We start from the raw sequence: 144,179 nt of genomic DNA on the forward strand, positions 1-144,179 counted from the left end.
CGCACGCGTGACGTACGGGTACAAAGATCTTTGTGGTTGTGCTCAGGTTCTAGTGAAGTTTTCCTTCGCACTGGCGGCTGCAAGAAGATTGACAGGAAGGGGGCGTTACTGGGTGGGTGTATGACGTCAAATCCGAACATGAATAGGCTGAAGTGATCGCAAGCGCTGAGTAGGTTCAGAGCTACTCTGAAACTGCACAAACTGTTTTTGCAGAGCTCGGCTGCACATGCGTTTGCACTTCTGCTAAGCTAAAATACACTCCCCAGTGGGTCGGCGGCATAGCGTTTGCATGGCTGCTAAAACTAGCCAGCGAGCGATCAACTCGGAATGACCCCCATTGTGTAGTACGACCTGTGTTTAAGGATCTGACCCTGTTCCATAATTTATTAAAAATAATTGAATACAATAAAGTGCATGAAAAGAGAATAAGGCCAATGCACACTAGACGAGAGAGTAAAAGTTCTCGCTCAGAAGGGCCAATCTGAGCGAGATCTTTTACAATTTCGTCCAGTGGGTACACTAAATGTCGTTAACGATGTACAGACGAGGGAGGTCCTCGTTAATGACAGCGCAGCATGGCTGTCATTTCCCCCTGCCGTCGTCGCTCCCTTCAGCGCTGGCATCGGCAAGTGTGTATGCCGGGTCCCCACTGCCACCAAAATCGGTGTCGGCGGGGTCTCGGTTAGTGTGTATGGGGCTTAAGAGTAAAGTAAAAGATCTCCACACTGTAGCATTAAATGTCCAGTTATTTCACATTACAATGCATATGCTCAACCGGATCATATACTAAAACATTAAGGGGTCAATTCAGTTTCAAGCGATAATTAGATTATGGAATTTTGCACAATAGCGATTTGCATTGTTGCACAATTTCTCTGCAAATGGTGACCTGGGTGAAGTGCATGAAAAATTGAACCCCAAAAAGAGGCAACTAAGGTAAAAGGACCATATAAAAGGCCGTTATTGGCCATAACCAACGCCGGGATCCCGTGGATTAGAATACCGACGGGGGCGAGTGCAGGTTCTATTCCCACTATTCTATGGGTGTCATGGACACCCAAGAGTGGGAATATCCCTGTTAGTCGACATGCCGACTGTTGGGATTTTGAGGGGGCGGGATGTAGGCGTCAGTTTCCTGGTGGTCTCCTGACCGTCAGTCACATAACTACATCCCCTTAAAATGCGTCAAATGGCTGATATAGTTTTTTTTTTTTTTATTATTTATTATTTTTGTTATTAATGTCGGAAAAATTATAGTAGCAAGTGTTTTTCAGCAAAATGAGTCTTTATGGCATTTAAGGGGGTACATTAAAATGTGTTTAATGTGATTTTGTACATGTTTGTAATACTTTTAGAATTTGCAAGTTCGGTAACCCATTCTCCATCTAAACATCATCTCACCGTACATGTCCCATGTTACCTAACCCATTTGTATTTTTATAGTTATAATCACCTAAAATTGACATGTCTTTATTGCCCAAATTCTGCTGTTTAAACCCACTTGAAATTAAAATGTTCCCTACCTTTTCTCCTACTTGAGGGGGGAAATTGTTCACGAATTTGGCATTGATTGGAAATTAAAACTTCAGTTCAATTTTGCATAGAAAAGCAGAACAAAGTACCCACATCAAGCCTAATTGAATTGATGCTTAAATGTGAGATATAATTAAAAAGTATAATGACATACAGATGGGTCCATGTTTATCTTGGCCTTTAATGGGATTAATTGAGCCAGGTCAATCAGACTTAATCCCCTGCTGTCAGGGCCGGTTCTTGCTGTGGTTGCGCCCCGGCCAAAACTATGGGGGGGGGGTGGCTTCACACGGGGGCGTGGTCAGTTGCGCCCCCATTTGTGCCCCCCTGTAGCGCCGCCCTGATCATGCTGTGCTGTGCCGTCCGCCACCCTGATCATGCCGCTGGCCGCCGTGCCGCCCTGATCATGCCGTGCCGCTGACCGCTGTGCCGCCCTGATCAAGTAGTGCCGTGCCGCTGACCGCTGTGCCGCCCTGATCAAGTAGTGCCGTGCCGCTGACCGCTGTGCCGCCCTGATCATGCAGTGCCGCCCGCCTCCCGCGTGCCCTTATCAGTGCTGCCGCGCGCCTCCTTCCTCGATGCAGTGCGCGATGACGTCAGGCAGTGCGCGGAAACTGGGCGGGAGGGAGGGTCAGCGCTGACTGCGCTGTGCTCAGTCAGGACTCCTACAGTAACATGGCGCCCGTTAGTACATGCGGCAGCGCCCTCATAGATGCGGCGCCCCGGGCAAAAGTCCTGCTTGCCCGGGGCAAGAGCCGCTCCTGCCTGCTGTAATGATTTAATCCCCTGATGTATTGTTCTCTGTATTGTATTGCAGCTGAGAACAATAGATGAAAGGCTTATGTTAATAAACCATGGTGTGTCTAGGCGCAGCAAAGAAGTCAAGATAAATGTGGACCCATCTGTACACGTCAAGTCACATTATTATGACCACAAACTAATGGCCATGTGCAGCACAAACAGCAGCTAGACGGGCTGTGAGTGACTCAATAAGGTGCTGGTAGGTTGGCACAGATACATTTTGACGGTGAGCTGCTCCACTGTAGCGTGTCGGTCGGCCCTCACGCACCTTCGTAGCCGACGTTCACCTCTCACATCAGTAGCACATGCTGCTCCGCAGTTTCCATGCCGGTTATTCGCAGTGGTGCCATTTGTCCAGTCACCATACACCTTCACCACAGCAGCATGCGAACAGTTTGCAAATTGCGCCGTTTCAGAAATACTGCCGCCCTTGGCCCGAAAGCCGATAATCATCCCTTTTTGCAACTCTGATAAATCGCCCCTTTTACCCATGATGCAACGAGTGATATGTGTGCAGACGGCCTATCACACACCTTATATACCCACCCAGCCAGCGGACGTCACGTGACGTACTTCACGGGCTACGAGCTGCCAACGTCAGATGCAGGAGGTGGTGATAATAATGCGACTCGACCGTGTATAATAGATAAATATTAATAGCAAGAAGCGACTAGTAAAAATATTGCCCTTTTAAATATCAGGCATAAACCCCTCGATCTCTGATTCCATAGTTACTAGTAGGACACTGGCTGTCCCATTTGATCCATTAGATGAGATGGTTTGTGGTGAGCTCTCCGTTCAGGTTCTAGTTGCAGGACAAGCAGTAATTACAAAATGTTATGTAGTGTACTAGACTTCCCAAAGCAGTCAGACCAAGCAAGTCATATAGAAATCTCTTTATTCTGAGCGTGACATAGACCTAAATGCAGAACGGAGTGGCATCGGAAGAACGTTCATCCTTGTAACACTGATCCTGACTCCGTTATATATATTTTATTACAGACCTGAAACAGGCTAGCTGCCCTTATTTGCTCTGTAGATGCGTAGACACATAGGGGCTCATCTTTCTGCATCCAATACAAACACATCAAAAAAAGAAGCTTACCTACCTGTATATGTTGATACATCTCAAGAGACGGCTGGCTGGAAAACAGTTGTTACGCCTAACAATCGTGGCGGGCAAATACAGTACAAGTGTCAATATGATGGAGCAGAGATGCGTCTTTATTGTTACTATTAGTAGTATATACTAAACTGTATATACTAAAGTGGCATTACCCTATTTGTACACAATATAATAATGCAATAAAGTGTCATTTTAGTAAATAGAATTCTCTATAACGGTAATTAAATACAACCCCCCCATATGCATTGTTTAACCCCTTTAAATGGGAATCTTCTTTCCTGCAGTAATCCAGCCGCAGCAGCATACTTACTAGGTCCTGCTAATGGGACTGCCTGCTCATCTATTTATTTTATTTATTTATTACCAGTTACTTATATAGGCGCACACATATTCCGCAGCGCTGTACAGAGAATATTTGCCCATTCACATCAGTCCCTGCCCCAGTGGAGCTTACAGTCTTATATTCCCTATCACATGTACATACAGACACATTCACACTAGGGTTAATTTTGTTGGGAGCCAATTGACCTACCAGTATATTTTTGGATTGTGGGAGGAAACTGGAGTACCCGGAGGAAACCCACGCAAGTACGGGGAGAATATACAAACTCCACACAGTTAGTGCCATGGTGGGAATCGAACCCATGACCTCAGTGCTGTGAGGCAGTAATGCTAACCATTACACCATCCGTACTGCCCTATCTATGCGAGTGTATGTGTTTTTTCCATCCGCAGCTGTCATTATTAGTAACGGTACTTGCACCCGACCCATAGAGGGTGCAAAAGACAGGCGGCACAGCTGCGTCGGCAAGCCTCAAGCAAGCACGGAAGTCAGGCTGCGCTCCCCACGAGACGCAACTTTTCCATGAGTCGGAATAGTTGCCATGCAGGAGCACCTATTTCATGTTATCCACCGCCTGCTCGAGACGCAACTAGGATGGAGCTATTGGCTACTGAGGACACATCGTGTAACTCATACACAGATAGGTGCGCAGTCAGTGGAAAATCGAGAGCTGCGTCCAATCAGAATCGGCCCCATCATGTCCACTTGTTACAATGTTTAAACAATCAGATCTTAATAAACCGCACAATTTAGAAAAAGATTATAAAAGTACAGTAGGATCTTCAAAACTCGACACCTGTCAAGACTGCGGACAGATTCAGCAAACAGTGGGACTGATTCAGAGTTGTAGCCTATGCCAATGTTTTTTTGCAATTGAGCGATTATCGGCAGACTGTGCATGTAAAGGTGCCTTTGAGATTCCGCTCGCAGTGAGGAATTCTTTGCAGAGTGATTGACAAGAAGTGACCCTTTTGGGGTGGTTTTGAGGAGTGGCAGCGAAAAAACAGGCGTGTCATGGCTGTTTTTTTTTGGGGGGGGTGTATCTCATGTTAGCTGCCTTCATGTACACAGAGAAGAATGGCGCCTGCGTCGCTACTGCTGCGTCCGGTCTGCCTAGCCATACTCGAGCAGTTGATGTTCCCCGTTATTGTATGTAGGCTGCGAATGAGTACACAGTTGCGAATGAGTTGCGATTGTTCTGATTCGTTTTCTTCAGATATAAGGTCTGATATTACTCTGAAGCCCTAAATAGTAGAATAGTGTAATCTAATGATTGGCTACACACGATACAGAGATAACAGCCAGTATCGTGCGTGGACACCGTGGATCAGTCAGCTTCTCTGCAGCAGCTAGTGACTCCAGGGAGGTGGAACTTAGCCACTGTGAACATAAACACAGAAGACCTGTTCACAGAGCCAGCTAAGTCCTGCCCACGTGGACCCTGCTCTGCCCATGTGTTCCCTTCATGTGTGCACAATTTCACACGGTAGAATTATACCCAGAACACCAGAGGAATTCCTTGTTTGCGGCCCAGATGTCTGTACACGTAGGCCCTGAGACACTCCAGCAGCGGAGGATAGGTCTGTGACTGATTGGAAATCCCTGGCAATGTGATTTTATAGAGTATATTTCCAAATCACTCTGCCAGGAATCCCATGAGCCACAGCAGAAATCAGTGAGAGTCCAACATGTCAACGTCAGCAGGGAGAGACACTCAGGTTCCGGGAAACTTGCTTGTAGCCCTGGATCATCCAGATTCCGGCAGGGAGTCTGACCATGTTAGCAGACGTCTGGCTCCAGACACTTTACTAGAATGTAGAAAGTAAAAACACACCATGAGACGCCAGCAAAAGACACGTACAAACAATGCAAGCCAAAGGCCCGATGAGTGTTACAAACAGCGCAATATGAATTTGGGAAACGTTGTATTGTCATAGTAACACTTCTAGAGGTTGAGGCTGATGCTGGGAGTGTGCCCGGCTACTGAGTGCATGCAAATACGGGTGAGTCGCAAGCGTTCCGATCACATCTGCTCTTATGGGGAGACTTATAACAGCTTGGAGAGAGACAAAGTAGACAACCAATCAGCTTCTAAAGGTGGGAACACAGTTGTGCTCCTTAAGCGGCATCGCCTAGCGTGTCCCCTCCCAGCCTGGGCCGCATGACAGCGGGCATACACACTGCTCGATATCGCACAGTGACGTCCTACCGCGCCTGGGCTGTACATGTAGCTTTGAATGAGGAGTCCAAATTGAGCTGCATGTACAGCCGACACCAAGGGTCTTTAACGACCTGCTGGGTCACGAATCGTCCGTCGGCAGCTGCATACACACTGGGCGATAGGAGGGGAATAATTAGCTACATCTTTTACTACAATGCTAAGTGTGTATGTTATAGGCTGTGTATGAAAAATGACAGGAGCTGGTTGGTTGTTAATGTTATCTCTCTCCACTTTATCTCTCTCCAAGCTTTGATAAATCTCCCCCTATTACTGAAGAGGCGTCTATTTACTATGCCTTGGTTAGAGATAAAGTGGAGAGAGATAAAGGTGTCTATTTACTAAGCCTTGGATAGAGATAAAGGGTTCTATTTACTAAGCAGTGGAGAGAGATAAAGTACCATCTAATCAGCTCCTGTCATTAGCAAAGCACAGCCTGTAACACGGCAGTTAGGAGCCGATTGCATGGTACTTTATCTCTCTCTACTTTATCATTCTCCAAGGCTTAGTAAATAGACCCCAAAGTACATCCAATCAGCTCCTAGGTGTAATTTTTCAAACACAGCCTGTAACATCACTGTTAGGAGCTGATTGGCTGGTGCTTTGTCTCTTCACTTCATCTCTCCCCAAGGATTAGTAAATAGAAACCATGGGGATCAGTATGAGATCGCGGCAGTCAGGAGACCGCCGCTGGGAGCCCGACAGCCAGGATCCTGCCGGCGAGCGCAGCGTGTTCCCTCACGGGCACGCTGCGCACGCCACGCTTTGGGCATGGTTCCCCTCCGGGTGGTGGCGTGGACCACCACCCAAGAGGGGCAACCAGCCGGCAGTCAGGACTCCACCCGCCGGTATTTTAGCTGGTGTCAGAATTCCGGCATCGGTATCCTGACCGCTGGGATCCCGACAGGCGGTCAATTGACTGCCTCCCAACCCATGGTACTGCATACCTCCCAACTGTCCCGATTTTCGCGGGACAGTCCCGTTTTTTGGGGACTGTCCCGCTGTCCCACCCGCGGGCCACAGTGTCCCGCGGTGGGGGGGTCAGTTGGGAGGCTCTGTCAATCGCTGCTCTGCTTAGCAGAGCAGCGGTGAATAGACGCTGTGCGCATGCGCACAGCGTCTATTCAGTGGAGTCAGAGGGAGAAAGAGCATGCCAGCGGCTCACAGAGCGCTGGGCATGCCCCCCTCAGTGACGAAAACGGGGCGTGGCTCGCGATCGCGGGTCCTCCCGCGAAGCCACGCCCCCTTTTCGGGTGCGCGCACGGCTTCGCCGCGTGAGTGTCCCGCTCCACAACTAAACAAAGTTGGGAGGTATGGTACTGTACCAACCAACCAACCAACCACCTACCAGCTCCTAACTGTCATTTTTCAAACACAGCCTGTAACATGGCAGATAGGAGCTGATTGGCTGCTACTTTATCTCTCTCCACGTCTTAGTAAATAGACCCCTATATCTTTTGCATTTCATATCTTGACTATCTGGTCATTTACATTTTTAGTCATCTCTTAAACTGGCTGAATGTACCATAGTCGCTGCGTGTGATGTAGTAAAATCTTCCATACTTGATTATAGGGGAACTCTCCTTACAATCAAGCTGTGTATGTACTGTAGGCCTGCTCGTGCAAGAGTTACAAATATATTTTGGGATATTGGGAATGTGTAGCTGTTGATTATAATTACTCTTTTGGATGCACCTCCCGCATATGTACAGTAACTACTGCACTGCAACAATACACGTTTCTGGTAACATTTATACATATATAATTAAAGAATCTTTCATGTAGTCTGCGCAATCAGCAACACAAGATTATGTCCCCTTTTCTTTAGTACGCCTTCGTAGTTCGTATAGGTTAAATGTTATACAATTTCAATGGGGTAAATAATATTCTGCTGTCTTTGTACAATAAAAGATACGTTTTTTCTCATATAAGCTACGTGATGAAAGACAGTTTAAGAAGAACATCGCGCCCACCCCTCTAATCTTATGGAACTGTTTCCATATGAACCCTTTAATAGGTGTTACTGTGTATAACAGCGTGTGCAGTGATAGAAAATGGGGAGGGAGGTAGTTTACACCCACATTTCTCAAAGTTACAAGTTACTTTACACGATATAATTTGGTATTTTAAGGTTATCTGAAGCAGCAACAAAATGAAGTAGTTTTTTTTAACATGTATCAGGCCATAACAATGATGTTGGTAATTACTATTTTCCCTTGGTTTGTTTCTTCAGCCTGCTAATAATGTTTTACTATTCTGTATAGTGTAATGTTACTACCATGGCAACCACAGTCACGTGTCACAGAGTTTAGCAGAAAGGCTCTGCCTGCCTAGTATACTGTATTCATGGGTGTGATATGGGATGCCGGCGTTTAAGAAGCCGAAGGTCATAAGTAGGACATTGGCATCCCAATGCTTAGCATCCCGATAGGGGTCAGGTAAGTATACTTACCCTACCCCCCTAACCCAAACCCTCCTTTCCCGTAGCCTACTGCTAACCTCCCCCGCCCCGCAGCTTAACCCTAACCATCCCCGGTGGTGTCTAAACCTATCCTCTTGCGCTCTCCACAGCCTAAACCATACCCTAACCCTTCCTAGAACCCCCCTCCCTCGCAGCCTAACCCTATTCCCCCCTACCTGCAGCCTAGTGGCAAACCCTCCCTTCTCCACAGCCTAACCTTAACCCTCTCCGTAGGTGACTAACCCTAACACCCTTTCCCCCCGCAGCCTAACCCTCCCTTTCCCTCAGCCTAAACCTACCTGGCATCCTGACCGCATCCCCTTGTCACTGGGGTCTTGTAGGAGAATGCAAATGATTTACTCCATGGAAGATTTAGCAAATCTAGACTTCAGCATGAATGCCTGGAGCACAGTTCTCATTCAGGGGCTGAATCAGAGATTGACGTTAACTGAATGCAATGCCGATGTTGGCACAGTTGAGCGATTATTTGATATCGCCTATGCACTTATTATTCTGGAAACACCTACAGCGCATATGTTACACTGATTGTGCGCCCAAAGGTGGCATATCGTATGGGAAGGCTGTTATGAGAAATGGAATGGTAAAGAGATGGGTGTTCCTGGATGGTGACTGGAAGGTGGGATGAAGTGAATGCAAAAAAAGTCTGAACAAGTGGGCGTGCTATGGCAGTGTCGCGGAGGGCGTGTCCGTTAAAGTGGGCTGCGTGCTCAGATGCATAGGTGCATGCAAAGAGGCCATGCTCGGAGAGAGATACTACGTCTGCCGTAGGCTAACACAAGTGTTAATAGTGAATGCGATGGTGCGCCAATGGTGGAGTGTTTATAACCACCAGTTGAGCTGGTGTGTGCTGGGCGTGCTTTCAGGCACACGCTTCTGCTCAAGTTGTTGTCTGAAACTAGCATTTCCATATTATTGCACCTGCGACCCCACCAGGAGGCACTGTTTTGGATTCTTTTCTGTTATTCAGTAAACTGATGGTCTGTGATTGAGGATACTAATATCGGGATGTAATGGAAGAGATCGGCCAGCGATATCTGACTTGGACGCCATTACATCCTGCCGCTTACATGTTTTAGGATTGTATCAGGCATTTGGTGCCACAGATAGAAGCAATGATGGAACATGGATCACACATAAAAGAATAAATACACATACTGTAGCAGAAAGAATATTGTAGAAACCTCTTGAGTTGCTGTTTGTAGTTTGTATCTCTGTTCCTGTCTGTCCTGACACTTTTAATTCTCTGATATACTCATGTAGTCCTTCATGTTATAAATACATGTCCATAGTGCCGTAAAATATACGTGTGCTCTGTGCTCCTATATTCTTCCATGCATTCCCGTGTCTCTTGTGCGTCTCCCTAAGTTGTGTGCCACATCTGTTGTGTGGCCCCCATATCCCTTACATCCCCCCCCATGTCTGCCTCCTGCATCTCTTGTGTGCTTCCCCAATACTTATCCCCTCCTACATCCTATAAGCTTTCTCATGTCAGTCCCTACTACACCTGCTCCACATGTGCCCGTCCACTTCCATGTGCCCAATCTCCTATGTGTCCTCTCTTGTTCTCCCGTTGTGTGACCTGGGAGTGTGCCCATTATATACATTTATGCGGCACCCTTTCATCCGCTTTCCTAGGCAGCATGGCGCCTCTTTGGCATGCAAAAGTTTGCGACTAAGTTGCACTACAATCGCGACACACACGTTTATTTTTTTTATTTTTTACAAAATCTGCATTTTATTTGCATCTCTAATGTGACAAAAGTACAATGCACTGGTGCCTGGGCACTGGGGCTGCCATTGCAAGCAGCAGTGGTATGCAACTCCGGCGCTAACCTGGGTGTAAGGCAAAAGATGGAGGACCATTAAGAATGGGCCTTGCCACTCATTGCGCCTCGCATAGTTATACTTAATTTGCAACTTTATACCAATTCCTTTGCAACAAAGATACTACTCCTTGTGCCTAGGACACTGGTCAATTCAGTGAGGGGCGAAGGGGGTGAGTTGCTGGTGCAACGGTGTAGAAAGAAACGCCAGCAGCTGCACTCGCCACCCTACCGGCCAGGTCTCGCCATGAACTCGCTAATTTTTGCACGCTGCCCTTTGCGAGTCCGGAGCTACCATAAGCGCGGCCAATAGCCGCACTTACTCATGGATACGACCCCTAATAGTGACTTTGTATGCAGCTACGATGCAAATAAGATGCTAAACTCATATATTAACAAATTATGGGGCCGATGTACTAAGCCTTGCACAGTTATATAGATGAGAGAGATAATGGGCCTAATTCAGATCTGATCACTAGGCTGCGTTTTCGTACAGCCTGCGATCAGGTCTGAACTGCGCATGCATATATACTGCAATGCGCAGATGTGTCAGTCCGCAGTGATGGGGATCGGCGGGCAGCGACGGGATGTGCAAGAAAAGCGATCGCACGGGCGATCGCAAGGTGACTGACAGGAAGAGGACGTTTGTGAGTGGCAACTGACCGTTTTTATGGCGTGTCCGGAGAAACGCAGGAGGGACCAGGCGTTTGGAGGGAGGGTTTCTGACGTCAGCTCCAGCCCCGATCATCGCACTGGAAGAGTAAGTCCTGGTCTGTGCAGAGACTGTGCAAACATCTGTTTGTGCAGCTCTCCTGCACATTCGATCACATCCCTGCACAGCGATTTCCCCTCTCCCTGTAGGTGGCGACTACCTGATCGCAGGGATGCAAAAAACGCACCCTAGCAATCAGGTCTGAATAAGGCCCAATGTACCAGCCATTCTGCTCCTAACCGCCATGTTACAGGCTGTGCGCGAAAAATTACAGAAGCTGGTATTTTATCTCCCTTCACTTTATCACTCTTAGTACATCTCCCCCTAACTCTTTTGAAAAGTCATGTTAAGTCTTACACACCTGAGAATCTTATGGTCCTACAGCAGTGACTCCTTAGTTAAAATCTCTGCTATGTTACATTATATACATATGGGCTCATTTATCAATGAGTGATAAAACTCACTGTGAATGATAAATGGTGCTCCAGCCAATCATCTGCTGTCATGTGTTCAGCTCTTGACTATCATGTGTTTGAATAATGACAGTTGGGAGCTGATTGGCTGCAGCACCACTTATCATTCACAGGGCGGGATGTATTAACATACATCGCCGCCCCTCGTCGGTTACCGCAGCGATGTTGATCGCATATGTACTAACATATGCGATCAACATCGCGATGCGGTGACGGAGGCCCCCCGCGATACCTGTTAGGTGGTCTGCGGGGGGTCTCCGTCACCTCCCCGGGGTCCCCACACTGGCTAGATGCCGGGAAGCAGCAGCAGGCTGTCCCCGGCACCTCCTCCTCCCCCCTGCAGCCGGAAGGACGTCCGGCTGCGTTGCTAGGGGGAGGAGGACACTACCTTCCGGGTCCAGGGCAGCCTGGGGGAAGGTAAGCCAGGGGGAAGGGGGGTCGGCGTCTGCGGCGGGGGTCGACGGTGTCGGCGGGTTGCGGCGGTCGGCGAAAAGAAGCCCATAGGCTTCTATAGGGTTTCGCCATCCAGAGATGGCGAAACCCTGGACGCCGAAAACGCTGCGGTAGGGTCTTAGTAAATATGAAAATGCGGTAAAACCCCCGTTTTCGGGGGTTTTACCGCATTTTTGCTTTAGTACATCCCGCCCACAGTGAGTTTTATCACTCGTTGATAAATGAGCCCCTATTTTTTTTAAATCACAAATTGATGAAAGATTTAGTTACTATAGTAGCGGTCCCTCTACTCAAAGTGATACTACCAGGGACACCTACCCTGGTTCATGATAAGGGCTTATGTAGATCATACGTCTTAGATGAGGTTCCAGGAGAAAATCCTTATCCTGTTATTGCTCAATGATCTGGATGGTGAGCAATGTGTTCACGAGTGCCAGTCCATTTTCCAAATGATGAATGAAAGAAGCTCTTTTGTTCTCTACAAGACCGGGGGCCACAAAAAAATATAAAAAAATTAAAATATTTTTTTCAGATTGACGCAGAGCCCATTTTGACGTCACTTTCCTTGCTGGATGTCTGCACTATTATTGTGCCAAGTACAATTCCTCTGGCATCATTGCATGGTCAGTTTCCCAGATTTTATGAGCTGAAAAGAATGTAGAATTTGATAGTTTTTCACAATTAGATGAGGCGATTAGTTTATAGTCTTATATTTCTCACATGTTCCAGTAACTGTTCTCTTCACCTCCTGCAACAAATAGAAATATCCGTGATTAGACAGATGCTTATAAACTGGTTGCAATCAACGCCCAACAACACAACCAAGATGAGTCACCGGCTGGGAACAGAGAACCACTTGTGCTAGTAAAACACTGCCATCTTACACTGCCATCTTACACAGCCAGCTTACACAGTCATCTTACACTGCCATCTTACACTGCCATCTTACACTGCCATCTTACACAGCCAGCTTACACTGCCATCTTACATTGCCACCATACACTCCCAATTTATACTGCCAGCGTACACTGTCATCTTACACTGCCATCTTACACAGCCAGCTTACACTACTATCTGATACTGCTCTTACACTGCTATCTTATACTGCCACATTACACTGCTATTTTACACTACTATCTTACACTGCCATCTTATACTGCCAACTTACACTGCCATCTTACACAGTCATCTTACATAGCCAGCTTACACAGCCAGGTTACACTGACAACTTACACAGCTATCTTACACTGCCATCTTACACTGCTATCTTACACTGCTTTCTTACACTGCCATCTTACACTGCCATCTTACACTGCCATCTTACACTACCAGTTTACACTGCCATCTTGTACTCGCATCGTTTATCATTGATGCATCAACACTGAAAGATGAACGATATCATTCATATCTTTCAAGATATCCCCCCAGTATGTAGGCCCCTTTACACTACCATCTTACACTTCCAACTTACACAGCCAGCTTACACTGCCATCTTACACTGCCATCTAACACTGCCATCTTACACAGCCAGCTTACACTGCCATCTAACACTGCCAGCTTACACTGCCATCTAACACTGCCAGCTTACACTGCCATCTTACACTACTATCTTACACTGCCATCTTACACTACTATCTTACACTGCCATCTTACACTACTATCTTACACTGCGGGCGACGGTCGGGATTTCGTCCGCTGGCATCTTGATTGCTGTCGAGATTTCAACCGCCAGGATCCCGACTGTCGGGAACTTAACTCCATCCCGCTACTATCTTACACTACTCTTATGCTGTCAGCTTCTTACACCACCATCTTATACTGCTATCTTACACTGCTATCTTACACAGCCATCTTACACTGCAAACTTACACAGCATTCTAACACAGCCATCTTACACTGTCAAACTACATAATTATCTTACACTGCCAGCTTAAATAGCCATCTAACACAGCTATCTTACACTACTATCTTACACTGTCATCCTACAGACATGTTCCAATAACTGTTCTCTTCAACAAATAGAAATATCCATGATTAGACAGATGCATAAAAACTGGTTGCAATCAACGCCCAACAATACAACCAAGATGAGTCACCGGTTGGGAACAGAGAACCACTTGTGCTAGTAAAACACTGCCATCTTACACAGCCATCTTACACTGCCATCTTACACAGCCATCTTACACAGCCAGCTTACACTGCCATCGTATACTGCCATCTTACATTGCCATCTTACACTGCCATCTTACACAGCCATCTTACACAGCCATCTTACACAGCCATCTTACACTGCCATCTTACACAGCCATCTTACACTGCCATCTTACACAGCCATCTTACACTGCCATCTTACACTACTATTTTACACTGCCATCTTACACTGTTATCTTACACAGCCAGCTTACACTGCCATCTTACACAGCCATGGCCCTCATTCCGAGTTGTTCGCTCGTTGCCGAATTTCACTATATTGCGATTAGTCGCTTACTGCGCATGCGCAATGTTCGCAGAGCGCATGCGCTTAGTTATTTTACTCAAAAGTTAGGTATTTTACTCACGGCATTACGAGGATTTTTCTTCGTTCTGGTGATCGGAGTGTGATTGACAGGAAGTGGGTGTTTCTGGGCGGAAATTGGCCGTTTTATTGGGTGTGTGTGAAAAAACGCTGCCGTTTCTGGGAAAAACGCGGGAGTGGCTGGAGAAACGGGGGAGTGCCTGGGCGAACGCTGGGTGTGTTTGTGACGTCAAACCAGGAACGAAACTGGCTGAACTGATCGCAGTGGCAGAGTAAGTGTCGAGCTACTCAGAAACTGCTAAGAAATTTCTATTTGCAATTCTGCTAATCTTTCGTTCGCAATTCTGCTATGCTAAGATACACTCCCAGAGGGCGGCGGCTTAGTGTGTGCAATGCTGCTAAAAGCAGCTAGCGAGCGAACAACTCGGAATGAGGGCCCATCTTACACAGCCAGCTTACACTGCCATCTTACACAGCCATCTTACACAGCCAGCTTACACTGCCATCGTACACTGCCATCGTACACTGTCATCTTACACTGCCAGCTTAAACAGCCATCTTACACTGCCATCTTACATTGCCATCTTACACAGCCATCTTACACAGCCATCTTACACTACTATTTTACACTGCCAGCTTGCACTGCCATCTTACACTGTTATCTTACACAGCCAGCTTACACTGCCATCTTACACTGTTATCTTACACAGCCATTTTACACTGCCATCTTACACAGCCAGCTTACACTGCCATCTTACACTATTTTACACTACCATCTTTCACTGCCAGTTTACCCTGCCATCTTACACAGCCATATTACACTACTATTTTACACTGCCATCTTACACAACCCTCTTACACTGCCATATTACACTCACATCCTATACTAACATCTTACACTGCAATATTACACTCACATGTTACACTAAAATCTAACAACAACATCTTACACTAACATCTAATGGTGCTCATACACTTGTGCGATGGCCCGCGACGCGACATCACGGGGCATCGCACCGGCAGTCTGAAATGCCAAAGTGATTACCATGCGATCATGCAATAGATTGCATGGTAATCATGTAATGGGCACGTCACTGCCGAGTGGTGCGATATATTGCATGTGTTAAAAAAAACACATGCGATCGCACTGCGATGCGAGAAATATTATGTGCAGCACATACTATCATGAGACGCGACATTCGAGCGGCGTGCCCGCACATCGCGTCGCATGGTACCTTAAATGTGCATACAATCCTTCAATTTCTCTCACAGATCCGGTCAAAATCGAAGGCTAGCATCGATAATCTCACAAGTGTATGGGCACCATTACACTGCCACATTACACTACCATCTTATACTGCTACCTTACACTACCATCTTATACTGGTACCTTACACTACCATCTTACACTGCTACCTTACACTACCATCTTATACTGCTACCTTACACTACCATCTTATACTGCCACATTACACTACCATCTTATACTGCTACCTTACACTACCATCTTACACTGCTACCTTACGCTACCATCTTACACTGCTACCTTACACTACCATCTTATACTGGTACCTTACACTACCATCTTATACTGGTACCTTACACTACCATCTTATACTGCTACCTTACACTACCATCTTACACTGCTACCTTACGCTACCATCTTACACTGCTACCTTACACTACCATCTTATACTGGTACCTTACACTACCATCTTACACTGCTACCTTACACTACCATCTTATACTGCTACCTTACACTACCATCTTATACTGCCACATTACACTACCATCTTATACTGCTACCTTACACTACCATCTTATACTGCTACCTTACACTACCATCTTACACTGCTACCTTACACTACCATCTTATACTGTTACCTTACACTACCATCTTATACTGGTACCTTACACTACCATCTTATACTGCCACATTACACTACCATCTTATACTGCTACATTACACTACCATCTTATACTGTTACCTTACACTACCATCTTATACTGGTACCTTACACTACCATCTTATACTGCTACCTTACACTACCATCTTATACTGCTACCTTACACTACCATCTTACACTGCTACCTTACACTACCATCTTATACTGTTACCTTACACTACCATCTTATACTGGTACCTTACACTACCATCTTATACTGCCACATTACACTACCATCTTATACTGCTACATTACACTACCATCTTACACTACCATCTTATACTGCTACCTTACACTACCATCTTATACTGCTACCTTACACTACCATCTTATACTGCTACCTTACACTACCATCTTATACTGCTACCTTACACTACCATCTTATACTGCAACATTACACTACCATCTTATACTGCCACTTTACACTACCATCTTACACTGCTACCTTACACTACCATCTTATACTGCCACATTACACTACCATCTTACACTACCATCTTATACTGCTACTTTACACTACCATCTTATACTGCTACCTTACACTACCATCTTATACTGCTACCTTACACTACCATCTTATACTGCTACCTTACACTACCATCTTATACTGCTACCTTACACTACCATCTTATACTGCAACATTACACTACCATCTTATACTGCCACATTACACTACCATCTTACACTACCATCTTATACTGCTACCTTACACTACCATCTTATACTGCCACATTACACTACCATCTTACACTACCATCTTATACTGCTACCTTACACTACCATCTTATACTGCTACCTTACACTACCATCTTATACTGCTACCTTACACTACCATCTTATACTGCTACCTTACACTACCATCTTATACTGCTACCTTACACTACCATCTTATACTGCAACATTACACTACCATCTTATACTGCCACATTACACTACCATCTTACACTACCATCTTATACTGCTACCTTACACTACCATCTTATACTGCCACATTACACTACCATCTTACACTACCATCTTATACTGCTACCTTACACTACCATCTTATACTGCTACCTTACACTACCATCTTATACTGCTACCTTACACTACCATCTTATACTGCTACCTTACACTACCATCTTATACTGCTACCTTACACTACCATCTTATACTGCAACATTACACTACCATCTTATACTGCCACTTTACACTGCTACCTTACACTACCATCTTATACTGCCACATTACACTACCATCTTATACTGCCACTTTACACTACCATCTTACACTACCATCTTATACTGCTACCTTACACTACCATCTTATACTGCCACATTACACTACCATCTTACACTACCATCTTATACTGCTACCTTACACTACCATCTTATACTGCTACCTTACACTACCATCTTACACTGCTACCTTACACTACCATCTTATACTGCTACCTTACACTACCATCTTATACTGCTACCTTACACTACCATCTTATACTGCCACATTACACTACCATCTTACACTGCTACCTTACACTACCATCTTATACTGCTACCTTACACTACCATCTTATACTGCTACCTTACACTACCATCTTATACTGCCACATTACACTACCATCTTACACTGCTACCTTACACTACCATCTTATACTGCTACCTTACACTACCATCTTATACTGCTACCTTACACTACCATCTTATACTGCCACATTACACTACCATCTTATACTGCTACCTTACACTACCATCTTATACTGCTACCTTACACTACCATCTTATACTGCTACCTTACACTACCATCTTACACTGCTACCTTACACTACCATCTTATACTGCTACCTTACACTACCATCTTATACTGCTACCTTACACTACCATCTTATACTGCCACATTACACTACCATCTTATACTGCTACCTTACACTACCATCTTACACTGCTACCCTACAATACCATCTTATACTGCTACCTTACACTACCATCTTATACTGCTACCTTACACTACCATCTTACACTACCATCTTATACTGCCACATTACACTACCATCTTATACTGCTACCTTACACTACCATCTTACACTGCTACCTTACAATACCATCTTATACTGCTACCTTACACTACCATCTTATACTGCTACCTTACACTACCATCTTACACTGCTACCTTACAATACCATCTTATACTGCTACCTTACACTACCATCTTATACTGCCACATTACACTACCATCTTATACTGCTACCTTACACTACCATCTTATACTGCTACCTTACACTACCATCTTATACTGCAACATTACACTACCATCTTATACTGCCACATTACACTACCATCTTACACTACCATCTTATACTGCTACCTTACACTACCATCTTATACTGCTACCTTACACTACCATCTTATACTGCCACTTTACACTACCATCTTACACTGCTACCTTACACTACCATCTTATACTGCCACATTACACTACCATCTTACACTACCATCTTATACTGCTACCTTACACTACCATCTTATACTGCTACCTTACACTACCATCTTATACTGCTACCTTACACTACCATCTTATACTGCTACCTTACACTACCATCTTATACTGCAACATTACACTACCATCTTATACTGCCACTTTACACTACCATCTTACACTGCTACCTTACACTACCATCTTATACTGCCACATTACACTACCATCTTACACTACCATCTTATACTGCTACCTTACACTACCATCTTATACTGCTACCTTACACTACCATCTTATACTGCTACCTTACACTACCATCTTATACTGCTACCTTACACTACCATCTTATACTGCTACCTTACACTACCATCTTATACTGCAACATTACACTACCATCTTATACTGCCACATTACACTACCATCTTACACTACCATCTTATACTGCTACCTTACACTACCATCTTATACTGCCACATTACACTACCATCTTACACTACCATCTTATACTGCTACCTTACACTACCATCTTATACTGCTACCTTACACTACCATCTTATACTGCTACCTTACACTACCATCTTATACTGCTACCTTACACTACCATCTTATACTGCTACCTTACACTACCATCTTATACTGCAACATTACACTACCATCTTATACTGCCACATTACACTACCATCTTACACTACCATCTTATACTGCTACCTTACACTACCATCTTATACTGCCACATTACACTACCATCTTACACTACCATCTTATACTGCTACCTTACACTACCATCTAATACTGCTACCTTACACTACCATCTTATACTGCTACCTTACACTACCATCTTATACTGCTACCTTACACTACCATCTTATACTGCTACCTTACACTACCATCTTATACTGCAACATTACACTACCATCTTATACTGCCACTTTACACTACCATCTTACACTGCTACCTTACACTACCATCTTATACTGCCACATTACACTACCATCTTATACTGCCACTTTACACTACCATCTTATACTGCTACCTTACACTACCATCTTATACTGCCACATTACACTACCATCTTACACTACCATCTTATACTGCTACCTTACACTACCATCTTATACTGCTACCTTACACTACCATCTTACACTGCTACCTTACACTACCATCTTATACTGCTACCTTACACTACCATCTTATACTGCTACCTTACACTACCATCTTATACTGCCACATTACACTACCATCTTACACTGCTACCTTACACTACCATCTTATACTGCTACCTTACACTACCATCTTATACTGCTACCTTACACTACCATCTTATACTGCCACATTACACTACCATCTTACACTGCTACCTTACACTACCATCTTATACTGCTACCTTACACTACCATCTTATACTGCTACCTTACACTACCATCTTATACTGCCACATTACACTACCATCTTATACTGCTACCTTACACTACCATCTTATACTGCTACCTTACACTACCATCTTATACTGCTACCTTACACTACCATCTTACACTGCTACCTTACACTACCATCTTATACTGCTACCTTACACTACCATCTTATACTGCTACCTTACACTACCATCTTATACTGCCACATTACACTACCATCTTATACTGCTACCTTACACTACCATCTTACACTGCTACCTTACAATACCATCTTATACTGCTACCTTACACTACCATCTTATACTGCTACCTTACACTACCATCTTAAACTGCCACATTACACTACCATCTTACACTGCTACCTTACACTACCATCTTACACTGCTACCTTACAATACCATCTTATACTGCTACCTTACACTACCATCTTATACTGCTACCTTACACTACCATCTTACACTGCTACCTTACAATACCATCTTATACTGCTACCTTACACTACCATCTTATACTGCCACATTACACTACCATCTTATACTGCTACCTTACACTACCATCTTATACTGCTACCTTACACTACGATCTTATACTGCAACATTACACTACCATCTTATACTGCCACATTACACTACCATCTTATACTGCTACCTTACACTACCATCTTATACTGCTACCTTACACTACCATCTTATACTGCTACCTTACACTACCATCTTATACTGCTACCTTACACTACCATCTTATACTGCAACATTACACTACCATCTTATACTGCCACTTTACACTACCATCTTACACTGCTACCTTACACTACCATCTTATACTGCCACATTACACTACCATCTTACACTACCATCTTATACTGCTACCTTACACTACCATCTTATACTGCTACCTTACACTACCATCTTATACTGCTACCTTACACTACCATCTTATACTGCTACCTTACACTACCATCTTATACTGCCACATTACACTACCATCTTACACTGCTACCTTACACTACCATCTTATACTGCTACCTTACACTACCATCTTATACTGCTACCTTACACTACCATCTTATACTGCCACATTACACTACCATCTTATACTGCTACCTTACACTACCATCTTATACTGCTACCTTACACTACCATCTTATACTGCTACCTTACACTACCATCTTACACTGCTACCTTACACTACCATCTTATACTGCTACCTTACACTACCATCTTATACTGCTACCTTACACTACCATCTTATACTGCCACATTACACTACCATCTTACACTGCTACCTTACACTACCATCTTATACTGCTACCTTACACTACCATCTTATACTGCTACCTTACACTACCATCTTATACTGCCACATTACACTACCATCTTATACTGCTACCTTACACTACCATCTTATACTGCTACCTTACACTACCATCTTATACTGCTACCTTACACTACCATCTTACACTGCTACCTTACACTACCATCTTATACTGCTACCTTACACTACCATCTTACACTACCATCTTATACTGCCACATTACACTACCATCTTATACTGCTACCTTACACTACCATCTTACACTGCTACCTTACAATACCATCTTATACTGCTACCTTACACTACCATCTTATACTGCTACCTTACACTACCATCTTACACTACCATCTTATACTGCCACATTACACTACCATCTTATACTGCTACCTTACACTACCATCTTACACTGCTACCTTACAATACCATCTTATACTGCTACCTTACACTACCATCTTATACTGCTACCTTACACTACCATCTTACACTGCTACCTTACAATACCATCTTATACTGCTACCTTACACTACCATCTTATACTGCCACATTACACTACCATCTTATACTGCTACCTTACACTACCATCTTATACTGCCACCTTACACTACCATCTTATACTGCCACATTACACTACCATCTTATACTGCTACATTACACTACCATCTTACACTGCTACCTTACACTACCATCTTATACTGCCACATTACACTACCATCTTATACTGCCACTTTACACTACCATCTTACACTACCATCTTATACTGCTACCTTACACTACCATCTTATACTGCCACATTACACTACCATCTTACACTACCATCTTATACTGCTACCTTACACTACCATCTTATACTGCTACCTTACACTACCATCTTACACTGCTACCTTACACTACCATCTTATACTGCTACCTTACACTACCATCTTATACTGCTACCTTACACTACCATCTTATACTGCCACATTACACTACCATCTTACACTGCTACCTTACACTACCATCTTATACTGCTACCTTACACTACCATCTTATACTGCTACCTTACACTACCATCTTATACTGCCACATTACACTACCATCTTACACTGCTACCTTACACTACCATCTTATACTGCTACCTTACACTACCATCTTATACTGCTACCTTACACTACCATCTTATACTGCTACCTTACACTACCATCTTATACTGCCACATTACACTACCATCTTATACTGCTACCTTACACTACCATCTTATACTGCTACCTTACACTACCATCTTATACTGCTACCTTACACTACCATCTTACACTGCTACCTTACACTACCATCTTATACTGCTACCTTACACTACCATCTTATACTGCTACCTTACACTACCATCTTATACTGCCACATTACACTACCATCTTACACTGCTACCTTACACTACCATCTTATACTGCTACCTTACACTACCATCTTATACTGGTACCTTGCACTACCATCTTATACTGCCACCTTACACTACCATCTTACACTGCTACCTTACACTACCATCTTATACTGCTACCTTGCACTACCATCTTATACTGCTACCTTACACTACCATCTTATACTGCTACCTTACACTACCATCTTATACTGCCACATTACACTACCATCTTACACTGCTACCTTACACTACCATCTTATACTGCTACCTTACCACTACCATCTTATACTGCCACATTACACTACCATCTTACACTGCTACCTTAAACTACCATCTTACAATGCTACCTTACACTACCATCTTATACTGCTACCTTACACTACCATCTTACACTGCTACCTTACACTACCATCTTATACTGCTACCTTACACTACCATCTTATACTGCTACCTTACACTACCATCTTATACTGCCACCTTACACTACCATCTTACACTGCTACCTTACACTACCATCTTCTACTGCTACCTTACACTACCATCTTATACTGCTACCTTACACTACCATCTTATACTGCTACCTTACACTACCATCTTATACTGCTACCTTACACTACCATCTTATACTGCTACCTTACACTACCATCTTACACTGCTACCTTACACTACCATCTTATACTGCTACCTTACACTACCATCTTATACTGCCACATTACACTACCATCTTATACTGCTACCTTACACTACCATCTTATACTGCCACATTACACTACCATCTTATACTGCTACCTTACACTACCATCTTATACTGCTACCTTACACTACCATCTTATACTGCTACCTTACACTACCATCTTACACTGCTACCTTACACTACCTTCTTATACTGCTACCTTACACTACCATCTTACACTACCATCTTATACTGCCACATTACACTACCATCTTATACTGCTACCTTACACTACCATCTTACACTGCTACCTTACAATACCATCTTATACTGCTACCTTACACTACCATCTTATACTGCTACCTTACACTACCATCTTACACTACCATCTTATACTGCCACATTACACTACCATCTTATACTGCTACCTTACACTACCATCTTACACTGCTACCTTACAATACCATCTTATACTGCTACCTTACACTACCATCTTATACTGCTATCTTACACTACCATCTTACACTGCTACCTTACAATACCATCTTATACTGCTACCTTACACTACCATCTTATACTGCCACATTACACTACCATCTTATACTGCTACCTTACACTACCATCTTATACTGCCACCTTACACTACCATCTTATACTGCCACCTTACACTACCATCTTATACTGCCACCTTACACTACCATCTTATACTGCTACCTTACACTACCATCTTATACTGCTACCTTGCACTACCATATTATACTGCCACCTTACACTACCATCTTACACTGCTACCTTACACTACCATCTTATACTGCTACCTTGCACTACCATCTTATACTGCTACCTTACACTACCATCTTATACTGCCACATTACACTACCATCTTACACTGCTACCTTACACTACCATCTTATACTGCTACCTTATCACTACCATCTTATACTGCCACATTACACTACCATCTTACACTGCTACCTTAAACTACCATCTTACAATGCTACCTTACACTACCATCTTATACTGCTACCTTACACTACCATCTTACACTGCTACCTTACACTACCATCTTATACTGCTACCTTACACTACCATCTTATACTGCTACCTTACACTACCATCTTATACTGCTACCTTACACTACCATCTTATACTGCCACCTTACACTACCATCTTACACTGCTACCTTACAATACCATCTTATACTGCTACCTTACACTACCATCTTATACTGCTACCTTACACTACCATCTTACACTACCATCTTATACTGCCACATTACACTACCATCTTATACTGCTACCTTACACTACCATCTTACACTGCTACCTTACACTACCATCTTCTACTGCTACCTTACACTACCATCTTATACTGCTACCTTACACTACCATCTTATACTGCTACCTTACACTACCATCTTATACTGCTACCTTACACTACCATCTTATACTGCTACCTTACACTACCATCTTACACTGCTACCTTACACTACCATCTTATACTGCTACCTTACACTACCATCTTATACTGCCACATTACACTACCATCTTATACTGCTACCTTACACTACCATCTTATACTGCCACATTACACTACCATCTTATACTGCTACCTTACACTACCATCTTATACTGCTACCTTACACTACCATCTTATACTGCTACCTTACACTACCATCTTACACTGCTACCTTACACTACCTTCTTATACTGCTACCTTACACTACCATCTTACACTACCATCTGATACTGCCACATTACACTACCATCTTATACTGCTACCTTACACTACCATCTTACACTGCTACCTTACAATACCATCTTATACTGCTACCTTACACTACCATCTTATACTGCTACCTTACACTACCATCTTACACTACCATCTTATACTGCCACATTACACTACCATCTTATACTGCTACCTTACACTACCATCTTACACTGCTACCTTACAATACCATCTTATACTGCTACCTTACACTACCATCTTATACTGCTACCTTACACTACCATCTTACACTGCTACCTTACAATACCATCTTATACTGCTACCTTACACTACCATCTTATACTGCCACATTACACTACCATCTTATACTGCTACCTTACACTACCATCTTATACTGCCACCTTACACTACCATCTTATACTGCCACCTTACACTACCATCTTATACTGCCACCTTACACTACCATCTTATACTGCTACCTTCCACTACCATCTTATACTGCTACCTTGCACTACCATATTATACTGCCACCTTACACTACCATCTTACACTGCTACCTTACACTACCATCTTATACTGCTACCTTGCACTACCATCTTATACTGCTACCTTACACTACCATCTTATACTGCCACATTACACTACCATCTTACACTGCTACCTTACACTACCATCTTATACTGCTACCTTATCACTACCATCTTATACTGCCACATTACACTACCATCTTACACTGCTACCTTAAACTACCATCTTACAATGCTACCTTACACTACCATCTTATACTGCTACCTTACACTACCATCTTACACTGCTACCTTACACTACCATCTTATACTGCTACCTTACACTACCATCTTACACTGCTACCTTACACTACCATCTTATACTGCTACCTTACACTACCATCTTATACTGCTACCTTACACTACCATCTTATACTGCCACCTTACACTACCATCTTACACTGCTACCTTACACTACCATCTTCTACTGCTACCTTACACTACCATCTTATACTGCTACCTTACACTACCATCTTATACTGCTACCTTACACTACCATCTTATACTGCTACCTTACACTACCATCTTATACTGCTACCTTACACTACCATCTTACACTGCTACCTTACACTACCATCTTATACTGCTACCTTACACTACCATCTTATACTGCCACATTACACTACCATCTTATACTGCTACCTTACACTACCATCTTATACTGCTACCTTACACTACCATCTTATACTGCAACATTACACTACCATCTTATACTGCCACATTACACTACCATCTTACACTACCATCTTATACTGCTACCTTACACTACCATCTTATACTGCTACCTTACACTACCATCTTATACTGCTACCTTACACTACCATCTTATACTGCTACCTTACACTACCATCTTATACTGCAACATTACACTACCATCTTATACTGCCACTTTACACTACCATCTTACACTGCTACCTTACACTACCATCTTATACTGCCACATTACACTACCATCTTACACTACCATCTTATACTGCTACCTTACACTACCATCTTATACTGCTACCTTACACTACCATCTTATACTGCTACCTTACACTACCATCTTATACTGCCACATTACACTACCATCTTACACTGCTACCTTACACTACCATCTTATACTGCTACCTTACACTACCATCTTATACTGCTACCTTACACTACCATCTTATACTGCTACCTTACACTACCATCTTATACTGCCACATTACACTACCATCTTACACTGCTACCTTACACTACCATCTTATACTGCTACCTTACACTACCATCTTATACTGCTACCTTACACTACCATCTTATACTGCCACATTACACTACCATCTTATACTGCTACCTTACACTACCATCTTATACTGCTACCTTACACTACCATCTTATACTGCTACCTTACACTACCATCTTACACTGCTACCTTACACTACCATCTTATACTGCTACCTTACACTACCATCTTATACTGCTACCTTACACTACCATCTTATACTGCCACATTACACTACCATCTTACACTGCTACCTTACACTACCATCTTATACTGCTACCTTACACTACCATCTTATACTGCTACCTTACACTACCATCTTATACTGCCACATTACACTACCATCTTATACTGCTACCTTACACTACCATCTTATACTGCTACCTTACACTACCATCTTATACTGCTACCTTACACTACCATCTTACACTGCTACCTTACACTACCATCTTATACTGCTACCTTACACTACCATCTTACACTACCATCTTATACTGCCACATTACACTACCATCTTATACTGCTACCTTACACTACCATCTTACACTGCTACCTTACAATACCATCTTATACTGCTACCTTACACTACCATCTTATACTGCTACCTTACACTACCATCTTACACTACCATCTTATACTGCCACATTACACTACCATCTTATACTGCTACCTTACACTACCATCTTACACTGCTACCTTACAATACCATCTTATACTGCTACCTTACACTACCATCTTATACTGCTACCTTACACTACCATCTTACACTGCTACCTTACAATACCATCTTATACTGCTACCTTACACTACCATCTTATACTGCCACATTACACTACCATCTTATACTGCTACCTTACACTACCATCTTATACTGCCACCTTACACTACCATCTTATACTGCCACCTTACACTACCATCTTATACTGCCACCTTACACTACCATCTTATACTGCTACCTTACACTACCATCTTATACTGCTACCTTGCACTACCATCTTATACTGCCACCTTACACTACCATCTTACACTGCTACCTTACACTACCATCTTATACTGCTACCTTGCACTACCATCTTATACTGCTACCTTACACTACCATCTTATACTGCCACATTACACTACCATCTTACACTGCTACCTTACACTACCATCTTATACTGCTACCTTACCACTGCCATCTTATACTGCCACATTACACTACCATCTTACACTGCTACCTTACACTACCATCTTACACTGCTACCTTACACTACCATCTTACAATGCTACCTAACACTACCATCTTATACTGCTACCTTACACTACCATCTTACACTGCTACCTTACACTACCATCTTATACTGCTACCTTACACTACCATCTTACACTGCTACCTTACACTACCATCTTATACTGCTACCTTACACTACCATCTTATACTGCTACCTTACACTACCATCTTATACTGCCACCTTACACTACCATCTTACACTGCTACCTTACACTACCATCTTCTACTGCTACCTTACACTACCATCTTATACTGCTACCTTACACTACCATCTTATACTGCTACCTTACACTACCATCTTACACTGCTACCTTACACTACCATCTTACACTGCTACCTTACACTACCATCTTATACTGCTACCTTACACTACCATCTTATACTGCTACCTTACACTACCATCTTATACTGCTACCTTACACTACCACCTTATACTGCCACATTACACTACCATCTTACACTGCTACCTTACACTACCATCTTATACTGCTACCTTACACTACCATCTTATACTGCCACATTACACTACCATCTTATACTGCTACCTTACACTACCATCTTATACTGCTACCTTACACTACCATCTTATACTGCAACATTACACTACCATCTTATACTGCCACATTACACTACCATCTTACACTACCATCTTATACTGCTACCTTACACTACCATCTTATACTGCTACCTTACACTACCATCTTATACTGCTACCTTACACTACCATCTTATACTGCAACATTACACTACCATCTTATACTGCCACTTTACACTACCATCTTACACTGCTACCTTACACTACCATCTTATACTGCCACATTACACTACCATCTTACAGTACCATCTTATACTGCTACCTTACACTACCATCTTATACTGCTACCTTACACTACCATCTTATACTGCTACCTTACACTACCATCTTATACTGCCACATTACACTACCATCTTACACTGCTACCTTACACTACCATCTTATACTGCTACCTTACACTACCATCTTATACTGCTACCTTACACTACCATCTTATACTGCTACCTTACACTACCATCTTATACTGCCACATTACACTACCATCTTACACTGCTACCTTACACTACCATCTTATACTGCTACCTTACACTACCATCTTATACTGCTACCTTACACTACCATCTTATACTGCCACATTACACTACCATCTTATACTGCTACCTTACACTACCATCTTATACTGCTACCTTACACTACCATCTTACACTGCTACCTTACACTACCATCTTACACTGCTACCTTACACTACCATCTTATACTGCTACCTTACACTACCATCTTATACTGCTACCTTACACTACCATCTTATACTGCCACATTACACTACCATCTTACACTGCTACCTTACACTACCATCTTATACTGCTACCTTACACTACCATCTTATACTGCTACCTTACACTACCATCTTATACTGCCACATTACACTACCATCTTATACTGCTACCTTACACTACCATCTTATACTGCTACCTTACACTACCATCTTATACTGCTACCTTACACTACCATCTTACACTGCTACCTTACACTACCATCTTATACTGCTACCTTACACTACCATCTTATACTGCCACATTACACTACCATCTTATACTGCTACCTTACACTACCATCTTACACTGCTACCTTACAATACCATCTTATACTGCTACCTTACACTACCATCTTATACTGCTACCTTACACTACCATCTTATACTGCCACATTACACTACCATCTTATACTGCTACCTTACACTACCATCTTACACTGCTACCTTACAATACCATCTTATACTGCTACCTTACACTACCATCTTATACTGCTACCTTACACTACCATCTTACACTGCTACCTTACAATACCATCTTATACTGCTACCTTACACTACCATCTTATACTGCCACATTACACTACCATCTTATACTGCTACCTTACACTACCATCTTATACTGCCACCTTACACTACCATCTTATACTGCCACCTTACATTACCATCTTATACTGCCACCTTACACTACCATCTTATACTGCTACCTTACACTACCATCTTATACTGCTACCTTGCACTACCACCTTACACTACCATCTTACACTGCTACCTTACACTACCATCTTATACTGCTACCTTGCACTACCATCTTATACTGCTACCTTACACTACCATCTTATACTGCCACATTACACTACCATCTTACACTGCTACCTTACACTACCATCTTATACTGCTACCTTACCACTACCATCTTATACTGCCACATTACACTACCATCTTACACTGCTACCTTACACTACCATCTTACACTACCATCTTACAATGCTACCTTACACTACCATCTTATACTGCTACCTTACACTACCATCTTACACTGCTACCTTACACTACCATCTTATACTGCTACCTTACACTACCATCTTACACTGCTACCTTACACTACCATCTTATACTGCTACCTTACACTACCATCTTATACTGCTACCTTACACTACCATCTTATACTGCCACCTTACACTACCATCTTACACTGCTACCTTACACTACCATCTTATACTGCTACCTTACACTACCATCTTATACTGCTACCTTACACTACCATCTTATACTGCTACCTTACACTACCATCTTACACTGCTACCTTACACTACCATCTTACACTGCTACCTTACACTACCATCTTATACTGCTACCTTACACTACCATCTTATACTGCTACCTTACACTACCATCTTATACTGCTACCTTACACTACCACCTTATACTGCCACATTACACTACCATCTTACACTGCTACCTTACACTACCATCTTATACTGCTACCTTACACTACCATCTTATACTGCTACCTTACACTACCATCTTACACTGCTACCTTACACTACCATCTTACACTGCCACATTACACTACCATCTTATACTGCTACCTTACACTACCATCTTATACTGCCACATTACACTACCATCTTACACTGCTACCTTACACTACCATCTTATACTGCTACCTTACACTACCGTCTTATACTGCTACCTTACACTACCATCTTACACTGCTACCTTACACTACCATCTTACACTGCCACATTACACTACCATCTTACACTGCTACCTTACACTACCATCTTATACTGCTACCTTACACTACCATCTTATACTGCCACATTACACTACCATCTTACACTGCTACCTTACACTACCATCTTACACTGCTACCTTACACTACCATCTTACACTGCTACCTTACACTACCATCTTACACTGCTACCTTACACTACCATCTTATACTGCCACATTACACTACCATCTTACACTGCTACCTTACACTACCATCTTATACTGCTACCTTACACTACCATCTTACACTGCTACCTTACACTACCATCTTACACTGCTACCTTACACTACCATCTTATACTGCTACCTTACACTACCATCTTACACTGCTACCTTACACTACCATCTTACACTGCTACCTTACACTACCATCTTATACTGCTACCTTACACTACCATCTTATACTGCTACCTTACACTACCATCTTACACTGCTACCTTACACTACCATCTTATACTGATAGCTTACACTACCATCTTATACTGCTACCTTACACTACCATCTTATACTGCCACATTACACTACCATCTTACACTGCTACCTTACACTACCATCTTACACTGCTACCTTACACTACCATCTTATACTGCTACCTTACACTACCATCTTACACTGCCACATTACACTACCATCTTACACTGCTACCTTACACTACCATCTTACACTGCCACATTACACTACCATCTTACACTGCTACCTTACACTACCATCTTATACTGCTACCTTACACTACCATCTTATACTGCCACATTACACTACCATCTTACACTGCTACATCACACTACCATCTTACACTGCCACATTACACTACCATCTTACACTGCTACCTTACACTACCATCTTATACTGCTACCTTACACTACCATCTTATACTGCTACCTTACACTACCATCTTACACTGCTACCTTACACTACCATCTTACACTGCCACATTACACTACCATCTTACACTGCTACCTTACACTACCATCTTATACTGCTGACTGATAGCTGTGGGAGGCTAGGCACCCATTGGGAGGGTTAGGCTGCGTAGGGGGGAGGGTAAGGTTGCGGGAAGGGGGGATTAGGGTTATGCACCACTGGGGAGTGGGAGGATGTGGGAGAGGGGGGTAGGGTCAGGCTGCGGGGAAGGGGGATTAGGGTTATGCACCACTGGGGAGGGTGAGGCAGCGGGGAGGGGGGTTAGGGTCAGGCTGCGGGAAAGCAGGGTTAGTGGTACTTTACTTACCAACTGGGTGTCGGGATTGTGAGCGTTGGGATGCCGCTGTCGGTATTTTGACTACCAGCATCCCAAATGTCGGGATCATATTAGCAAATAACAATAGACAGCATCACATGATTGTTGCGCTTGTAAACATCAGAAGCAGCTGCTTTATCATTTTTCGCTGCAGTCGTGTCTATTACCGCCACAAACCCCTACATTGGGTACATGTGTGTGTATAAAAGTGCTGGCACTGAGGCGCCCACTGGTGGTGTGTCTTTGTAATCACACCTTAATGGTTCTGTCTGGTAAGGCATACACCATCTCCCCACCAAAGCATTGTTATATTCATAACTATGTTCTTGTCATTTTCCACATAACACAGACACGTAAAGCAATATGTAATAGTCTGCGAGGTGCAGAATGTTGGGGAATTTCTGCAATTTTGTCTGTATTTACTGCTAATTTATACACACCCAGAAAACGCCGTCTGAATGGCCATGACACGCCTGTGTTTATCCGACCACTCCCCGTTCCCACCCCAAACACTGTCTTCCCATCACTCACTTTGCAACTACACCCTTGTTCCGACTGCTGTCACAATTCACTCGCTGCGCGTACGCACTGTAGCTCAGATGCATGCGTATTGCGTAGTACGAAAACTGACCAATTTTGCGTACAATGGGCCTAATTCGAGGTTGATTGCAAAGGCAAAATCTTCCTTTATGGGCAAAACCATGTGCACTGCAGGGGATGGGAGGGGGGGGGGGGGGAGGGCAAATGTAACATGTGCAGAGAGAGTTAGATCTGGGTGGGGTGTGTTCAAACTGAAATCTAAATTGCAGTGTAAAAATAAAGCAGCCAGTATTTACCCTGCACAGAAACAAAATAACCCACCCAAATCTAACTCTCTCTGCACATGTTACATCTGCCCCCCCCCTGCAGTGCACATGGGCCCTCATTCCGAGTTGTTCGCTCGCTAGCTGCTTTGCACACGCTAAGCCGCCGCCCTCTGGGAGTGTATCTTAGCATAGCAGAATTGCGTACGAAAGATTAGCAGAATTGCGAATAGAAAATTCTTAGCAGTTTCTGAGTAGCTCGAGACTTACTCCTACATTGCGATCAGTTCAGTCAGTTTCGTTCCTGGTTTGACATCACAAACACACCCAGCGTTCGGCCAGACACTCCCCCGTTTCTCCAGCCACTCCCGCGTTTTTCCCTGAAACGCCTGCGTTTTTCCGCACACTCCCAGAAAACGGTCAGTTTCCGCCCAGAAACACCCACTTCCTGTCAATCACTCACCGATCAGCAGAGCGATGAAAAAGCTTCGTTATGCCGTGAGTAAAATACCTAACTTTTGTGTAAAATAACTAAGCGCAAGCGCTCTGCGAACCTTGCGCATGCGCAGTAAGCGACTAATCGCAGTATAGTGAAAATCGGCAACGAGCGAACAACTCGGAATGACCCCCATGGTTTTGCCCATTAGAGGAAGATTTTGCTTTTGCAATCAACCTTGAATTAGGCCCAATAGCTGCTTTGTGACTGCATCTGAATTAGGCCGATAGAGGAAAACCCAGAGGCAGGTAGAGGACGTCTGCTGGACATTGGTATTTTAAATATGTTCATTATAAATAAGCATCTGAAGACTTGTCCAGCATATGGAAGCTGCTATAAATCTTAGAACAACTTGTAACTTAAGGTGAGTGCTGGCAGGAAAAAGCTTCAGTACAGTATTATCTGTTTTAGTGGGAGGCACTCGATATAACGGCTGTCGGGATCCCGGCACTCTGCATACCGGTGCTGGGATCCTGACCGCAGGGATACAGACAACTATTCTCCCTCTTGGGGTATCCACAACACCCCTGGAGGGAGAGTGCCCGCAGCGAGCCCGCAAGGGGCTCTTTTACCCTCACCTCGCTGCCGGCATTCCTTACAACTGCGGAGGAATCGTGCGACTCATGTGCAGACCCCAGTTTGCAGTTTTTGAAGCGAGCACAGTCTGCAGAAAATTGTGAGATACGTCCCACTCGGAATCAGTCCGTACGTGTTCCAAGGACTTCAACATAGACAGCAATTCACTTAGCTCGACATTAGCATACTGTGTGAAAGCAGTCAAGCTGCAATGTGTGCCGGGGTCTATAGTGTTACTTTGTACCGTAGGTGAGTCACCGCCAAGTAGAAGATACAGGGGCTGTGCTAGCCTCAACTAGTTTCTCGGTACATTTAGGTAGTAATTGGGTGGCAACACATGGGAATGGGTAATCGTGGTGATTTTTCATGTAGATGAATCACGTAACAAGGAGAGGGGAAGCCAGACGTGACAGTGCGTCTTTCGGCTTGGAGGGTGACACCACCACGGGGTCGGCTGAAGCTACGCAGATGTATGAACTGTATTTTATTCCACCAATATGGCAACATAAAGTGACTGAGCTGGTGCTATGGAATACACGGCTTTCCTTTGATCCGAAGTGTGTGTGCCTGGGTGTTGTCTTGTCGCCTTCTTTCATCCTCGCCGCGTTTAGAGCAAATCAACAATGACGTCATCTCTTCTGTCAACATCATTTCATGATGGTTCTACTGTGTATTAACTCGAGTTTAGTCTTTGGCAGAATAGCACATTAGTAGCTTGTTTTGTGATTTTGGGGTCTATTCATGAAGCAGTGAAAAGTGTGGAGAAGTGAGCCTGTGGAGAAGTTGCCCATGGCAACCAATCAGCTGTTCCGTACAACTGTATAGTATGCAAAGTATATATGTTACGTCAATACTGATTGGTTGCCATGGGCAACTTCTCCACTGGCTCACTTCTCCACACTTTTCACTGCTTCATGAATAGACCCCTTTATGTAGAGACTATGCAGTCAATTTACTAAGCTGTGGAGAGAGATAAACTGGCAGCCGATCAGCTCCTAGCTGCCATGTTGCAGGAGCTGGTTGGCTGGTACTTTATTTCCGTCCACTTTATCTCTCTTGAAAGCTTAGTAAATAGATTATTTATAGTGCCCTCCTGGGACACCCATCACTCCAATAAATACTGCACGGCAGCAGACTGTCAGTGAATGACAGTCTGCTGCCGCTGGAAGGATGGGGAGGCATATCGCCACCATTGCTGGGGAGTGACGAGGTCAGGATCTCCATCAGAGGACGGAGATATCATGGCTTCTTGGTAGCTCCTGCGGGGTACCAGGGAAGATCCGATACTGCGAGCTAGGACGCAGTTGGGATCAGTAATGCAGCAGGAAGCGTGACGCCCCCTGCTGCATTACCATATTACTGCTATTGCTGCTGCTGCTGTGTAAGCTGCAACCACATCTGAATCAGGTCTCCTGTCATATATCAGGTCTCCTGTCATATATCAGACCTCCTGTCATATATCAGACCTCCTGTCATATATCAGACCTCCTGTCATATATCAGACCTCCTGTCATATATCAGACCTCCTGTCATATATCAGACCTCCTGTCATATATCAGACCTCCTGTCATATATCAGGCCTCCTGTCATATATCCTTCTGTCATATATCAGGCCTCCTGTCATATATCAGACCTCCTGTCATATATCAGGCCTCCTGTCATATATCAGGCCTCCTGTCATATATCCTCCTGTCATATATCAGACCTCCTGTCATATATCAGGCCTCCTGTCATATATCAGGCCTCCTGTCATATATCAGGCCTCCTGTCATATATCAGACCTCCTGTCATATATCAGACCTCCTGTCATATATCAGACCTCCTGTCATATATCAGACCTCCTGTCATATATCAGGCCTCCTGTCATATATCAGGCCTCCTGTCATATATCCTTCTGTCATATATCAGGCCTCCTGTCATATATCAGACCTCCTGTCATATATCCTTCTGTCATATATCAGGCCTCCTGTCATATATCAGACCTCCTGTCATATATCCTTCTGTCATATATCAGGCCTCCTGTCATATATCAGGCCTTCTGTCATATATCAGGCCTCCTGTCATATATCAGACCTCCTGTCATATATCAGGCCTCCTGTCATATATCCTCCTGTCATATATCAGACCTCCTGTCATATATCCTTCTGTCATATATCAGGCCTCCTGTCATATATCAGGCCTTCTGTCATATATCAGGCCTCCTGTCATATATCCTCCTGTCATATATCAGGTCTTCTGTCATATATCAGGTCTCCTGTCATATATCAGGTCTCCTGTCATATATCAGACCTCCTGTCATATATCAGGTCTCCTGTCATATATCAGGCCTCCTGTCATATATCCTTCTGTCATATATCAGGCCTCCTGTCATATATCAGACCTCCTGTCATATATCAGACCTCCTGTCATATATCAGGTCTTCTGTCATATATCAGGTCTCCTGTCATATATCAGACCTCCTGTCATATATCAGGTCTTCTGTCATATATCAGGTCTCCTGTCATATATCAGGTCTCCTGTCATATATCAGACCTCCTGTCATATATCAGGTCTTCTGTCATATATCAGGTCTCCTGTCATATATCAGGCCTCCTGTCATATATCCTTCTGTCATATATCAGGCCTCCTGTCATATATCAGACCTCCTGTCATATATCCTTCTGTCATATATCAGGCCTCCTGTCATATATCAGGCCTTCTGTCATATATCAGGCCTCCTGTCATATATCAGGCCTTCTGTCATATATCAGGCCTCCTGTCATATATCAGGCCTCCTGTCATATATCAGACCTCCTGTCATATATCAGACCTCCTGTCATATATCAGACCTCCTGTCATATATCAGACCTCCTGTCATATATCAGACCTCCTGTCATATATCAGACCTCCTGTCATATATCAGGCCTCCTGTCATATATCAGGCCTCCTGTCATATATCCTTCTGTCATATATCAGGCCTCCTGTCATATATCAGACCTCCTGTCATATATCCTTCTGTCATATATCAGGCCTCCTGTCATATATCAGACCTCCTGTCATATATCCTTCTGTCATATATCAGGCCTCCTGTCATATATCAGGCCTTCTGTCATATATCAGGCCTCCTGTCATATATCAGACCTCCTGTCATATATCAGGCCTCCTGTCATATATCCTCCTGTCATATATCAGGTCTTCTGTCATATATCAGGTCTCCTGTCATATATCAGGTCTCCTGTCATATATCAGACCTCCTGTCATATATCAGGTCTCCTGTCATATATCAGGCCTCCTGTCATATATCCTTCTGTCATATATCAGGCCTCCTGTCATATATCAGACCTCCTGTCATATATCAGACCTCCTGTCATATATCAGGTCTTCTGTCATATATCAGGTCTCCTGTCATATATCAGACCTCCTGTCATATATCAGGTCTTCTGTCATATATCAGGTCTCCTGTCATATATCAGGTCTCCTGTCATATATCAGACCTCCTGTCATATATCAGGTCTTCTGTCATATATCAGGTCTCCTGTCATATATCAGGCCTCCTGTCATATATCCTTCTGTCATATATCAGGCCTCCTGTCATATATCAGACCTCCTGTCATATATCCTTCTGTCATATATCAGGCCTCCTGTCATATATCAGGCCTTCTGTCATATATCAGGCCTCCTGTCATATATCAGGCCTCCTGTCATATATCAGGCCTTCTGTCATATATCAGGCCTCCTGTCATATATCAGACCTCCTGTCATATATCAGACCTCCTGTCATATATCAGACCTCCTGTCATATATCAGGCCTCCTGTCATATATCAGGCCTCCTGTCATATATCAGGTCTCCTGTCATATATCAGACCTCCTGTCATATATCCTTCTGTCATATATCAGGCCTCCTGTCATATATCAGGCCTTCTGTCATATATCAGGCCTCCTGTCATATATCAGGCCTCCTGTCATATATCAGGCCTCCTGTCATATATCCTCCTGTCATATATCAGGCCTTCTGTCATATATCAGACCTCCTGTCATATATCAGGCCTTCTGTCATATATCAGACCTCCTGTCATATATCAGGCCTTCTGTCATATATCAGGCCTCCTGTCATATATCAGACCTCCTGTCATATATCAGACCTCCTGTCATATATCAGGCCTCCTGTCATATATCAGACCTCCTGTCATATATCCTTCTGTCATATATCAGGCCTCCTGTCATATATCAGGCCTTCTGTCATATATCAGGCCTCCTGTCATATATCAGGCCTCCTGTCATATATCAGGCCTCCTGTCATATATCCTCCTGTCATATATCAGGCCTTCTGTCATATATCAGACCTCCTGTCATATATCAGGCCTTCTGTCATATATCAGGCCTCCTGTCATATATCAGACCTCCTGTCATATATCAGGCCTCCTGTCATATATCAGGCCTCCTGTCATATATCCTCCTGTCATATATCAGGCCTCCTGTCATATATCAGACCTCCTGTCATATATCAGACCTCCTGTCATATATCAGGTCTTCTGTCATATATCAGGCCTTCTGTCATATATCAGACCTCCTGTCATATATCAGACCTCCTGTCATATATCAGACCTCCTGTCATATATCAGGCCTCCTGTCATATATCAGGCCTCCTGTCATATATCAGACCTCCTGTCATATATCAGACCTCCTGTCATATATCAGACCTCCTGTCATATATCAGGCCTTCTGTCATATATCAGGCCTCCTGTCATATATCAGGTCTTCTGTCATATATCAGGCCTCCTGTCATATATCAGACCTCCTGTCATATATCAGACCTCCTGTCATATATCAGACCTCCTGTCATATATCAGGCCTCCTGTCATATATCAGGCCTTCTGTCATATATCAGGCCTCCTGTCATATATCAGACCTCCTGTCATATATCAGACCTCCTGTCATATATCAGGCCTCCTGTCATATATCAGGCCTTCTGTCATATATCAGGCCTCCTGTCATATATCAGACCTCCTGTCATATATCAGGCCTTCTGTCATATATCAGGCCTCCTGTCATATATCAGGCCTCCTGTCATATATCAGGCCTCCTGTCATATATCCTTCTGTCATATATCAGGCCTCCTGTCATATATCAGGCCTTCTGTCATATATCAGGCCTCCTGTCATATATCAGGCCTCCTGTCATATATCAGACCTCCTGTCATATATCCTTCTGTCATATATCAGGCCTCCTGTCATATATCAGGCCTTCTGTCATATATCAGGCCTCCTGTCATATATCAGGCCTCCTGTCATATATCAGGCCTCCTGTCATATATCCTCCTGTCATATATCAGGCCTTCTGTCATATATCAGACCTCCTGTCATATATCAGGCCTTCTGTCATATATCAGGCCTCCTGTCATATATCAGACCTCCTGTCATATATCAGGCCTCCTGTCATATATCAGGCCTCCTGTCATATATCCTCCTGTCATATATCAGGCCTCCTGTCATATATCAGACCTCCTGTCATATATCAGACCTCCTGTCATATATCAGGTCTTCTGTCATATATCAGGCCTTCTGTCATATATCAGACCTCCTGTCATATATCAGACCTCCTGTCATATATCAGACCTCCTGTCATATATCAGACCTCCTGTCATATATCAGACCTCCTGTCATATATCAGACCTCCTGTCATATATCAGGCCTTCTGTCATATATCAGGCCTCCTGTCATATATCAGGTCTTCTGTCATATATCAGGCCTCCTGTCATATATCAGACCTCCTGTCATATATCAGACCTCCTGTCATATATCAGACCTCCTGTCATATATCAGGCCTCCTGTCATATATCAGGCCTTCTGTCATATATCAGGCCTCCTGTCATATATCAGACCTCCTGTCATATATCAGACCTCCTGTCATATATCAGGCCTCCTGTCATATATCAGGCCTTCTGTCATATATCAGGCCTCCTGTCATATATCAGACCTCCTGTCATATATCAGGCCTTCTGTCATATATCAGGCCTCCTGTCATATATCAGGCCTCCTGTCATATATCAGGCCTCCTGTCATATATCAGACCTCCTGTCATATATCAGACCTCCTGTCATATATCAGACCTCCTGTCATATATCAGACCTCCTGTCATATATCAGGCCTCCTGTCATATATCAGACCTCCTGTCATATATCAGACCTCCTGTCATATATCAGACCTCCTGTCATATATCAGGCCTCCTGTCATATATCAGACCTCCTGTCATATATCAGACCTCCTGTCATATATCAGGCCTCCTGTCATATATCAGGCCTCCTGTCATATATCAGACCTCCTGTCATATATCAGGCCTCCTGTCATATATCAGACCTCCTGTCATATATCCTCCTGTCATATATCAGACCTCCTGTCATATATCAGACCTCCTGTCATATATCAGACCTCCTGTCATATATCAGGCCTCCTGTCATATATCAGACCTTCTGTCATATATCAGGTCTTCTGTCATATATCAGACCTCCTGTCATATATCAGGTCTCCTGTCATATATCAGACCTCCTGTCATATATCAGGCCTCCTGTCATATATCAGGCCTTCTGTCATATATCAGGCCTCCTGTCATATATCAGACCTCCTGTCATATATCAGACCTCCTGTCATATATCAGACCTCCTGTCATATATCAGGCCTCCTGACATATATCAGGCCTCCTGTCATATATCAGACCTCCTGTCATATATCAGACCTCCTGTCATATATCAGGCCTCCTGTCATATATCAGGTCTTCTGTCATATATCAGGTCTTCTGTCATATATCAGGCCTTCTGTCATATATCAGACCTTCTGTCATATATCAGGCCTCCTGTCATATATCAGGCCTCCTGTCATATATCAGACCTCCTGTCATATATCAGGCCTCCTGTCATATATCAGACCTCCTGTCATATATCAGACCTCCTGTCATATATCAGGCCTTCTGTCATATATCAGACCTCCTGTCATATATCAGGCCTCCTGTCATATATCAGACCTCCTGTCATATATCAGGCCTCCTGTCATATATCAGGCCTCCTGTCATATATCAGACCTCCTGTCATATATCAGACCTCCTGTCATATATCAGGCCTTCTGTCATATATCAGACCTCCTGTCATATATCAGGCCTCCTGTCATATATCAGGTCTCCTGTCATATATCCTCCTGTCATATATCAGGCCTCCTGTCATATATCAGGTCTTCTGTCATATATCAGGTCTTCTGTCATATATCAGGCCTTCTGTCATATATCAGACCTTCTGTCATATATCAGGCCTCCTGTCATATATCAGGCCTCCTGTCATATATCAGACCTCCTGTCATATATCAGGCCTCCTGTCATATATCAGACCTCCTGTCATATATCAGACCTCCTGTCATATATCAGGCCTCCTGTCATATATCAGGTCTTCTGTCATATATCAGACCTCCTGTCATATATCAGGCCTCCTGTCATATATCAGGTCTCCTGTCATATATCAGGCCTCCTGTCATATATCAGGCCTCCTGTCATATATCAGGCCTCCTGTCATATATCAGGTCTTCTGTCATATATCAGGTCTTCTGTCATATATCAGGCCTCCTGTCATATATCAGGTCTCCTGTCATATATCAGGCCTCCTGTCATATATCAGGCCTCCTGTCATATATCAGGCCTCCTGTCATATATCAGGCCTCCTGTCATATATCAGGTCTCCTGTCATATATCCTCCTGTCATATATCAGACCTCCTGTCATATATCAGACCTCCTGTCATATATCAGGTCTTCTGTCATATATCAGGTCTTCTGTCATATATCAGGTCTTCTGTCATATATCAGGCCTCCTGTCATATATCAGGTCTTCTGTCATATATCAGGTCTTCTGTCATATATCAGGCCTCCTGTCATATATCAGGCCTTCTGTCATATATCAGGCCTCCTGTCATATATCAGGTCTTCTGTCATATATCAGACCTCCTGTCATATATCAGGCCTTCTGTCATATATCAGGTCTTCTGTCATATATCAGGTCTTCTGTCATATATCAGGCCTCCTGTCATATATCAGGCCTTCTGTCATATATCAGGCCTCCTGTCATATATCAGGCCTCCTGTCATATATCAGACCTCCTGTCATATATCAGGCCTCCTGTCATATATCAGGCCTCCTGTCATATATCAGGCCTCCTGTCATATATCAGGCCTCCTGTCATATATCAGACCTCCTGTCATATATCAGGCCTCCTGTCATATATCCTCCTGTCATATATCAGGCCTCCTGTCATATATCAGGCCTTCCTTGTTTCTATGCATTGCAGATTGTGTTGTTGATATGCACAAACATTAGAGGCAGATGTGGTACATAAATGTTCCTTTCCACAAGTTCTAATTAAAGGATTATTCCAAATTGCTTTGATGTTTGGAACAGTTTCGTGAACAAAAGCATGGAAACAAAGAATGTGACGGAACCTCTTGGCCCATCTAGTCTGCCCCTTTTTCTTATATCCTTGTGGCAACTTCAACCCTATTTGTTCCTTAGGTCTTTGTAAGAATATTCTTATGTCTATCCCAAGCATGTGTGCATTGGGTCTAATTCAGACCTGATCGTAGATGTGATAAATTTAGCACATCTACGATCAGCTTCCCTGACATGCAAGGGGACGCCCAGCACAGGGCTTGTCCACCCCGCATGTCAGGCCGCCCCCTCCCCCCCCCCCCGCACAAGTACAGAAGCATCGCACAGCGGCGATGCTTTTGTACTTGAAGAGTAGCTTCCTACCAGCGCTGGCAGGGAGCTACTCATCGCTGTGAGGGTCGCAGCGGCTGCGTGTGACGTCACAGCTGCCGCGGCCCGCCCCCCACGGTCTGGGCACACCTGCGTTGCCCGGACCGCTCCCCTTAAAACGGCAGCCAAACACCGCCGGTCCGCCCCCTCCCACCCAGTGAACGCCTCTGCCTGTCAATCAGGCAGAGGCGATCGCAGTGCTGAGATGGCCATCGGCTGTCTGGCATGCGCCGGCACACTGCGGAGCCGGCGCATGCGCAGGTCAGACCTAAACGGCTGCTGTGCGAAAACGCACAGCACCGATCAGGTCTGAATTAGGCCCATTGTTCTACTGTCTTCTACCACCTATAACAGGAGACTATTCCACTTTACACTACCCTTTATTCCTCAAATTTCCCCTGTGCATGACTTTGTATTTTTTTACATTAAACTAGTCCTACCTTTCATACATTTCTCTATCTTGCTCTTTGCCCATTATCGGATGGACAGTATCCCTCTCCCTTACTGGTGAGCTTTCGGCATACTGCAGAGTAGGATAGGGTACAGGTGTGTCCAAACCTAACTTTGCTCTCAGCGCAGCATATATTCAATACTGTGGCGTGTGATGGTGTGTTCCATTCTGCAAACAATTGCTCGCCTGTTTCCTCAGTCCGTAGTGTCATTTTCACAAAAGCAATTCTAGATGTAGATGGCTTAGAATTGTGTTCTATAGATAGTAATTACCAGAACTGAGTGTAGCTGCAACCATTGCTTTGTTTAATCCAAACCTGTCGCTAGGTCCTTTATCATTATTTTCTTATTTAACTGATCAGTGTCTAGCTGGAGGGTTGTGTCAGGAGGTCAGCACGGGTATAGTGCTATGGGCACTGCGGGGGTATATATGGGGAATGCTGTCACTGCCAGTTTATGTATGGGGTATTGGCAGTGCTGGTATAGGGCCATTCCACTATTAACCTACAGGAAATTTGTACCCATTTTAACATATCATAGTAACATAGTTAATGAGGTTGAAAAAAAGACAAAATGTCTATCGAGTTCAACCTGCATTATAACAACTATAATTCATGCTCTAAAATTTTCTTCCTTTAAACGCTGTATCCATGGATATCTCTTTCCGCTTGGAATTTATCCAATCCATTTTTAAACATATTGACTGAGTCCACCATTACTACCTTCTCTGGCAGAGAATTCCAAATCCTTACTGCCCTTACTGTGAAGAACCCTTTCCTTCGTTGTCAGTGAATATCAATGTTTGTTAAAACTTAACACAAAGACGTTTAAAAAAAATGTATGTATTGTCAAAAGGCCTAACTAGGATATTTCTTAGGTAGAGTATTTTTTTTCTCCGTTATACCCAACACAATATCACAAAATTTAGCTGTCACGTACAGGACAAGCCAAGTCCACAAACCCATTTGACAATTCAGCTTAACCCTTTATTATTTTTTCTGCAAAACCTATGAAAAAGCTCTATCATTTAACTTGTCAACCTATGTTGAAAACTCATAAGATACCCGTCAAAGGGAAGACCTGGCAATAATGCAGGCTGGACACGGATGTTTTCGTGTAACAGGGGTATGACTGTATAACAACAAGTACAAATATAAGTGAAAATTCGTCTACATGTTTTATTTGTATCTGAAAAGCCTCCCAGGAATACAGCATGCAAATCAGACACGCATTGCAAAGCAGCTAGAGAGCCTTCTGCTGAAGATAATCCGATAAACAGCTGAAATCTATCACCATTTGTTTGTGATCTCCCTTATTATACAAACGTGTCAGCAAGTCCAAACACCTTCCCTGCTACATAAACAGCAGCGCAGAGGCCGTCTGGTTCATTCAGCTTGGAGGGACATAAGAAATGACATCTATAACACAGTTTATTGATGTGCGTTTTGTTTGGTGATGTCATTAGACTCTCCTACGCGCCGTAAGGTGATGCTCAGGTAATTAGTAGGTAGCCGGGACTGATTATATGCATATAGGGCCACATTCGCAGTGATCAGTCTTCTCGGACAAGCGTGACAGCACAAGTATAAATCATTTGTTTCACTTAAATATTCTGTATCCGTTCTACATAAGAAGCACAACCACAGTCTGCGTACAGAAAAATAGTGGATGGTGCGACCATACGTGTGACGCGGCATGTATGCTCGCATAGACGGACGGATACACACCTAAGGTAGTAAATCCAGCTGCCACTTACTTTCAAACTTGTGCCCGCTTTGCGTCCTACTCATGCCCATTCTATTATATAATGTCAGCGCCAGAGCACCCTAATAACACAAATATAATTATTGACTAATAATCACCTAACGGTATTAGACGTTTTGCAAGTTGTTTTTACCACTGCGAGATGCCGGAACCAGTATCCCCTAATATGTGCCTATCACACATTCACAGTAGAAGCACCTGAGTCAATATACAGGCAGTATCATTTCACTATAACTAAGGAATCATACACAAAGGGGATGGCACCGAGTAGGTCACTTCTGTTGGCATCATCAGATTGGGGTTTAATATTTCCTTTGCCTTCTACGGGGAGATTTATCAAAGCTTTGAGAGAGATAAAGTGGACAGAAATGAAGCATTACAGTATTTGTACGTGGCGGATGTGTGGAGATATGCTAAGGTTGTATCTGCCTGGAAATGTATTGAGATGCCCACCACCGGCAGTATTGCAGATCCATGCGACTGCGAACAAACACGCAGCAGTGGCACCAAATCCTTTGATAATTGCCCTATCATGGCACAGAATGGCCGCAGGATCTGAGACGCTGCTGCCATGTTTTCTGCGTACAGGATTGCAGATGTAGGCTGACACACGCCTTGAAGACAGTTGCGACACACCTGCCTTTTTGCCACCACTCCCTGTTGCCTCCCCCAAACGGTAACTGACTGTCAATCACTTTGCAAAGGAATCTTTACTGCAAGCGACATCGCTAAGACAATGCTCAACTCTGTAATCGCTTAACTCCGTAAATATCGACATTGCAGACTGACCCTTTGTTTAGAAAATGACAGTTAGGAGCTGATTGGCTGGTACTTCATCTCGATCCCACGCTATCTCTCTCCAAGCTTTGATAAATCTTAGAGAGCAAAATGATGCTAACAATATGTGAAATATACATTTACTGGCTCTGACGTGTGTGTGCATTTATAAGTGAGGCCCCAACTAGTTTTTCACAAATAAAAATGACTGCGTTTCCAGGGTTTTCCTCTGACTCGTCAGTGTATAATGCTGACTGTTTAAAAAGCAGAGTTGAGCTGACTTTTCAAAGCCAGTTGTAAACGTCTATAGCTTTCATTGCTACAGAAGCACCCACTCGTCCAGTGGGTATTGTGTGCTCCTACACATTACATATCTCCCTGCGGCCTGGCATGTCAGGCTCCTGAGGAAGCTTTGATGATAGAGTGACATCAGTTAACTCACTTCCTCCCTCCCTTCCTCCCTCGTCTAGCCGGGCCTTACAATCTAATTGTGCAGAATGCGGGGATGGGGGAGAGATAAAATGGAGAAGTTGCCTATTGCTATTATATTTACCACATACAATCAAATGACAGAAGTTAATTAGTTGGTATGGGCAATTTTTCCACTTCATCTCTTGAAGGTTTGATACATTCTCCCCTAGGTGAAAAAGTAGCATGATCTATACGCAGATAGGACTCTGAATTTAGCGGTGCATGTTCTGGATGTTGTTAGGCTGTCGCCCTTGCTGCAATGTCCAACTCATCTTCCAGCATGCCATCTACCCAGAATAGCTTTTTTGCCCCCTTTAGGCTTACTTTAAGTCTGCACAAATCTCGATCTTGATAAGTCAGCCTGCGTCGGCTCTTCTCCGATACAGGAGAAGTCAGTGGCCTTTAGATTTGGCGGCATGATATGAGTGGGATGTGGGATTAAGCATATGGGTATAAATCCTCTGTGTGTTCTCCCCACGCACCCAGACAGACAGGCTGTGTGCTTGGCAGCTGTCGTGCTGGATGGAAACATTTAGGTGGTTTTGAGAAAACAAAGTATTACTGAATATTTCATGGCTCCTGTTTTTGCTTAGGTCAGGGGAAAAAACAACAAGCTGCGGGTTGGTAAGAGAAGAGCTCCGGTACCTTATCCCAAGGCAGACGTTGCGTCACTACCACATAAAAAGGATTGTGAGCATGGCGGCAAAATATCCAGTAATATGTCACAGTCATTCCGGACAGCAGTGTGACGCGGAGACTGTGCATAGATTACAGAGTGTAGAATCTGGATTTCATTCTTACCGATAGGCGAATACAAACAATTTCAAATTCAAAGTACAGTAATGATATTATTTTGAAGCGACTGATTTGCAACGGCGTTTCGGTCATGTAAAAGACAGTCTCCTGCAATAACTTTTTCCTTGTCACCTGTATAGTTACATTTCCTCCACACAGAGTCTAGCTGCCTCTTGTCTGTAGTTCATGAAGTCAGTCTGTGCATAAGGAGAATATTGGGGCATCCGTAGAATCTCTGCTTGTTGCTATTTGGCATCCGGGGCCTAAAATATCTATAATTTATCTGCATAATTTTACAGTTATTATGTGTGAAGTTATTTTATCTGTGACGGGATTAATTTCTAGCAATCCCGCAATAAGTGTTCAGGGAGACATATCAGATTAGTTCGCCGTCTCCTCGCACTTTGGGGCTGGAAGCAGAGAGCGATGCCCGACAGTCTGTGTATTACACCCCCTATGCAGCTCTATCCCCCCTATGCTTGTCTATCGCTAGAAAACCCAATAAACCGGCGCACAATGGTCTCTGAACCTCAGTGATCAGTTATTAAGGGCCCCAAACACTAGTGCGATATTGCACGTTTTCGTGCAATTGCGATGAGTTCCTGAGATGGATAGCATGAAAAATGTCAAATTGCATGTACTTTTCTTGCGATTTCGCGCTCCCGTGTGTCACCCATCGCAATCGCAGATCACGCGTGCTGCATGTGAGATTTATCTCACTTGCATGGAAATAGGTTTAATAACATTAGATTGCCTGAGATAAATCACATGTAAAAATACACTCAAGTATGAAACCGCAATTGCAGGCCTCCTGGGAAGCTCCCGGCCAGATTGCAGGAAAATTGCATGGAAGTCATTGCTGAGATACATCTCCCTAGTGTATGGGGCCCTTTAGTCTGGAGCAGAACTAATCTGAATATATATCAGCCAAAAAGAACAACTACAATAATCCATCGGACATACTGTAAAGCTGGGCATACACTAGTCAATTATCTGGCAGATAATCTTCCCAATCTGGCTGGTTGGAATGAAAATCTGGTATTGGATGAGAACAAATGACAATCAACTATTTGCTCCCAAACACTGGAAAACAGACAAAAACTGTCTTTCATACAAATTGGTTAAATCACAAATTTTACAAATTTGTCTGAACGTCAGGTTTTGCCATTTCTCAGTGTTCGGGAGAGAATGGTCGACTGTCATTTGCTCTCATCCATTACCAGATTTTCATTCCAACCAGCCAGCTCTGTCAGATTATCTGCCAGATAATTGTATAGTGTATGCCCAGTTTAAGACTGGTGCACTAGCATCATGATGTCCCTGCTAGAAAATAGGTGAGTGTGAGAGATTGTATAATCGCTGCTTGTGAGTACAGAGACTTTGGTGAATCAGTGACAAGCGCTCAGCGAGGGCATCTGAGGGAATAGGAAATGGGAATGTCCTGACTTTATTTTTCTTACACGAGATGCCCTTTTATGAGGAGAGCTATAGACGGAGGAGAATCACCGCATGCAACAGGTCTGCTACACATTAAAAATTATCCTGCATGTATAACTGCTTGGTTTAGGCTGAATACTGGACAAGTTCATACTGAGCTGAAACATTAGGGGCCGATAAATATTCTAAAATCATAATCAAATAAACATTGTTCCCTGTTAGAGGCTGTGGACATATCTCACAACATAAACTATTTATTTAACTTGTTTTCTAGTGATACGGTTCTCACAATGCTCTATATACTGTGTGATCGAGGGCCATTTCTATCATTTTCACACAATTGTATATATTTATAGTTCCTAATTTTCTACTTATTTCTTCAATTAATTATTTTAGGCTGAAGCGAGACAGTTTTGTTTTTTTTAAGCTCATTTCATACATTATAGTTAAATGATTTAATTTGTCAACCATGAAAACATGTACAGTATTCTGTCGTTATATCGCTGCGTCTACAGATTACGGATCACCGGCTGCATGGGCACGGCCGTAGACGAGACACGCCATCGTGACACACGGGAAATTCTGGCAGTTTTTCTATATGCTTTACTTAATGCAATTGAAATTAACATACTGTTTGATTTACTCGTTGTGTTACTTTTGGGTAGTGGCGGTGACAACTTCTTGTACAAATCAACAGGAGACCAAAGTCATCAAAAGTAAATCTCCACAACAATATGCACATTAAATGCACGTTTGCTGGAAAACAGATTGTGTGTGTGTGTGTGTGTGTGTGTGTGTGTGTGTGTGTGTGTGTGTGTGTGTGTGTTGTGTATGTATATATATATATATATAAAATACATACAGTATATGCCAAAACACAACTGCGAATTTATGATCAATCCAGTTACACACACCTTTGCACACACCTTTGCAGAAAGCATGCAGTAACTGCACAGTTCCGAGCACTTAAACCGTACAATAATAATTATAATGTATCATATAAACCAGTGTCTTTACATTTCATCCATCCTGTCATACATCAAAACATAGGCCTAATCAGAGACTTCTCAGTTCCTCCCTAATGTTCCCTAGATTGCCAATTATAAAGCTAGCCTTTAATCATGCCCTCCAACAAAAGCCATTATTCACAAGTGCCCCACCTATGTGGTCGCCATTTTGATGCTTGGTCATGTGGTCCATACATGTCTCAACAAGAGAAACTTACGGAGGTTTTAATGAAAAAAAATTCTCCAGTGGTTCATCAGGACGAGGTGGTGCGGCGGGGAAGGGCAAGTCGTAGAGTTTTCCAAAAACAAAACTTAGCACTTGCAAAGACCTCCACAATATCTGTCTATGTTCTGCCTCATCGATACAGGATGTTTTCAAAAATACTAAACATTGTCTATAATCTGGTACATAGCCGCACACCTGGCTCATGGTCACACTACGAGAAGTTTACTTTCGCAACCGTCTCTCTCTGTTCAGAGGCGTCCTCTGCAATTCTTCACATTAACAAAACCGTACCGAGCTTGCAAGTAAAAAAAAAGTTACAGAAAGTTGGGTACTTACGGATCTGGAGGCAACCTGCGTTCAGTTTGTCCATGATGGTGTTGATGAATTTCAAGGAATCCTATTTACGACGTGTAAAAAAAAAAGTAGAGTCGGCAAAGGTACCTGTAGTAAGTTAGTTTCAAAGTAAATAAATGACTCAGTTGGAGACTGAGTTAGTGGATGAGGAGAGAGGCAGACAAAGAAATAGTTCTGCTAGACAGAGAATAGGCTGCAAAGCGGAAACAAAGTGTCTTGTGCATTGGTTTAGTTTATGAAGAAGTGAATGAACAGGAACAGCCCATATGCCTCCTTCCTCCAACCAGTGCAGGCTGCAACCCACAACTCATAAATCATTGACAGCAGCACAACACGACTTCCCTCTCCTGCTCTCACTAATCTTTTCCAACTCCGCTCAAACACTCTTTTCTTTTTTATATTCATAAAAAAAAGAGCCACACCCGTGTTACAGTCCAAATCAGCGGAGCGGCCTTTTGGCGAGGAATGCTGTTATTTTGTTTGGCAGAGACAGATTAAACAAGTCTTGAGATTTAGCCTGTGGGTGTCTAGGCTAAATGTATTTCTGTGCCGTGTGTCCCTTTGTGTACTCGTACAGTTTGGCAGGGTGCACCTAGGTGAGACGCAGTGAGATACTGCATCAGTCATCCGGATTCTTCGTAGCATGACAACATTATGTTCTTTCCAAAGAACTTTTTTACTTTATTTTAAGTCGCTGTCTTGTGCAATGCAGTATTTATGTAGATGTGTAGAAACGCAGCATGTGCACTTGTTAAAGGAAAAGCATTCAAATAACTATTCAAATAAAAATAAAAACACAGATGGGACGAATAATTTGCCGTTTGCTGCTCCAAGGATTAAAGTGTGGAGTTCAGGTAATGCTGTCGTTTATTCTTGATAAAGTACCCACCGCGGTATGAAACGTGTTGACGCAGGACTGAGAATTGAGGAGATCCTTCTAACATCAGCACCAGAAAATGCCGTCATAATTGGGCAGCGTGGTCCCGCCTGCCCGGCTGTATTCTGCAGCAAGGGAATACAGCCACACCACAGAGGCCAGGAGGTAAGATGGGGAAAGTTTAGGGCAATACAGCCTCCATTATTATATATCGTCTACTACTGGCAAAGAACTGTAAACTACAGCGTTACCTGTGCTCAATTTTTTTCACACGGGCCCTGGGTCCTAAAGGGGCCCACACTGCACACACTGCACCCATGCTTTATTACTTACCTTTCCGGAGTCCTGCGTCGGAGCTGTAGCTGCAATATAAAATCACCGGCAGAATGGCGGCCACGCATGCGCAGCAGGGACTAGTCTCTGGAACATGGTGGGCGCATGTGCAGTAGACTCTATCATAATGGCAAAGGAGGTAATTCAGGCCTAATTGCTAGGCTGCGTTTTCTCACAGCCTGCGATCAGGTCCGAAATGCACATGCGTATGCACCGCCGTGGGCAGGTGTGTCGCATGGGTACAAAGTGGATTGCCACTTAGCGATGGGTTTGTGCAACGGATCTGTTCGCACGGGCGTTCGCAAGGAGATTGACAGGAAGAAGGCGTTTCGGAGTGGCAACTGACTGTTTTCAGGGAGGTGTTTGGAAAACGCAGGCGTATCCATGCGTTTGCAGGGAGGGTTCCTGACGTCAAATCCGGTCCCGGACAGGCTGATGTGTTCACAGCAGCTGAGTAATTCCTGGACTGCGCAGAGACTGCACAAGATCTGTTTGTACAGCTCTGCTACAATTGCGTTTGCACACTTGCATGACTAAAATACACTCCCCCTATAGGAGGCGACTATCTGATTGCAGCAGTGCAAAAATCGCTTGCTAGCGATCAGGTCTGAATTAGACCCAATGTCTACTGCACCGTGAAGAGGAGGCCGGAGTCCACCCAGAGTCTACACACAGGTCCCCTCCTCTGTTAAAACACCCTTGCCTGGGCTCAACAATTTAGCCTTAGAAGGGCTATAAGCATTGAAAGTAACGCCGAATTATTCACCCCATTTGTGTTTTTATTTGAATGTTTTTCTTTTCTTTTTTTAATTGTGTACGTTTTTTTATTAAATTTTCCAAAATACAATGACCAAATAAAAGAATAAAGAAGAAAAAAGAAAAACACACAAAAACAACAGACAGAGCAATCACATGTGCATGTAAACAGCAGAAATCACAGACGTGGACCTGTCATTGCATCAAGTGTCACAGAGCAATCAAACAAATCATTGCAGTAGTAGTACTAGTAACAAATAAAACAAACAGGAAGTACAGTATATAGAACTATGCACCATGGGTCAATTCAGAAACCAGACAGAATGTATTATCGGTAGTTATGAGCGGGTTCGGTTTCTCGGAAACCGAACCCCCCCGAACTTCAGCCTTTTTACACGGGTCCGAGCCATGTTCGGATTCTCCCGTGTGGCTCGGGTAAACCGAGCGCGCCCGAACGTCATCATCCCGCTGTCGGATTCTCGCGAGACTCGGATTCTATATAAGCAGCCGCGCGTCGCCGCCATTTTCACACGTGCATTGAGATTGATAGGGAGAGGACGTGGCTGGCGTCCTCTCCGTTATAGTAGAAAAGACACAGAGTGACTTAGTGTTATAATTGTGGGGAGGATTGGGGATGGGGAGCAGCTGTTAGGGAGTACAGTGCAGGGTTTTGATTATAATAGTAGTGACCACCAGTTTAATCCGTTGGTTCTCTGCCTGAAAAAAACGCTCCACCATATCTGTGCTCAGTGTGCTGCACTGCTGCATGATATATCTGTGCTGAGTGCACTGCTCACACTGCCTAATTGTGGGGACTGGGGAGCAGTTATAGCAGGAGTACAGTGCACAGTTTTGCTGACAGTGACCACCAGTCCAGTATACGTTTGTCTGCCTGAAAAACACTCCTGTGGTGGCTTTTTTTTTTCTTCATACTAGTTTAGCAGTCTGCTGACAGTGTCCACCAGGTCCGTTATTATTATACAGTATATATATATATATAGCAGTACAGTAGGCCACGGCTGTACCTACCTCTGTGTCGTCAGTGCACTCGTCGTCCATAAGTAATATAATAATACTATACTATCCATCCATCTACATTGTATACCTGTGGTGGCTTTTTTTTCTTCATACTAGTTTAGCAGTCTGCTGACAGTGTCCACCAGGTCCGTTATTATTATACAGTATATATATATATATATATAGCAGTACGGTAGGCCACGGCTGTACCTACCTCTGTGTCGTCAGTGCACTCGTCGTCCATAAGTAATATAATAATACTATCCATCCATCTACATTGTATACCTGTGGTGGCTTTTTTTTTCTTCATACTAGTTTAGCAGTCTGCTGACAGTGTCCACCAGGTCCGTTATTATTATACAGTATATTATATATATATAGCAGTATGGTAGGCCACGGCTGTACCTACCTCTGTGTCGTCAGTGCACTCGTCGTCCATAAGTAATATAATAATACTATACTATCCATCCATCCACATTGTATACCTGTGGTGGCTTTTTTTTTCTTCATACTAGTTTAGCAGTCTGCTGACAGTGTCCACCAGGTCCGTTATTATTATACAGTATATATATATATATATAGCAGTACGGTAGGCCACGGCTGTACCTACCTCTGTGTCGTCACTCGTCCTCCATAAGTAATATAATACTATACTATCCATCCATCTACATTGTATACCTGTGGTGGCTTTTAGTTGTGCGCATTAAAATATGGAGAACAAAAATGTGGAGGTTAAAAAAATAGGGAAAGATCAAGATCCACTTCCACCTCGTGCTGAAGCTGCTGCCACTAGTCATGGTCGAGACGATGAAATGCCATCAACGTCGTCTGCCAAGGCCGATGCCCAATGTCATAGTACAGAGTATGTAAAATCCAAAAAACAAAAGTTCAGTAAAATGACCCAAAAATTAAAATTAAAAGCGTCTGAGGAGAAGCGTAAACTTGCCAATATGCCATTTACGACACAGAGTGGCAAGGAACGGCTGAGGCCCTGGCCTATGTTCATGGCTAGTGGTTCAGCTTCACATGAGGATGGAAGCACTCATCCTCTCGCTAGAAAAATGAAAAGACTTAATTCAATATATATAATATATAAGATTCAATTCCTCCGTGGAGACATTCACCAGCAGCAATTGCCTCCAGAAAGTGCACGGGGACCTGAGATGGTGGATTCCAGTGGGGACGAATTAATAATCTGTGAGGAGGGGGCTGTACACAGTGAAAGGGGTGATGAATCGGACGATGATGATGAGGTGGACATCTTGCCTCTGTAGAGCCAGTTTGTGCAAGGAGAGATTGATTGCTTCTTTTTTGGTGGGGGCCCAAACCAACCAGTCATTTCAGTCACAGTCGTGTGGCAGACCCTGTCGCTGAAATTATGGGTTTGTTAAAGTGTGCATGTCCTGTTTATACAACATAAGGGTGGGTGGGAGGGCCCAAGGACAATTCCATCTTGCACCTCTTTTTTCTTTCATTTTTCTTTGCGTCATGTGCTGTTTGGGGAGTATTTTTTGGAAGGGCCATCCTGCGTGACACTGCAGTGCCACTCCTAGATGGGCCAGGTGTTTGTGTCGGCCACTTGGGTCGCTTATCTTAGTCACACAGCTACCTCATTGCGCCTCTTTTTTTCTTTGCGTCATGTGCTGTTTGGGGAGTATTTTTTGGAAGGGCCATCCTGCGTGACACTGCAGTGACACTCCTAGATGGGCCAGGTGTTTGTGTCGGCCACTTGGGTCGCTTATCTTAGTCACACAGCTACCTCATTGCGCCTCTTTTTTTCTTTGCGTCATGTGCTGTTTGGGGAGTATTTTTTGGAAGGGCCATCCTGCGTGACACTGCAGTGCCACTCTTAGATGGGCCAGGTGTTTGTGTCGGCCACTTGGGTCGCTTATCTTAGTCACACAGCTACCTCATTGCGCCTCATTTTTTCTTTGCGTCATGTGCTGTTTGGGGAGTATTTTTTGGAAGGGCCATCCTGCGTGACACTGCAGTGCCACTCCTAGATGGGCCAGGTGTTTGTGTCGGCCACTTGGGTCGCTTATCTTAGTCACACAGCTACCTCATTGCGCCTCTTTTTTTCTTTGCGTCATGTGCTGTTTGGGGACTATTTTTTGGAAGGGCCATCCTGCGTGACACTGCACTGCCACTCCTAGATGGGCCAGGTGTTTGTGTCGGCCACTTGGGTCGCTTATCTTAGTCACACAGCTACCTCATTGCGCCTCTTTTTTTCTTTGCGTCATGTGCTGTTTGGGGAGTATTTTTTGGAAGGGCCATCCTGCGTGACACTGCAGTGCCACTCCTAGATGGGCCAGGTGTTTGTGTCGGCCACTTGGGTCGCTTATCTTAGTCATCCAGCGACCTTGGTGCAAATTTTAGGACTAAAAATAATATTGTGAGGTGTGAGGTGTTGAGAATAGACTGGAAATGAGTGTAAATTATGGTTATTGAGGTTAATAATACTATGGGATCAAAATGACCCCCAAATTCTATGATTTAAGCTGTTTTTTAGGGTTTTTTGAAAAAAACACCCGAATCCAAAACACACCCGAATCCGACAAAAAAAATTCGGTAAGGTTTTGCCAAAACGCGTTCGAACCCAAAACACGGCCGCGGAACTGAACCCAAAACCAAAACACAAAACCCGAAAAATTTCCGGTGCACATCACTAATTATCGGAAACACAAAGTTAATAAAACGTGCCAGCTAGGTTACCCCATCTCCAAGAACAGAGGTGCACTATCTATCCCACTTAGCAGAGTATTTATGCATTGTACCCCTGCTCTTGAATAACTGTCCTTCGTGCCCAGCTACCTCATTAACTAATGCTCTCCACTGAAATATATTAGGGGGTGTGAGGCATAAATCATAGCGGTACAGCACTAAGGTCTGTGTCTCCCCTACATCGAGGCCAAACAGACATGTCCTGGGACAAAACGGGGGTAGAGACGGCTCTGTCGACACAATATCTGTCCAATCAGTGGACCAGAAAGGGGATACTATGGGGCAGGTCCATAGTAGGTGCCAAAAGTCGGCATCACACTCTCCACATTTTGGACAGAATGTATCCGATCGGAGACCTGATTTAGAAAGTGACATTGGAGTACGGTACACTCTATGTAATAGAAAATAAAATACTTGCTGATACTGGACCCAGGGAGTAGTGTACTGAATGGCACCGAGAATTTGCATCCATTGCTCTGCAGTGAGCGCACCCAGATTCTGTTCCCATTTGAGTTTGAGAGGGTCAAGCAAATGTATATTCACTACCCTCAAAAACAGCTTAAATCATAGAATTTGGGGGTCATTTTGATCCCACAGTATCATTAACCTCAATAACCATAATTTCCACTAATTTCCAGTCTATTCTGAACACCTCACACCTCACAATATTATTTTTAGTCCTAAAATTTGCACCGAGGTCGCTGGATGGCTTAGCTAAGCGACCCAAGTGGCCGACACAAACACCTGGCCCATCTAGGAGTGGCACTGCAGTGTCAGACAGAATGGCACTTCAAAAAAATTGTCCCCAAACAGCACATGATGCAAAGAAAAAAAGAGGTGCAATGAGGTAGCTGTGTGACTAAGCTAAGCGACACAAGTGGCCGACACAAACACCTGGCCCATCTAGGAGTGGCACTGCAGTGTCAGACAGGATGGCAGATTTAAAAAATAGTCCCCAAACAGCACACGATGCAAAGAAAAAAAGAGGCGCAATGAGGTAGCTGTGTGACTAAGCTAAGCGACACAAGTGGCCGACACAAACACCTGGCCCATCTAGGAGTGGCACTGCAGTTTTCTAGCGAGAGGATGAGTGCTTCCATCCTCATGTGAATCTGAACCACTAGCCATGAACATAGGCCAGGGCCTTGCCACTCTGTGTCGTAAATGGCATATTGGCAAGTTTACGCTTCTCATCAGACGCTTTTTTCTTTTTTTTCTTTTCAATTCTTTTTATTGAAACACAAGTGGTTACAGTATTGACAGCATAAGGATATCATAACACAAACAATCAGCAGCTTGGGGACCATTTACATATTCCAAAAGTTATATCTTATCTGCGGTAAAGGGTATACCATGAACAATATAGACCTTTAGACAGTATAATGCATAACCTAAGTAAAAAAATCTAAGGTCTATAGTATACTTCTGCATCTCATATCCATAGTCCCCCTTTATTTTATATTATAATTGAATACGTTACGACCATCAGAGCGGAGGAGAGGCGACATAACTTCCCAGACCATCCCATTCCATCACCACTAGACAGGCTAAGTTGTAATACCGATCGGTTGCTCACCGGCTACCTCCTGTGCAACATACCAATACGTATTTTTAATAGAGGTGTAAATTTTACGTCTCATATCTAAAGGCAGAGAAGCAATGTATCTTTCCCACGTATCCATAAACTTCCTCACCCGTCTATCTCCATCCAACATCGTCTCTATCCATTCCATGTTAAAAACATGGAAAAGTTTTTATTTAAAAAGGTTCAATGAGGGGGGGTTCGCAACGATCCACGTCTGCAAGATTGATTTTCGTGCCACCGCACTTATAATTAATAATAATTTCTTGCATCCATTTGCCACTCGCTGCCCCTCCGGCAGAATACCGAACAATGCCCAACCATCATTAAGCGGAACATAGTTCACCAGGGTGTCATATGCATAGTTTCTCACTTGTAACCAGAAACGCCGTATTAAGGGGTAACCCCAAAAATAATGATAGGTATCCGCTATGGGGGAGAGGCATCGAGGGCACGATGGAGAGGCAGACATCCCCACCAGATATTGTCTATGGGGAGAGAAATGTGCTTTGTGGAAAATATTCAAGAACATCTCCTGATACTGCATTGCCGGCAGTAATTTTCTTGACCAATTAAGTGCTTTCAGTAAAACTTCACAAGACAAAGAAGGGATGGCTCGCACCCCCCCCATCATTCCCGTACGTGTCTCCTCATGATTAATCCGAGGGCGCAGATAGGAGTAATGGATGGAGATAGCTCTCCTATTTGCAGGTGTAGAGGAAAGGAGGGCATCCAATCCATTTTCCCAGTCATTATTTGAAAAACCTCTAATTACCTGACAGGCATAATGCTTTGCCTGCATGCAGGGCCGGAGCTTCCACTAGGCAGCTTTAGGCAGCTGCCTAGGGGCACCAGGACCTGAGGGGACAGCCTGCTACAGCTGCCTAAAAAATGTAGCATAGTCCTACCTTTCACAGCCACTGCAATCCCCCAGAATGCGTCTTACAGTAGCCGTGACTGCTAAGCTCCCGTATTGCAGCCTCCAGCTCCACCCGGCACAGGTAGTAACTTTGACAGCTCCTGGAGTCCTGGCTGGGGGTGACATGCAGCACTGCTCTTCATTCCAGGCTCTTTCACAGACTACTCAGTTCCAACTCTGTACTGCAGCCTGCAGGTAAGGTGGCTGCACAGTGCATTCTCTGCATTGATAAAGAAAGAGGGTGAGAGCAGCAGTGTGGTGAAGGGGTGGGGGGGATGAGCAGCAGCATGCACGCAGATTTTGGGGGGGATAGAACAGCAGACATTTAACAGAGTATGGGGGAGGGGGTGAGAGCAGCATGCCTTTCATCTGAAGGGTGGGTAGGGGGAAGGGGCAGAAGGCAGAAGTTTTGCCTAGGGTGCCGAGAAACCTTGCTCCGGCCCTGCCTGCATGTAAGCGAAAGGGAATTTACCAAAAGTCGGAAATTTCTCAGAGGCCTGTGAGTATTGGAGGGGACATTTAGTATCATTATTAAGGAAAGATCCTACATTAACCAAACCCTCCCCCAGTTAAGTTTGTGAAAATCTGTCCCGCACGACCACCCTGGAATTCCGGGTTGTTTAAAAAGGGTAGGAACCTTGTATGGCGGGTGTTTAAATTATTTTTATGCCTAAGGGTATGCCACAATTTTCTTACAGGTCCTAACAAAGGGTTATTTCTCAAGTCACCAGACACTTCAGATTCATGAAGATGCAAAAAGCTTGTCAAATTGCAGTTATCCAAAAATCCACATTCAATGGTAGTATTCGCATATATGTCCGTGCCATATATAGCCAGTCACGCAAAAATATGAGAATCGCAGCATAATTATAAGATTGAATATGGGGAAAATTAATCCCACCATTAACTTTGGTTTGCTGCATTTTTAACAAGCTTATGCGTGGGAATTTCATCAGACGCTTTTAATTTTAATTTTTGGGTCATTTAACTGAACTTTTGTAGTATACTTGACGACACAGAGGTAGAGCAATGGACTACTGTACCGTATGTCACAATCCTGACTGTAGGTTTCATATTTGGTGACTTACCCCTGCCATCTGTCCTGGATCCTGTGTCTTTTCACTCACGGAGTTAAACAGCTTGTCAGCACTGTGAGTTTTCCTGAGTTCTCTGCCTGAAAGGTAGTAGTTAATTAGCTCCACCTGTGGTGATCTCCTGCGTGAGGCTGAATTCAGTAATCTGAACTTTAGGCCTAAAAGCCAGCATCCTGTGTTTTGCAGAAGTTCAGGCTTCAGTGTTCTCTCGGCCTGCTAGGCCTCTTTCTACATCACAGCCTTGTCTAGAGTAGTCACATGACAGTGACTGTTCACCTGAACCAGAGTTGTCCAATCCTCTGCCAGTCTGAGACTCTCTGCATCACCTAATCCTGCTCTCCAATCACCAAGGACCAGGAAGTATAAGTTGGGAGACTGAGTTAGAAACTGGGCCAGTTCCTTGTGTCACACACAGCTACGTGTGGGCCTTAAAGCTGAGCTCCCTAAAGTTGTGATCTCCAGAGCTCCCGTATCTCAGTACCTCCGTGCCTCAGTACCTCCGTGCCTCCGGCACCCCCGTGCCTCTGCGCCTCCGTGTCTCAGTACCTCCGTGCCTCTGCACCTCCGTGCCTCTGCACCTCCGTGCCTCAGTACCTCCGTGCCTCAGTACTTCCGTGACTCAGAATCTCCGTGCCTCTGCACCTCCGTGCCTCTGCACCTCCGTGCCTCAGTACCTCCGTGCCTCAGTATCTCCGTGCCTCAGCACCTCCGTGCTTCCAGCACCTCGTGCCTCAGCACCCCGGTGCCTCAGCACCTCGTGCTTCCAGCACCTCCGTGACTCAGCACCTCGTGCCTCCAGTACCTCCGTGCTTTCAGCACCCCGTGCCTCCAGTACCTCCGTGCCTCAGCACCTCCGTGCTTCCAGCATCTCCGTGACTCAGCACCTCGTGCCTCCAGTACCTCCGTGCTTTCAGCACCCCGTGCCTCAGCACCTCCGTGCCTCCAGCATCTCCGTGCCTCCAGCACCCCTGTGCCTCCAGCACCTCGTGCCTCAGCACCTCCGTGCCTCAGCACCTCCGTACTTCCAGCACCCCAGTGTCTCTACGCACCCCAGTGTCTCTACGCACCCCAGTGTCTATTCGCACCCCAGTACCTCCAAGCACCTCAGTGCGTCCAAGCACTTCCGTGCCTCCTAGTACCTCAGTGTCTCCAAGCGCCTCCGCGCCTCCTAGCACCTTAGTGTCTCCAAGCATCTCAGTGTCTCCAAGCACCCAGTGCACTTTAGCGCAGTTGTACCTGGTATTCTTCACTGATTCATCAGCGCCTTTCCAGTTCTGTCTTTCAGGAGACCTTCAGCGCCCACACGTGCTTCCTGTCTGCCGACCTAATCCTGCATGAGGAGAACCTAGATTCGGCCATCTCTGCCGCGGTTCCTCTTCCCAGTCAACGGAAGAAACCCCGAGTCCACAGCACTTCCAAACCAGGTCAGTGGTAGTATTCATATAATCCTCCAGTCGCCCGCACAGACTTCACTAACACCGGGTTCACAAAACCTCAGTCATGACAGTAGGAACTGGCCACATGGACCCGGCTGAAAGTGTTTGTCTGACGCAGGACCTCCTAAGCAATATTGCAGGACGCTTGGAAGGTCTGGAGTCGACTCAGCATCAATTAGCACAGTGTCTGCAGCGAAATCCTTTCTCCAGAGATTCTCTGACCCTCTGCACTAAGACTCCTGACCAACTGCAGATTTTCTTCCAGATGTTATTACAGTTACAAGAACTTTTGTCTAGTATTCTTTCTGTGATGCCTGATCTCTTCAGGAATACTACCAACGTTGTTGATCCTGTTTTGTCCCATCCAGTTAATAGAGTCTCTTCCTCTGTGCAAGGAAAAGTTGCTCATCAGAGCTATCCACGGCCCAAACTCTCTGAAGCTGAACGCCAGCGGCGTAGGGAGCTACACCTCTGTCTTTACTGTGGAAATTCCGGTCATTTTGTTAAAGATTGCATTCTTCGTAAGCCAGGGAATGGTGACAAATCTCAGTTTCACAGTGCTCATGTCTACAAGTCATCCACAGTAGCCGATCCTGCTACTGCTGACAGGGGTATCAAGATGGCTACTCTGAAAGAGACTCAAATTTATGACTGGGGTCCGGTGATTAAAAGACCTTATCCCAAGTTGGGTGTCCAGAGAAGAATATTCAAGCCATTTAGAGTCACAGAGGAGTCCGTGTCTTCAGCCCAAGGAGGGGCATCCGTGTCTTCAGCCCAAGGAGGGGCATCCGTGTCTTCAGCCCAAGGAGGGGCTTCCGTGTCTTCAGCCCAAGGAGGGGCTTCCGTGTCTTCAGCCCTAGGAGGGGCTTCCGTGTCTTCAGCCCAAGGAGGGGCGTCCGTGTCTTCAGCCCAAGGAGTGGCGTCCGTGTCTTCAGCCCAAGGAGTGGTGTCCGTGTCTTCAGCCCAAGGAGGGGCATCCGTGTCTTCAGCCCCAGTAAAGGGGTTCAGAGCATCCAGCCCCAGTGAGGGGTTCAGAGGGTCCAGCCCCAGAGAGTCTACAGAGCGCTGCCCAGCCAGAGAGACTACAGAGCGCTGCCCAGCCAGAGAGACTACAGAGCGCTGCCCAGCCAGAGAGACTACAGAGCGCTGCCCAGCCAGAGAGACTACAGAGCGCTGCCCAGCCAGAGAGACTACAGAGCGCTGCCCAGCCAGAGAGACTACAGAGCGCTGCCCAGCCAGAGAGTCTACAGAGTGCTGCCCAGCCAGAGAGTCTACAGAGGGCAGCCCAGCCCCGTGAAGAGGGGGCTCTTGCTTCAGCCCAGCCCCGTGAAGAGGGGGCTCTTGCTTCAGCCCAGCCCCGTGAAGAGGGGGTTCTTGCCTCAGCCCAGCCCCGTGATGAGGGTGCTCCTGCCGGTCCAGCTATATTCCAGGCTCTACCTGGTCAGTCCGTCCCGGTTCTATCCGGTCCAGCGATACTCCAGGCCCTGCCTGGTCAGTCCGTCTCGGTTCCAGCCGGGCCAGCGATACTCCAGGCCCAGCCTGGTCAGTCCGTCCCGGTTCCAGCCAGTCCAGCGATACTCCAGGCTCTGCCTGGTCAGTTCGTCCCGGTTCCAGCCGGTCCAGCAATACTCCAGGCCCAGCCTGGTCAGTCCGTCCCGGTTCCAGCCGGTCCAGCAATACTCCAGTCTCTGCCTGGTCAGTTCGTCCCGGTTCCAGCCGGTCCAGCAATACTCCAGGCTCTGCCTGGTCAGTTCGTCCCGGTTCCAGCCGGTCCAGCAATACTCCAGGTCCAGCCTGGTCAGTCTGTCCCGGTTCCAGCCGGTCCAGCAATACTCCAGGCCCAGCCTGGTCAGCCCGTCCCAGTTCCAGCTGGTCCAGCAATACTCCAGGACCAGCCTGGTCAGCCCGTCCCAGTTCCAGCTGGTCCAGCAATACTCCAGGACCAGCCTGGTCAGTCTCCTTTGGCCCCAGCCAATTCAAGTATCCTCGGATCCAATCCAGTACTACTCGTCCAGCCAAAGATTTCTCCAGTTCCAGCCTCTTAAGTTTTCGTCTGATGGTTTACCACCTATTTACTTTGATGGAGATTTATTGCAATATGCCGCTCTGGTTGAACAATTTCTCTCTCTGATGGAGTCTGATCCTTCAGGTGCAGTAACTCCTTCCAACGTTACTCGATATCTGTTCCTGGCATTCAGAGGAAGAGCTTTGGAGTGGGCCAACATGCTCTTTGAGAGTAATTACTAATGATCCTGTGTTCCATGACTTACAGACTTTTAGTAACGCTGTAGTTAAAGAATTTAGTCCTAAACCTTTGGAATCTGCATCAACGAAGGTCCTAAATTCTTCTGTATGAATTTCTCAAGTTCCTCTAAGATTCAAGATGGGTGTCCGGAGTCCACCCTTGAAGAGGGGGATACTGTCACAATCCTGACTGTAGGTTTCATATTTGGTGACTTACCCCTGCCATCTGTCCTGGATCCTGTGTCTTTTCACTCACGGAGTTAAACAGCTTGTCAGCACTGTGAGTTTTCCTGAGTTCTCTGCCTGAAAGGTAGTAGTTAATTAGCTCCACCTGTGGTGATCTCCTGCGTGAGGCTGAATTCAGTAATCTGAACTTTAGGCCTAAAAGCCAGCATCCTGTGTTTTGCAGAAGTTCAGGCTTCAGTGTTCTCTCGGCCTGCTAGGCCTCTTTCTACATCACAGCCTTGTCTAGAGTAGTCACATGACAGTGACTGTTCACCTGAACCAGAGTTGTCCAATCCTCTGCCAGTCTGAGACTCTCTGCATCACCTAATCCTGCTCTCCAATCACCAAGGACCAGGAAGTATAAGTTGGGAGACTGAGTTAGAAACTGGGCCAGTTCCTTGTGTCACACACAGCTATGTGTGGGCCTTAAAGCTGAGCTCCCTAAAGTTGTGATCTCCAGAGCTCCCGTATCTCAGTACCTCCGTGCCTCAGTACCTCCGTGCCTCCGGCACCCCCGTGCCTCTGCGCCTCCGTGTCTCAGTACCTCCGTGCCTCTGCACCTCCGTGCCTCTGCACCTCCGTGCCTCAGTACCTCCGTGCCTCAGTACTTCCGTGACTCAGAATCTCCGTGCCTCTGCACCTCCGTGCCTCTGCACCTCCGTGCCTCAGTACCTCCGTATCTCCGTGCCTCAGCACCTCCGTGCTTCCAGCACCTCGTGCCTCAGCACCCCCGTGCCTCAGCACCTCGTGCTTCCAGCACCTCCGTGACTCAGCACCTCGTGCCTCCAGTACCTCCGTGCTTTCAGCACCCCGTGCCTCCAGTACCTCCGTGCCTCAGCACCTCCGTGCTTCCAGCATCTCCGTGCTTCCAGCATCTCCGTGACTCAGCACCTCGTGCCTCCAGTACCTCCGTGCTTTCAGCACCCCGTGACTCAGCACCTCCGTGCCTCCAGCACCCCCGTGCCTCCAGCACCCCTGTGCCTCCAGCACCCCTGTGCCTCCAGCACCTCGTGCCTCAGCACCTCCGTGCCTCAGCACCTCCGTACTTCCAGCACCCCAGTGTCTCTACGCACCCCAGTGTCTCTACACACCTCAGTGTCTATTCGCACCCCAGTACCTCCAAGCACCTCAGTGCGTCCAAGCACTTCCGTGCCTCCTAGTACCTCAGTGTCTCCAAGCGCCTCCGCGCCTCCTAGCACCTTAGTGTCTCCAAGCATCTCAGTGTCTCCAAGCACCCAGTGCACTTTAGCGCAGTTGTACCTGGTATTCTTCACTGATTCATCAGCGCCTTTCCAGTTCTGTCTTTCAGGAGACCTTCAGCGCCCACACGTGCTTCCTGTCTGCCGACCTAATCCTGCATGAGGAGAACCTAGATTCGGCCATCTCTGCCGCGGTTCCTCTTCCCAGTCAATGGAAGAAACCCGAGTCCACAGCACTTCCAAACCAGGTCAGTGGTAGTATTCATATAATCCTCCAGTCGCCCGCACAGACTTCACTAACACCGGGTTCACAAAACCTCAGTCATGACAGTAGGAACTGGCCACATGGACCCGGCTGAAAGTGTTTGTCTGACGCAGGACCTCCTAAGCAATATTGCAGGACGCTTGGAAGGTCTGGAGTCGACTCAGCATCAATTAGCACAGTGTCTGCAGCGAAATCCTTTCTCCAGAGATTCTCTGACCCTCTGCACTAAGACTCCTGACCAACTGCAGATTTTCTTCCAGATGTTATTACAGTTACAAGAACTTTTGTCTAGTATTCTTTGTCAGATTGTGTTTGGTCTGTGTCCCCGGAGGGGGCGCTAGTGGGTCAGTGGAGGTAGGAGGAAAGAGACGAGGAGGTTGTATCACGTTCTTGCGCATGAGCGCAATGGTATTTTATTAGCAGATAAGTTTTAAACAGAAATGCAGCAGAAATAATAATATCAGATGAGAAAGTCAAATACTTGGAATGATAACAAATAGTCTATGGCAATGGATGATAGATGACTTGAGAAATCATATCCGGTAATGTAAAACAACAGAATGAATGTTAATGAAATGATACTGGTTTGGAAACCAGAGCAGGGTTTTAAAACAGAGAACTAAGGCAGTAGATGGATATTGCAAACCTGAGCATAAGCAGGAGACCAACTCACAGTGCAGGTGATGAGGCACTGGCAGCAGCAAGCTGTGTCACAGGTGGAGGAATGAACACACCTGGAGTTTAGTCTTCAACTGCAGGCTGAAGCACACAAGGTGGTGATGAGTGTGAAGCCCAATGCAGGTTGCTGGTATTGCTGAGCCTTGAAGTTCCACGGGAGCAAAGCAGAATCACCAGGAGTATAAGTTCTTAGCAGAGAACCAGGAACTCAGGAGAAACAGGAGCCGATCCTTTCATGCAGGTTGTCAGAATGACACAAAGTCCAGGATGCCTGTGAGGTGAAACTGTAGCCTCCTATATACCCCATGGTGTGCAGGGATTGGATGGAGGAAAGGACAGTGGGTGCGGCCACGCACCGGATTGGCCGCAGCATACTAGCTGTTTGGAAACTGTCATGGCGGCGCCCACGCCGCGGCCCAGCGGGGACGCGGCGCGCACACGCCCGCTGGCTCAGGAGCGCTCCCAGGACCCCGATGATGTCCCATGGCAGGGGCACAGGCGACAGGTGACCGCAGGGAGCCAGGACGGAGTCCGCAGCGGCGGACGGATGCCAGTCTGGTAAGTCGATTCCTGACAGTACCCCCTCCTTTAGGGGTGGACACCGAACACCCACGTGGTTTGGAGGGATGAGTACTGTGGAAGACACGGACCAACCTAGGAGCATGGACATCAGATGAATTCACCCAGCTTCTCTCCTCTGGGCCATAACCGAACCAATCGACCAGGTACTGGAGACGTCCATACCGGCAACGAGAGTCCAGAATCTTGTTGATCTCAAATTCCACGCCCCGCTGAGTTCGAACCTTGGGACCTGCTGGAAGAGTATTCTGAAAGCGGTTTAGGACTAGAGGTCTGAGGAGAGAAATGTGAAAGGCATTAGGAATACGAAGCGAAGGTGGTAATTTCAACTTGTAAGCCACTGGGTTGATGACACTCTCAATAGGGTAAGGACCAATGAAGCGTGGTGCGAACTTCATGGATGGGACCCTGAGACGAAGGTTGCGGGTTGATAACCAAACCCTGTCCCCCGGTTTCAAATGGGGAACCGCACGTCTCTTACGGTCGGCATAGACCTTGTATCGACTGGAGGCTTTTTTGAGGGAAACGTGAATTCTTTTCCAAATGGAGGAAAACTGGGTCAGAGCAGTAGTGGCAGCAGGAACATCCATGTGAGGGAGTTCTTGGAATTCAGGTACTCGGGGATGTTGCCCATAGACTGCAAAGAACGGTGTCGTTTCTGTAGCGGTATGGTAACGAAAGTTATGGGCAAACTCGGCCCATGGGAGCAGATTGAACCAATCATCCTGGGAGGATGTCACATATAGCCTTAGGAAAGTCTCAAGTTCTTGATTGACTCTCTCTGTCTGCCCGTTCGTCTGAGGATGGTATGATGACGAGAATTTCAATTTTATCTGCATGGCAGAACAGAGGGCCCTCCAAAACCTTGCTACAAACTGTACCCCCCGATCAGATATTATTTCGGAGGGTAAACCGTGTAAACGGAAGATCTCCTGTAGGAAGGTCTGGGCAAGTTTCGGGGCAGAAGGGAGACCCTGGAGAGGAACGAAATGAGCCATCTTGGAAAATCTGTCCACTACAACCCAAATAGTGTTATGTCCCTGAGAAGGTGGAAGATCAGTGATAAAATCCATTGATAGGTGAGACCAAGGACGATTAGGGACAGATAAGGGTTGTAACTGACCTGCTGGAGACTGACGAGGAGTCTTGTGCTGCACACATTTAGGACAGGATGCCACGAAATCCTGGATGTCCACTTTCATCTTCGGCCACCAATATGACGCAGAAAGGAACTTGAATGTCTTCAGGACACCAGGATGACCAGTGAACTTGGATTGGTGGGCCCAAGCTAGCAACTTGGGACGGAGTTCTGGGGAAACAAAAGTCTTACCCGGAGGTGGAGCTGGAGAGACTTGAGAGGCAGCGAAAACCACGGGACTCAGGATGGAATGTGGCACAGAGTCAGATGTTCCCTCTTCTGATTCCATGGACCGGGATAATGCGTCGGCTTTCACATTCTGTGAACCTGGGCGGAAATGAAGCCTAAAATTAAAACGTGAGAAAAACATAGCCCACCTGGACTGGCGAGGGTTAAGGCACTGAGCTGCTTTTAGGTATAGCAGGTTTTTATGATCCGTGAAGATGTTAAACGGATGTTTAGCCCCTTCTAGGAGATATCTCCATTCCTCGAGAGCCAGTTTGATTGCCAGTAACTCTTGATCTCCCACGGAGTAGTTAGCTTCTGCGGGAAGAAACTTGCGAGAAAAGAATCCACAAGGGTGAACTTTCCCATCAGATCCCTTCTGGGAGAGAACAGCTCCAACCCCAACTGTAGAGGCATCTACCTCCAACTCGAACGGTCTGTTGACATCTGGCTGCGACAGCACTGGAGCAGACATAAAGGCTAGCTTGATCTTCCGGAAGGCTGCCAAGGCTTCTTCTGACCAGTTGGAATGATCTGCCCCTTTCCGAGTCAGGTTGGTAATAGGAGCGATGAGAGTGGAGAATCCTCGAATAAATTTTCTATAATAGTTGGCAAAACCCAGGAACCGCTGGATAGATTTGAGGGAGTTTGGAATGGACCAATTGGCAATGGCTTCCAATTTTGCCGGGTCCATCTGAAGATCCGATCCGGAAATTATATACCCCAGGAAGGGTATAGAGGGAACTTCGAAGGTACATTTAGATAATTTTCCGTAGAGACGGTTCTCACGAAGACGTCGGAGAACTTCACAGACTTGTAGGCGATGAGATGGAAGGTCTTGAGAAAAGATAAGAATATCATCTAAGTAAACAACAAGGTACTTATACAGGACATCACGAAAGATCTCGTTCACGAAGTGTTGGAATACCGCTGGAGCATTACTTAACCCAAATGGCATTACCAGGTATTCATAATGGCCATCTCGAGTGTTGAAGGCTGTCTTCCACTCGTCACCACTCCGGATTCTGATGAGATTATAGGCACCGCGGAGATCTAACTTGGTAAAGATGCGAGCCCCCTTAACTCTATCAAAAAGTTCGGTAATAAGTGGTAGAGGATAACTATTCTTGATGGTAATGTCATTGAGACCCCGATAGTCAATGCATGGACGTAGTCCACCATCCTTCTTTTTGACGAAGAAGAAACCTGCACCAGCGGGTGATGATGACGGACGGATGAATCCTTTCTGAAGATTCTCTCTGATGTAATTACTCATCGCCTCTGTTTCAGGAACAGACAAAGGGTAGGTGCGCCCCCTGGGTGGCTTCTTGCCAGGAAGGAGATCGATGGGACAATCCCATTCCCTATGGGGCGGCAGGATATCAGCAGCCTTTTCACAGAAGACGTCTGCGAAGTCTTGATAAGCTGCTGGGAGTGTTAGCTGTGACTTTACTTCAGTAGACTTGATGGGACACACTTGGGCTAAGCAGGAATGATGACAGTGTGAACTCCATGAGGTAAGCTGCAACGTTGTCCAGTCGAACTGTGGGTTATGTAGTTGAAGCCAAGGCATGCCCAAGACAATCTCCTGGGTGGCTTGAGGGATGACCAGGAACTTGATCACTTCTGAATGGAGAAATCCAACTCCCAGAACCACTGGGGTAGTTTGATGTGAAATGTTCCCTTTAGAGATTCTACTACCATCCACAGCAGTAATGTATACAGGATAAGAGAGTTCACAGGTAGACAAGCAAAATTTGTTTACCGCAGCTTGGGTGATAAAATTTCCTGCAGCACCGCAGTCCACTAATGCTGACGCAGACTGGAGCCCAACGGAAGTTTCTAGCGTCACTGGAAGAATGAGATCTTGTTGAGAAGGAGCTTGACTGAATGATCCTAACTTGACTCCTCCCTTACAAGTCAGGATCTGGCGTTTCCCGAACGCATCGTGCAGGAGTTAATTTGATGACCCGCAGCAGCACAGTATAGGCAAAGCCTCTCTCGTAATCTTCTTGCCCGCTCCTCAGGGGTTAGGCGGGGCCTATTTACCTGCATAGGCTCGTCAGAAGAAGGAGGCTGAAACTGTACAGAAGGTATGAACCTTACTCTGCGAGGTTCACTCCGAGCGCGTTCATTATTGCGTTCGCGGATGCGAGAGTCCAGCTTTATACACAGGGAGATCAAGTCAGACAGTTGAACAGGAATGTCACGGGTTGCCAGTTCGTCCTTGATCCGATCCGAAAGTCCGTGCCAGAAGGTTGCTACCAGAGCTTGGTTGTTCCATTGGACTTCTGCAGCCAACGTCTGGAACTGGATGACATATTGTCCCATGCTTCGGTTACCTTGACGAAGTTGGATCAGGTCTGCCGAAGCTGATGTTGCACGACCAGGCTCGTCAAAGATCCGTCTAAAGGTTGACACGAAGTCTGAGTAGTTATTGATCAGAGAGTCAGCACGTTCCCACAGAGGAGACACCCAATTCAGAGCAGATCCAGAGAGTAAGGAAATGATGTAGGCAACCTTGGACCTTGGTGTAGGAAAGTTATGTGGCAATAACTCAAACTGTATTTCGCACTGATTAAGAAACCCGCGACATAATTTAGGACTGCCATCATATTTGCTCGGCACGGGCAGGTGCAGACGAGACACTGGAGCTGATGCAGCCGACATAGAAGAACTTACAGCACTGGCAGGTGCTGGGGTAACAGAAGGTGAGAGTACACTTGGCAGTGATTGCTGCAGTGTATCCAATCGGGAGGACATCCCTTGTAGAAAGTGAAGCATCTGCTGCTGCGCAACCTCTTGACCATCCAGACGGGAGACCAGATCTTGCAAGGCCTCTGACCCCACACTCCGTCCACCATCCGAGTCCATCGATCCTGGACTTACTGTCAGATTGTGTTTGGTCTGTGTCCCCGGAGGGGGCGCTAGTGGGTCAGTGGAGGTAGGAGGAAAGAGACGAGGAGGTTGTATCACGTTCTTGCGCATGAGCGCAATGGTATTTTATTAGCAGATAAGTTTTAAACAGAAATGCAGCAGAAATAATAATATCAGATGAGAAAGTCAAATACTTGGAATGATAACAAATAGTCTATGGCAATGGATGATAGATGACTTGAGAAATCATATCCGGTAATGTAAAACAACAGAATGAATGTTAATGAAATGATACTGGTTTGGAAACCAGAGCAGGGTTTTAAAACAGAGAACTAAGGCAGTAGATGGATATTGCAAACCTGAGCATAAGCAGGAGACCAACTCACAGTGCAGGTGATGAGGCACTGGCAGCAGCAAGCTGTGTCACAGGTGGAGGAATGAACACACCTGGAGTTTAGTCTTCAACTGCAGGCTGAAGCACACAAGGTGGTGATGAGTGTGAAGCCCAATGCAGGTTGCTGGTATTGCTGAGCCTTGAAGTTCCACGGGAGCAAAGCAGAATCACCAGGAGTATAAGTTCTTAGCAGAGAACCAGGAACTCAGGAGAAACAGGAGCCGATCCTTTCATGCAGGTTGTCAGAATGACACAAAGTCCAGGATGCCTGTGAGGTGAAACTGTAGCCTCCTATATACCCCATGGTGTGCAGGGATTGGATGGAGGAAAGGACAGTGGGTGCGGCCACGCACCGGATTGGCCGCAGCATACTAGCTGTTTGGAAACTGTCATGGCGGCGCCCACGCCGCGGCCCAGCGGGGACGCGGCGCGCACACGCCCGCTGGCTCAGGAGCGCTCCCAGGACCCCGATGATGTCCCATGGCAGGGGCACAGGCGACAGGTGACCGCAGGGAGCCAGGACGGAGTCCGCAGCGGCGGACGGATGCCAGTCTGGTAAGTCGATTCCTGACATTCTTTCTGTAATGCCTGATCTCTTCAGGAATACTACCAACGTTGTTGATCCTGTTTTGTCCCATCCAGTTAATAGAGTCTCTTCCTCTGTGCAAGGAAAAGTTGCTCATCAGAGCTATCCACGGCCCAAACTCTCTGAAGCTGAACGCCAGCGGCGTAGGGAGCTACACCTCTGTCTTTACTGTGGAAATTCCGGTCATTTTGTTAAAGATTGCATTCTTCGTAAGCCAGGGAATGGTGACAAATCTCAGTTTCACAGTGCTCATGTCTACAAGTCATCCACAGTAGCCGATCCTGCTACTGCTGACAGGGGTATCAAGATGGCTACTCTGAAAGAGACTCAAATTTATGACTGGGGTCCGGTGATTAAAAGACCTTATCCCAAGTTGGGTGTCCAGAGAAGAATATTCAAGCCATTTAGAGTCACAGAGGAGTCCGTGTCTTCAGCCCAAGGAGGGGCATCCGTGTCTTCAGCCCAAGGAGGGGCATCCGTGTCTTCAGCATCTCAGTGTCTCCAAGCACCCAGTGCACTTTAGCGCAGTTGTACCTGGTATTCTTCACTGATTCATCAGCGCCTTTCCAGTTCTGTCTTTCAGGAGACCTTCAGCGCCCACATGTGCTTCCTGTCTGCCGACCTAATCCTGCATGAGGAGAACCTAGATTCGGCCATCTCTGCCGCGGTTCCTCTTCCCAGTCAACGGAAGAAACCCCGAGTCCACAGCACTTCCAAACCAGGTCAGTGGTAGTATTTATATAATCCTCCAGTCGCCCGCACAGACTTCACTAACACCGGGTTCACAAAACCTCAGTCATGACACCGTACTGCTATATATATATACTGGTGGTCACAGCAAAATTCTGCACTGTCCCCTCCTACTATATACTGCGCACAACTAAAATGCAGCACAGGTATGGATGCATAGTATACTTGACGACACAGAGGTAGAGCAGTGGACTACTGTACCGTACTGCTATATATATACTGGTGGTCACAGCAACATTCTGCACTGTCCCCTCCTACTATATACTGCGCACAACTAAAATGCAGCACAGGTATGGATGCATAGTATATTTGGCAACACAGAGGTAGAGCAGTGGACTACTGTACCATACTGCTATATATATACTGGTGGTCACAGCAACATTCTGCACTGTCCCCTCCTACTATATACTGTGAACAACTAAAATGCAGCACAGGTATGGATGCATAGTATACTTGACGACACAGAGGTAGAGCAGTGGACTACTGTACCGTACTGCTATATATATACTGGTGGTCACAGCAACATTCTGCACTGTCCTCCTACTATATACTACAATGCAGCACAGGTATGGATGCATAGTATATTTGGCGACACAGAGGTAGAGCAGTAGACTACTGTACCATACTGCTATATATATACTGGTGGTCACAGCAACATTCTGCACTGTCCCCTACTACTATATACTGTGAACAACTAAAATGCAGCACAGGTATGGATGCATAGTATACTTGACGACACAGAGGTAGAGCAGTGGACTACTGTACCGTACTGCTGTATATATACTGGTGGTCACAGCAACATTCTGCACTGTCCCTTCCTACTATATACTGCTCACAACTAAAATGCAGCACAGGTATGGATGCATAGTATACTTGACGACACAGAGGTAGAGCAGTGGACTACTGTACCATACTGCTATATATATACTGGTGGTCACAGCAACATTCTGCACTGTCCCTCCTACTATATACTGCGCACAACTAAAATGCAGCACAGGTATGGATGCATAGTATACTTGACGACAGAGGTAGAGCAGTGGACTACTGTACCGTACTGCTATATATATACTGGTGGTCACAGCAACATTCTGCATCGCACTGTCCTCCTACTATATATACTACAATGCAGCACAGATATGGAGCGTTTTTCAGGCAGAGAGCATAGATATTTTCAGCACACTGAGCACAGTTTGTTTGCAGCACACTGAGCACAGATATTTGCAGCACACTGAGCACAGAAACTGAGAGAACGCAGCCACATCCTCTCGCTATCATCTCCAAAGCACGAGTGAAAATGGCGGCGACGCGCGGCTCCTTATATAGAATACGAATCTCGCGAGAATCCGACAGCGGGATGATGACGTTCGGGCGCGCTCGGGTTAACCGAGCAAGGCAGGAAGATTCGAGTCTGCCTCGGAAACGTGTAAAATGGGTAAAGTTCGGGGGGGTTTGGATACCGAGAAACCGAACCCGCTCATCACTAATATTCACCGTAACATTCAAGGTACTATATATGAGAGATATTTGCCCCTTAGAACCTAAGGTTGTAAGCAATGTTCTAACTGGGGATATAGAAAGGTTGGGGAGAAGATATCCCAAACTGAGACTGTACTGCGTGTTGCAAACGGAAGAAGGCCGTATTGGGAATGCCGTATTCGGTTCTCAGTTGTTGGAAAGATTTAGGGCAGGCTCCCTCATACAGTTGTCCTAGAGACAAGTACACCCCTCCTACTCCAGAATTTATCATGAGATAAGGGCACTAGTTCTGCACAGGCGGCATTAAACCAAAGAGCGGATTCACTGTCTAATCCCTGCCAATCAAATAAAGAGTGAGCATAGTGCCATATCAGAAGAGCCTGACGTATCACAGGAAGAAGAGCAGAGATAGATGAGCCAGAAAGAAGAAGGTTTAAAGGAGAGAGGAAGGACCCCGCTGACTCGGCCAAAAACCCAGAGTAGCTCCACCCTCACCCAGAAGCCACCTTGAGAGTCGGGCCAGCTGAGAAGCAACATAATACATATGGAGATTGGAAAGACCTAGACCTCCATCCGATTTGGATTTAACTAGCTGTCACGATCCGGGTATCTGGGCGCCATTACTTACCCTTCAGATGCCTCCTAAGGCTGGCTCAGCGTTCCAGGACCGGATCCCGCTGTTCCTGAGTTTCCACATGCAGAATGTCAGAGTGATGATTTCATCAGCCGCGGCCTCCGCTGTGCCCGCGTGGTTAAATGTGCGCTTGTCAGTCTGGCGTCTCCTGTCTCCTGTGGCCGGCGTCGCCATTACTGTTTCAATTCTCACATGGATTACAAACCAAACTTCCCTTCAAGTGTCTGCATGGGCGCAGCCATCTTGGATTTTGTCATCTGAGCATTTCCACCAATCTGCTGTCTGTATTGTTGATTTGCATAATTGCCTAGCCAACCCCTTCCTTGCTGCAGGTATAAGTAAGCTGTGCCTGAGCAAGGAAGGCGTCAGTGCTTTGGTTGTCTAACCTAGTTCCAGTTTGTCTCTCTCCTGTGGTTGTCTTCCAGGTTCCAGCTCCTGTCTCCAGACTTCTGCTATAGAGACCCGCACCAGCATTCCATCTGCGGTGTAGCCTGACTCTCCGATCCATTCTGGACTCACCTGTTTCCAGCTACAACAATCACCTGCTTCCAGCCCAGCTTCCAGCAGTGTACAGCTTCTCTTAAAGGGCCGGTGTCCTTTCTGCAGTTTACCACTCTCCACCGGTATTATTATTTCACCGCTCTCAAACAATCACCTGCTTCCAGCCCAGCTTCCAGCAGTGTATAGCTTCTCTTAAAGGGCCGGTGTCCTTTTCTGCAGTTTACCACTCTCCACCGGTATTATTATTTCACCGCTCTCAAACTCCAAACTTCATTATTATTTCATCGCTCTCAAGTTCGTTTATTATTTAACTGGTTCCAGCCAGTATCCACTCCGTACCAACAACAGTCTGGTTCCAGCCAGTATCCACAGCAGCCGTTTTACCTTCAGCAGCCCAGCCTTTCCTGGAACATCAGCTGGTACGATCCTGGGTTCTCTCCATTGCTACAGTCAGGCCTGGTAAGGACTTTCAACTAGAAGATTATAAGAACTGTCTCACACTACCAGTGCCTGTGGCCCTTGCCACCCTGTAGTACCCAGGAATTGTATTTATCCTCTGTTGACTTTTATGTTTCCTTTTACTGCTGCTGTGTTACGGAGTTTGTCATAATAAACATCATTGACTTTTATCCTGGTTGTCGTGTTCACGCCTTCGGGCAGTTATTCTACATGTTACTTACATGTCTAGGGGTCTGATACAACCTCCCAGGTTCCGTTACATCTCAGCCCCTACAACTGAGGCTGCCTCCCGTCAGCTCAGGCCCTCAGTTGTGACAGTAAGCACTGACCTAATGAATCCAGCCGGAGACCAGGATCAAGCGGCCAGGCCGATGCAAGGACTGGCAGCCCGACTTGAACATCAGGAGGCTGCACAGGGCCACATCATCCGCTGTCTCCAGGATCTCTCTACACGGCTGGATGGGATTCAAACGACCCTCCGTGGACCTGGCACGTCCGGTGCGTCCACTACAGTGACACCAGCTGTAACCCCACCCACCTTACCCATTTCCAGTCCACATCTTCATCTTCCAACGCCAGCAAAATTTGATGGATCTCCAAGGTTCTGCAGGGGATTTCTCAATCAATGTGAAATCCACTTTGAGCTTCTACCTGGCAATTTCTTCAGTGACCGTACCAAAATTGCCTATATCATCTCCCTTCTCAGTGGCTCAGCCCTTGACTGGGCATCACCTTTATGGGAGAAGTCTGATCCCCTGCTATCCTCCTATACTGACTTTGTAGCTACATTCAGGCGCATCTTCGACGAGCCAGGCCGGATAACATCTGCTTCATCTGAGATTCTCCGTTTACGCCAGGGAACACGTACTGTGGGACAGTATCTTATACAGTTTAAAATCCTGGCATCCGAACTGGCATGGAACGACGAGGCCCTGTATGCTGCATTCTGGCATGGCTTATCAGAACGCATCAAGGATGAGTTAGCTACCAGAGACTTGCCCTCTAAGTTGGATGAGCTAATTTCTCTTTGCACGAAGGCTGATCTACGTTTCAGAGAGAGAGCAACCGAGCGAGGAAGATCATCTACTCCTAAATCTTCTGCTCCTCCTCCTCGTCAACCATCTCCATCCAAGGATGAGCCTATGCAAATTAGTCGTTCCCGTCTATCTCCCGCTGAGCGCCGAAGACGTCTCTCTGAGTCTCTCTGTCTCTACTGTGCAGCTCCGTCGTACACTATCAATGCCTGTCCCAAACGTCCGGGAAACTCCAGATCCTAGCTCGCCAAGGAGAGGGCCGGCTAGGAGTAATGATCTCCTCTCCATCTCCTCATGACTGTAACCTCCCAGTGTCGCTCCAAATTGCTCAACGTTACAGGAACGTCATTGCCCTCCTTGATTCCGGAGCAGCTGGGAATTTCATAACCGAAGCTTATGTTAAACGGTGGTCCCTACCCACCGAGAGACTGTCCTCGTCCATCTCTTTGACTGCCGTGGATGGCAGCAAGATTTTTGACGCAGTCATTTCCTTAAGGACTCTTCCAGTTCGTCTGAGAGTGGGAGTTCTTCATTCTGAGTATATTTCTTTTTTAGTGATTCCAAGAGCCACACATCCAGTGGTTTTAGGCCTTCCATGGCTCCGTCTCCACAACCCATCAATTGACTGGACGACTACGCAAATACTGGCATGGGGTCCCTCCTGTGCTGAGACTTGTTTAGCCAAAGTTCTTCCTGTTTGTTCTTCCTTCCCCAGGTCATCTGATGTTCCGCCTCCTCCATATCAAGACTTCACGGACGTGTTCAGTAAAGCCTCTGCTGATATCCTTCCTCCTCATAGAGAATGGGACTGCCCAATCGACCTCATTCCAGGGAAGGTTCCACCGCGAGGCCGAACTTATCCGTTGTCTCTGCCTGAGACACACTCCATGGAAGAGTACATCAAAGAGAACCTGGCGAAGGGTTTCATCCGACCATCTACAGAGGTCTGAACGACATTACCGTCAAGAACCGATACCCTTTACCCCTGATTACCGAGCTCTTTGATAGAGTTAGTGGTGCAACTATTTTCACAAAGCTGGACTTGAGGGGTGCCTACAATCTCATCCGAATCCGTGAGGGTGACGAGTGGAAGACCGCCTTTAACACCCGTGACGGACATTATGAGTACCTCGTCATGCCCTTCGGATTGAGCAACGCTCCAGCAGTCTTCCAGCACTTCGTGAATGAGATTTTCAGGGACATCTTGTACCGCCATGTCGTGGTTTATCTAGACGACATCCTCATCTTTGCTAATAATCTCGAAGATCATCGTTTCTGGGTAAAAGAGGTTCTTTCCCGTCTCCGTGTCAATCACCTCTATTGTAAATTGGAGAAGTGTGTGTTTGAAGTTAAAACCATTCCGTTTCTAGGTTACATTGTGTCCGGTTCCGGACTAGAGATGGATCCTGAGGAACTCCAAGCAATCCAGAATTGGCCTATACCCTTAAGCCTCAAAGGGATCCAGAGGTTCTTAGGGTTCGCCAATTATTATAGAAAATTTATACGAGACTTTTCCACCATTGTGGCGCCTATCACTGCATTAACCAAGAAAGGTGCTAATCCGTCCAAGTGGTCCGAGGAAGCTACACAGGCCTTTCACCTTCTGAAGCAACGGTTCATCTCTGCACCAGTTCTGAAACAGCCCGACACCGACTCTCCTTTTATCTTAGAGGTAGATGCCTCCTCCGTTGGAGTAGGAGCAGTGTTATCCCAGAGGGCCAAAGATGGACATCTACATCCTTGCAGTTTCTTCTCCCGGAAATTCTCCCCAGCTGAGCGCAACTATGCCATTGGCGATCAGGAGTTGCTAGCCATCAAGCTCGCTCTGGAGGAGTGGAGATACCTGTTGGAGGGAGCTTCCCACTCAATCACCATACTTACCGACCACAAAAATCTTTTATATCTCAAAGGCGCACAATGTCTGAATCCTCGTCAGGCCAGATGGGCACTTTTCTTCTCTAGGTTTGACTTTAAACTCCAGTTCTGTCCGGGTTCTCAGAATCGTAAGGCCGATGCCCTTTCCCGCTCATGGGAGCAAGAAAATGAGTCCGAGTCTGCAGACAAGCATCCTATTATTAATCCGTTGGCATTCTCCACGGTAGGGATGGACTCTACGCCTCCACCAGGGAAAAGTTTTGTTAAGCCAGTTCTAAGGAAGAAGCTCATGCATTGGGCCCATGCTTCCCGTTTTGCTGGACATACAGGCATTCAGAAAACCCTTGAATTTATTTCTAGGTCCTACTGGTGGCCAACTCTGAAGAAGGACGTTATGGAAGTTATTGCCTCCTGCCCAAAGTGTGCCCAACACAAAGTCTCCCGCCAGTCGCCTGCGGGGCAACTGGTTCCATTATCTGTTCCCCGTCGACCTTGGACCCATTTGTCGATGGACTTTGTTTCCGATCTACCTATCTGCAACAAGTTTAATACCATCTGGGTGGTAGTTGACCGGTTCACCAAGATGGCACATTTCATCCCTCTCACCGGTCTTCCGTCAGCTTCCAAGTTGGCTCAAGTGTTTATACAAGAGATCTTCCGACTTCACGGTCTTCCTGAAGAGATCATCTCGGATCGTGGAGTACAATTTGTAGCCAAATGTTGGCGAAGTTTGTGTCAAGCCCTCCAAGTCAAGTTAAAGTTTTCCACGGCTTACCATCCTCAGACCAATGGTCAAACCGAGAGGGTGAATCAGGACTTGGAGGCCTTCCTCCGTATATATGTGTCTTCCTCTCAAGATGACTGGGTTCAACTCCTTCCTTGGGCCGAGTTCAGCCACAACAATCAATACCATTCCTCATCTTCTTCTACACCATTCTTCATTAATTATGGATTCCACCCTAAAGTCCCAGAATTCCAACCGCTTCCCGCAACTTCTGTTCCAGCAGTGGATGTCACCTTGCGTCAGTTTTCAAATAACTGGAGGAACGTTCGCGCAGCCCTGCTTAAAGCCTCATTCAGGTATAAGAAGTTTGCCGATAGGAAGCGTAGAGCGGTTCCAGCTCTCAAGGTGGGTGATCGTGTGTGGCTGTCCACGAAGAATTTGAGGTTGAGAGTTCCCAGCATGAAATTTGCACCTCGCTACATCGGACCCTTCAAGATTGAACAAGTCATCAATCCTGTTGCCTACAGGTTACAGTTACCATCCTTCTTGAAAATACCCAGGACATTTCATGTTTCTTTGTTGAAACCGCTGATCCTGAATCGGTTTCATTCCGCACTTCCTCCAGCTCCCAAAGTTCAGACTCAACGGGGAGTCGAGTACGAGGTGGCCAAGATTTTGGACTCACGTTTCCGTTACGGTCAGTTACAATACCTCATTGACTGGAAGGGCTATGGTCCTGAAGAACGCTCTTGGACCAATGCCTCAGACGTCCATGCTCCTGCCTTGGTCCGAAATTTCCACGCAAAGTTTCCTTTAAAGCCTAAGAAGTGTCCTGGGGCCACTCCTAAAGGGGGGGGGGTGCTGTCACGATCCGGGTATCTGGGCGCCATTACTTACCCTTCAGATGCCTCCTAAGGCTGGCTCAGCGTTCCAGGACCGGATCCCGCTGTTCCTGAGTTTCCACATGCAGAATGTCAGAGTGATGATTTCATCAGCCGCGGCCTCCGCTGTGCCCGCGTGGTTAAATGTGCGCTTGTCAGTCTGGCGTCTCCTGTCTCCTGTGGCCGGCGTCGCCATTACTGTTTCAATTCTCACATGGATTACAAACCAAACTTCCCTCCAAGTGTCTGCATGGGCGCAGCCATCTTGGATTTTGTCATCTGAGCATTTCCACCAATCTGCTGTCTGTATTGTTGATTTGCATAATTGCCTAGCCAACCCCTTCCTTGCTGCAGGTATAAGTAAGCTGTGCCTGAGCAAGGAAGGCGTCAGTGCTTTGGTTGTCTAACCTAGTTCCAGTTTGTCTCTCTCCTGTGGTTGTCTTCCAGGTTCCAGCTCCTGTCTCCAGACTTCTGCTATAGAGACCCGCACCAGCATTCCATCTGCGGTGTAGCCTGACTCTCCGATCCATTCTGGACTCACCTGTTTCCAGCTACAACAATCACCTGCTTCCAGCCCAGCTTCCAGCAGTGTACAGCTTCTCTTAAAGGGCCGGTGTCCTTTCTGCAGTTTACCACTCTCCACCGGTATTATTATTTCACCGCTCTCAAACAATCACCTGCTTCCAGCCCAGCTTCCAGCAGTGTATAGCTTCTCTTAAAGGGCCGGTGTCCTTTTCTGCAGTTTACCACTCTCCACCGGTATTATTATTTCACCGCTCTCAAACTCCAAACTTCATTATTATTTCATCGCTCTCAAGTTCGTTTATTATTTAACTGGTTCCAGCCAGTATCCACTCCGTACCAACAACAGTCTGGTTCCAGCCAGTATCCACAGCAGCCGTTTTACCTTCAGCAGCCCAGCCTTTCCTGGAACATCAGCTGGTACGATCCTGGGTTCTCTCCATTGCTACAGTCAGGCCTGGTAAGGACTTTCAACTAGAAGATTATAAGAACTGTCTCACACTACCAGTGCCTGTGGCCCTTGCCACCCTGTAGTACCCAGGAATTGTATTTATCCTCTGTTGACTTTTATGTTTCCTTTTACTGCTGCTGTGTTACGGAGTTTGTCATAATAAACATCATTGACTTTTATCCTGGTTGTCGTGGTCACGCCTTCGGGCAGTTATTCTACATGTTACTTACATGTCTAGGGGTCTGATACAACCTCCCAGGTTCCGTTACATCTCAGCCCCTACAACTGAGGCTGCCTCCCGTCAGCTCAGGCCCTCAGTTGTGACACTAGCGTTTTAAAAGCTACCCAAGGTGACTTGTTACCCCAAATAAATGAGGAAATTAGACTATACTGTAGCTGCAAAGATTTTCTTAGGGATAAAGATGGGGGAGTGTTGAAGTAAGTATAAGTATTTGGGCTGAATATTCATCTTAAAAAGATTGATATGGCCAGTAACAGTGAGCGGAAGCTTTTTCCAGACATGCATCTTGGATTTGAAATCATTTTGCTTAACGTAGTCAGACGCGTGGGGCGTAACCCAAACTTGAATGCTCATGTGCAAGTCTACCAATGTCCTAAAATATTCCAGTGTATGATAGTGGCGGGATGTAGTAAGGATTTCTACAGTTACTATGCCAACAGTGACTATTTAGGCACAAAAAAGCTGGCACCTGTATCCTGATACGGGAGTAATGCTACTTACAGCATTTTAGTCCTGCGGCCATTAAAGTTGTAATGCCCGCACTGTTAGAGTCCAGGGGGGCTCACACTGCACACATTGCACCCATATTTTAATACTTACCTCTCTGGAGCCGCATGCGAAAATCTCCTCCAAAATGCCCGCCACACATGCGCAGTAGTGAATTTGGTCTCCGGAACATGGCAGGCGCTCATGATTCTGGAGACTACTAGGCCGTGCAGAGGAGAAGGCGCACACGGAGTTGGCACCGGGGCCCCCTCCTCTGTCAAAACGCCCCTGGTTCTGATGCACCAATTAACTGAACACCAAATAACAAAATGAAAAGCTGAGGTTACTGCAGGGAGTTATCCTCTTTTGATTGCAGATAGGACTGTGTCTCTCTAGCTGGACCCTAAGTCCTACAAAAGTAGAGTGATTTTGCAGGGTCAGTGTAGCCGCACAGCTATGTGTGTGCAAGGTGGATTCTTTTGTGAAATTGATTGTCTCTGCAGGGGCATGTTTTCTCTGGCTCATAGTGAACTGAACTCAATGCCACAAATTTGTGCCTGTGTCTTATAGTTAATACAGACTGTCATCCTGAACCTACAGTATGTTATTGCGACCCTAAAAAAAAGATAGTGCAATCTAGAGCAATGTAATGGCTACAATATTGTAGGGGCGTGGAACCATCCAGTGTCTCCTTATTGCATCTAATGTTTCACTTCTCCCAAGTAGGTTCTTTCCTGTTCCTGTAAACCATTGAACATAATGCTTCAATACAGTGCTTACCACTGCCTTCTCTTCTTTCTTTCATCTGCGTATCTTAAATAAACCCCCACCTCATTTACTGAGAGCTCCTCGGGGGCGGGACTTTGTTTTATGACCGTTGCTGAAAAGTCAGTACCCAAGAGTTACCATGGAGCACAGACACAGTAGATTGGGCACCAGGGGTAATAGCTTAGCTGTGTCTGAGCTGACAGTACAAATTATCAAAACAGATGAAAGGTTAACCAGTATTATCTCTTTATCTGCAGAATGAGAGAATGGAGAACTAATTACAAACCATTAAAAATCTAATATATAAAACCAACCAGAAAGAGTACTGCTCCATTAGTACATCATTAAATACAAGTTTTAAACACAACATTTACTTTTACAGATTTATGTAAAATATTTGAAATTCATCATAAGAAATGTAAAATAAAATATTCTGACTAATTTCAGGTAGGGAAGAATAGCTATAAATACGATAGGTGATATTTTTCTCAGTTCAATTTACTTTCTCCCAACAGATCCGACTGCGACGAAAAAATAACAAAAACAGATTTGACGCTGGAAAATAACATTTAAATAAACAACAATTTAAATTTTGCTGTCAGAAAAATGTTGCGTCAGTGTCCCGCCACTTTTAACAAAATCCTTCATTGTGTAAGTGAACAGTGCTTCACTTGTGCAATTTCCTAACATGAAACAGTCATCAAATAATGGTTGGTATAATAGGCTGAATATTTAAAGGGACTGCAGTCTCACAAATAACAAGAGATCTGGGGAAAATAAAATAAAAGGGTGACAGTATATGGAAGAGAAGACAAAAATATATGACACCTCTCCTGCACAGTAAATAGTGTTAATGACTATGAGGGTAATTCAGACCTGATCCTAGCAGCAAATTAGTTAGCAGTTGGGCAAAACCATGGTGGTCATTCCGAGTTGTTCGCTCGGTAATTTTCTTCGCATCGCAGCGATTTTCCGCTAATTGCGCATGCGCAATGTTCGCACTGCGACTGCGCCAAGTAAATTTGCTATGCAGTTAGGAATTTTACTCACGGCATTACAAGTTTTTTTTCTTCGTTCTGGTGATCGTAATGTGATTGACAGGAAGTGGGTGTTTCTGGGCGGAAACTGGCCGTTTTATGGGAGTGTGTGAAAAAACGCTACCGTTTCTGGGAAAAACGCGGGAGTGGCTGGAGAAACAGGGGAGTGTCTGGGCGAACGCTGGGTGTGTTTGTGACGTCAAACCAGGAACGACAAGCACTGAACTGATTGCACTGGAAGAGTAAGTCTCGAGCTACTCAGAAACTGCACAGAAGTATTTTCGCAATATTGCGAAATCTTTCGTTCGCAATTTTGATAAGCTAAGATTCACTCCCAGTAGACGGCGGCTTAGCGTGTGCAAAGCTGCTAAAAGCAGCTTGCGAGCAAACAACTCGGAATGAGGGCCCATGTGCACTGCAGGTGGGGCAGATGTAACATGTGCAGAGAGAGTTAGATTTGGGTGGGGTGTGTTCAAACGGAAATCTAAATTGCAGTGTGAAAATAAAGCAGGCAGTATTTACTCTGCACAGAAACAAAATAACCCACCCAAATCTAACACTCAGCAAATGTTATATCTGCCACACCTGCAGTGCACATGGGGGGTCATTCCGAGTTGATTGCTCGCTGCCGATTTTTCGCAGTGCAGCGATCAGGTTAAAAAATGGCAAAACTGCTCATGCGTATGCACCGCAATGCACAGGCATGTCGTACGGGTACAAAGAGAATCGGTGCTGGCCGATGGATTTAGCGAAGAATCCATTCGCACAGCCGAACGCAAGGTGATTGACAGGTGTCAGCTGACCGTTTTCTGGGAGTGTTTGGGAAAACGCAGGCGTGTCCAGACATCAATTCCGGCACCAAAAAGTCTGAAGTGATCGCAAGGGCTGAGTAAGTCCAGAGCTACACTGAAACTGCACAAAATGGTTTTGACGCGCTCGGCTGCAAAGGCGTTCACACACTTGCAAAGCGAAAATAGACTCCCCCGTGGGTGGCGACTATGCGTTTGCACGGCTGCTAAAAGTAGCTAGCGAGCGAACAACTCGGAATGAACCCCATGGTTTCGCCCAACTGCTAACAAATTTGCTGGTACGATCAGGTCTGAATTACCCCCTATTACATCACTCAGTAATCAGGCTCAGCTGACCCACACTGACTTCCTTGTAGCCTAATTTCTGACCACCTAACTCTGCTAAACTAGTGTATTAAACATTCTATCGGATGAGTTGTGTCATGGGTGCAAAATCACTTTAACTTTAAACTGTAAAGTAAACAAAGACACTGAGACAGAACTGGCAGAGAAACTGTTGGCTAATTTATTGAATGCAATATGATTATTAATTTAAATGTGTATAGTGGCAAAGAAAGGACGACCAGAAGTCAGCCAATCTGCAATGCCCAAACACAACCAGCAACAAGCATTGCAGGTGGATACCGCCCAGAGTTCACAAACACGACTATAAAACCGCTGTAAGCAACAAAAGGTATCCACTCACCTTCTACCTTGACTACACACCCATTTGGGCGATGCTACTGCGGTTGCAGCCAACTCTCACTCAACGAAGGGAGAATACCTCAACGAAACAATTGCACCCGGACTGGTGGCCTGCCATTATTACCCACCACAATGAAACCAATGCAAAAACTGCAACACAACTGAAAGGGAAGGGGGGGAGCCTGGAAACAGAGAAGCTTTGTCCTACATCTCCAGACCCTTAAATAAACAACCCCCAAACCCACGCCCCTGAACTGCTATAGATTACTAAAACCAGCGATCAGCACCCACGTAAGCCCCCTTCCTAGAGCTTTAAACCACATCTTATGCAATCATTCGGTTTCTCATAGCAGAGTATTTTTATTTTCTCATTGAAACCGGATAGTTGGCTGCAGCCCCAACACCACTTACAGAAGTCCCTCAGACCCTCCAGGCATCTGCAAGACATCTACAGACTCAGGGAAAGTTTTAAAGGGTTCAAATATCCATTGTAAAACACAGTGGGCAGCCTCGTCACAAAAGAGTGCATCAAACCACAAAACATCAACACCCCTTTCACACCAGCCTGGGTCACTGGTCTCGGGTTTCAAGCCGTGTCACAGTGGCTTGAAACCCGTTTACACAGCAGGATGGATCCGGGTTAGTGCTGGGGGTTATCCTCTGCCGTCGCTTGGAGATGTCATCATCTCCAAGCACCGATGAGCCGCCTCTCCATAGGGATTAGCCGCTCACACTGCCCCGTAGCTCGAGTCTTTCCTGTGTTCAACCCTGCTCGCTATGTCACTTGACCCAGGTTATTTTTTGGGGACCCTTTCACATTGAGCTGTGACCCGGCTTAAACCAGGACTAACCCAAGTTTTTCCGGCGGTGTTAAAGGGGTATTTGTTTACTCACTCGCGAGGCAGATACAGATGTGGGCAGAACAGAGGGGGAGATGTTACAAAGCTTGGAGAGAGAAAAAGTAGAGAGATAAACTACCAACCAATCAGGTCATCATTTTTCAAACACAGCCTGTAACATGACACTTAGAAGCTGATTGGGTGGTACTTTATCACTCTCCATTTTATCTCTCTTCGGAGAGAGAATTGACTGCATAGGAAAGGAAAGAGTTAAACATCTGGTGAGGGGTGGACCTAGCTGTGAGGAAAGTACAGCCTTTTTTGGAAGGGGAGGGTTTAATATATATAGGGAAGGTGAGGCCATTTTAGCTCTCTCTTGTGGTGATTTGCCTTTGAGTGGGTGAGTGCTGCATAGCAGGCTTCCCAACTTTTACTGTGCTTTCCCCTGGTATTGAATTTCTTAAACTCTTCCCCGCATTCCTCCTCTGCCCCTCAACATGACTGCCCGCCCTCGCCGTTCCGCCGGGGTCACAGCTCCATACCGCGCATCTGGCGGTGGGGCTGGGCCCGGGGAAGGGGTGGCTGGCCTGGGGGACGGGGCCCCGTTCCCCGGGGGCCTCCACGGGCTCGGGCAGGGCCGCGGTGCGGTGGTCCGGGTCAGCTTTGTTGCTGGGGTCCAGGCTGGCTTTGCCGGCAGGACTTGAGCGGCGGGGTAGGCCAGCGGTGTGTCCCGGCCGCACGGAGGTGGAAGGGCGGCTGCCCTCACCTCCGAGCGCAGCGGGTGATCAGTGGGAGTCGGGCGGCCGCGGGCGCGCGCATACGCGCCATGGTGGGCACCCGTCCGTGGAGCCGTACGGGGCTCCTATTTAGGTTCTGCTGACGAGGCAGCGTGGAGGGGCCAGAAGGGAGTCAGCTGCCTGCCGCGCGAGGTCTGTCACTGGGCCTCGCGCGGCGGATCTGCAGGAGGAAACGGCCGGGAGTTCCCGGGCGGTAAGCGGTGGGACGTTCGCGCACGGGTGCGTGCAGCGGCGTCGTCAGCCTCCCTGTCTCCCCAGCTCGCTCCCCTGCAGCCGGAGTCCGGCGGGGAGGGGAGGCAGGGCTCAGAGGCTCTTCATACAGGGAGGAACGGCCAGGGGGAACACGGGGGGTTAGAGGCACTAGGAGTCGGGGCGCGCGCACGAGGGGCGCGTGAGCCCGTGCTCACGGCAGGCGGCACCGTTCGCGCACGTGCGCGCGCAGCGGCGCCGCACGGCTCTCTGTCTCCCCAATTCGCTCCCCTGGAGCCGGATTCCAGCGGCTTGCGGGGGAGGAGGGGGGGGGCAGGGAAGGGGTTGGTGGCCACAGGGCTGCTGCGGGCGCTACCCGGCCTCGCCGCAGCTCCCTCCCAGCGGGCGGAGAGGGCTCCGGTCTGCAAGGGGTGGGGGCGAGTGTAGGCTCGGAGAGCGAGGGCAGCGCTGGCGCCGACGGCCAGTCCCTCAGTAGAGGCGGAGTTTGGTGGGGGACTGGTTCGCAGTGGGTCAGGGGCGATCCCTTTTCCCCGCCAGGGCGGACGGGTCGGCAGACGTCGGTTTCCCGGATAAACTATTGGTTAGAACGGCAGTTTGGGGGGTTGACGTCGAGACGCCCATCGGGCGTCATGCGGGTAGGCGCAAGCGGGCCCCGGCTGGGGGTACAGAGAGATTCGGTGCCGCGGTTTGGGGCGGTCAGGGCCCCTCCGGAGCACTGGCGTCGGCTCTGGCCACGGTGGTGGCGCCGTTAGGGCCGCTGGCTGCGGCTGCATCACCGGGGGTAGCGGCAAGCTCCGGCGCGGCCGCGGTGGAAGGCGGTCTGCTTCAGCGGCGCAGCGAAGTGCTGCGCCTGCAGGGAGCTCGGGGAGGCCGCCTCGGACCTGGATCATTGTCCAGGACAGGACGGGCAGAGACGCGCTGCGGGGACAACTCCCTCACGAGTTGCTCAGCATGCGCCGCGGTTGCTTCCTGGGTCTTTCGCCCCTTTCTCGCCTGCAGGGGATCGCGGCGAAGTGGAGATGGTGGAGGACGAGGAAGAAGACGTCGGTTTGGCCACGCCGGAAGATTCCGTGTCGGTGCAGTCGACGGGATCAGGTGAGGTGGTGCAGTGGTAGCGGGCTCCTCCAAGAGCTCCAGTTCTCGCAGCTTTTCCTCTTCCTCCTCTTCCTTTTATCTGTCGTCGCAGGCGTCCGAAGCCATTAGTACGACTGGGGCTAGGAAGCGGGTGACTAGATTCGCCAAGAGGTCGGCGGGTCAACAGAAGTGGCGGAAGAAACGCAGGCGGCTTAGTTAGGAAGCTCGCAGGGCCAAGAAACGCCGCAATTTGACCGGGGTTTTTCGCGGCGACTACACTGCAGTGAAGCGGGGGCTGCGGGATAGCTGCCACAGGAAGATACGCAAGGGGGACGTCGTGGATGTGTTCGTCTTGACGAAGGAAGCGAACAAGGAGTATAAGTCGACGGCTGCAAAGAAGGGCATCGGGGCCGAGGTCTTCCGTACCTTCGATAACTGGCTGGCCGGTTTGTGAGTCTTCGCGGTGTGTTACCTGGAAGGTAGGCCGGACGAACACATGAATGTGATTCGGTACCTGCATCTCATACACGACATGCAGCGCACATCTTCGGGCTCGGAGTGGCGTAAGTATGACCAGGAATTCAGGGAGAAGCAAGACGGTTTGCAGGCATGGACTTTGGGTTCAAGGATGTCGAGGTCTGACTCAAGGTCACTCTGGCTTCGCAGCAGGCGGAGGAGCCCCGGAAACCAAGGGTCCGGCGCGGACGGCGGATCGGCCAAACCAGGTAGGTCGGCTGTCCGTGCAAGGGGGCGAGCCACCACAAAATGAAAATGTTTCGCGTTTAACAACGCGGCCTGTTACTTCGGCAAGCAGTGTCGTTTTCGACGCTTGTGCTTGCGATGCGGCGGATCCCACCCAGGCCTCCTCCTGCTTCAAAGGCAGTCGTCAAGGTGCCCGGGGTAAGCAAACGTATCCCAGGTAGGCCGCGGGCGGGAGCGCTCCGCAGAGCTCCAGCGCCAATTAATTTAGAGACCATGGGCAAGTGGTTAATTTGGTATCTCCCGTGGGGGTGGTTCCCAAGAAGACTCCAGACGCTTTTCGGCTCATTCAGCATCTTTCTTACCCGTCGGGGGCGTCGGTCAATGACGCGATACCGCCGGCTCATTGCTCGGTGGTGTATCAGTCGTTTGACGAGGCGTCGGAGATGGTCCGCAGTTACGGGACTGGGGCCCTCATGGCTGGGATTGATGTTGAGTCCGTTTTCGGTTGCTGCCGCTACATCCGGACTCATTCCGTTTTATGTATTTCCGGATGGGAGCGGAGTATTTCATCGACAAATCTTTGCCGATGGGATGTTCCGTTTCCTGCTCGGTTTTCGAGCGGTTTAGAACGTTTCTACATTGGTGCGTGGAGTCTTCGTCAAGGGGTCACGGGGTCGCCCATTACCTCGATGATTTCCTGATGCGGGTCCGGCATATTCTTCATGGTGCGGCGATTTGCTTTTCCGCATTCGAGCGCTGTTTTTTCCACTTCGGCGTTCCTGTGGCCGAGGAGAAAACAGAGGGCCCGGCCTCCTGTTTGTCCCTTTTTGGGGATTGAGATTGACACAGTGACAGGATCGTGTCGGCTGCCTCGGGACAAGCTGGTGAAGCTCCGCGATGCTATTTGCCGGTTCGAGGGGCGCGTAAGGTCACACTGCGGCAGGCGCAGTCCTTGCTGGGCGTGTTGGACTTTGCTTGTCGGGTAATCCCGAGGGACAGGGTTTTCTGCCGGAAGCTAGAAAGGGCGACTGCGGGGTGTGCCAGACCACACCATTTCGTGCGTTTGTCCTCAGCGATCAAGAGGGATTTGGCCGTATGGGCCTCATTCCTAGAGGACTTCAACGGGGTGTGTATATGGCAGGCCCCAATGGTGGACAGCGCTCGGTTGCAGCTGTTCACCGATGCAGCAGGTGCCTCTGGATTCGGTTGCTATCTGGAGGGATCTTGGTGCGCGGCCTCGTGGCCGGCGGAATGGCATCGCGAAGGTTTAACTAAGTACCTTTTGCTTTTGGAGCTTTTCCCCATTATGGTAGCACTGGAGGTATGGGGCGATCGGCTGGCTCATCGCAGCATCTTGTTTAGATGTGACAATCTGGGCGTGGTGCATGCGATTAATAACCAGAGGGCGAAGTCGCTGGTCGTTCTGCGGGTGCTGGGGCAGTTGCTGTTGACATGCCTACGACGAAACGTGTGGTTCCGCGCGCAGCACGTGCCGGGGCTGGAGAACGGAATTGCTGACGCGTTATCACGAGGGCAGTGGGAAAGATTTTGTTTGTTGGCACCCGAGGCCGACGAGCATGGTTTTCATTGTCCCGGTTATGTTTGGCAGGTGATCGGGCCGGACTGGAGGGTCCAGCGTTGCGGTCAGTCGCGCCAAGTACGCTTACGGCGTACAGGCAAGCTTGGAACGAGTGGGTGGAGTTTGTTCAAGGACGGAATTCGCAAGGTAAGAGCGGGCATCGGATGATGCTTTCTTTTATTTGGCAGCTGTATGTTTCGGGTAGGTCCGGAGCGGTGGTATCCCGGCTTGGCTGGTATTTCGTTTTCAGCAAAATAAAGGGCGTCCCCGACGTGACGAAAAGTGGGATTCTGCTGAAGGCGATGAAAGGATGGGCGCGAGTCGCGCCGCCGCCGCCTGACAGGAGGCGGACCATTGACGCGGCCTTGTTGACGGCTGTCACCGCGGCGGGGGGAGGTGTCGCAGCGTCCATGTTTGAGTCACTGTTGTTTAGCTTGGCGTTCTCAATAGCTTACCACGGGGCCTTTAGGGTTTCCGAATTGGTAGCGCCTTCTAAGCGAGCAGATTTGCGCATGCTTGTCGGAGACGTGGTGGTGGGTGAGAGGTCCTTGCTTGGCAGATTGCGTCGCTCTAAGACGGACCAAGTGGGGAGAGGTAGATGGGTCACCTTGGTTCCGGCTCTTGATGAGAGCATTTGCCCAGTAAGGTTGGCTGTGCAGTATGTGGCAGTGCGGCCCGACGGTCGGGGGTCATGGCTGCTGCATTATGATGGGCTGCCGGTGCCGAAATATCAATTTCGGAGGATGATGGGTCGCTGTCTTGTGAGCTTGGGCCTTCCACCCGCTGCGTTCGGAACGCATTCCTTCCGCATAGGGGCTGCGACGTCGGCTGCGGCGGCGGGATTTTCCATGGCTGAGATCCAGGCGATGGAAGTCGTTAAGTTACAGACGGTTTATTCGCCCCGTTGCATGGGATGTTGGCTGGCGCGGGCGTTTTGTGCACTTGCTGTTGTCAATCATGATTGTTACAGTTCAGTACGTTATGGTGTTGTGCGTTTTGTTTGTCTTCCCGTTTTTATCCTACTCAGGGATTAGCTACTCGCCGTTGCGGGCATGAGCCGGCAGCGGGGGTCTGGAGTTATTTTGCGATTTTTTGCCTGACTTGACGGACTGAATTCTAATCCACAATTCGGCTAATCTGTTCTAATCAGAGTCCCTCAGCAGGTCTTTACGCTTTCACCTCCAGCTGAGTTATTACATGTTTTACCCCTTTTTTACCCCCCCCCCTTTTTGTTTATTTTCTTAATTTTGTTTTCATCTTTCCCATTTGTGTGTTCATGTTCTGCTTCAAATTGGCTGGAAGCTCGTGCAGATCGGCTAGGCCGATACTGCTGCAATATACGGAAACAAAATTTTTCTTTGGCAGATCCTTCAGGTTAATGCAGTAAATTAAAAAATGGTATAGATTATTAGTAACCACTTTTACCCCTTTTCCTCCTCTTCAGGTTGGTTGGAAGATGACTTGCCTATTTGGGGGGTTGGCCACTCTTATGTTATTGGGCCGCCCAGTTTTGGCCTCGTAGGGGGCACAGATGTTTCCTAGGGCTCGAGGAGTTCGTTGGCTTGGTTGGCAAAGGATGATGTGGACGGAGTTGAGAAGTAGACTAGTGAGTCAGGCCAGCAAGCATGGAGCCCTAGGGTGTTGGTTGTCCATTTAGGTGGCAACGACCTGGGGAAGAGGACTTCTTTGGAGATGCGGTGGGCCATGATACAGGATCTGGCAAGTTTGGCCGCAGCATGGACCAATTGTGTATTGGTGTTATCCTTGATGGTGCCAAGGTTGAGTTGGCAAGGTGTGGCGGACGGTCGCGAAATTGAGGAGGCCAGGCAGAAGGTGAAGGGGGCGGTGGCGAAGTGGGTGTTGTCCCACGGAGGCCAAGTGGTTCGCCACCCTAGGATTCGGTTCAGAGACAGTCACCTTTTTCGGCCTGATGGTGTACATCTATCCAATGAGGGGATGATGTTTTTCCTGGAGGATCTGGGTTGCGTTTTGCAGGAGTTAGGGTAGGTTATGGTGGCGGTGCGAAGACTTTGGGGATGAGTCTTTCGCTGTTGGCGGAAAAGAACGGCAGTTTGTATTTGTATGGTAAGCTGTAGTGTTTTACAGTTTGGTGTGGTTTAGGTGCACTCACCTCCATCGACTTATTACAATGTTACATTAGATGTTACAAAGCTTGGAGAGAGAAAAAGTAGAGAGATAAACTACCAACCAATCAGGTCATCATTTTTCAAACACAGCCTGTAACATGACACTTAGAAGCTGATTGGGTGGTACTTTATCACTCTCCATTTTATCTCTCTTCAAACTTTAATAAATCTCCAAGTGCCAAGAGGTAGCAAGTTTTCCAAAATGCCCAGATATCGGTGAGAGAACCATCAGATTTAAAGCAACACTTTCTACAAACCTGTCCTCTAACTCGCAGAAAACTCTGCACTTTCAGAAGCCTGTTACTCATTACATGTTGCTGTAAATGTTTTTATTCCCAATATACAGAGATGTACTAATCTCTGCGTACCAACCACCCCTACCCCTGCATGTGGTGTGATCGTCATCATCAGCACACCTCCACCAGCCCTATACTGTAGTTGTTGCAAAAGACCGGCTTCTGGGCCTAATTCAGACCGGATCGCTGTGCTGCAAATTACACTGTCCTGCGATCAGATAGTCGCCGCCCAGTGGGGAGTGAAAATTCGCCCCATGCAAGTGTGCGATTGCATGTGTATGCCGTGCGAAAACTCCCCTAAGTCAGCGGACAGCTGCAAAACTGTACGCAACACACTCACAATCAAATGTTTTTCTCAGTGTGTGCAGTCTGTGTGTAGCTCAATACTTACTCCTCTAGTGCCATACAAACAGGCTGATCGAGACCGGAGCTGACGTCACACACCCTCCCTGAAAATGCTTGGGAACGCCTGCGTTTTTCCAGACACTCCCAGAAAACGTCCAGTTACCACCCACAAACGTCCGCTTCCTGTCAATCACCTTGCGAACGCCCGTGCGATCCAATTTTCTCACCATCCTGTCACTGTTTGGCGACGCACGTGCGCATTGCGGTGCATACGCACGCGCAGTCATTCGTTAATCGGCCGCTGTGTGTTTTTGCACAACAGCCATCAGGTCTGAATTGGGCCCTCTGTCCAGTTGCTCAAGCAGTAGCCCGCAGCTCCGTCGACACGCCCTCATAGAATATCCCAAGTGTGGAGATGCACCGAATGACGCGTGTCTCCCCATAGTTGTACAGATTTGATACTGGAGAGTGCGCAGACTCAGAGCCAAATAAACATGTGACTGCGCTCCGCAGAGATGGGTGCACATTCAATTCTGCATTAGCCTCCAAACGTTTTTGGAACTTTCTTAGGGCAGGATGTATTAAGATACATCGCCGCCCCTCGCCGCTTATCGCAGCGATGTTGATCGCATATGTATTAAGTACCCCCCGTATTACCTGTGAGGTGGTGTGCGGGGGGTCTCCGTCATCTCCCCTGGATCTTCACACTGTCTAGACGCCGGGAAGCTAGCAGCAGCCTGCCCCCGGCGCCTCCTCCTCCCCCTCTTCAGCCGGAAGAACCTCTGGCTGCATTGCTAGGGGGAGGAGGAGATTACTTTCCGGTACCAGGGCAGCCTGGAGGAAGGTATGCTGGGGGGAGGGGGGTCGATGTCTGCGGCGGGTTGCGGCGGTCGGTGATAAGACGCCCATATGCTTCTATAGGGTATCGCCATCCAAAGATGGCGACACCCTGGACGGCAAAAAAACGGCGGTAGGGTCTTAGTAAATTTGAAAATGCGGTAAAAACCCCCGTTTTCGGGGGTTTTACTGCATTTTTCCTTTAGTACATCCCGCCCTCAAGGTTTACCAAAAGGACCTGGCAGGGACTTAGGATGAGTCAATACAATGAATACTTACTTGACAGGACTTTCATAGGATCTGCTTGATCTGTTTTCTAGAAAGAACGGCATCCCTTCTGTAAAACGAGTGGCATTACGGCCAGGGCTTAAAGTGGTCCTGGTGAGGTGGTGGAACTCATGGAGGAGGACCATGGAGGCATCAGGACCTGAGGAAGGAGTAGGTGGCTGCAGCTCATCAGCAACTTTAGTGCCGCCTGTATCATCGATTGACGCAGATGATCGGGTGGGCTTTTCTGTTGGAATTACTGTGCAGGGCAATGGAGATGGTAGAACTAGTTCCCCCTACCATTACAGGTGGTGGAACTCAGTTCCGCCTCGTTCCCCCCCCACTTTAACCCCTGATTACGGCCCAGATTTATCAAGCCAGGGATAGTGATAAAGTACCAACCAATCAGCTCCTAACTGTCATTTTTCAAACACAGCCTGTAATTGGCTGGTACGTTCTCACTGTGCAATTTATCATTCTCCAAGGCTGGATAAATCTGGGCTTATGTCTCACTAGGACCCTGTAGGGCAGACACATGAGTTACTTCAGATGCGTAGTTAAGTTATCTAATCAAACACCACATGCATAAGATATGGTTGTTGTGACTGTTTACAGAAGAGCTTTGTATCTGTCTGCTCCATGGGGGGGTCATTCCGAGTTGATAGCTACGCTAGCTGCTGTTGTTCGCTGCGTAGCGATCAGTGAAAAAAACGCCTAATCTGCGCATGCGTATGCACCGCAATGCGCACGCGTGTCGTACGGGTCCAAAGTCCTTTGTGGTTTTGCACAGGTTCTAGCGACGATTCCAATCGCACACCCGAACGCAAGGAGATTGACAGGAAGTGGGAGTTTCTGGGTGGCAACTGACCGTTTTCTGGGAGTGTTTGGAAAAACGCAGGCGTGGCCGGGTGTTTGCTGGGCGGGTATCTGACGTCATTACCGTGTCACTCGTCACAGCAATCATCGCACAGGATAAGTAACTACAGGGCTGGTCTTGTTTTACACAAAATGTGTTTGCAAGCGCTCGGCTGCACAGGCGTTCGCACTCCTGCAAAGCGAAAATACACTCCCCCGTGGGCGGGGACTATGCGTTTGCACGGCTGCTAAAAACTGCTAGCGAGCAATCAACTCGGAATGACCCCCCCATACCCTCTGCCTTCAGCTCATCCTAAACGCCTGCAGTATGTACGTGAAGGTGAGGAGGCAGATAGATGCTAGATGCCCTGTTCCGCACTCTGCAAGACAGGAAAATAATGTCCTTAAAAAAGAATAAAATGTATAATCTGAGTTGGACGCAAAGTGTATTTGCAGGTAGCCGAGGAAGAGATTGAGGGGAAAATGTGGTAAGTGATGATAAGCATGGAGAAATGAGCCAGTGGAGAAGTTGCCCATGACAACCAATCATTTGAAAGTATGCAAATTATAAATGTTACTTCAATGCTGATTGGTTGCCATGGGTAACTTCTCCGCTGGTTCACTTCTCCGTTCTTTTCACTGTTTAGTACATATCCCCCTTACTACCTCATGCTAATTACTACTTTAAACTTTGTTTACTGCTGTTTATTGAATAGTGAATGTAGGACATAGGGGGTAATTAAGACCTGATCACTCACTAGCGTTTTTTGCAGCGCTGCGATTAGGTCAGAACTGCGCATGCGTATGCACCGCAATGCGCAGGTGCGTCGTACGGGTACAAAGTGGATCGCTGCTTTGCGATGGGTTTTCCGAAGAATCCATTCGCACAGCCGATCGCAAGGAGATTGACAGGAAGAAGGCGTTTGTGGGTGGCAACTGACCGTTTTCTGGGAGTGGTTGGGAAAAAACGCAGGCGTGTCAAAGCGTTTGCAGGGCGGGTGTCTGAAGTCAATTCCGGCCCCGGACAGGCTGAAGTGATCGCAGCGGCTGAGTAAGTCCTGGGCAATTCAGAAAATGCACAAAGTTTTTTTGTACCTCTCGGCTGCACATGCCATCGCACACTTGCACAGCTAAAATACACATCCCTGTAGGCGGCGAATATCTAATCGCTGGACTGCAAAACACTGCTAGCGAGCGACCAGGTTTGAATGACCCCCATAACCCTTTTAGCGAGTGCTTAAGGGGTTATTTATCATTGATAAATGGGGCCCTTAGTTTGAAAAATGACAGGAGCTGGTTGGTTGGGACTTTATCTCTTTCCACTTTATCTCTCTCCAAGTATTGAAAAAAATTACCCATAGAGTCAAGTGCTGTGGTTGCTCCATAAATCAAAGGTGTCATATACGTCACTAAAACCTCCACAATTGCAGGTATATGTAAAGCTGGCACTATCGAGGCACGTAGGTTGGCACCAGCAGTGTATGCGCCTGGTATGTTGCAGACATACGTCACATCCCTTTACGCAAATGTTTGTTAACCATTTGTTTTGTAACATAAATACGTTTTCACTATAAAGGTGATATATACTAAGCCATGAAGACTGATAAAGTGGAAAGAGATAAAGTACCAGCCAATCAGCTTCTAACTGCCATGTTACAGCCATGATGCAGCAATGAAAAAATAGGCCGTCAAAAATGGCGATTTCTGAGGTTTACCACATATGGACCGAGCTGGACGCGATGGGCAATGCCATCTTTAGATGACATCACTCTATAGAAGCCGATGGGTTTCTTTCCACGTTTCCCAGCACCCCCTTAGTGTGTACATCATGTGACACATGCGAAGAAGGACTCCCAGGTCATGAACCCAGAAGTCCTTTTATTGCAAAGGACTTCTCTCACCAGGAGAACTGTCCTGTGCTAAAATCTGCATGCAGCATTAATAAACGCAGAAAGCCCTGCAACCACCATCATCCAGCACCTGCCCCTGACCACCCACAAAGTATACGGCTTTCTCAGGTGTATACGCATCTGTGTCCCAGCCTTCATGTGCTCGCAAGTACTGTATGTGAACCAGTAACGTGCGGTGAGGTCAATGACTGAGGAGGCACTGGCTAACAAAACTGGATTTACACCAACATACAGCTTGGGGTGAGTAGGGGGTGTTCTCCCCTTTCCCCAACCCCTAACCCTCCCTTTCCGTAGCCTAACCCTAACCTCCCCCCAGTGCCGTAACTAGACATTTTAACGCTGTGTGCAAGAAACAACATCGGTGCGCCACCCCTCCCCACATACAAACAAGAGCCAGTGCGTGCCGCAGGCGCGCGCCAAAAATCTAGGGACGTGGCTTCATGGGGCGTGACCACAGAGCTCCCTTTTACATATTACGGCAGGCAGAGTCCCCTTTTACACGGCACGGCAGGCAGAGCCACCTTTTACACATTAGGCAGGTAGCGCTCCCTTTTATAAATTACGGCAGGCAGAGCTCCCTTTTATACATAATGGCAGGCAGAGCTCCCTTTTACACAGCACAGCAGGTAGAGTCCTCCTTTCACACATTACGGCATGCAGATTCCCCCTTTTTGACATATTAGACAGGCATAGTCCCCTATTTTACACATTGTGGCAGGCAGTCCCCCTTTTTTACACATTATGGCAGGCAGTCCCCGTTTTTCACACAATGTGGCAGGCAGTCCCCCTTTTTCACACATTAGGCAGTCATAGTCCCCTATTTTACACATTATGGCATGCAGTCCCCCTTATTTACACAATATGGCATGTAGTCCCCCTTTCTGACACATTAGGCGGGCAGTCCCCATTTTTTACACATTATGGCAGGCAATCCCCCCCCCCCCTTTTTTTTTTTTACAAATAATGGCAGGCAGGGAGAGAGAGAGAGAGAGAGAGAGAGAGAGAAGAGTGGGTTATACTCACCTTCATCTGTGACCTGCTATCCGGCATCCTCGGCAGGCAGACAGTGTCGCTCCGGAGTCCCCTGCAGAGACGGCAGCGGCAGGCAGGACTCGGAGGAGACCTAAGATCGCGGCCGTGAGGGAGGGGGTGAATTCGGCGCTCAAAGTCCCGGCAGGAGAAAGACGGGAGACAGGCGGGCTCCGGCGGCCGGTGGGAGACAGGCAGCAGCGCTGCAGTACTGACAGTGAGAACTGAGTCTGACAGTGGCTACGGCCATGCGCACGGGGGGAAGGGGTGCTGCTGATGGTGCGCCTTCAGTGCATGTGCACTGTGGGCAAGGCACCATCGGCACACACCTAGTTGCGGCCCTGCCTCCCCCTATAATGCCTAACCCTAATAATCCTGCTGCATTGCCTAAACCTAACCTTTTGCTCCCCACAGTCTAACCCTCCCCATGGGTGCCTAACCCCCCTTCCCTGCAGCCTAACACATCCACAGGCAGCAGCTGAGGGATTGAAAACAAAAGGCAGGAGCAGACAGTGACACGCAGCCTACTCCTGCCGTAGCTCTGACCCTGACAGCAGCAACCTGACCCTACTGTTCGTGGCTATAGCAGCCAGGTGCAGTGAACCAGGGCCCCCTCCCCCCGCCCACCACCTATAACAGTGCTACACAAGCTATAGATATGTGGAATTCTGCACCCTCATCTCCTCACCTCACCATCTGTACTGCCACGACCAGCACCTGGGATGGGAGAGAGAGATCCACACTCAGCACTAGCAGTGACACCAGGAAACAGTCACTGCTCCGCGCTGCAGCCGCTGACCAATCAAATCTGCCTCACTGACAGGGGCAGGCTCTGAGGTGGGATGCAGGAACGCCCCTGTCACTGAGGCAGATCTGCTGGTGCCTCTACTACGTTTTTTTCAATGGGATTTTCCTGCCCTCCGTTTGGCCCCGCCCCCAGCCTCAGGCACTTTACTATTGTTGGTGTGAGGCAGCGCTCTCAGCTGCCTCCCACCTTCATTTGGCTGCAGCAAATATCATTAGAAGAATGCAAAGAGGATAATTATGACACAGAACGTGTTATAAATATCTTCTTTGTATTACTTAAATCATTATGACAGGGGAGGCTCTGCCTCCCCTGACTGCACGTCCCTGATGTGAACATGCTTTAACTCTATTTCTCTATCGTCCTTGTGGATGCTGGGGTTCCTGAAAGGACCATGGGGAATAGCGGCTCCGCAGGAGACAGGGCACAAAAAGTAAAGCTTTCCGATCAGGTGGTGTGCACTGGCTCCTCCCCCTATGACCCTCCTCCAGACTCCAGTTAGATTTTTGTGCCCGGCCGAGAAGGGTGCAATCTAGGTGGCTCTCCTAAAGAGCTGCTTAGGAAAGTTTAGCTTAGGTTTTTTATTTTACAGTGAGTCCTGCTGGCAACAGGATCACTGCAACGAGGGACTTAGGGGAGAAGAAGTGAACTCACCTGCGTGCAGGATGGATTGGCTTCTTGGCTACTGGACATCAGCTCCAGAGGGACGATCACAGGTACAGCCTGGATGGTCACCGGAGCCGCGCCGCCGGCCCCCTTGCAGATGCTGAAGTAAGAAGAGGTCCAGAATCGGCGGCAGAAGACTCCTGCAGTCTTCTAAAGGTAGCGCACAGCACTGCAGCTGTGCGCCATTTTCCTCTCAGCACACTTCACACGGCAGTCACTGAGGGTGCAGGGCGCTGGGAGGGGGGCGCCCTGGGAGGCAAATGAAAACCTTTTTTGGCGAAAAATACCTCACATATAGCCCCCAGAGGCTATATGGAGATATTTAACCCCTGCCAAGATTCACTAAATAGCGGGAGACGAGCCCGCCGAAAAAGGGGCGGGGCCTATCTCCTCAGCACACAGCGCCATTTTCTCTCACAGAAAGCCTGGAGAGAAGGCTCCCAGGCTCTCCCCTGCACTGCACTACAGAAACAGGGTTAAAACAGAGAGGGGGGGCACTGATTTTGGCGATATTGAGATATATATAAAGATGCTATAAGGGAAAACACTTATATAAGGTTGTCCCTATATAATTATAGCGTTTTGGTGTGTGCTGGCAAACTCTCCCTCTGTCTCCCCAAAGGGCTAGTGTGGGTCCTGTCCTCTGTCAGAGCATTCCCGGTGTGTGTGCTGTGTGTCGGTACGTGTGTGTCGACATGTATGAGGACGATGTTGGTGAGGAGGCGGAGAAATTGCCTGTAATGGTGATGTCACTCTCTAGGGAGTCGACACCGGAATGGATGGCTTATTTAGGGAATTACGTGAGAATGTCAACACGCTGCAAGGTCGGTTGACGACGTGAGACGGCCGACAAACTATTAGTACCGGTCCAGGCGTCTCAGAAACACCGTCAGGGGCGTTAAAAACGCCCATTTACCTCAGTCGGTCGACACAGACACAGACACGGACACTGAATCCAGTGTCGACGGTGAATAAACAAACGTATTTCTCATTAGGGCCACACGTTAAGGGCAATGAAGGAGGTGTTGCATATTTCTGATACTACAAGTACCACAAAAAAGGGTATTATGTGGGAGTGAAAAAACTACCTGTAGTTTTTCCTGAATCAGATAAAATAAAATGAAGTGTGTGATGATGCGTGGGGTTACCCCGATAGCAAATATTGGCGTTATACCCTTTCCCGCCAGAAATTAGGGCGCGTTGGGAAACACCCCTTAGGGTGATAAGGCGCTCACACGCTTATCAAGTGGCGTTACCGTCTCCAGATACGGCCGCCCTCAAGGAGCCAGCTGATAGGAAGCTGGAAAGATATCCTAAAAAGTATATACACACATACGGTGGTTATACTGCGACCAGCGATCGCCATCAGCCTGGAGATGCAGTGCTGGGTTGGCTTGGTCGGATTCCCTGACTGAAAATATTTTATTCATATAGAGCATTTAATAGGATGCATTCTATATATATGTACGTGAGATGCACAGAGGGATATTTGCTCTCTGGCATCAAGATAAGTACGTTGTCCATATCACCCAGAAGATGTCATGGACACGACAGTGGTCAGGTGATACAGATCCCATACGGCACATGGAAGTATTGCCGTATAAAGGGAAGGAGTTAGTTGGGGTCGGTCCATCGGACCTGGGGACCACGGCAACAGCTGGGAAATCCAACCTTTTTACCCCAAGTTACATCTCAGCTGAAAAAGACACCGTCTTTTCAGCCTCAATCCTTCCTTTCCCATGAGGGCATGCAGGCAAAAGGCCAGTCATATCTGCCCAGACATAGAGGTAAGGGAAGTAGACTGCAGCAGGCAGCCCCTTCCCAGGAAAAGAAGCCCTCCACCGCGTCTGCCAAGTCCTCAGCATGACGCTGGGGCCGTGCAAGCGGACTCAAGGTGGGGGGGTAGTCTCAAGAGTCTCAGCGCGCAGTGGGATCACTCGCAGGTTGACCCCTAGATAGTACAAGTATTATCCCAGGGGTACAGATTGGAGAGTCGAGACATCTTCTCCTCGCAGGTTTCTGAAGTCTGCTTTACCAACGGTTCCCTCCGACAGGGAGGCAGCATTGGAAACAATTCACAAGCTGTATATCCAGCAGGTGATAATCAAAGTACCCCTCCTACAACAAGGAAAAGGGTATTATTTTTCCACACTATATTGTGGTACTGAAGCCAGACGGCTTGGTGAGACATAGTCTAAACTGAAATCTTTGAACACTTACATAAAAGGTTCAAATCGAGATGGAGTCACTCAGAGCAGTGATAGCGAACCGGAAAAAAGGGGACTATATGGTGTCCCTGGACATCAAGGATTACCTCCATGTCCAAATTTGCCCTTCTCAACAAGGGTACCTCTGGTTCGTGGTACAGAACTGTCAATATCAGTTTCAGACGATGCCGTTTGAATTATCCACGGCACCCCGGGCCTTTTACCAAGGTAATGGCCGAAAAGATGTTTCTTCAAAGAAAAAAGGCATCTAAATTATCCCTTACTTGGACGATATCCTGAAAAGGGCAAGTTCCAGAGAACAGTTGGAGGTCGGAAGAGCACTATCTAAAGTAGTTCTACGACAGCACGACTGGATTCTAAATATTCCAAGAATCGCAGCTGTTTTCCGACGATACGTCTGCTGTTCCTAGGAATGATTCTGGGCATAGTCCAGAAAAAGGTGTTCCTCCGGGAGGAAAAAGCCAAGGAGTTATTCGACCTAGTCAGAAACCTCCTAAAACCAGGCCAAGTATCAGTGCATCAATGCACAGGAGTCCTGGGAAAAATGGTGGCTTCTTACGAAGCGATTCCATTCGGCAGATCTCAGGGGATTTGCTGGACGAATGGTCCGGATCGCATTTTCAGATGCATCAGCGGATAATCCTGTCTCCAAGGACAAGGGTGTCTCTTCTGTGGGGGCTGCAGAGTGCTCATCTTTTAGAGGACAGCACACTCAGCATTCAGGACTGTGTTCTGGGGACCACGGATACCAGCCTGAGAGGCTGGGGAGTAGTCACACAGGGAAAAAATTTCCAAGGAAGTGTGGTCAAGTCTGGAGACTTCTCTCCACATGAATATACTGGAGCTAAGGGCAATTTACAATGCTCTGAGCCTAGGAAGACTCCTGCTTCAAAGTCAACCGGTGCTGATCCAGTAGGACATCATCATGGCGGTCGCCCACGTTATCAGACGGGGCGACACAAGAAGCAGGAGGGCAATGACAGCAAGGATTCTTCGCTGGGCGGAAAATCATGTGATAACACTGTCAGCAGTGTTCATTCCGGGAGTGGGCAACTGGGAAGATTTCCTCAGCATAAATGAATTCCACCCGGAAAAGTGGAAACTTAATCTGGAAGTTTCCACATGATTGTAAACCGTTGGGAAAGACCAAAGGTGGTTATGATGGCGTCCCACCTGAAGCGCCAGGTCAAGAGACACTCAGGCAATAGCTGGGACGCTCTGGTAACACGGTCGGTGTACCAGTCGGTGTATGTGTTCCATCCTCTGCTTTTCATACCCAATGTATTGAAAATGATAGGAAGGAGAGGAGTAAGAACTATACTCGTGGCTCCGGTTTGGCCAAGAAGGACTTGGTTCCCGGAACTTCAAGAGATACTAAGAAGGGTCTTGATTCGGCAAGAACCGTGTCTGTTCCGGGACTTACCGCAGCTGCGTTGACGCCAAGGCGGGTGAACGCCGGATCCTAAGGGAAAGAGGCATTCCGGAAGAGGTCATCCCTACCCTGGTCAGAGCCAGGAAGGAGGTGACCGCACAACATTATCACCACTTAGGTGAAAATATGTGCCAGGGTGTGAGTCCAGGAAGGCTCCACGGAAGAATTTCAACTAGGTTAATTTCTACATTTCCTGCAAACAGGAGTGTCTATGGGTCTCAAATTGGGTCCATTAAGGTTCAAATTTCGGCCTGTTGATTTTCTTCCAGAAAGAAATTGGCTTCAGTTCCTGAAGTCCAGAAGTTGTTAAGGGAGTACTGCATATACAGCCCCTTTGATGTCTCCAGTGGCACTGGGCGATCTCAACGTAGTTTTGGGATTCCTAAAAAATCACATTGGTTTAAACAACTCAAATCTGTGGATTTGATATATCTCACATGGAAAATGACCATGCTGTTGGTCCTGGCCTCGGCCAGGCGAGTGTCAGAATTGGCGGCTTTATCTCACAAAGCCATATCTGATTGTCCATTCGGACAGAGCAAAGCTGCGGACTCGTCCCCAGTTTCTCCTTAAGGTGGTGTCAGCGTTTCACCTGAACCAGCTTATTGTGGTACCTGCGGCTACTAGGGACTTGGAGGACTCCAAGTTGCTGGATGTTATCAGGGCCCTGAAAATATAGTTTCCAGGTTGGCTGGAGTCAGGAAATCTGACTTGCTGTTTATCCTGTATGCACCCAACAATGCTGGGTGCTTCTGCTTCTAAGCAGTCGATTGCTCGTGGGATTGGTAGCACAATTCAACTTGCACATTCTGTGGCAGGCCTGCCACAGTCTAAATCTGTTAAGGCCCATTCCACAAGGAAGGTGGGCTCATCTTGGGCGGCTGCCCGAGGGGTCTCGGCATTACAACTTTGCCGAGCAGCTACGTGGTCGGGGGAGAACACGTTTGTAAAATTCTACAAATTTGATACCCTGGCAAAAGAGGACCTGGAGTTCTCTCATTCGGTGCTGCAGAGTCATCCGCACTCTCCCGCCCGTTTGGGAGCTTTGGTATAATCCCCATGGTCCTTTCAGGAACCCCAGCATCCACAAGGACGATAGAGAAAATAAGAATTTACTTACCGATAATTCTATTTCTCGGAGTCCGTAGTGGATGCTGGGCGCCCATCCCAAGTGCGGATTATCTGCAATACTTGTACATAGTTATTGCTAACTAAATCGGGTTATTGTTGTTGTGAGCCATCTTTTCAGAGGCTCCGCTGTTATCATACTGTTAACTGGGTTCAGATCACAGGTTGTACAGTGTGATTGGTGTGGCTGGTATGAGTCTTACCCGGGATTCAAAATTCCTCCCTTATTGTGTACGCTCGTCCGGGCACAGTACCTAACTGGAGTCTGGAGGAGGGTCATAGGGGGAGGAGCCAGTGCACACCACCTGATCGGAAAGCTTTACTTTTTGTGCCCTGTCTCCTGCGGAGCCGCTATTCCCCATGGTCCTTTCAGGAACCCCAGCATCCACTACGGACTCCGAGAAATAGAATTATCGGTAAGTAAATTCTTATTTTACATTAGTACATCATTTCCTTTCCCCATCCCACCTCATGCGCAGGAGGGCGAAGTGCCACGCAAGTCTGCATACATCTGCATCCACTTTTCTGGCATTTTGTACAGCGCTCTCACGTAAGGCGCTCCGCTAGCTGGCGTATCACTCTGCGCCAGACCCATCACTACAAAGTGACAATGCAGTAATATGCAGCACAGTGATTGGAGGCGAGAGTGTAAGCATGGAATCCTGTATCTCAGCCTGTCCGTGCTTCGCCCCAGTTGCTAGGACCACAGCTCATGCCTCTGATAATGCTGGTAGTGAGTGCTGGCTATAGGTAGGGGGGGGGGGGGGGGGGGGATAACGCAGTGCTTTCCAGGGTCTGCTGAAGTGACAGTGTGACTGCTGGTTGGTGTCGTTTTCTCCATAGAGTGACCGGGAACCCCAATTAGTGCACCGTGTCCCCTCGCATGGCTCACTTCACTCGCCATGCTTCGCCACAGGTTACCGTTCCCAATTGTAGTCCACGTGGATTGTAAAGTATGAAATAGCTTAAAAAATGAAAAAAATCGTGAAAAACTCATGTCGACCTTCTGTCATGTCGACCTAGTACATGTCGACGTAGAGGCCATGTCGACCTACTTACTGTTGACCAATAGTGGTCAATCAGACATTATCGATCTAAGGGGGTCATTCCGAGTCGATCGCTCGCTGCCGATTTTCGCAGCGCAGCGTTCAGTTAAAAAAATGGCAAAACTGCGCATGCACCGCAATGCACAGACGCGTCGTACGGGTACAAAGAGGATTGATGCTGGGCGATGGATTTAGCGAAGATTCCATTCGCACAGCCGAACGCAAGGTGATTGACAGAAAGAGGGCGTTTATGGGTGTCAACTGTCCGTTTTCTGGGAGTGTTTTCGAAAACGCAGGAGTGTCCAGTCGTTTGCAATTCCGGCACCAAAGAGACTGAAGTGATCGCAAGGGCTGAGTAAGTCCAGAGCTACTCTGAAACTGCACAAAATGTTTTTGCTGCGCTCGGCTGCAAAGGCGTTTGCACACTTGCAAAGCGTAAATACACTCCGCTATAGGCGGCGACTATGCGTTTGCACGGCTGCTAAAAGTAGCTAGCGAGCGATCAACTCGGAATGACCCCCTAAGTGTGGTCGACCTAGAGGCCGGATACCGTGTAGGCAGTGACTTGTTTTATCCTGGTGCATAGTATTAAATCTAGTAAATGCAACTGCATTAGTTCAGCCAAGGACACGGCCGGGTTAATGGACATTATAGGAGATATAGGCATCAGCATGGAGAGAACGGAGGACGTTCTATAATAAAATGCTGGCTTTCTCAGTTACATGGAAGCAGTGAAGCCGTTGTGCTTCATTATAACTGTGCCAGAGCAAACGAGGCAAGTCTGTATGGAGCACATCCCAGACATAAGGCACGTTGGTGGCTTTTCCTCTTGTCACTGCTACTTTTCATGCCCACCTCTGCCGTTAGGGCTTACACCGCCTCCTTCTCTTGCCTGGCATTACTTTGTCATACCCTCCCTCCCCCCCCCCCCCCCCCTCCTCCCTGGCAGTATTGCTGTGAGCTGTGACCGCGTGGCTAAGTCAGAAGCTGCAAAGAAGGAAATCCTGGCGATGAGTCACGCAGGCCGAGGAACCACGCCCGGTGCCGGAGGATACAGGGTGCTTCACACCACATTCCCAAACAACTGAATTTCGCTGCGTTACATAAGATAATCATTTGTCCACCTATTTCCTCCTGGAATCTAAATTGAAAGTGCCTGTGACATTCCGGACTTTTATAAATACTTCTCAAATAAGACCACAAAAATAAGGAAAAAAAATCCCTGGTAATAGTAAACCCAAAGCTGGGCCCATTCCGCTCATTCAGTCTTTCCATTGCTGTCATGTATTATGCATGCTTTCCAGCCATGTGTAGGAGAAGGAATCTACGGAATACTGTGCGTTGTCACTGTCGGGTGACATAGTAACCGGGAAACAGAAAACCGACTGTACATGTTTTTTTCCACCTGTCATGAACTTCTACCAATTAGAACAATGAAGTATTGATGTGGCCTTATTGTGAAGTGACAGAAAATATGCACTTTTGTGGGTGTTTAGCACTGAGCTTGAACAGGGTCTGTCATTCCTGATAGTTACACCTTAAATACCAGCAATTAAAAGAAAGACTACACCCAGATAGAGGTATGGTGCACTGCTGTATACGGAGGGGTCTGCACCCATCTAAACATAGAGGGGCTTGAAGCTGTGGTGAACGTACGCCTGTCTGAATTGTATTCATTTCATACTTTATATGCTCCACAATCGGCCGCATAAAATTTCGGCCGATGCCAGCGGTGCAAGTATGCGGGTATGCTCGGGTACGGAGTACCCTTAAGAATTTGGCAGCGGGTACGCAGTACCACCTGCCACACACTTTGCCATTACCACATTTATAATGTGCCACAAAGCAACAAGACCATGGTGCTTGGCAGCATGACGGCTCCTCCCGCTTTGTCAGGGTTACTGGGAGTGCAACAGTGGCTGTATTTTCCTGTTATAATGGAGGCATTACTATATATTGTTATTAAATTGGGGGCGTTACTATATATTTATATTATACTGGAGGTATCACTATATATTTCTATTATACTGGAGGCCTTACTATATATTTCTATTATACTGGAGGCATTACTAATTTACTATATATTTTTAGCCTTGCCTCCAGATTCCCCCCCCCCCAAAAAAAAAGGGGCTGTCGTGTGGCCACGCCACTAGTGTCATGTAGCCACTCCCACTAGCACCATGTGACCACGCCCCCTCACAACACATGACCACGCCCATTGTTCTGCAGCACTGGGCGATGCACAGTGACATCCTTGTCAATCACACCTCCACTTACAACTGTAGAGGTGTAATGGAGAATTTGCAAAGTTCAGAGTGGGCATGTTTCAAGTGCACAATTGTGATGGTCGGCTAGTAGCAAGCTGAGCGCACGGGTAGGGAAAGGGTGCACTGCAAGATGCGTACAGCTCTGCAGACAGACAAATATATGTATTTATTTTAGAGATGAGCCGGTTCGGTTCCTCGGGATCCGAACCCCCCCGAACTCCACCCATTTTACTCGGTTCCGAGGCAGACTCGAATCTTCCCGCCTTGCTCGGTTAACCTGAGCGCGCCCGAACGTCATCATCCCGCTGTCGGATTCTCGCGAGATTCGTATTCTATATAAGGAGCCGTGCGTCGCCGCCATTTTCGCTCGTGCATTGGAGATGATAGCGAGAGGACGTGGCTGCGTTCTCTCAGTTTCTGTGTTCAGTGTGCTGCAAATATCTGTGCTCAGTGTGCTGCAAATATCTGTGCTCAGTGTGCTGCAAATATCTGTGCTCAGTGTGCTGAAAATATCTACGTTCTCTGCCTGAAAAACGCTCCATATCTGTGCTGCATTGTAGTATATAGTAGGAGGACAGTGCAGAATTTTGCTGACCACCAGTATATATATAGCAGTACGGTACAGTAGTCCATTGCTCTACCTCTGTGTCGTCAAGTATACTATCCATACATACCTGTGCTGCATTTTAGTTGTGCGCAGTATATAGTAGGAGGACAATGTAGAATTTTGCTGACCACCAGTATATATACAGCAGTATGGTACAGTAGTCCACTGCTCTACCTCTGTGTCATCAAGTATACTATCCATACATACCTGTGCTGCATTTTAGTTGTGCGCAGTATATAGTAGGAGGACAGTGCAGAATTTTGCTGACCACCAGTATATATATATAGCTGTACGGTACAGTAGTCCATTGCTCTACCTCTGTGTCGTCAAGTATACTATCCATCCATACCTGTGCTGCATTTTAGTTGTGCTCAGTATATAGTAGGAGGATAGTGCAGAATTTTGCTGACCACCAGTATATATATAGCAGTACGGTACAGTAGTCCATTGCTCTACCTCTGTGTCGTCAAGTATACAATCCATATGTGTGCTGCATTGTAGTTGTGTGCAGTATATAGTAGGAGGACAGTGCAGAATTTTGCTGACCAACAGAATATATATAGCAGTACGGAACAGTAGTCCATTGCTGTACCTCTGTGTCGTCAAGTATACTATCCATCCATACCTGTGCTGCATTTTAGTTGTGCGCAGTATATAGTAGTAGGACAGTGCAGAATTTTGCTGACCACCAGTATATATATAGCAGTACGGTACAGTAGTCCATTGCTCTACCTCTGTGTCGTCAAGTATACTATCCATCCATACCTGTGCTGCATATTAGTTGTGCGCAGTATATAGTAGGAGGACAGTGCAGAATTTTGCTGACCACCAGTATATATATAGCAGTACGGTACAGTAGTCCATTGCTCTACCTCTGTGTCGTCAAGTTTACTATCCATCCATACCTGTGCTGCATTTTAGTTGTGCGCAGTATATAGTAGGAGGACAGTGCAGAATTTTGCTGACCGCCAGTATATATATGGCAGTACGGTACAGTAGTCCATTGCTCTACCTCTGTGTCGTCAAGTATACAATCCATATGTGTGCTGCATTGTAGTTGTGCGCAGTATATAGTAGGAGGACAGTGCAGAATTTTGCTGACCACCAGTATATATATAGCAGTACGGTACAGTAGTCCATTGCTCTACCTCTGTGTCGTCAAGTATACTATCCATATGTGTGCTGCATGTGCTGTTTGGGGACTATTTTTTAAATCTGCCATTCTGTCTGACACTGCAGTGCCACTCCTAGATGGGCCAGGTGTTTGTGTCGGCCACTTGGGTCGCTTAGCTTAGCCATCCAGCGACCTTGGTGCACATCTTTTTTTCTCTGCATCATGTGCTGTTTGGGGACTATTTTTTAAAATCTGCCATCCTGTCTGACACTGCAGTGCCACTCCTAGATGGGCCAGGTGTTTATGTCGGCCACTTGGGTCGCTTAGCTTAGCCATCCAGCGACCTTGGTGCACCTCTTTTTTTCTTTGCATCATGTGCTGTTTAGGGACTATTTTTTAAATCTGCCATTCTGTCTGACACTGCAGTGCCACTCCTAGATGGGCCAGGTGTTTGTGTCGGCCACTTGGGTCGCTTAGCTTAGCCATCCAGCGACCTTGGTGCACCTCTTTTTTTCTTTGCATCATGGGCTGTTTGGGGACTATTTCTTAAATCTGCCATTCTGTCTGACACTGCAGTGCCACTCCTAGATGGGCCAGGTGTTTGTGTCGGCCACTTGGGTCGCTTAGCTTAGCCATCCAGCGACCTTGGTGCACCTCTTTTTTTCTTTGCATCATGTGCTGTTTAGGGACTATTTTTTAAATCTGCCATCCTGTCTGACACTGCAGTGCCACTCCTAGATGGGCCAGGTGTTTGTGTCGGCCACTTGGGTCGCTTAGCTTAGCCATCCGGTGACCTTAGTGCATCTCTTTTTTTCTTTGCATCATGTGCTGTTTGGGGACTATTTTTTAAATCTGCCATCCTGTCTGACACTGCAGTGCCACTCCTAGATGGGCCAGGTGTTTGTGTCGGCCACTTGGGTCGCTTAGCTTAGCCATCCAGCGACCTTGGTGCACCTCTTTTTTTCTTTGCATCATGTGCTGTTTGGGGACTATTTTTTGAAGTGCCATCCTGTCTGACACTGCAGTGCCACTCCTAGATGGGCCAGGTGTTTGTGTCTGCCACTTGGGTTGCTTAGCTTAGTCATACAGCGACCTCGGTGCAAATTTTAGGACTAAAAATAATATTGTGAGGTGTGAGGTGTTCAGAATAGACTGGAAATGAGTGGACATTATGGTTATTGAGGTTAATAATACTATGGGATCAAAATGACCCCCAAATTCTATGATTTAAGCTGTTTTTGAGGTTTTTTTGTAAAAAAACACCCGAATCCAAAACACACCCGAATCCGACAAAAAATTTTCAGGGAGGTTTTGCCAAAACGCGTCCGAATCCAAAACACGGCCGCGGAACCGAATCCAAAACCAAAACACAATACCCGAAAAATTTCCGGTGCACATCACTAATTTATTTCCATGTATGCAATAAGAACCTGAGTCGGCGATATTAAAACTGCAGAAATTCTTAGGTAAGCATATGCATGCTGCAAACATCAGGCCCTAAGAGAGCATCATATGCCCTGTTTCCATCAAACTCAGGAGAACAGTGTCCCACAACCATGTCTGGCTTTCCCATACTCCTTTCTATGGGGGTCATTCCGAGTTGAACGCTTGCTAGCTATTTTTTGCAGCACTGCGATCAGATAGTCGCCGCCTATAGGGGAGTGTATTTTCGCTTTGCAAGTGTGCGAACGCTTGTGCAGCCGAGCAGTCCAAAAAAGTTTTGTGCAGTTTCTGAGTAGGTCTGAACTTACTCAGCCGCTGCGATCACTTCAGCCTGTCCGGTCCCAGAATTGACATCAGACACGCGCCCTGCAAACACCTGGACACGCCTGCGTTTTTCCAACCACTCCCATAAAATGGTCAGTTGACACACATAAACGCCCTCTTCCCGTCAATCTTCTTGCAATCAGCTGTGCGAATGGATTCTTCGTTAAATCCATCGCCCAGCACCGATCCGCTTTGTACCCGTACGACGTGCCTGCGCAATGCGGTGCATACGCATGCGCAGTTTTGCCTAGTTTTGACCTGATCACAGCACTGCAAAAAATAGCTAGCGTGCGATCAGGTCGGACTGAACCCCTATATCATGTAGTGTTGACTGTAATTTGCACCTTTTTTCCTGTGCAGTCGTTTTTTATTGTGCATGTGCAAGAAAACTCTTGGGCATCTATGTCCTTGCCGACTGAGAAACATTTTGCACTTAGGACTCCTTTTCTAAGGGAAATAGTTCAGGGACTGGAGTAGGAGTGTAGGCACAATTCTATCATTTACTAATAACACTGTGCAGTCACATCTCCTGGTGTAACCCTGGCATATATACTAATGTTCTCTTCTGGTGTAACCCAGACACATATACTACTTTTCTCTCCTGGTGTAACCACGCACATACTGTATACTACTGTTCTCTCCCGGTGTAATCCAGGCATATATACTACTGTTCTCTCCTGGTGTAACCCAGGCACATATACTAATGTTCTCTCCTGGTGTAACCCAGGCACATATACTACTGTTCTCTCCTGGTGTAACCCAGGCACATATACTAATGTTCTCTCCTGGTGTAACCCAGGCACACATACTACTGTTCTCTCCTGGTGCAACTCAGGCACATATACTACTCCTCTCTCCTGGTGCAACTCAGGCACATATACTACTGTTCTCTCCTGGTGTAACCCAGGCACATATACTACTGTTCTTTCCTGGCTTAACCAGGCATATATACTACTGTTCTCTCCTGGTGTAACCCATGCACATATAGTACTGTTCTCTCCTGGTGTAACCCAGGCACATATACTACTGTTCTCTCCTGGTGTAACCCAGACACATATAGTACTGTTCTCTCCTGGTGTAACCCAGGCACATATACTACTGTTCTCTCCTGGCTTAACCCAGGCACATATGGACTTTCCTTGCTGAGCTCCATGCTTGTTGCATATACAGCAAGCAGTTGCTGCTAGTGCCGGGGCACATTTTGTGCTTGCAATTTATGAGGCCCTGCGTGTGCACAAAGCTTTATAGAAGGAACACTTCATTTTCCCCTTCTTCAGTTCTGCCCCAACAGTGCATGGTGGAACAAGTGAGGTTACATGGGAACCATGATCATAGACTTCTGTTTCATATGTATATATATAATTACATCAGGGATCAAAGTACGTTACTATATTTGTGTTCGGGCTATAATGCGCCTGCATGATACGTCATTAATCCGTATTGTTGCAGCTGTAGACTCGCAGTCCAATGTACCGGCCGTTTCTGCCTTGCTTGGCTCCAACTTCGATAATTTTTGTTATAATGCCGTTCTGTTAGTACACAGGATGGAAGAGGTAAAAAAAAAGACCCTTCCAAGCAAATTTGGATTCAAGGCTTTGCTCTCATCCGGCCCCACCTCTGTTTAATGCCAGCAAGTCTCTGCCAGAAGCCTTTCCTGCCAGATGAGAAACATCTGTCCTGAGCACCGCACATCTGGCTGCCAGCCCCTGACTGGCTGGAAGCACTAGGTGTTAACGTAGCTCTTTGGCTTTTATCAAGTCAAGTAATTTCCCTGCTGCCTCAGAAGGCCGCCTAGGACGAGTCACTCGGGTGGCCTTCACCTGGGTCAGAGATGACTCCTGTGATTCTTCTGTTGCCTTAAATCTGGGTACTACCAAAATCACTCTCCATACTCTCTGCACTAGTAAGAAGTCCAGCAGCCTTGGTGTGGCATGCTTTCCAATCAACAGGACGGCATCTGTGTTAGTAGTGTCATTATTCTGTCCTGCCCCCAGAGGCGTATCTAGGGTAGGGCGAGTGGGGCACGTGCCCTGGGCGCCTTGGCAGGCCCAGGAGAGGGGGGCGCCGCCGGCGGCCAGGGCATCATGCCCCACTTGCCCCCGTCAAGCCGAAATGTGAGGGGAGGAGAGCGCACCGTCTCTCCCTCCCCTCACCGCCGCTGCCAGCCCTAGCAGCGCTGCCAGCAGCGCTGCTGTGCCAGGTCTCCGGCGGCGTTAGCCAATCAGAGCTTGTGGACCGGCTCCTGATTGGCTGCCGGTCCGCGAGCCCTGATTGGCTAGCGAACCGGCGCCACACAGCCGCCGGAGACCTGGAGCGGTGAGGGGAAGGAGAGGCGCTGCGCTCTCCTCCCCTCACATATCAGAGCAAGCGGTTAGTGACCAGGGGGGAGGGGGGGGGGGGGAGAGAGCACAGTGGGGCATGTAACTGGCACTGTTGGGCATTGTATCTGGCACTGTAGGGCAATGTAACTGGCACTGTGGGGCATGTATCTGGCACTGTGGGGCAATGTAACTGGCACTGTGGGGCATGTATCCGGCACTGTGGGGCATTGTATCTGGCACTGTGGGGCAATGTAACTGGCACTGTGGGCCATTTTCAGTGGCCACACCCCTTCTGGTGCATGGCCACACCCCTTCTGGAGTGTGGCCACGCCCGTTTTCCCCAACGCACGCGCCTTCGGCGCGCGCACATGCTTCTTTTGCTGTGTTTTGTGTGGTTTTTTTTTGGGGGGGTGCGCCATTTTCCATCTTGCCCTGGGCTCCGAAAACCCTAGCTACGCCTCTGCAAGGCTGCCCCTAAGTACCATCTGTCCCAATTCAGGAGGACATGTACTAGGCAGTGATAAAAGTGGAAAAGTGAGCCAGTGGAGAAGTTGCCCATGGCAACCAATCAGCATTGACGTAACATTTATAATTTGCGTACTATAAAAGTATACCGAGCAGCTGATTGATTGCCATGGGCAACTTCTCTACTGGCTCACTTCTCCATTTTTATCACTGCTTAGTGCATCTCCCCCTTAGTCACATGCCTCCGCTTTGGGCTTGTAGTCCATGGTTTAGGGCCCGGCAACAAGCCCTGACAGGCAGGACGGCTGAATTTGATATGTATCATGTCCCTGTGGTCAGCATAATATTGGACGAGGAGGTGAGGCGCAGCCTTGAATACTAGGTATTAAAGGAAATGAGAACACCTTAAATGTCCTGTTATTCCTCATGCATATACTGTAGCCCACTTGCAGGACCACACCCAATGCAAAAATTAAACGTGGGCAATTATAGAGTTTTATTGGGCTGGTGTACAGTGAGTACTAGACCAGTTAGCTTGGTGTTACTTGGGTGAAATTGTTATGCGCATGCCAAGAACAGAGTGCAAACGCAAATGTAGCTGTGTAGATTTCCGAGGGATATGGTCTTTAGGTCAACACAGTTTAGGTCGACCACTGAAGGTCGACATGCATTAGGTTGACATGGTCAATAGGTTGACATGGTCAATAGGTCGACATGGTCATTAGGTCGACATGTACTAGGTTGACAGGTCAAAAGGTCGACATGAGTTTAAAAAAAAAATCTTTTTTTTATTTTCCATACTTTATGATCCACGTGGACTACGATTGGAACGGTAACCTGTGCCGTGTACAGCGATAGCGGAGCGAGGCCCCTTGCCCTAAGCATGGCGAGCGAAGCGAGCCATGCGAGGGGACACGGTGCACTAATTGGGGTTCCCCGTCACTTTACGAAGAAAATGACGCCAAAAGCAGTAAAAAAAAAAAACATGTTTACCTGTTGACCTGTCGACTTACTACATGTCGACCTATTGTCCCTGTTGACCTACTGCATGTCGACCTTCCATGGTCGACCTAATGACTGTCGACCTAAGTTGTGTCTATCCAACGACCCATACCCATTCAGGGGTAGCAGTGAAAAGAGTGGAGAAGTAAGCCTGTGGAGAAGTTGCCCATGGCAACCAATCAGCTGCTCCGTACAATTTTAGAATATGCAAATTTTAAATGTTACTTCATTGTTCCACTGGCTCACTGCTTCACTCTATTCACTGCTTAGTACATCTCCTCCTCAGTCACTTACGATTCCAGCAGCTTGTGTCTGGGTGGGTAGAACAGGACTAGTAAGGGGCATACTGACAGATGCCAAGTACAATAAGGGTGTGCTCACACATGCAGGCTTTAGAAGATGCAGCGCTGTGCCTGGTAAGGCCATATCATTCGCAGGTGGTCAGGGGCAGTGCCTTAACTAGGCATTTTAGCGCTGCGTGCAAGAAACGGCATTGGCGCCCCCCCCCCCCTTCACCAATGCAAGATAGGGGCAGTGCGCGCCGTAGGCGCGTGAAAAATATATAGGGGCGTGGCTTCATGGGGAAGGGGTGTGGCCACAAAATAATACCAATTCATACTACGGTGCACAGTAGTCTCCATTATTCAAATTACGCCGCTCAGTGGCGCCACTACACCAGGTAGAGTCCCCTTTTTACACATTACGGCAGTGTCCCCTTTTTACACATTACGGCAGACAGCGTCCCCTTTTTACACATTACGGCAGACAGCGTCCCCTTTTTACACATTACAGCAGACAGCGCCTCCTTTTTACACATTACGGCAGCCCGTCCCCCTTTTTACACATTACGGCAGACAGCGTCCCCCTTTTTACACATTACGGCAGACAGCGCCTCCTTTTTACACATTACGGCAGACAGCGCCCCCCTTTTTACACATTACGGCAGACAGTGTCCCCTTTTTACACATTACGGCAGACAGCGCCTCCTTTTTACACATTACGGCAGACAGCGCCTCCTTTTTACACATTACGGCAGCCCGTCCCCCTTCTTACACATTACGGCAGACAGCATCCCCCTTTTTACACATTACGGCAGACAGCGCCTCCTTTTTACACATTACGGCAGACAGCGCCCCCCTTTTTACACATTACGGCAGACAGTGGCCCTTTTTACACATTACGGCAGACAGCGTCCTCCTTTTTACACATTACGACAGTGTCCCCTTTTTACACATTACGGCAGACAGCGTCCACCTTTTTACACATTGCGGCAGACAGAATAGATAGAGAGATAGATAGTGCAGGCAGATGATGATCCCGGGCAGGGGAGAAGGAGGAGGAGGGAGGGGAACTGGAGCCGCAGCAGCGCAGTGTAATTGGTGGTGGCGCCGCCTCTCCTTCCGCATTGGCTGGCTGACGCCGCTCTGAATGCTGGGATGAGGGAAGCGCATCCCAGCATTCACAGCAGCGCCGGGCAGCCAATGCGGAAGGAGAGGGACTGCTGCAGCGGCGCCACTACCAATTACATAGCACTACTGCGGCTCCAGTCCCCCTCCCTCCTCCTCCTTCTCCGCTGCCTCCGGCGCTGCTCCTCTCCTCTTCTTCAGCGCGGTGCACACAGCACAGCAGAGGCGGCTTGTAATGATCTTCCTTACTTCTAAATCCTTAGAACATGCCCCCAACCCTCCCTTGCTGCAGAAGACCCTTCCTCAGGCTTATGGTGCCCATACACTTGTGCGATGCCCCGCGATGAAATCGCACCTGAACTGCCAAACTGATTACCATGTGATCATGCGATAGATCGCATGGTAATCACGTGATGGGCACGTCACCGCCGAGTGGGAGCGGCCTCTGGCCGCTCCCGGTGGGTGCCCATCGCACATCGCAGTGCGATATACAGCATGTGTTTTTATTTAACAACACATGCGATCGCACTGCGATGCGATAAATATTAAGTGCAGCAATTACTATCTTGAGACGTGAGATTCGACCAGCGTGCCCGCGCATCGCGTCTCATGGTTCCTAAAATGTGCATACAATCCTTCGATTTCTCTCACAGATGCAGTCAAAATCGAAGGTTAGCACCGATTATCTCACAAGTGTATGGGCACCATTACCGTTATGTATGGGATAGCCTGTGCAGAGAAATCTATCTTGTTATCATTGTAGTTTTATGTTGTTGACAGGTGGAGCTTTAGCAGAGGCACCATAGAGACCGTTGGCCAGACAGGAGGTTTTTCGAGCTCATACTAACGTGACAAGGAAACAGCATTTCCCATTAACTGTAGTCTGGGAGCTCATTAATCTGAATACAGCGTTCAAAGGCATCCGTCTAACATTAACCTTCCATTTAGCTGGCTATTTATCAAACTGTGAGGTGGTTATCGGGTGTGTATTGTGCATAAATGTAAGCAAAATGTGATCAGCACTTGTCCACTCCTTAGCTGTATAGTTTGAAATATTAGCATTAGCTTATATTATGGAGTGTTCCTATTTTTGTGTCTGCATGTACAGTATGTTGCTCTCATGATGTAATATGTGGTATTTTAGGGGGAGAGGCATGAAACCTAAAGAGAACACATAGGGGTGTTGCTTCTAGCAATCATTTAGCCCTCTTTCTCCATCAGAACTTTATAGTACACTTTATAAATGATAGGCTGAATCTGGTTGCTATGGGTTACTTCTCCATTTGTACTCTTTAGAAGTGTGATATATCTCTCCCCTGGCGTGGCACAGGAATGTTTGCCCGTGATATGATAACACCTCAGATGTATTGTACTAGTTTACTGGGGATGCGGCTAAGATCCCGCCGGACGGGATCCTGGTGGTCGGAATCCCGACACCGGGATCCCGACTGACACAATCCCGACATATTCTCCCAATGTGGGTGTCCACGACACCCATAGAGGGAGAATAAATGAGTGTGCAGAGCGTGGCGAGCGCAGCGAGGCCGCAAGGGACTGGGTTGTGCTCGCCCCCCTGTCGGGATTGTGGCGGTCGGATCCCGGTGTCGGTATTCCGACTGCTGGGATCTCGTCCGGCGGGATCTCGTAATGATCCCGTTTACTGTGGTGATATCTCAGCTGACACCTTTTCCTGCTCTCTGTACTGTATGTACAGCATACCTCCCAACATCCACGGCAGGCAAATCGGAACCCTCCATGCCGCCCCGTAAAGGGGCATGGCCTGTGATAAAAAGAGGTGTGGCTTCATGGGGATGCCGCGATCGCGGGCCACACCTCCCATTTTAGTCACACTGGGGGCACGACCAGTTCTCTGTGAGCTGTTGGCCATACCCCCAGTCCCTCTGCATCCCGGGAAAAGATGTGCACAGCGTCTATTCATCACTGCTCTGCTCTGCACTAAGCATAGCAGTGAGTGACAGGAGACTCCAAACTCCCCCCCCCACCCACCACCACCACCGCGGAACACTGCGGCCCACTAGGGGGACAGTCCCAAGAGAACGGGACTGCCCCGCGAAAATCAGGACAGTTGGGAGGTATATGTACAATACTGTATATTCTGCTATGTTCAGAAGGAAAATAAGATACTATATAGGAGTCTGCTGATCTGAGGAACAGAGTTTGGAAGATGACTGGTGGGATACACTAATAAAAGTTCTGCTGATATAGTGCCCCCCCCCCCCTTCAGTCATTGTACTTGTCACCCATCTTTCAGCACCCATATTTCCTATTCCTGTGCCCCTCCCGTCAGCATTCTATCTCTGACAAGTCGGCAGCCGCGCTAATCCTCTCTCTGCATTATGCAATGTGTCAGTGGAGGAGGAAACGTATACGAGCATTTCTCAAGCCGCAGATCACGAGCTCTTTCATGCATCTACTGGTAGAAAACAGAACCAGCAGCGGCACAGTGAGATCTTGTTTCATGAATGAGGAAAGAAAATCTTAGCAGCTATAATCTGCCCCTACCCACAAATAAGAGTCTGACTCATAGTAAAATAAAAAGCAGGTTGCAGCGTCCATTCTAAGAGAACTACATTATATTCAGACCTGCTTCTCGGCAGCCTTGCGTAGGTTTAAAGTGAATTGCTAGCTGTAAACTGATTGTGGTTCAGTGCTGCCAAATACAGAGAACATCCAACACTGATCTTCCTGTGAGTAAGTGTTTTGCTACTTTGAAAACCGTTGTTGAGGGGAGTGGTAGCGTGTACTTGGAGCAATCAGCAAGCCATCTAACTCTCTACTAACATTATAAGAACGTTGTGTCTTTCTGTTTTTTTCCAGGTTGGCGGAAAAGCTACTGGACCGATGTCATGAAAACTGCATCATTTTGTAGTAGAAACTCAGAGAAATAACCTGCACGTTGTTTCATTTCGATTCGTTAAGTTAAAGCTGAGCAGCAACACAAACAAAATGTATTTGCATCATCAATGCAAGAGATAGGTGTGGCACCATGCGCGTGGTCGGTAAGGGATGGGGGGAGAGGTGAGGCACCATGCACGTGGTCGGTAAGGGATGGGGGGAGAGGTGAGGCACCATGCACGTGGTCGGTAAGGGATGAGGGGAGAGGTGTGGCACCATGCGCGTGGTCGGTAAGGGATGGGGAGATAGGTGTGGCACCATGCACGTGGTCGGTAAGGGATTGGGGGAGAGGTGCGGCACCATGCGCGTGGCCGGTAAGAGATGTGGAGATAGGTGTTGCACCATGTGTGTGGCCGGTAAGGGATTGGGGGAGAGGTGTGGCACCATGCGTGTGGCTGGTAAGGGATGGGGGGAGAGGTGTGGCACCATGCGTGTGGCCGGTAAGGGATGGGGGGAGAGGTGTGGCATGGTGCGTAGCCGGTAAGGGATGGGGGGAGCGGTGTAGCACCATACACGTGGCCAGTAAGGGATTGGGGGAGAGGTGTGGCACCATGCGCGTGGCCGGTAAGAGATGTGGAGATAGGTGTTGCACCATTTGTGTGGGCACCATTTGTGTGGCCGGTAAGGGATTGGGGGAGAGGTGTGGCACTATGCGTGTGGCTGGTAAGGGATGGGGGGAGAGGTGTGGCACCATGCGTGTGGCCGGTAAGGGATGGTGGAGAGGTGTGGCACCATGTTTGTGTAAGGGATTGGGAGACAGGTGTGGCACCATGCGTGTGGCCGGTAAGGGATGGTGGAGAGGTGTGGCACCATGCATGTGACCGGTAAGGGATGGGGGAGAGGTACTTTGGGCCTGCGTTCAGAGTAAATAGATGGCATGAGTGTTGCACCTCTGATTTAGATCTGGTCACAGAAGTGAGCAGGGCCATCTTAACGTATTATAGACACATTGTGCAGCTGCCAAGGGAACCACGATTTTAGGAGCCTTCCAAGTAGGGGCAGGCTGGTGCCTCTGAAGCTGCTTGGGAGGCAGGTGGAGAATGTTGCCCAGACGCTCTGATTATGAATTACAGTCATCCTCTACCTGCCTCCCAGCCTACAGCCAGACGGTAAAGTGCTGACAGCCATTCACTGTATGTTAGCTTATGAGCTAAAGGGTGAGATGTACTAAGGGGAAATTGCAGCCAAAACCACGAAAACTGCCATTTTCGGACTTTGGCCGCATTTCCTATATGTACTAAGCACCGGAATGCCATGCATTCTGGGGCTTAGATGCGGTGGGTAATGCCAGCTTTTGCTGGCATTACTTTATAGAAGAATATGTGCTTCTTTCCGCAATTCCCTCTGAGAGCAATCCAATCAGATCCCTACCTGCACCCCCTGCAGAGGGACTCCGGGGGCTGAAACTGCGACATCGCAAAGGACAGCTCTTCTCGGAGAGCTGTCCTGTGCATTACCAATCGCTTTTGTGAGTATATATGCAGTTAGTATAGATGTGGTAAATGGCTGGATGTACTGCCGATGCTTTGTACATCCTGCCTATAGCTTGTTACAGCAGGAGGGGTAAGTTATGTTTGTTTCTATTTATTCCCCGTGAATGGGTGGGTAGGGGCTCTAGTGCATTGCTTTGCCCAGGGCTTACAGTGCTGTTAAGACGGCCATAAAAGTGAGTACAATTTAGTTTTTTAAAAGGTCACACTCAGAAATCTTGTAGCTCCGCCCACATGCGACGCTTGAGATGCTTTTTCATTCAGCAACAGTAACATAAGCATCTGTCTTGCGCTCCCAGAAACGGGGACATGTCACCCTTGTTTTCTGAAAGGGGCGAGCTAGGGGGTCTGCATGTTATCACGCAGACTTCCTGGCCTCACAGCCCCTGCTTCTGTGGGCCAGCTGAGTAAGCTGGAGCTTACTAAGCAGGCCATCTGCGTGTGGATCCCAGTTTGCAATGTCGGTTGCAATGCCGGGATGGCAGCAAAATGCAGGAGGCATCTCTTCTCTGCACTGAGACGTCTCCTGCACGTCCATCCTTAAGATCGCACGGAAATACAATGCTATTTGCATGCCTCATTGTATTTCCATCCATCTCTGAATCAGGCCCACAGATAAGATTTTTTTTTCTTTCCCTAAACATGCTGACAAGGGCTCTCATTCCGAGTTGATCGCTCGCTGTCGATTTTCGCAGCGCAGCGATCAGGTGAAAAAACGGCAATTCTGCACATGCTCATGGTACGCAGCGCGCATGCGCTAAGTACTTTCACACAAAACTCTGTACAGGGCCGTAACTAGGGGGGGGGGGGGGGGTCTAGGGGGGCACGTGACCTGGGTGCAGGATTTTTTGGGGCGCCGAGGGAGCAGGAAAATTGAAGGCAGACCCGGCAGCAGCGGTACACAAATGTCTTGGAGCTGTGCGGCTGTGAGAGGTGGATCCGCGGTCAGGCTGAGTAGAGCACCATCAGTCTGTCTGCCGCCCACCACTCACGTCCTGCTGCTCACCCCTGGCTGCCCGCCGCTCACTGCCTGCATCCTAATGCTCCCCACCCGTTGCTCACACCAGGCCGCCCGCTGCTCACCGGCCGCGTCCTGGTGCTCCCCACCCGCCGCTCACACTCGGCAGCCCGCGTCCTGCTGCTCACCACCCGCCGCTCACCGCTCGCGTCCTGATGCTCCCCATCCACCGCTCACACCCGGCGGGGGTCACAGGAGTCAGGGTGATGACATGAGGGCGGGTTGTGAGTACAACTTCTCCACGGTTTGCTTCAGTCATAATGTTATGCAAAGTGTTCTCCAGAACTCCTGAGGAAGCTGGCTGTCAACACCAGCGAAACGCGTTGAGACGAGACTGTTGGACACTTCCAAAATAATCCCCTCAGTATCACTGGAGACGGTCTTCAACTCTACCCAGACGGCACCAATTGGACAGCTTTCCCTTGGACATCACCACCTGTGGAGGAACTGGAGGTATCCCTATCTGCATGAAAAAGCTTGCACTGTTGTGCTTAAAAGGGACTTACTGAACTCCATCAACCTAATATTCTTCAATTTGTCAGTGTGGACTTAATTCCGGAGGGAGTCCTAGCCGGGGTATGATTTATTTCTCCTGAGGGGATATGTGAATGTGTCACGACCCATGAATTTTATTTCATTATGTTTTTATATATGTTTGAAAGACATCTGTGTTTTTAGTAGTGATGAGCGGATTCGGTTCCTCGGAAACCGAACCCCCCCGAACTTCATCCATTTTACACGGGTCCGAGGCATACTTGGATTCTCCCGTATGGCTCGGTTAACGCGAGTGCGCCCGAACGTCATCATCCCGCTGTCGGATTCTCGCGAGATTCGGATTCTATATAAGCAGCCGCGCGTCGCCGCCATTTTCACTCGTGCATTGGAAATGTTAGGGAGAGGACGTGGCTGGCGTCCTCTCCGTTTATTAATCTTGATGCAAATATTTGTGCTTATTGCTTAATTGTGGGGACTGGGGAGCAGCTGTATTATATAGGAGGAGTACAGTGCAGAGTTTTGCTGACAGTGACCACCAGTATACGTTGTCTGCCTGAAAAACACTCCATATCTGTGCTCAGTGTGCTGCATATACAGTATCTGTGCTCACACTGCTTTATTGTGGGGACTGGGGACCACCAGTATGTTATATAGGAGGAGTACAGTGCAGAGTTTTGCTGACAGTGACCACCAGTATACGTTGTCTGCCTGAAAAACACTCCATATCTGTGCTCAGTGTCTGCATATATCTGTGCTCACACTGCTTTATTGTGGGGACTGGGGACCAGCAGTATTATATAGGAGGAGTACAGTGCAGAGTTTTGCTGACAGTGACCACCAGTAATACGTTGTCTGCCTGAAAAACACTCCATATCTGTGCTCAGTGTGCTGCATATATCTGTGCTCACACTGCTTTATTGTGGGGACTGGGGACCACCAGTATATTATATAGGAGGAGTACAGTGCAGAGTTTTGCTGACCAGTGACCACCAGTACACGTTGTCTGCCTGAAAAACACTCCATATCTGTGCTCAGTGTGCTGCATATATCTGTGCTCACACTGCTTTATTGTGGGGACTGGGGACCAGCAGTATTATATAGGAGGAGTACAGTGCAGAGTTTTGCTGACAGTGACCATCAGTATATATAGCAGTACAGTACGGAAGGCCACTGCTCTACCTACCTCTGTGTCGTCAAGTATACTATCCATCTAGATTCTATACCTGTGGTGCATTTTAGTTTTGCAGTTTGCTGACAGTGACCACCAGTATATATAGCAGTACGGTACGGAAGGCCACTGCTCTACCTACCTCTGTGTCGTCAAGTATACTATCCATCTAGATTCTATACCTGTGGTGCATTTTAGTTTTGCAGTTTGCTGACAGTGACCACCAGTATATATAGCAGTACGGTACGGAAGGCCACTGCTCTACCTACCTCTGTGTCGTCAAGCATACTATCCATCTAGATTCTATACCTGTGGTGCATTTTAGTTTTGCAGTTTGCTGACAGTGACCACCAGTATATATAGCAGTACGGTACGGAAGGCCACTGCTCTACCTACCTCTGTGTCGTCAAGTATACTATCCATCTAGATTCTATACCTGTGGTGCATTTTAGTTTTGCAGTTTGCTGACAGTGACCACCAGTATATATAGCAGTACGGTACGGAAGGCCACTGCTCTACCTACCTCTGTGTCGTCAAGTATACTATCCATCTAGATTCTATACCTGTGGTGCATTTTAGTTTTGCAGTTTGCTGACAGTGACCACCAGTATATATAGCAGTACGGTACGGAAGGCCACTGCTCTACCAACCTCTGTGTCGTCAAGCATACTATCCATCTAGATTCTATACCTGTGGTGCATTTTAGTTTTGCAGTTTGCTGACAGTGACCACCAGTATATATAGCAGTACGGTACGGAAGGCCACTGCTCTACCTACCTCTGTGTCGTCAAGTATACTATCCATCCATACCTGTGGTGCATTTCAGTTGTGCGCAGTATATATAGTAGTAGGCCATTGCTATTGATACTGGCATATAATTCCACACATTAAAAAATGGAGAACAAAAATGTGGAGGTTAAAGGGAAAGATCAAGATCCACTTCCACCTCGTGCTGAAGCTGCTGCCACTAGTCATGGCCGAGACGATGAAATGCCATCAACGTCGTCTGCCAAGGCCGATGCCCAATGTCATAGTAGAGAGCATGTAAAATCCAAAACACAAAAGTTCAGTAAAATGACCCAAAAATCAAAATTTAAAGCGTCTGATGAGAAGCGTAAACTTGCCAATATGCCATTTACGGCACGGAGTGGCAAGGAACAGCTGAGGCCCTGGCCTATGTTCATGGCTAGTGGTTCAGATTCACATGAGGATGGAAGCACTCATCCTCTCGCTAGAAAACTGCAGTGCCACTCCTAGATGGGCCATGTGTTTGTGTCGGCCACTTGTGTCGCTTAGCTTAGTCACACAGCGACCTTGGTGCACCTCTTTTTTTCTTTGCATCATGTGCTGTTTGGGGACAATTTATTTTTAAGTGCCATCCTGCCTGACACTGCAGTGCCACTCCTAGATGGGCCAGGTGTTTGTGTCGGCCACTTGTGTCGCTTAGCTTAGTCACACAGCGACCTTGGTGCGCCTCTTTTTTCTTTGCATCATGTGCTGTTTGGGGACTATTTTTTTGAAGTGCCATCCTGCCTGACACTGCAGTGCCACTCCTAGATGGGCCAGGTGTTTGTGTCGGCCTCTTGTGTCGCTTAGCTTAGTCACACAGCGACCTTGGTGCGCCTCTTTTTTCTTTGCATCATGTGCTGTTTGGGGACTATTTTTTTGAAGTGCCATCCTGTCTGACACTGCAGTGCCACTCCTAGATGGGCCAGGTGTTTGTGTCGGCCACTTGTGTCGCTTAGCTTAGTCACACAGCGACCTTGGTGCGCCTCTTTTTTTCTTTGCATCATGTGCTGTTTGGGGACAATTTTTTTGAAGTGCCATCCTGCCTGACACTGCAGTGCCACTCCTAGATGGGCCAGGTGTTTGTGTCGGCCACTTGTGTCGCTTAGCTTAGCCATCCAGCGACCTCGGTGCAAATTTTAGGACTAAAAATAATATTGTGAGGTGTGAGGTGTTCAGAATAGACTGAAAATGAGCGGAAATTATGGTTATTGAGGTTAATAATACTATGGGATCAAAATGACCCCCAAATTCTATGATTTAAGCTGTTTTTGAGGGTTTTTTGTAAAAAAACACCCGAATCCAAAACACACCCGAATCCGACAAAAAAATTTCAGGGAGGTTTTGCCAAAACGCGTCCGAATCCAAAACACGGCCGCGGAACCGAATCCAAAACCAAAACACAAAACCCGAAAAATTTCCGGTGCACATCACTAGTTTTTAGACATTGTCCTGATTAAATATATAATATATTCATCATTTCTTCAACTTAAACCTACCGTCCTTATTTAGATTATTATTAATTACTCTTATTTATTTATTTATTCGATTAAGCTGGGTAATAAACCGTTATAAGCAACAGAGCGCTGGTGAATCTTGTTCTTCTGTTCTCCAGAACGGCCTACTAGGTTACTAAATGTGCAGAGACTTCACAATATTTGGGTACATGTTAAGAGGTCTCCACTCAGATTGTACGGTACAGTCACAGTAGTAATCTCCAATTGGTAATAAGAGCCTTTGAAAACATTTTGAATCATTTTCCTGCTGTTGTAAATGAAGTAACACCAGTAGAGAATAATGAACAGGGTATGGTGGAGGAGGGGAAAAGTAGCTCAGACAGGGAACTTTTAAAACTGGTTGGATACATATAAGCTGAAATCTCCAGCTCACAAGTGAATAAAAAGATGTTTATATTGAACCTGTCACCATGTTTAGGATCTTATTGGGCTACACTCTCCCAGAAAAGGGTAAATAGCTTTGGCTTTATGCTGGGCAGCTTGCTCCATGTCCTGCTGCTCACCGCCTGCCTCTCACCCCCGGCCGTCCGCCGCTCACTGCCCGCACCCTGATGCTCCCCATTTGCCGCTCACACCTGGCAGCCCGCGTCCTGCTGCTCACCCCATGCCGCTCACCACCCGCGTTCTGATGCTCCCCACTCACCCCCGGCGGCCCGCCATTTTCTGCCCCTGTCCTGCAGCTAACAGCACCCGCAGCTCATCCCCGGCCACCCGCCGCTCACCGATTATTACTTCAGCTGGCGCTGCATGCCTCTATGTGTCCTCTCCTGCACACTGCATTGGGAGAAGAAGATGAGGATGTAGAGGATAAACTAATCTATATAAGAAACAAGAATTGAAGGTGAGGGGTTGTATGGAGGAGGTCAGGTGTGGCATTGGGTGGTGGGATAAGTTATTGTCACTGGCAGGTACTGGCGGATAAGGGTGTATGTGTTATAGTGGGTCCAGGGGAGAGGAAGGCCAGGGTGGGGGAGCTTTGTAGTATATGCAGCGATAGGTACAGTTGGGGGTTAGTGCAGTGGCAGGTTGGAGGTAGAGGGGGTTGTGGTTTGTGTGCGTCAGCAAGTTCGGGGGTCACTGGGGGATAGGATTGGGAATTATATATCTTTTCTAAATATATGATAGTTTAGTGTGATGATTGGGGGGGGGGGGTTGGGGGCGCCAAATTGCGGCCTTGCCCCAGGTGATGAAAATCCTAGTTTTGGCCCTGCTTTGAAGTTTTACACAAGCTGGAGCGGCGCTTTTCAATCATTCGAGTGTTCGTTGTCTGATTGACAGGAAGTAGGTGTTTCTGGGCGGAAACTCAGCGTTTTCAGGGAGTGTGCTAAAAAACGCAGGCGTGCCAGCTAAAAACGCGGGAGTGTCTGGAGAAACGGGGAAGTGGCTGGCCGAACGCAGGGCGTGTTTGTGACGTCAAACCAGAAACTAAACAGACTGCAGTCATCGCAAGCTAGGAGTAAGTCTTGAGCCACTCTGAAACTGCATGATATTTTTTAGTTGCAGAACTGCTAACCTTTCGATCGCACTTCTGCTAAGCTAAGATACACTCCCTGAGGGCGGCGGCTTAGCGTTTGCATTGCTGCTAAAAGTAGCTAGCGAGCGATCAACTCGGAATGAGGGCCAACAGCATAATCAGGGTCTGGACAGCAGAGAGAGCACTAATCAATGTCAGCTGATCCTTTGCAAACAGCCAATCACAAGTGCTTCGCTAGAAATAACACAAGATCCGTTACGCCACCTGGTGTAGTGCTCTGCTCCAGCTCATAGATGTAAAACTTTTACGTATACATTATAAGCCTGTATTGGGCAACAAGGGGATTAGTGACTTCAAAACTTGATGACAGATGAGAATGCAACAAAACCAGTGAACAATTTTCTCATTGATTGTGATGGGGAATTTAACCACAAAGGGAACATCCCATACAAGCAGCTACGCAAACAGAGACACAATAATGAGACAATGAGACATCTATAGCTTATGCTGTGTACATCTGTTCACATCTGCCAACTTCTCATCTCTGTAGTCTGTAACATGGTACCATCTGTAATTAATGCAAACCAAAACAAATAATGTTCTATACGGATGAGTGCAACTTTTGTCTGTTGTATCCACACTTTGTGCTAGTTTTCGTAAAGTTGTGCATGGGCAAATTCAGGTCAAATGAATACGTACATTTCTGTAACTGCTAATATACAGTATTTCTGTAGATGTACCTAGATTGGGATGTAGTTCATATCCCGACTGTCGGGATCCCAGCGCCGGAATCCCAACAGCTGGTAAAATGCCGGTGGGCGGATTACCGACCGCTCCCCAGTATTCCCACTCGGGTGGTGTGTCCACTCCACCACCCGAGGGAGAATAGAACCCGTGGCGAGCGCAGCCAGTATTACGGCTGGCGTGCTCCTGTCAGCCGTCATCCTGTCAGCGGGGATATCATACTGAACTCCCATAGGTCTGCTGCAGTGTTTTTCATAATTTACCGCAGCACCTTTGTGTACGGAGGATGTAGTTTGATTGTTAGCAGTGGTCGGAAAGGATATCCCTGAGTTACTACTGAATAAATGATAAGATCTATATAATAATTGTTTAAGGTCTGCCCGCCTCCTCAGTGTGCACACAGTGGAAGTCTGGGCGCATGTCCCAACGACAGGGAAATGGGATGACAGACCTAGAAGAGGAAGACCGGAAACAAGGTAAGTATGGAGGTGCGGGTGTGTGTGTGTGTATCGGAATGACAGAGTCAAGGGAATGGGGGGAGGGGGGGTTCAGAACAGGAGAACAGGGGTGGGCCTGACAAAGTGGAGGGTGGGACAGGGCACAGTGGGGGCGGAGACTGATGTGACCAGCTATACGCTCTGTGGCAGTTGTATATTTCCCCGATGTCAGCTAATCCATCAATGTAGCCTCATTCCTGTCTCTCAGTCTAGACATTTCTGTTATGCTCACCTGTTCACATTAGTAGATGCTTGTAAATGCACACTCTGAAAGCACAAGTGGGAAATAGCACAGGCTACATCTGGAAGTATGGGAATGTTGGCAACTTTATCCTTTGTCACTTCCCCCCCCCCCCCCCCCACTGCTTGGGGGTGTATTCAATATGGTTTGGATCCATTCCGACATGCATTTGTCGAAATGGATCCGACAACCCCTATTCAGTGGATGGCCAAATCCGATTTGGCCGTACCCGGGGTCCTGTCCTGCCTGCTGCTGTCAGCGGCTGCCGGGTGCGCTGACAGCGGTGGCGGAGGTGCAGATGGCAGCGGCCGGCGGGGGGAGTAACGGCGGTGGGTGGCTGGGATGAGCTGGACGGCGGCGGGGGAAGCTGAGATTGGTGGCCAGCAAGGGGAGCTGGCAGCGGGGGGACATGTCTGCGGTGGCGGGGGAAGGAGCTCATCCCCGTATCCGCCCGCAACGCTCCCCGTCTCCTCACCTCATTTCGACTTGTAGAGTTTGTTGGAAAGGGGGCCAAAACCTGTCGGATTTGGCCCCATTTCCGACACAAGCACACGGATCGGCGACCCTTCCAACCTATTTCTGCCGGAAGTTGCCGTCTTTCCGACAAGACAACAGCTTCCAACAGTTATTGAATACACCCATTAGTCTGTTTTCTACTAACATATACTAACATATCTGGATTAGCGCACAAGCTAGCATCAGTTCCCGGGGACATTGCATGTTTGTAACTGTGAGCCAGATTTATCCCCCGGTCGCTCGGGTTACCAAGGACATTACCTTTACATTCTCGCTCCTCTCTGGCATTACATCAGCCACTATATTACATCATCAGAATTTCCTTCTTTTTTTTACAGCCTATTTCCCTTATTTTTAACCACAAAACCTACCCGTATACAGCATTTTGTTCCATCAACATTTGTTTTTGAGGGTTGTATATTGCTGCAAATATGTAAGATCCTATGGCAATTCACATTAGTAATGCAAAAATTAGAAAGTACCACACATATAGGTAATGGTGACGAGAGAGTGGGGGAGAGTACAAATAACCCGGGCCCAGGTCTGATGGAGGGGCCCAGTGACGGCCCAGTGGGGGCCCCTGGCTTCCTCCCTCTTACCTGGCAGCAGCAGCTACAGCTCTTCTCCTCTGCCCAGCACATGCAGCTGACTGCTAGGCTGGAGCGTGGCCATGGTGCCACTTAAAATACCATTTCTCTGACGTCCTAGTGGATGCTGGGAACTCCGTAAGGACCATGGGGAATAGACGGCTCCGCAGGAGACTGGGCACATCTAAAGAAAGATTTAGGACTATCTGGTGTGCACTGGCTCCTCCCCCTATGACCCTCCTCCAAGCCTCAGTTAGATTTCTGTGCCCGGCCGAGCTGGATGCACACTAGGGGCTCTCCTGAGCTCCTAGAAAGAAAGTATAGTTTAGGTTTTTTATTTTACAGTGAGACCTGCTGGCAACAGGCTCACTGCACCGAGGGACTAAGGGGAGAAGAAGCGAACCTACCTAAGTGGTGGTAGCTTGGGCTTCTTAGGCTACTGGACACCATTAGCTCCAGAGGGATCGAACACAGGACCCGACCTCATCGTCCGTTCCCGGAGCCGCGCCGCCGTCCCCCTTACAGAGCCAGAAGCAAGAAGGTCCGGAAAATCGGCGGCTGAAGACTTCTGTCTTCTCCAAGGTAGCGCACAGCACTGCAGCTGTGCGCCATTGCTCCTCATGCACACCACACACTGCGGTCACTGATGGGTGCAGGGCGCTGGGGGGGGGCCCTGAGCAGCAATAAATAGCACCTTGGCTGGCAAACTGACACCATATATAGCCCCAGGGGCTATATAGGTGTATATTAACCCCTGCCAGAATTATTAAAATAGCGGGAGAAAGCCCGCAGAAAAAGGGGCGGAGCCATCTCCCTCAGCACACTGGCGCCATTTTCCCTCACAGCTCAGCTGGAAGGATCGCTCCCTGGCTCTCCCCTGCAGTCCTGCACTACAGAAAGGGTTAAAAAGAGAGGGGGGCACAAAAATTAGGCGCAGTATATTATAATAATGCAGCTATAAGGGAAAACACTCTCTATAGGTGATATCCCTGTGATATATAGCGCTCTGGTGTTTGCTGGCATACTCTCCCTCTGTCTCCCCAAAGGGCTTTGTGGGGTCCTGTCCTCTGTCAGAGCATTCCCTGTGTGTGTGCTGTGTGTCGGTACTGCTGTGTCGACATGTATAATGAGGAAAATGATGTGGAGGCGGAGCAAATGCCTGTGAATGTGATGTCACCCCCTGCGGGGTCGACACCTGTGTGGATGGACTTATGGAAGGTGTCAACTCCTTACACAAAAGGTTTGACGACATAGGACAGCCGGCTACTCAGCTTGTGCCTGTTCCAGCGTCTCAAATGTCATCAGGGGCTTTAAAACGCCCGCTACCTCAGGTGACAGACACAGATGTCGACACAGATACCGACTCCAGTGTCGACGACGATGAGACTAGTGTACCCTCCAATAGGTCCACCCGTTACATGATTGAGGCAATGAAAAATGTATTACACATTTCTGATAATACCCCAGGTACCACAAAAAAGGGTATTATGTTTGGTGAGAAAAAACTACCTGTAGTTTTTCCTGCATCTGAGAAATTAATATGAGGTGTGTGAGGAAGCGTGGACTTCCCCCGATAAGAAATTGATAATTTCTAAGCAGCGTACCCTTTTCCGCCAGAGGATAGGTCACGTTGGGAAATACCCCCTAGGGTAGATAAAGCGCTGACACGCTTATTAAAAAAGGTGGCACTACCGTCTCCGGATACGGCCGCCCTAAAGGAACCTGCTGATAGAAAGCAGGAAACTACCCTTAAAGCTATATACACACACACGGGCATTATATTGAGACCAGCTATTGCCTCGGCATGGAGGTGCAGTGCGGCAGCTGCGTGGTCAGATTCCCTGTCGGATAATACTATGGATAGGGACAATATTTTGCTGACAATAGAGCATATAAAAGACGCTGTCTTATACATGCGTGATGCACAGAGGGATATTTGCCGGCTGGCATCACAAATAAGTGCTATGTAAAAGCGATGCCGATTCAAAACAGCACATGGAAGTTTTGCCCTATAAGGGGGTGGAACTGTTTGGGGATGGTCTTTCCTCGTTTCCACAGCTACTGCTGGGAAATAAAACTGGTTGCCACAAGCTACCACACAGCAAAAGAAAGCACTGTAATATCAGGTACAGTCCTTTCGGCCCCAGAAAAGCAAGAGGGCTGGAGGCTCATCTTTTCTGCCAAGAGGAAAAGGTAGAGGGAAAAAGCTGCAGCACACAGCTAGTTCCCAAGAGCAGAAGTCCTCCCCTGCGTCCGGTAAGTCCACAGCATGACGCTGGGACTGCTCAGGCGGACCCGGGTACGGTGGGGGCCCGTCTCAAAAATTTCAGCGCACAGTGGGCTCTCTCACAGGCGGATCCCGGGGTTCTTCAAACAGTATCTCAGGGGTACAGGCTGGAATTCGAGACGTCTCCCCCCCGCCGTTTTTCTAAAATCTGCCTTACCGGCAACTCCCTCTGCCAGGGAGGCAGTGTGGTGGTTATCTAAAAACTGTATTCACTGCAAGTGATTGTCAAGGTACCCCTCCTTCAACAAGGAAAGGGTTACTATTCCACAATGTTTGAGGTACCGAAACCGGAAGGTTCGGTGAGACCCATATTAAATTTAAAATCCTTGAACACATATATCAAAAGATTCAAGTTCAAGATGGAATCGCTCAGGGCGGTTATTGCGAACCTGGACGAGGGGGATTACAGGGTCTCTCTGGACATTAAGGATGCTTACCTGCATGTCCCCATTTACCCTCCTCACCAGGAGTACCTCAGGTTTGTGGTACAGGACTGTCACTATCAGTTCCAGACGCTGCCGTTTGGGTTATCCACGGCACCGAGGGTCTTTACCAAGGTAATGGCCGACATGATGATACTCCTTCGCAAGAAGGGAGTTTTTAATTATCCCGTACTTGGACGATCTCCTGATAAAGGCGAGGTCCAAGGAACAGTTGGTAGTGGGGGTAGCACTTTCTCGGGAAGTGCTGCAACAGCACGGCTGGATTCTCAATATTCCAAAGTCACAGCTGGTCCCGACGACACGTCTTCTGTTCCTGGGAATGATTCTGGACACAGACCAGAAAAAAGTGTTTCTTCCAGTGGAAAAAGCTGAGGAGTTGTCATCTCTAGTCAGAGACCTCCTAAAACCGGGACAGGTGTCGGTACATCAATGCACATGAGTCCTGGGAAAAATGGTAGCTTCGTACGAAGCAATTCCATTCGGAAGGTTCCACGCAAGGACTTTCCAGTGGGACCTGTTGGACAAATGGTCCGGGGTCCCATCTCCGGATGCAACAGCGGATAACCCTGTCGGCAGGGACCAGGGTGTCGCTGCTGTGGTGGCTGCAGAGGGCTCATCTACTAGAGGACTGCAGATTCGGAATACAGGACTGGGTCCTGGTGACCACGGATGCCAGCCTTCGGGGCTGGGGTGCAGTCACACAGGGAAGAAATTTCCAAGGACTGTGGTCAAATCAGGAGATTTCGCTTCACATAAATATTCTGGAGCTACGGGCCATTTACAATGCCCTAAGCCAAGCAAGGCCCATGCTTCAGAACCAGCCGGTACTGATCCAATCAGACAACATCACGGCGGTCGCCCATGTAAACAGACAGGGCGGCACAAGAAGCAGGAGGGCATTGGCAGAAGCCACAAGGATTCTCTGATGGGCGGAAAATCATGTGTTAGCACTGACAGCAGTGTTCATTCCGGGAGTGGACAACTGGGAAGCAGACTTCCTCAGCAGGCACGACCTCCACCCGGGAGAATGGGGACTTCATCCAGAAGTCTTCCAAATGCTGGTAAACTGTTGGGAAAGACCACAGGTGGACATGATGGCGTCCCGCCTCAACAAAAAGCTAAAAAGATATTGCGCCAGGTCAAGGGACCCTCAGGCGATCGCTGTGGACGCTCTAGTTACACCGTGGGTGTACCAGTCGGTTTATGTGTTTCCTCCTCTGCCTCTCATTCCCAAGGTACTGAGAATAATACGAAGGCGAGGAGTGAAAACTTTACTCGTGGTTCCGGATTGGCCAAGAAGAGCTTGGTACCCGGAACTTCAAGAGATGCTTTCAGAGGACCCTTGGCCTCTGCCGCTCAGACAGGACCTGCTGCAGCAGGGGCCCTGTCTGTTCCAAGACTTACCGCGGCTACGTTTGACGGCATGGCGGTTGAACACCGGATCCTGAAGGAAAAGGGCATTCCGGAGGAAGTCATCCCTACCCTGATCTAAGCCAGGAAGGATGTCACCGCAAAACATTATCACCGCATTTGGCGGAAATATGTGGCTTGGTGTGAGGCCAGGAAGGCCCCAACGGAGGAATTTCAACTGGGTCGATTCCTGCATTTCCTGCAAGCAAGGGTGACGTTGGGCCTCAAATTGGGGTCCATTAAGGTCCAGATTTCGGCCCTGTCGATTTTCTTCCAGAAAGAACTGGCTTCACTGCCTGAAGTTCAGACTTTTGTCAAAGGAGTTCTGCATATTCAGCCTCCTTTTGTGCCCCCAGTGGCACCTTGGGATCTCAATGTGGTTTTGGAGTTCCTGAAATCACATTGGTTTGAACCAATTAAGACTGTGGATTTGAAATATCTCACGTGGAAAGTGGTCATGCTGTTGGCCCTGGCTTCGGCCAGGCGTGTGTCAGAATTGGCGGCTTTGTCCTATAAAAGCCCTTATCTGATTTTCCATATGGATAGGGCAGAGTTGAGGACTCGTCCTCAGTTTCTCCCGAAGGTGGTATCAGCGTTTCACTTGAACCAGCCTATTGTGGTGCCTGCGGCTACTAGGGACTTGGAGGATTCCAAGTTACTGGACGTAGTCAGGGCCCTGAAAATTTATGTTTCCAGGACGGCTGGAGTCAGGAAAACTGACTCGCTGTTTATCCTGTATGCACCCAACAAACTGGGTGCTCCTGCTTCTAAGCAGACTATCGCGCGCTGGATTTGTAGCACTATTCAGCTGGCGCATTCTGCGGTGAAACTACCGCAGCCTAAATCAGTAAAAGCCCATTCCACAAGGAAGGTGGGCTCATCTTGGGCGGCTGCCGGAGGGGTCTCGGCTTTACAACTTTGCCGAGCTGCTACTTGGTCAGGGGCAAACACGTTTGCAAAATTCTATAAATTTGATACCCTGGATGAGGAGGACCTGGAGTTCTCTCATTCGGTGCTGCAGAGTCATCCGCACTCTCCCGCCCGTTTGGGAGCTTTGGTATAATCCCCATGGTCCTTACGGAGTTCCCAGCATCCACTAGGACGTCAGAGAAAATAAGAATTTACTCACCGGTAATTCTATTTCTCGTAGTCCGTAGTGGATGCTGGGCGCCCATCCCAAGTGCGGATTGTCTGCAATACTTGTAAATAGTTATTGTTACACAAATCGGGTTGTTATTGCGAGCCATCTGTTCAGAGGCTCCTTTTGCTATCATACTGTTAACCGGGGTTCCTATCACGAGTTATACGGTGTGATTGGTGTGGCTGGTATGAGTCTTACCCGGGATTCAAAATCCTTCCTTATTGTGTCAGCTCTTCCGGGCACAGTGTCCTAACTGAGGCTTGGAGGAGGGTCATAGGGGGAGGAGCCAGTGCACACCAGATAGTTCTAAATCTTTCTTTAGATGTGCCCAGTCTCCTGCGGAGCCGTCTATTCCCCATGGTCCTTACGGAGTTCTCAGCATCCACTACGGACTACGAGAAATAGAATTACCGGTGAGTAAATTCTTATTTTTTTCAGTGTTTTTTCAAAGGGTACTTCGCTACGCCTCCTGTGAATAGGCCACACCCCCTGAAAAGTACCTTGGCCCAGCCAGGCTCTCTACTGCCCTGCATATAGGACTTCATTCATGATCGGCAGTGGAAGTTCACCCTCTTCCAAATCCACGAATGTCGCTTAAGAATGTTCCCCATCCCAATTTCTCATTGTAATAATCTCTGTCCACAAAATGAAGTCATGTTTATGCAGTGCTCAGCCGCACCAGGTGCAGCGGTATGCCTGCTCCGCACTGCGCAAGAGAAGCTCTTCCTCTACCCAACGCCTCCTAACGACAGGTGACAACTCCGCAAACAGCGCCACCTTTTGTTCTTCCAATTTAGATCAGGTGAATGGCATAAAAGGTAGGCTTTTGTTGTTGTTCCTTGGCTGTGAAGAGGGTTTTAAGGGAAATAATGGTTCCGATTTGTGAAAACTGTCAAGATTCTGTAGATTTTCTTTGAAATGATAAACTGCCAGCTTTGGGCCTAATTCAGACCTGATCGCTGGGCTGCTAATTTTGCTGTCCTGCGATCAGATAGTCGCCGCCCAAGGGGAGTGTAAATTTGCCTGCGCAAGTGTGCAATCGCATGTGTACGACGTGCTACAAATGTCCCTCAGTCAGCTGACAGCTGCAAACCCGTTTGCACCTCACTCACCATCAAATGATTTTACCAGTGTGTGCAGTCTGTACGCATCCCAGGACTTACTCCTACAGTGCGATCAGAACAAGCTGATCGGGTCCGGAGATGACGTCACACACCCTCTCTGGAAACGCTTGGGAACGTCTGCGTTTTCCCTGACACTCCCAGAAAACGGTCACTTACCACCCACAAACGCCCTCTACCTGTCAATCAGCATTCGAATGTCTGTGTGATTTAAATTTTCACACCTGTTGTTGTTTGGCGACGCACGTGCACATTGCGGTGCATACGCATGCGCAGTCTATAGATAATCGCCCGCTGTGTGAGAACCCATACCAGCGATCAGGTCTGAATCGGACCCTTTAATAAGGAGATGCCTCAAAATTGCTAGACACTAGAATGAAACAAGCCTGGCCCATTTCTCTAACATTAAACATACAACTTGTCAGATGTTCTAGCCAATTCCCCTGAAATGCACCAGGAAAAGTTGCCAAATAAATATGGCCTCACTAGCCCCAGATAAAAACAGACCCCTGCTGATTGCACAAGTGGGGTAATAAATTGGTTAATATTAGTAAACATTTTATTGATGCACTACGGGTCAATTTTATTGTCTGCCAGGGCATGCTGGCAATTGGAGAATCACAAGTGCCAGCATGCCAATAGTCCTGCTGTGCATCTTTAATAATACATATTAAAATAACATCGGTATACACACACATCTAGGGGTCAGTTCAATTAAAAGCGAGTTTAGAAAAGAGTGTGTATCATGAAACTCGCATGCATCGAAATTCGGGGTTCAATTAGAAATGGCAATTCACAGGACTCGCGGTGAGGTTGTGCGACTTTTCTACAAAAGCGACCTGGGAGAAAAGCGACCTGGGAGAAATGCATGAAAACATGGGAAAACCATCCGGGACCCCAAAAAAGTGGCACTTGAGATAGCAGGACCAAATAGAAGGATATTAGTGGCCATAAGGAAAGTATTAGAGGTTATTAAACAGTGTCAGAAGATTTTTACACTTTTACCAATGGTGGAAACATGATAGGAGATTTTTTTTTTTTTATCAAATTAGTCTTTCCAGCATTTTGGGGTGCAGAAAAATGTCTGTAAAGGGATTTGTGTTGGAAACAAAAACACTTTTTAGCTCCCATCTGCAAGTTCTATAACCCCTCTCCACATACCTGCGCCACATTATTGAGCTTTTTAGAGAAGTTCACCTGAAAACGGACATCTTTATGCTATTTAAATCCCTCCAGGTGCATGATTATTCATAGCATGCACCAGAGGTTCTGCACTGTGGGGGTAATTCAGCCCCCAAAGGATCTGCAACGGGATACGCAAAGTACTGATTATTGATACTTTGCACATGTGCAGGAACAATCCTGAGTGTGTGCGAACAGGTCCCGCGATGTAGCGCGCAGTCCGGCGTCAGACAGCAACACAAGTTAGGGCTTGAGTTGCACAAGCAATTTGCAGTGCGAGTTTGCCATGAGAATAACTCGCAGGACCATACTCTCACCTGATTGAATTGACCCCCTAAAGTTTTACTCATTTATTGAATAAAGACCCCCTGAGACTTCCCTCTTTTACCACTTTATTACATAGTAACATAGTAACATGGTAACTAAGGTTGAAAAAAGACAATTGTCCATCGAGTTCAACCTGTTTGTGGTCTCCTATGCAGTTTTATTTTAGGACTAGTTATTTTTATGTTTGGACTAGTTATATTAACTTTAATGCGTGACTACGCACCATAACCTTGAATATCTTTATCCAATAGGAATTTATCTAACCCATTCTTAAAGGTGTTGACTGAGTCCGCCGGTACTACTCTTTTAGGCAGGGAATTCCAAACACGTATTGTCCTTACTGTGAAAAAAACCTTTGCGCCTCAATGTGCGGATGCTCCTCTCCTCTAACCTAAGCGAGTGACCACGTGTCCTCTGTGCTGATCTTATTGAAAACAGGTCCCTCCCAAGCTCTGTGTATTGACCCCTTATATATTCATAGATGTTGATCATGTCCCCTCTTAGTCTCCTCTTTTCCAATGTAAACATGCCTAGCCTTGCATGCCTTTCCTCGTATTCCAGCGTCTCCATGTACTCTTAAAAATCCACTGGGAAGGTTCCCATCAGTCCAAGTAGCATCCGCTGCGACACTCAACTTGTCCCTGCAAATGCCAGGCATAAAACTAACCATTAAGACACAACGGTAAGTAATACACTGAAATGACGGCAATGTGTTTTATTAAGTGTCGCCGGCAGCTTGATGATGCAGCCTTCGAAACACCGGCTGTTGCATTCCATGATTTGGAATCCAAAATCAGTAGATATTTGCATTGCAACCTATTGCATTCCGGGGCCCTGTGTATATAGGGGTTGGGATTGATTTGCGGGCAGTCAGAATACTGACAGCGCCATCCTGATATTCATCCCGATATTCAGAATTAGAAGTCTACTTACCTTTCCCCAATGGCCCACTAACCCTTCCTGTCAGCAGCCAAAACGTAACCCACCCTCCGCAGCCTGACCCTCCCTGATGGTGGCTAAACCTAACCCCCCCACCCCTTCCCTGCACCCTAAACCTGTTGCCCTTTTATTAAATAATTTGCCAATGCTATAGTTTCATTTTTCTCAACTGCGCTCTTGAGCTGCTGTTTGCCGAGCTTGATCTGTACTTCGTGTTATTAGCCGTGTGAGTAGTTCTGCATCATGAAACATTATATTATTTATATCCTCTTAGCAACAATAACATAACATGATGTGCAGGCAGTCCTTCTCTTCTGTATAGAAACACTTGACATTTAACTGCAACTTCACTCTGAGCGCTAAGGTTATGCTATAGCTCAAGTATGCTTTGTGTTTTGAATAGTCATCCCTCTTTTATTATTCCTTTTTGACGTACGGTTTTATTTGCTGTCTGTAATCTGGCTTTTATACTGTTTGCTTTGTATTTTATTCTCTTTTTAATATTTTATTGCCTACATTAAAGTTAAAAAAACAAAAAAAAAAAAAAAATAGCATCGAATCACAGTAATTTTTTATTAGATGTACTGGAAACGCGAGATAACAATACACTGTGGAATCATTTCGGTAATGTTTAACTGTTGGATTAAAATGTATTAAAAAGGAAGTTGCAATGAAAATAAAATAAAAGGTTCACCTTCTGCAGTTCACCATTTGATAATAGGCAACAAATTGTGGCCATTTTCTGGCTAGTTTTCTAACCAGATGACAGGGTGTACAGTAATAGAAGGCAATTTTGGGGGCGAGAAGCAAAGTGCGCTTTTGAATTGTATAAAAAAGCCCTAAATTATATTATTGATCTTCAGCTGCTGCTACTTTAGTATAATAGTACCCACATTATTAATATCCCTCACCAGCACACGCATTACATGAATAGCCCCCACCAGTAGCCATATTACATTAATACCTTCCACTACATTACACTAATACACTTCAAATTACAGTCGTAGCCACTTCCCATTATTTTAATATCCCCCTATGTACATCAATGGCCCCATCAGCCTCCACAAGACAGTACGGGCCAACTACATTACTTTGAGGATCTGCCGCAATACTAACTGATATTAATAGAGACAACTGAAAGATATGAGAATCGACTGCAATACCAGATACAGACTAAAGGTGGCAGTCCACTGTCAACACTGACAACTGCACGTTCTCGTTCACTTACTGTAATCCACTCAACTAGGACTAAAGGTAAGTGCATAACTGAACAATTTTACTATGATCTAACTAGCTTGATGATTTTCAGAGTGAAGAAATTATCTTTTAAACATTTGCTTTAGAGCGTGCTCAATTGCAAATTTTTCCGATCTGAACGATTATCTGTCTTAAAGCAGGTCACAAAGGTGACATTTTTAAAAGAACTGGGACGGAAATGACATATGATCGCAAATTCATCCACACTACAAAATGTGCGTGAAATAGCCTCATCGTTTTTCAACAAGTGTTGTACAACAGGTCAGATCCAGTCCTCAGATCCGACTGCTTCTGGAACGATACTTAGCCCTGGGTTCTGCATACACACTCTGAAGGGCCCTATACACTACTGCGACATGTCCGTCTGACATGTCGCAGGTGATCACCCCGGCAGCCTCCCGGGCGGCAGGATCGCCCAAGATACATTGTATGCTGTCCTTTTGCATATGATATATCTTGAGCGATCCCAGCCATGTCCGACATATCACGAGTGCAGCACGTTCAATCTGGAGGATCCGATCCGATGCTCACGGGAAAAAATGGGTTATTGTAATTTGGGACCTCAGTGGCCACTGGTTTACTGAAGCCCCAACTGCTAATGGATGATCTGACTACAGGTCCAGGGCACCCTATGCCCAGTACTATTGCCTGACATTGCTGCTTTATGTTATGATGCCTCTAATGTTTTCATCAGACCTTTTCATTTCCAACTCCCTGCACCTACTAGCCATTACTGAAACCTGGATTACGCCCTCTGACACTACTCCTGCTGCTCACTCTGCTGGGGGCCTCGCATTCACACACACACCCAGACCTGGGGGTCGCCATGGGGGTGGTTTTGGGGTCCTTTTACCTTCTATTGACCCCTACCAACTCATACCACTAGAACCGTCCCTTACACTCTCTATATTTGAGGTCCATGCTATACGCCTCTTCCAACCGGTCCATCTTACAGTAGCAGTCATTTACTGCCCCCCCCCCCCTGGCATTGCCTCCAAATTCATCGACAACTTTGCTTCCTCACTTCCTCTCTTCTGACATTCCCTCCATTATCCTAGGTGATTTCAACATCCCTATCGATAACTCCACAAAATCACCTGCCTCTAAACTCCTTAACCTCACCTCTTCACTTGGTCTCTCCCTGTGGACCTCCTCACCCTCCCATGTGAATGGGAGCTCACTGGATCTGGTCTTCACTCACCGTTGTGATATTTCTGATTTTTCCAACTCCCCATTTCCCTCTTTGACCACCACCTGCTCTCCTTTAACCTATCTCTCTCTGCTTCCCCATCTCTACCTCCTAAGGCTACCATCACTAAACATAACATTGAGGCTATTGACACCACATTCCTTTCCTCCCTGTTTGACTCACTTCTCTCTCCTATTCTCTCTCTCTCATGCCCTGAACAAGCCACTTCCACATACAATGCATCCCTCACTTCTGCTCTTGACTCTGTTGCTCCACCAACCACTATTCACCCTTGCAAATTAACACCTCAACCCTGGCACACCAAATGCACCAGATATCTGCAAAAATTCTCACGTACTGCTGAGCGACACTGGAAGAAATTACGCTCTAAGGTAGACTTCCTCCATTTCAAACTTGCTCTCATCCTTTAGTTCTGCCCTTTCTTTTGCTAAACAGTCATACTTCAAGAACCTTATTTCCTCCCAGTCTTCCAACCCCCTGGCGCCTCTTTGCCACTCTCAACTCACTCCTCTACCCACCTCCACCTCGTCTCCCCTCCACACTCTCTGCTCTTGACTTTGCCACTTACTTCACATCTAAAATTGACTCAATACATCAGGACATCACATCACACCAGACCATCAGCATCCAGCCTCCTCCCATCCCTTACCACCGATTTTCGTTCCTCTCCCCTCACCAGCTCCCCACTTGACCCTATCCCTTCCCGCCTCCTCCGCTACCTCTCTCTTTCTGCCTGTTCCCATCTTTCCCACATTCTCAATCTCTCCCTCTCATCAGGCACTGTTCTCTTTGCCTTCAAGCAAGCACTCATCCCTCCTATTCTTAAAAAACCTACCCTTGATCCAAACATTCCCTTTTGCATCCAAACTCTTTGAGCGTATTGTCTACAACCGTCTTACTTCCTTTCTTTCCTCACACTCACTGCTTGACCCATTCCAGTCTGGCTTCCGTCCTCTCCACTCCACTGAAACTGCCCTTACAAAAGTCTGCAATGACCTCCATGCTGCTAAATGTAATGACCACTACTCTCTACTTATTCTTCTTGCTCTCTCTGCTGCTTTTGACACTGTGGGCCACCTTCTCCTACTGCAAATCATTCACTCCATTGGTCTGCGTGATACTGCCCTCTCTTGGCTGTCTTCCTACCTCTCTGACCGTTCATTCTCTGTCTCCTCTCATGACTCCACTTCACCCTCACTTCCACTAACTGTAGGTGTACTCCAAGGTTCTGTCCTTGGTCCTCTTTTCTCTCTCTATCCATCCTCACTAGGTAAGCTCATTAATACTTTTGATTTCCAATATCATCTCTATGCTAATGACACGCAAATCTATCTTTCCTCTCTGGACCTCTCCACTGCTCTCCTCACTCGAATCTCCAACTATCTCTCTGCTATCTCTTTTGGATGTCCCAGCGCTTTCTTAAACTTAACATATCTAAGACCGAGCTGATTATCTTCCCTCCCTCCCGCATAACCTCACCTCCCACAATCTCATTATCTATTGATGGCACTATTATCTCCTCTAATCCCCAAGTGCGCTGTCTTGGAGTAATCCTTGACTCCTCCCTCTCCTTCAAACCACACATTCAGCACCTGCCGTTTTCATCTAAAAAATATTTCCAGGATCAGACCCTTTCCTACTCAGGATGCTACTAAGATTCTCATCCACTCCCCAAGTGCGCTGTCTTGGAGTAATCCTTGACTCTTCCCTCTCCTTCAAACCACACATTCAGCACCTGCCATTTTCATCTAAAAAATATTTCCAGGATCAGACCCTTTCCTACTCAGGATGCTACTAAGATTCTCATCCACTCACTGGTCATCTCCAGACTGGACTACTATAATCTCCTCCTGACTGGCATTCCTGACAAATGCCTCTCTCCATTCCAATCTATCCTCAATGCTGCTGCCTGGCTCATTTTCCTCACCGAACACACTACGTCCCCCTCTCCTCTCCTACAAGCCCTTCACTGGCTTCTCTTCCCTTTCAGAATCAATTTCAAGCTTCTCACACTCACTTACAAAGTCCTCATCCACTCCTCTCCCATTTACATCTCTGACCTTATCTCCCTTTACGCTCCCACCCGTCCTCTTCGCTCTGCTAATGCACGCCGACTCTCCTGCCTGCTGATTACTTCCTCCCACTCCTACCTCCAAGATTTTTCACGTGCTGCTCCATTTCTCTGGAATTCCCTACCTCTCCCCCTCAGACTCTCCACCTCTCTATAGAACTTCAAACGGCTCTCAAGACCCACTTCTTCACCAAACCCAGCCAAATCTCATCCTAACCCTCTGTTCCATGCTGTCTATGTACCCCGTCTGTGTCACCCCTGTCTGTCTACCCCTCACCTTTATAATGTAAGCTCTCATGAGTAGGGCCCTCTTCCCTCATGTGCTTATCCTTTTTCTTACTTATTTGCAACCTATTGCATCCCGGGTCTCTGTGTACTGTATATAGGAGTTGGGATTGATTTGCTGGCTGTTGGTATGCCGGCAGTCAGAATACTGACCGCACCATTCTGATATTCATCCTTATATTCAGAATCCCGACAGGGGAAGGTAGTTCTACTTGGGTGTGGTTCGTTGAGTCGGCTGACCACTATTGGTCAACAGTGACTAAGGCCGACACCTGAAATAGGTCGACACGGTCATTACTACATGAGAAAAGTTTGACATGAGGGTTTTTTTGTGTGGTTTTCTTCGTAAAGTGACCAGGAACCCCAATTAGTGCACAGAGTCCCCTTGCATGGCGCGCTTCTGGTCACTATTCCCAATCGTAGTCCATGTGGATCGTAAAGTATGAAAAAGTTAAAAAAAAATGATTTTTTTCCACTAACTGTAGGTGTACTCCAAGGTTCTGTCCTTGGTCCTCTTTTCTCTCTCTATCCATCCTCACTAGGTAAGCTCATTATACTTTTGATTTCCAATTTCATCTCTATGCTAATGACACGCAAATCTATATTTCCTCTTTGGACCTCTCCACTGCTCTCCTCACTCGAATCTCCAACTGTCTCTCTGCTATCTCT

At 47.1% G+C, this 144,179-nt stretch overlaps 1 long non-coding RNA gene across 1 annotated transcript; it reads right to left on the reverse strand.

The window, feature by feature from the left end:
• Window positions 1-3,215: 3,215 nt before the first annotated feature.
• Window positions 3,216-50,981, reverse strand: LOC134957441 (uncharacterized). Its single transcript, XR_010186600.1, has 3 exons — window positions 50,753-50,981; window positions 12,283-12,712; window positions 3,216-5,611 (listed from the first exon to the last, which is right to left on the reverse strand). It is a non-coding gene; the product is annotated as an uncharacterized LOC134957441 (long non-coding RNA).
• Window positions 50,982-144,179: the final 93,198 nt, after the last annotated feature.

The sequence above is a fragment of the Pseudophryne corroboree genome, chromosome 9 (assembly GCF_028390025.1).
Source record: "Pseudophryne corroboree isolate aPseCor3 chromosome 9, aPseCor3.hap2, whole genome shotgun sequence".
Classification (NCBI taxonomy): Eukaryota; Metazoa; Chordata; class Amphibia; order Anura; family Myobatrachidae; genus Pseudophryne; species Pseudophryne corroboree.